This window comes from Pseudonaja textilis, chromosome 4 (genome assembly GCF_049901715.1).
Source record: "Pseudonaja textilis isolate UNSWEBS1 chromosome 4, rPseTex1.2, whole genome shotgun sequence".
Lineage (NCBI taxonomy): Eukaryota > Metazoa > Chordata > Lepidosauria > Squamata > Elapidae > Pseudonaja > Pseudonaja textilis.
In genome coordinates this window covers 48,899,058-49,006,506 of record NC_141993.1, presented here as the reverse complement: position 1 = coordinate 49,006,506, position 107,449 = coordinate 48,899,058, and the positions used below count along the sequence as shown (strand labels likewise).

Below are 107,449 nucleotides of genomic sequence, written 5' to 3'. Positions count from 1 at the left end.
GAGATGAACAAACTGGATTATAAACTCTGAATATTCTTCCATGCATGAGGGATTGGGAAACTAGGACAATATCATGAATATCTATTTTAAAACAAAATATTTGGAAAGGCTTATCACTGTCTAGGATTCAAATTTTGATATGCTATAACAGATAAACCTAGTAGGGCATCAGTATATGTAATAAAAACATAATACAAGTCACATACTGTGGTATAAAAAGTGGCTATGTAATTGTGTGAACAAGCTTTAAAAGCAGATGTTAGGAGGTGGCACTCAAATTGACTTAGGGATTTCCAGGTATGGCAGTGTTGACAGTGACAGAAATGGAGTAGAACTTTTGAGTTATTCTTGATCTCCCAATCTTAAAACAACAGGGAAGATTGTGGTACTGTACTGGAGGGAAACTAGTTTGATGGGACTAGATTTGGAATATCAAGGGAAGGCCTTTCTCCATTAAGTGGCCAGATTGTAGGGCTTCATTGAGCTGGTAGATGGTGGGGATTTTTAGGTCTCAGATTATTTACCCAAAGCAACTATTGTGGTGCCTAAGAGTGGCTAGCTGGCAGAAAACAGAATGTGATGCATTCAGGTTGCTGGCAGTGGGTAATATGGTGCAGATACCAAGCTGACCATTTCATGGTATTATAGGCTTGTCCACATATTGCATCTAGTTTTTGCTTCAAAAGATCTGGATATGGAGAGTATAACTATTATTCTCGTCATAGTCAGATCACTTCCTGGTCTAGCATAAATTGATGGCTACCCACAACTTCCAAGGTGATGCCCATTTAGAGGATCCATTCCAGGCACTTTTGGATCTGGGTAGTTTCTGGTGGGTACTTGATTTTCCCAAAGATGTGATGTGTGAGTCTATCAAGTGCCTATTTTGCTGCTCTCAACCTAGGCAACAAGCCCTCATGGGCCCTCAGTGAAACCATTTTTAAGCAGCTGCTGTTGGGCCTATCCTTAGTGGCTGATGGGTTTTGGACTGTCAATGGGAGTTGAGGCAGCAGTGCCCAGAGAGTAGAGGAGTATGAAGAATGAAATTGAGCACAATTATATGCCCAGATTTGAGCCTGCACCAGTTATAAAAGAATAAAGCATTCCTACTTCTCTTGTTGCCTTGGCATGTTGTCATCCAGAAGCTCTTTGCAGAATGGTTAATTCCCTTTGGAGAAGGAGCCAGTTGCAAGAGTGATTGTGGTGACCAGTTAGCCATTTTGCCATAGATTTGTTCAGATTCTCCTGACTGTGCTTTGGTATTACCTAGTGATTTGATTGGAATGTCTTGCCAGGTTAATTGGGATTCTTTACATACCTCTAAGATGCCCTCTATTATCTATGATCTGGACCTCTGGCCCTCACAGCTGTTTCAGCTACTTATATCAATGTAGACTCTAATTGATTCTGGGCTGCTCAAGCATAAAACAATACAACAAATATGTAATGCAAAGAGAGACATAGCAATAAACAAGGTAGTGTCTCTTGTCAACAATTTCTATCATACACGGGGAGGGGATCCAATCGCCTTAGTCCAAAGCCTGGGAGCATAGCCAAGTCATTTAAGGCCTGCCAGAATGCCATCAGGATGGAAGCCCTCTGGATCTCAAGAGAACCTCATCCTGGAATGCAGGTGCCATGACAGAAGTCATGATCCTGAGGTTCCAATATGGTTAATGAAGGCCCCCATTGGTTGATCAAAGGAACATGTAGTAGATTAACTTTGCTGGATTGACACCCTCCAGTAACAAGCATATTGAATTGCACCTAGAAACAAACTGATAACCAGTGCAGCTTGGAAAGCTTGAGTGCTACTGCCACATGGGCATGCTGAGGATAGTTAGGGGTAGGTGGGCCTTATTTCTTGGATTTGGAAGATTACCAATGTCTCCTTACCATAACAGGTGTTGCTGGGAGCCATAAAGTGATATATTCCCTCCTTAAGAGGCCCTTTTTGGATTTTTGTATTTTCCACTTGGTTTTGTTTTAGGTTTTTAGATACTATTCAGTGGCAGATTTTAATGTTTGCAATCTGCCAAGAGTTCTGTAGGTTGTAGCAGGGTATAAAGGAAATGAATGAATGGTTCCTGTTCAGCACAATTATTTAATAAAAATACAGACAATGCACTTCACGTTCTTGACTACTGTGTCTTGCAGTCTCCTTCCCCATTATTAGCAGCGTTGATCTTCTTCAGTTCTTTTTGCAGTTCCTCTTCTGCAGCTAATATTTCTGTTGGCTTTTGATACTGTAGGAAAGAAAATAGCCTGAATCTCTGTAGCTCAAACATAAATGCTATTAACAAAGTGCCTCATTTGCAAAATTGAAAAAAGAAGCAAAACCCAATATTGGAATGTCATTCTCTCAGATTCATCTTTTTCAGCTATTTACGATATAATATCTAGAACATACAGCAATATCTCACATTCATTGTAATGCATATTTTAGTTCAAATTTTGAAATCTGTCTTATTGTATTTTTTTGATCCTGTTTATCCTGCTGCAGAATGAAATATCCCATGGCAAAACGTGCACTTGAACTTTTCCAATTGTTCATTGGATACCTCCCTGTACTCTGAAGTATTTCTGTTCAGAACATCATTAAAAAAGACAATTATTTTAGGTCAGAAAGAAAAATGTGCAGTTATTTTTAAGACTTGGAAGCAGAAATAGTAGTGTTATTTTTTTCATCATAAGCCTTACTGTTATAATTTTGAATTCTTAATTTTCATCCAAAGGCCATTTCCCCCCATGTGTATTACCTCAAGTTTTATACAGTTGGTCCTTAATTTACGACCACAATGGAACCCAAAATTTCCATTGCAAAACAAGTCAGTTGTTAAGTGAGCTGTGTCCCATCTTATGACCTTTTCTGCCACAGTTGTTAAGCAAATCACTGCAGATGTTAAATGAATCAGGCTTCCCCAATGACTTTGCTTATTGGAAGCCAGCTGGGAAAATTAAAAATGATGATCACATGATCTCAGGACAGTGCTGCTGTCATAAATACATGCTTTTTTGTCAAGCCCCTAAATGTTGATCACGTGACGATGGGGATGCTGCAACAGTTGTAAGTGTGAAACCCAATCTTAAGTCACTTCTTTCAGTGCCATTGTAACTTTGAGAAGTAATTAAATGAATGGCTGTAAGTCGAATACTATCTCTAAAGGCAGTATAGCAAAAGAGGACTGAAAACAGTAATATGCTAATAGTGTCAGATTAGCTTTATGAGAACTTACTGTGATGATCAATGTATTATTGGCATGAGTAAAATTCAAAGCTGTGCTATCCAAAGGCAGTTGGAATCTGTCCAAATCAGGAATAGTGAATTTCTTGTAGTATCTGAAAGTAAATGTGGACATAAAAATAAAGACTATTCATTTCTTCACTAGTGGAAGATAAAAAATACCTAAAATATATTTTTACATAAAAGAAATTTCAGGACTATTCCAAGAGTTAGAAGATGAGTATCTTCCATTCAGGGTATAAGATTCCACTAAGAATTCTTTTTAATATACTCTGTAGTAAAATACGTAAATACATAAACTAATAGTTATATTTTAAAAATCTGACTGAACATATCTCATTATTAATTTGACTAGTAGGTTTTGTTTTTAAATACAGCCATATACTAAAAGGTACAGCTACCTTAATAATTTGAATGTCAGTTTAGTTTTGATCACCTTGGTTATGCATGGTGCCTACAGTCTCATATTTATCGGGCACTTACTGCAGAATGATCCATCTTCTGCTATTTTCAGTTTAATTTAAGATGGAAGGCCAATATGCTTTCCTCCCATGAAGCATGACTGCCATTTAGTTCTTTTCGGAGGCTGGAACTTTTCCTTTATGAATTATGCTCCACCCACAACTGCTGTATGTTTGGTGCCCCAAAATGAACAGGATGTCAAACCTATGAGCAATTCTTTTCAAATAAGTTAGTTTTGTTTAGAGGTTGACTGGTTGAACTAGTGCTACACAAACCACAAACCCTTTATTTTCCAAGCCCTGCTGAAAATGCACACAAAGGCCAACCAGCCAGGGCTAACTTTGCCTGCTAAAGAAGAATGTTACCCCAGGGCTTGGAGCCTTTTGCTTATATTTGGGAAAGGTGGCAGACATGGATAATAATGGAGATGTCAAAGGTTAAACAGCAAAGATTAGATGAACACAAAAGACAAGTTAAGGAAGTGTTAAGTTCTTACTGATTGAGACAATAAAAAAGCAACTCCTCAAAGTAGCCCAGTGTTTCAAAGAGCCTATGAAGCCCACACTGAGAACACCAACTTTATCCCACCCACCACCCACCAATAGGGCTGAGGCAGTGGGAAAAATACCTGATCTGAGCTCCAAGTAAAATCTGTGAAAGATCAAAGGATCTGCTGTTTTGCCTCTTCCAGCGTAATGTTAACTGCTACCTTGTCTGCAATAATTGAATCTGCTGTGGCCATGGATGCTTTGCCCGTTTGGAAGTTTGCTTTAATGGATTTGTTTTACAGCAAGAGGACTGAATCAAATCCCACTTCAGCAGCCTTTTGCTGTGGCTAGAAGGGGCATTGTTGAATGAGTAGAAGTAGGTGACAGTATTGTCTTTTTAAGTTCCTTTGGGGAGCTATCTTCTCTTCCATATTTACAATTGCAGAGTAGCCATTGTCTAATTCCAGGTTTCTTCTCTTGTATCTCTGAGAAAAGCCACATCTGCTAAAATTCTAATTGTCATAAGCATTATGCCATTGTCTTCTCTTTTCCTAAAGCCAGAGTAAACAGCTTTCTCAGAATTGTAGGCCTCATCTTGCTTTTCCTACCAGCTGAAGATGGCATCAGAAGAAGAGATGGGGCCAAATTTTCAGCCTATACAGTACGTTATTTCTATCCTGAATTCCTGACCCTCACCCTAAAATCCTACTGCTTAAATATGACAGAAAATGGCTGAATTTAAGTGATACAATTTTGGATGAGTTTGGGAGGAATTTTGTTACCTAGAGTTTCGCTTCTTCCATTTCATCTCTATCCTTAAGGGAAAAAAATAGAAATGTTGCTGAAATGGTAATTTTGGTAACCATTTTAGTAATATATCTCAGGAGGCTGAGATATGCCCATTTATGCCCCAAAGGACTAACTAGAATATCTCACATGATTAAGTCACAAGCACTAATGGGAATTGAACATTATGTAATAATCAGGATTGGGAACCTGTGGGCTGGTCCCAGATAGAATGGGAAGAGGTTGCTTCAGATCCATGAGCAGCCCCGCAAAGGGAAAAAATTAATATTGCTAGACATGTCTGGAAAAAGGAGAACCTGGCTAGCAGTTTAGCAACAGATGGAAATCTCCAAGTTCCCATATAGACTTCATAAAATCCCAGTTTCGGTAAAACAGTAGAATAATTTATGGAAGAATGAATAAAATGTAGATATACGAGTGCTGCTTCTGTTGCTTTAGCAAAAAGGACAAATATCTGAATTGAAACTATTTCATCTTCTGTCTTCCTCACAATAAACAGCATGCTACAATGAATAATGGTATATAATAGGAAAATCACAAAAGTCATATAATCCAAGTTCTATAAAGAACCTAGCAGTTTTGTGGTGGGGCAATTTTTGTTATAATACAACATAAATGAAAAAAATGTGTATTCCCCTGATAGAAGCCAATTCCACTTCTGAAGCTAATAATTGAAATGTTTTCATAAAGACCTCAACTTATTGAAAGGCATGAAATACTCTTTGAGACATTAACTTTGTTCCACATGTGGGTGCTAGGTTTTTTTGTTACAACACTTGCATTACAAATAGAACTTGGAGGCTTGGTTTTAGTTAATGAATTCTTGCTCTGTTTTTGATTGGATATTTAGATGATAATTTTCTTTCTGCCTTCCAAAATTTCAGTGAATTGCATTGACAGTAGCATTTTTAGCTACACCTTATGCAGATATCCATTGTTAATGGCTTAGCCTGTGAATTCACCAATTATTCAGCTTTCCCGAATTGCCAAAGGGGAAGCATATAAATTTAATAAATATATTTCCATTTAACCAATAAATCATAATTAAACCATGGCTTAGATAAACATGAGATTGAACTAAGTCTTTTGTTCCACCACCAACCAGCCAGAATAAATCATGTAAAAGCTATTTATTGCAGCATTAATCTGACTTTTCCTGGTTTCTTTGATAGAATAATTGAAGTTTACTTTAGAATTTTTACTCAATTATGTCTGGAATTTTCAACAAGCAAAGCAAATGTAAAATGTTTATGCTAATTAAGGTATCAATTCCCCCCCCCCCAAAAAAAACAACTATATAAACGTTTGTATTTTATATGCTAGGAACAATGGCATCATTGCTTCTGAATTGTCCAAAACATGTTGGACTGTCTAAAATATACTGGGCTACAGTAAACAGTAAATGATTTCTTATTGGATCTGTTACACAGTTAACACTATCTTCTTTTTAGCATTAGCTGACAGTCTCAAGGGGGATATGAAAGAAACAGTTTCTCTTATTCTTTGCCTATCAGCAACTATAATTTAGAGCTACTTATTGCTATATCCTGAGTTTTTATTTAAATATCATGTCTAACAGACTTACTTGTCATTATTTAGCTCTTTTTGAAAGGCATCTTATTAGTAAACAGTCTATGTCATAACGGTAAAATTTATGCTTGTGTTTTTATGCAACAGAACTCATAGGTGATCCTGATTTAAAATGAGACTCTGCAGAAGGCCAACCATATTTAAGAACTGCCCAAATCGACAAATATGAAATAATATTCCTATCTATCAAGAGCTGAACTTCAGGAACCTGATTCTGTACCTGTCAGTTCCAGTTAGATAACAAAAATGCTAAGTAGAATGACCCATAAGGTTAATGTAGTCTGGCCTTTATTGTAAAATGTTTGACAAGTCCTGACCATGTCCCTAGTTTTTTATTGTCATTGATTAATTATACTCTTTGCCCTCAGAAGAACTTTAGCCTAACATAAATGGTCAAATAGAAAATAAAAGTTCTTGCCAACAGCACCACCTCTGGGTAAATATTAGGGATTGCATAAAAATGGAAAGAGTAGGAAAAACAAATGCTCTTTGTTCCAGGACTATAGCTTGATTCATACATAGATTAAGATATATCGATGTTTGTTTTTGATTTAGCATTGCATTCAAACCTATCCATTAAGGATTTGCTCAAAATACAATACAATGGCTTGTTCAAAAATCACACTCTTCACAGTGTTATATGTGAATACTACAAAAAGCTCAGATTATGGGCTGTTGGTTTGTCAATTCAAAGCGCAGTGACGATTGTCTCCTCAAATGGTGACTAAACGTTCGCAACCAAATTGCCAAGCTTGGAGCTCAAATCAACAGCCCAGCTATCAACCTGAGCTACTAATATTCAAGTACATTTCAGCTCAGATTATTTTGTTGTTAGGAAAAGAAAAATTCAGAATATTACAATAGAGAACTAACATCATTTCCATGTCCTACAAGCTATCTGCAAATATACCCAAAGTTATCCCACCAAGAGTGAATCTGTTTACTGACTTCTTATTTGTTGTGCGGACCACACAGCAGCACTGATCCTTTTCTACTGAAACACTGTAGACATCCTTAGGATATGGCAGGTTTCGGATCCGCCACTGAAAACTGCTTTTGGTGTCTTTGCGCATAAAGACAGGCTAAAGAAAAGAGAAATGGAATTCAGCCCAGTGTTGTTCAGTTCAACTAGACAGCAGATGTAATAATTATACAACAACAACATGACTAAAAATTGCCAAACTTATGCGTGTAAGTGCTGGATTCTTATCTAAATTGAAGCAACACTGGTACTAGCATCTTTAAGTTCCATACCTTTCCCATGAGCTTTTCTCAATTTATATAATACATTCTTTTGTGGGATACACTAAATGTATTGCAGATACACAAATTATAATAATGAGAAATGTGAAGGAAAGTGCTACTAGATTTAGGAAAAATATAGACTGAAGTAAAAGATGGGTTAAGGAACAAAAGTAGTCTCCCACAAGAGGGAAAAATCCATTTTATAAAACACTACAATCAAGCAAACATCCATTCAATAAATAACTACATTCAAGACACAGAGTTTTCACAAAACTCTGAGAATTAGGTGATGGCACACACTGCCAGCAGAGTGATGGCACAAGAGAAAAAACTGCCCCTGTACCTAGGCATGCAATACTGTCTTGAGGGAAGGAGCTGAAACATTTTGCGTCCAGGATGTAAGGAATCTGCAGATATTTTCTCAGCCCTCCTGACCCGCGCAATATATAGGTCTTCTATGGAAGGCAGGGTGGTTGCAATTATTATTTCTGCAATCTTGACTATCCTTTGGACTCTGTACCTGTCCTGTTTGGTTGCTGTATCATACCAGACAATTATAGACTCAATAATTCCTCTGTAAAACTGCATCAGCAGCTCCCGGGGCAGTCTGAACTTTTGAGTTTATGCAGGAAGAACATTTGAAAGAGATCCTAAATTTAAGGCAGAACCATAATACAGAGCATAAACCTTTTATAAAAATATTATCTAGCTCTTGGCATTTTTGGCTAAATTATAGCCTGTGTCATGGAATAAATTGTCAGTGGAATTAAAGCATGCCTCCTCATTACAATTTAGGAAAGAGCTGGAAACGTATTTACTACCCAAGGGCTTACAATTTAACTGTTTTAGCTGATGTGTTTTATATGTGTTATACTTTATACATGTTTTTATAGGTGCTTTATTGTATTTTGGAAGCCACCCAAATTGCCCAGAGCCATAAAAAGATTGGAGAACATTTACATTCCCTAAAGCAATCAATATACCACACCAGTGTTGCTCAAACTCAGCAATTTTAAGATATGTGGACTTCAACTACCAGAATTCCCCAGCCACACATTTTTAAAATGCGGAGGATGAGAAACACAACACAACAGTATATCTGGAAGCACACGTGATTTAATGAATGGCTACCAATCTGGTTCTAAAAGCATAGCTACCCAACCTTTTCTGCTTTGCGGCCCAACAGGGCGGGAAAGGGGATGGTTCTGCGTGAGCAGCGGGCAACCGCACAACTCAATTTGTGTGAACGGCAGGCACGTGCGCCCACCACTTGTACAAATGGAGCATGCACATGCTTGCCTGCTGCTTTTACCTAGCTCAAATACACCCAGTGACCTTCCATGGCTAAGAATGGACTTGAACATGACTCTCATAAAGGAGTCATATTAAACTCTTCATAATTATAAAATGTCTCCATGCAATGTTAATTCAGCTCTTTTTGACCATAGTGAGGTCAAATTGTAATTCCTGTTTAAATTACATTGAAATTTAAAGTATGGTTGCTATCGCTTAATTCAACTTTTGTCATAAACATGTTGTGAGGAAAAATTGGAAGCAGCAAATGCTTAGGTTGAGTTAAACTTGTAGGAATGGCATGATGACACATTTAACAAATAAACCTTTATATATAGGAAAAACACAGTGCCAAAGTAGAAAGGAAGAGCATAACGGACATTTCTAATATTCTGAATTATTCATGAAGCTTGGTATAGAAAGAAAGCCTCACTATTTTCTAAATGAAAAAAAAAAAATCAAGGTAGAAAAATTGAATGAAGTATATTTTCTCTCATGTCAAATGCTGAGGTATAAATATTGTGTTTACATTGGTATTGCTCTCCTTTATGAACTCACGGTCCAGTGCTCCTGCTGCAAGCAACGTGGGTTCTCCCACTTCAACCTCCCAATTGCCATGTGCACCCAAGGCATTCTTCTCTCTCCATTTTCTTACTACACAGAAATGACAAGGATAAAGAAAAAAAAATGAGATATTTATCTTTTCAGGAAAATATTCCCAATTGGGATATTAAGAAACTAGCGGGTAATTGCTATACAAGTTAAGTCAAATACTTTGAATTTCAATTTATTTTTAATTATGCCTCTTTTTGCAGAAACAGAATACAGGTGGATTCTTGGCTTCTGATAATTCATTTAGTGGCCATTCAAACTTGCAAAACCATTGAACAAGGGGGAGTTATATGTCCTCAGAATTTTAGCTGTTTGCAGCATCCTCATAGTCACATGATCATGATATGAGTGCTCAATGCCCAGCTCATGATTCCAATATTGCACTGGGCTGCAGTCACATGATCATACTTTCCAACGTTCCCTGCTGGCTTTTCACAAGCAAAATCAATGTGGAAGTTTGCAGGAAGTCGGAAGTGGTGATCACATGAGTTCCTTGCTTAACTTCTACACGGTCCTCACATATCAACAGCAACGTGAACTGCTAGGACTCCCATAGATAAGCAATGCTATCCCATGATGTCACACTTTATCACCATGTCACTTAGTAGTTCTGGTCCAATTGCTGTTGTAACCCAAGGACTACTTGTAGACTTTTTTACATATTAATAACATGAACATGTATTAAAAGAGCATTTAAAACTGCTGGCTTTGAGCTTCACATTATGCAACTTACTAGCTTTGTCCTGATGGTTGTGCAGCATTTCAGATCCAAAAGCAAAAGTTTGCTTCAGAACACATAGCATCAGTCCAAACCACCTCACAGAGTTGTTATAATGGAGAAAGTAGGAGGAGGAATGAGTATTATGTAATATGTTTGCCAACTTGAGTTATTTATTTAAAAAATAACAAAAGGATAAAAATAAATAAATTTGCATTTAAATCACATGAATCTTTTCCCTGGGATTCTGCCATAGTTAAATAGGGCAATTGCACTATTCTAGGAAAAGGCATAGTTGTTTTCAGGAGTCGTAGACAGGTGTTATACAAGCATACTAATGCATTCCAAAACAGTTTTTTTCCTCAGATCTGAAACATTGCATAGGCTTAGTCGCGTAGGCCTAGAGAGTCAAGTCATCTAGGAAGTGCGGCTAATTCATTCAGGTTTCAGTCCTATAGATACCAACACATATTGATACTTTCCAGTTCAATTCATGCTCAAGGCACTGATTTTGGAAATGCATGAAAAATAGTTTTAAAAACAACAACCTGATTAGTCTAATTTGTCCAAAACAAGGGCCAGTTGGAATTTCCTCTCCCCCTCCTCCTGGATAACAACAAGCTGTTATTACAGTTATATTACAGGTAATCATCACTTAACTACCTTAAGTGGGCTGGCAACTCCATTGCTAAGCAACATGGTCATTAAGCAAAACATCCGATGACTGCTCAGCTTAACAATGGCAGTCATGGCAATCTGTTATTATAGTTATAGTTATTGTTCAGTGGATCATATGCAGTCATTAGAAGAGGACCCATCCATATCCAAGCCATTCTGACTATCTCCACTTTAATTCCCACCTCCCCATTCCCCTATTTTCTATCCATCTCTGCCCTGTAAGTCATCTACCTATCTGCTGCTGCCAGCTGCCCTTGCCCCTTCTTTTGCGTTAGCGTAGCCTTGTCCTCCTTTCACACTAATAAGGAAGATGCCCAAATAAGGCCCTGGCCATCACACAAAAGAAAGCCCTGGCTGGTGTGAGAAAGAAAGGACCTGGCCTGCATGCGAAAGAACAGTGCAAAAGAAGGACTTAGTTGGCAGTGGTGCATGGTGCCACAGCAGAACACACACCCGCCTGTTCTGTAGCTCTCATCTGCTGCCTTGTGGAGTGTTTTCATGGCACTTCCCCTGCATGTGATGAGCCCAGCAAATGGAGGCAAGCAAAGATGATGCAAAGGTCAGCTGGTGGTGGGGGTAAGGCAGCAGGAGACTGGTCATAAATTCAGGCAGGCTGAATTTTATTCATTTGACCATAAGGGCATTGTGATGGCTAGAACTTCAAAGACTAGTCATAAGCCCCTTTGTTCAAAGCTACTGTATTTCAGAATAGTTGCTGAACAAATGGTTGTTAAGCAAGACTACTTATATACACCTGGGACAGAAAAGTACAAGAATTTAAAGCTTGATTTCACTATAAATAGAGCCTGCATTTGATCTACAGCTGATAGTCAAATTCTCTCTCTCTCTGTCTCAAAACAACAACAACAACAACAACAACAACCAACACCATCACAGCATTGTGCCCTGAAATTCCTGTTTACATTTGCTTGTACAGGTTTTGTCAAGAGAAGCATGATAAAGTCATGCAATCTCAGGAGCAGTACAAAGACAGTAAGTGGATTAATTTTTAGATTCATCATATACTGTAGTATAACTGAGACATCAAAGTTTAGGGTTAATGCTGTGGATAAGGAAAAAGATAAGAATGTAGCCTAGCCCTGTAGTCTCAGAGGCAAAGCCAACATTGATTTCATCACCCTTTCTGACTATGGATCTTTTTCATGGTAAAGTTTGCTTTACTGACCCGCAGAATGTGCAATACTATTAAAGGCAAAACCTGTATTTCGAATCTACCTGGACCATTTGCATTCCCAACTTTTAACTAGAAGTAAGAAAGGTTCTCTGGCTTACAGAGTAGCTGGTGTGTTTTCAGGTCATATTCTTCTGCCATCTCCTTTCCATCCTCAAACAAGTAATGGATTTTTCGTTTACCTAAAGAGAGCACAAGATAGGTGGACCTAAACAGGAGAAATAGGAGGAAATCCCCATTTAGCCAGAGTGACTTTTAAAGGCTCACAGCTTTCCATCCATACTACTCCTCTACTAAACCAAGTTTTGATGGAAATAAGCACCAATGTTAACGGGTTGATTTCCACATGCTCCTCACAGTGGTGAATACAGTTCAGTTAGAAATAAAACAGTATCGGGAATGTTTTCCATTACTTCTTTTAAAAAAAACTTTAAAATGATTTTTAAGTTGGATTTTCAGTGTATCCCTACTAGATCGCCCCGGGGTTGCCGCATCCAAAAGCGAAGGCAGCACGATAGATACCACAGCTTCCTCGCCACTTGGGAGACCGGAACTGCACGGCTTTCTCCCACTTTAGAAAGTTCCCCAACTTCACACGTTCCCCATTTGCCCAGGTCATTTCCCCAGATCGCCACTATCCCAGCCCCAGCCATCCCGTTACCATCGGCGAGCAAGGCGGTCTTGCGAGCGGCCCGCAACCGCTCCAGCCAGCTGGTGCCAGCCATATTGCGGCTCCGCACGTTACCAAGGCAACGCCTCCTTGTCTTCCGGCCCTGACCCGGAAGAAAATGCCGCAAATTGGCCGCTCTTGTGTCACAGCTATACTTTCGGTAAGGGAACGTTGCCCTCTTCGGTATCGTTCTCGGCCTCTCTTTGGACGCTCCGTAAGGGCTCCCCCTCTTTCTCCAACCAGAGAGGCATCGTAGGTGGTTAAGGTAGCGATGCAGGGCGGCGCGGCGCCCCTCAATCGCCTTGGAAAAGCAGCGGCGGGCAGCAGCGGGCTACAGAAGCGTCGCGGTGATTTGGTTGACCCTGGCTGTTAGGAGCCTTTGGCTCGACCTCATCCCACCTCTCAAATTCAGACGCTCTTAAGCGGGTGGTCTCTGGACTGCAGTGAGCCGGGCTCGGATTAGAGTAGCGCTCCGAAGTGATGCAAAAAAATTTCCTCTCTTGGTCTCTCTACTCCCTCTAGGAAGGAGTCCCACAATCTGCGTTGATTTCAAGGGCTATAATCCTTGGCAGGCATATTTTGTAAACCAGAGTTTATGGGAAATGCATCTGAGTAACGCTAAATTGGGGAAGCCTGTCATGGGTGTATGCATGAGAGATTTATTTGTAGACATTTTTATTTGAAATCAAATTAACCCAGCGCTGATACCTTTTACTTCAGCTCCTGATCAAATTGGTCATTTGACATAAAAGGTTGTGCCATTTGGTTTAAAATCTAACATAACACTTAAAAGTAACAATATTGATACTATTATTATTTTTAGCTGCTATACTTTTCATCTGCCGTTTTGTCACAGACTTTGATCACAGTTTCCTGGCTAGAGATTGCAGAATGCAAAAATACAAATTTGAATACAAATTCATATTCTCCAGTAAAGTATTTTCCAACTCTTTAACAATTGTCTGTTCATTCAGCATGGCTGTTCATCATCCTTTTGATTAAAGAGGTTGAACATTGAATCTAGGATAGAAGAACCATAGCTTATAATGTTTGACCACATGCTTTGTGTTCAGCAAATCTTAGGTTCAGTTTCTGTGGTCTTTACTTTTACTAGGAAATTTAGCCCAACAGCGTTGACGCTACTGGACTAGTGTTCTGACTCATGTGGGTTCTGAATTCATAAAATACTTCCCACCCTAATGGTCATATTTATGGATCATAAATACCATATTATCCTTGTTCCCTCCTAATTTTAGGACTCCATTCTTCTAAAGTAAGGCCAGCCAGATATTTCAAGGAAAGTTACAATAAGAACTGTTTCATATACTGTTCCTAAACAGGAAAACAATATACAGTTTATTACTTGTAATGTATATATGATACACATTATAATATATATTACAGTACATTTAAGTATATTACAATTTTACTCTCAAGAAAAAAAAATTCTATGTGCTATCCTAAGGAGATCTTGTAAAATTCCATGCTTTTCTGTACCACCCATATGTAGATGACTGATTTTCTATCCCAGACCTATTCTCTCTCTGTTTCCAATTGTCTCCCCAAGTGCGTCTGCTTATCTTTTCTAACCTTCAGTAAAATAACATTTCCAATAGTGCTAAAAAATATAAGCTGACAGTGGCAAGGAGATATAAAGAAATAGTTATATATAGTTACCAGGTACAAAAATTATGAAATGCTAATTTTACCAATCTCCAAATGTATTAGATTAGGCATGATGAAAAGGGTAATTTCTGTGACTGACTGAGTGGAAGATATACTAGAACTATTAATCTGTTCTAAAATGATGGAACACAAGGATTCCTATTAAGAATTACCTGTCATTAAAATATATTATTTCTTTTACTTTTCCTTCCTACATCTTCAGCAAATCTGCATTCTCCTGTTAGGCAAGGAGACATCTATGGTCCATGGAACCTCAAGGAATTGTCAAAGCTTTCCGCAAACGAAAGAAGTTGAAAGATGAGGTACCCACTGCGTCTTTAAAGATTTGGAAAGAAGAAACCAGGAATCAACAAGGTGAATTTTTTTTCTTTCTGACTTTAGTCATGTGAAATTCTCATAGTGTGGCTTGCATTGCTGTTAATTCTTATTAAACCACAATTTATGACAAATGGTTCATTTCAGAGAAATGACTTAATCTTTAAAAAGTTCTATCTCTACAGTGCAGTGATATAATAACACGACTATATGTCATAAAACACTAACATTCGCTATATTTCATCAAACGATCAGATTTTCTTCATTCTGAAAATATTTGTAACCTAATCTTATCTTGCTGATCATCTTTCTCTGTGGTATTTTTACCAGGGTGGTTGGAGCCAATCACAGCTTATGTGTTGCAAGCAGGAATTGGCCAGGCCAGGGCTGAGATCTTCTATAAGCAGATCATCCACAATGGAGGACACATCTGCAGCCAGTTTTCCCCAGATGTGACACATGTAATAGTAGATGAAGACATGGATTTTGATCGGGCTTTTCGGCTCCTCAAACTCAAAAAGTTACCTCAGGGATTTCAACTAGTTAAGGCATCATGGCTGAGTTCTTGTATTACAGCACAGCAGATCTTGGACACTACTGACTATAGACTCATCATTCCAGAGAAGTAGGTCTCTCACTTAAATACTTTATCCAGTTTGAATGGGGAAGGTTTATGTAAAACTGATCATCCATCTTCAAAATGCAATAGAAAAGAACTTCATTCGATATTTTTAGTGTAACTGTCGGCCAGTCTGAAGTATCCTATTTTTTGATAAAGTAACTGAAAAAGTGATGGCTTTGATGATTTGGATGCTGATTTTCTGAAGTGATTTGACTGGATATTTCATCTGGGAAATGACACTGAATCTAGTTTGATTACTGTAGTACTGTGATGGCAAACCTATGGCACACGTGCCGGAAGTGGCACTCAGAGCCACTTCTGCTGGCACATGCGAGGTCACCCCGAAGAGCCCCACTGCGCATGCATGCACCCTGCCAACCAGCTGATTATTGGGTATCTGCCACGCATGCACGGGAGAGGTGTGCTTGTGGGAGGCGTGCATGCATGCGCAGTGGCATGTGGCGTGTGTGGAGGTTATGTGGGCATGCACAGAGGCACGCAGTAGACATGCTCAGGGGGAGTGGGAATCACGCATGCATTGTATCATGCGTGCAGGCACGCATGTGTGCGCACACACTTTTGGCACGCAACATGGAAAAGGTTAGCCATCACTGCTGTAGTAGATGAGCTAAGAAGGTACTCCTCAACTTACAACAGTTCATTTAGTGACCTTTCAAAGTTAAATGGCACTGAAAAAAATGAGTTATATGACCATTTTTCACATTTACAACAGTTGCAGACTCCCCATGGTCATATGATAAAAATTCAGATGCCTGGCAACTGACTCATTCATAATGGTTGCAGTATCCCAGGAGAAGGAAAGTCAATAGGGAAGCCAGATTCACTTAACAACTGCAATTATTTATTTAATAACTGGCAAGAAAGGTCGTAAAATGTGGGGGGGGAGGAATCTCTTAATCAATGTGTCACTTAGCAACAGAAATTTTGGGCTCAATTGTGGTTGTAGGTCGAGAACTGTAAACTGCTATTTTTCTTGGACCTCTTGATAGCTTCTGTAGCATTGATCATGGTATCCTTCAGATCAATGGGCTATATGGCAAGGTTGAGCCTTGGGAGCACTGTTTTGCAGTGATTCCGATTCTTCCTCTTAGAATTAGCCCAGAATATGATGTGGGGACATTGCTGTTCAAATGAAGATCATTCACATACAGTGTTCCATGGATTCTGTCTTCTCCACTGTTGTTTCACAGTTTAACATCTACATGAAAGCAGTCAGGGAGTTTAAAAAAATATATGCTGAAGTATAACTGGATATTTCAACAAGACAGCTGTCCAAATCATGCTCTAAATCAGAGATGTCTTTCTTATTAAGTACATATTTGATTTGTCTGTTGATTTGTTTGAAATGGGCTCCATGTTCGACAATGATTAACATTATTGAATATGTGTAAGGAGTCTCAAAAATGCACCATATGCAAGGAGATTAAGAATATTTCTGAACTAGAAGAAACTAGAACTAAAAGGAAGAATGGGAGAAAAATTCTCAAACAAGAATAAAACAGCTTACCTGCAGGAAAATATTTGGAAGCTGTAATTTTGGCCAAAGGAGATGATATAAAATATTGAAAGAAAGGACACTTAATTTTTTTCTTTGACCATATTCACTGTTTATTTTGAATCTATAAGTAAGTGCACATAAATAATAAGTAAGCATTCACTTTTTCAGAAAATATGTTCGACTTCTGTTACTTTATGAATTCATTGGAATTTTATAATTTGACAGGAATGCCTAATTTTTTCCACTGAATTGTACCATGTATGGCTGCAATGATGAACAGTGTGACATAGTTGAAAGGGAGGCCAATAATATGTATAGGAGGCCAAAGAATACAGCAGAAATCTTAGAATTGGTTCTGTATAATTACAAATATCTAGCTGTGTGACTAATGGAATGTAAATACATATGGTCATCTTTTCATTCCAGTATGTGCCTCTTTAATGTAAACAGTAAACATTTGGAAATCAGGATAGATTATTCACTAAAGTAAGCTCTGAAAAAATCATATCTTATCTGCCTTTAGTTGATACAAGAAATGCTCCAAATTCAATTATTTGTTGTTTGTTAATTCTTGGCAGATATCTGGATGAGACAGGCTTTTCAGTGGAACACTCGCCATTACTGAAGGAGGATAAGATTCACCCCAAAGCAGAGAGCACAGTTATGGAACCGAAAGAAGAATCAAACACTGAGATCAGCTCTTTCTGTGATACTGTACAGGTAGTCTTTGACTTGCGACCAGTTGCATATTAATTGTTTGAAGTTACAACAGTTTTGGAAAGGGTGCTTTAAAGCACTTCTGGCCCTTGTAAAATGTTGTGTGCCTCCCTTGTAGTCGCACAATCCTAATCTGGGTGCTGGGCAACCTATTTTCACTTATGATTAGTCACCAAGGGTCCTGCAATTCTGTGATTATCATTTGCAATCTTCTATATCTGCAGGCATGGGGCAGCAGGAAAAAAAATCACAGAGCTAAAATCCTTTTCAACCCTGACCCTCTGTGCCTGCATGGCTCCCCTGTGCTAAAATTGTTCTCCACCTGCCCTACAAATGTTCTCTCCCTATCCCTTGGTGCCCGAAGACTTCCTCTGTGCTAAAACCCTTCTCTCCCTGCCTCTCCACTTGTTTCCTGGGAATCTGTTCGTTTAGATACTGTGCAATTGCTTAATGACTGCACTGCAAGTGCCAGGATTGCGGTCATTGAGTGATTGAGTGGTTGTAGAGGCATCTCACAATCACCACTGGCCAAGATTTGGGTCCCAATTTTGGTCGTTAAATGGGGGCTGCCTGCCAATTTCTAGGATCAATAGGAAGCTATGCAGGTGAGCCTGATTATTGATTTTTAGGCTAAGCCAGGGATTTTCTGTTAAAGTTAGCCAGTGCCAAACTCTTATCTAAGGTTTGGAAACACCTTACTGTTTGAGATTGTGAAAACAAATTAGCTGGTTTATACTTAAAAAGTAATAATAATCCGAAAGTGTTTTTTTTTATTTATACATTTTAAAATTTAAATATTTAAATAAACTGAATAAAAATCAAAGTATCCATATTAGGCTCATAAAACATGTGTCTTTTATTGATGTTTGTTTTTCATAAAAATATAGGACAATAGAAAAAATATGTAGTGAATTGTTTCTGTTATCATGTAATCCTCGGTTCAAAGTATGTTGATATACATTTTGTTTTTATTTTGGGAGCATTTATTTATTTATTTATTAAATTCATTTGCCACCCGTCTTATATTCAATGATTCTGGGTGGATTACAACATAATTTCAGAATATTCTGGTTGCATTTTGTACATTTCCTAAAGATTTTGATATAGTATCGGGATTCCACTGAATAAAAAGTAAAAACTATTGTTCAATATTTTTTCTATTCTGAGCTTCCTAATAGGGTATCCAAGATATCTTAAATGGAATTTTGGTACCTGCTTATTTCTATAGAATGTAGAGGTGGTAAATACCTACTAATTCTATAACTTGGAACAAAATATTCATTATTACTTTTTACCATGCTTTGAACATAGAACACATTTACTGTGACAATCAGTTGTATTTTGGTCATCCCAGATATTTTGCCATCTGTACTTCCTAATTCTTGATCACCATTACTAGGAACATAAATTGTAGATATGAAATTGCTAGTTCAATTGATATTTGCTTTGACTCTGGGTTTCTGTGATTATTTCTCATGGGTCTTAATTCTGCTCTGTATTTTATTTTTATTTCTTTAATATAATTTTTATTGAAGAAATTTTAACAAGATAAAAGCAATACAAATATTACAAAAGAAACCAAGAAAATGAAGAATTGTGCCCCATTCTTTACAATGTCTATATATTGTTGCAGAATGAGCTCATATTCTGTGATTGGCTAAATGATCACTCAATTTCATTGCTCCCTCTTCTGCTTGTTCTGTGAATCCCAAAGAGGACGTTAGATAATGAAGAAATTGAAGAGGACAAACCTGTTGTCACTCTGGAGGAACTGAAAGCACTGAAGTCAGGCCAAGACCTGAACACTTTGTCAGAAGGCTCATCAGTGTGCTCTCCCCCTGGCAAGTGGGTTTGTGCTCGGTCTTCTGAAAGCAAGAAAACTAATCATAATCAGTGCATTACAGAGAAGCTGGAAGTGCTGGCTAAAGCCTACTCTGTCCAAGGAGACAAGTGGAGGGGTCTAAGCTACTCTAAAGCTATTAACGCACTCAAGAGTTATCATAAGCCAGTCACGTGTTATCAGGTAAATGAGACAAAATTTACTAAGGATGTCTGTTTTTCTGTCATATATCTGCTTTTCCCAAGGTATCTGTACCTTTCTGGCTTAGTATTTTTTTTTCTCCAGGAAAAGTTCTAATTTGTGGGGTTTTTTAATGTTATATAGACACATGATTTCAACCAGCTGTGGCCTGCATCCTACTTACATATTCCTATTATTCCATCCTGCTGTTTGGAAAGTATTTTACTAATTCTACAATGTATGCAGAATCTTTTATCAAGATTATGCTGAACTTCTGATCTTTTGAAAAGAGTGCAGAGAAAGGCTGAAGCTGCCTTGAGATTCAGGCAAAAGTTCTGTAGGCCAAAAGTAAAAGCTACAAGGGGGTGTTTGTAACGCTTGCATAGTTATCTAAATGCTAATCATAGTTTTTTTTTTAGGATGGGTATGTATTAAAAAAATGGCTGTGTACTGGGCATAATGAAACACAGCATACCTAAAATACTCTGAGTAAATCAGTGTTTGAGCTTTGCTTTGAACTAGTTGCTGTTTCATTGTTCTCCTTTCAGGAAGCCTGTAAGATTCCCGGAATAGGAAAACAGATGGCAGAAAAGATTGTAGAAATCCTGGAGAGTGGGCATCTTCGAAAACTTGACCACATCAGTGACAGTGTCTCAGTGCTAGAATTATTTTCCAATATATGGGGAGCAGGAGTAAAGACTAGCCAGATGTGGTACCAGCAGGTAACTCTATCCTCCCTTTAGCTATGATTCTGTGGCATTCCCTTCTATTTGTTCATGTTAGATCTTTGCTCCAAGGCATGTGAGTTTATATTAGTGTTGCTACTTTTTTAGTTATGATTTTTTGGGTGGGGGGGACCTTCCTCTGGAGATTTTATACTGTCTATATTGGACACGTCCTCTTTTCCTACCCTATAGTGTATGTAAAGATACAATGTGTTAACTTTATTTGTATCAATCTTTTTTTCCTTTATTATCAATAGCAACAGTTTATATATTAATTGTCTTATCTTGCAAAAGTGTCAAATTCATTCTGAATCATTATGAGCAACACCATGATCGTGTGTGTGTGTGTGTGTGTGTGTGAGGAATGAATGCTCACATGTTTTGAACTGTTCATGAAAAAAACGCATGTGATTTTCAGGGGGAAATCAGGACAATATTATAAACAGCGCATCACGTATTACGCACATTGGTGGTGGGTTCCATGATATCGCTTATTAGGGATTACTGAAAACAGAATTCCTGTAGTTCTGTTATGTGTTCTGCCCAGGGTTTTCGCACTCTGGATGACGTCCGCACTCGGGCCTCTCTCACCAGCCAGCAAGCTATTGGCCTTAAGTATTACAAGGACTTCCTGGAACGCATGCCACGGCAAGAAGCTGCTGAAATTGAGCAGACGGTGAGCACCTTGTTGAAACTGTAGCGAGAGGTTGACAGAAGATCATCGGCTCTTTTTCACCAGATCTTAATCATAAGGCTATTCCATCTTGGTTTTTCCCGCTTGGCAGTTTGCCAAATAAAACCCCCCAAAATATTTTCCAAAGGGGCACCATATTAGAGGTACTGTATACTTAAAAACTCACTTCTATGTTGATTCCACTCATCTTCCAAACTTATTACTGGCCTACCTATTTTTGGATGTTTGGGCATCCCGCTCCCTCTTTACTATTTGAAATGCTAAAACTGGGAGTCACCTTGTCCTGCCAAGAACCCAGACACCACAGCAGGTATACATGGCTTAGATCAAGGGGTGAATGAAGGGACACTTCATTATGTAGAGTGGAAAGAGTAAGGAAGATGACTGATGAAAGTATCAATAACTATTATCAAGGCAAAATGAGGTGATTTTTTTTTTAAATCCAAAGAAACAAGATAACATTTGGAAGTGACTCAGGCAGGCACCTCATTGATTCATAGAAATCTACCAATGGAAAGAATGTGCAACCCAGACTTGAAAGGTTCTGTTATTATAGGTAATCTCAGTAAAAGTAGTTTTAGCTTGCCCATGGAGTTGATTTCCCAGTCTCGTCTTTATTCACCACCTAAGTCTTTATGACCTCATGTTCTTCACAACTGGAAAGCACTTTTTTTTCCTACTCTCAAATAGCACAGCTGAGGAAGACTGGCTTAGCTTACTTCCTTTTACATATCAACCATCCAAGCCATGACTCTTAATGAAAGCTCTTATTTGAAGCAGTGTTCTTTCTCCATATTTGCTGAAAAGCACGGCTCTAATCATATCCAAACTTCTGCCTATCACAAATCAGTTTCCCTTTTTAGGCACATTTACTGTAGAAATTGAAGATTTCCTTTTTCCAAAGTTGAAGTTCCTTACAATTGACAGAGAAAGAAAACCTCCATCCATCCATGTTAATATATTTTATTTCTATGCTCTGCACGCCTTTGTACCTGATCTGAAATTAATCTAATTTACCAACATCATTTGTGCTTTAATTTTTACTTATGAAGCCTTGATAAATTCCCAATATGTTATGCCAATTCTTCTCTAAATAATTCTCAGATAACTGGCAGGATGGTTGACAAAGACATCTGCAATTTTCCATTGTTGCTCTCTTGGTAAGGAAAGAGTGCTTTGCACCCTTCCAGCCAAATGTTTTTTTCCCCCTTGTTTTTATATTTTTGGGCTGGACCGTATGGTCTGGTTTATATATTAATGCAGCTCTTTAAATTCAGAGCTCTAAGCCACATTAAAAAAAAACCCTTTTCATTGTTCCTCCTGTACAGTGGAATTGCCATGGCAGCACTGGGCAGCATGACGCTGTCACTCAGTCACAGTGCCTGCCCCTAAAGAATGCATAGTTGCCAGGTAGGGCATCACCCCTTACATAGGATTAAAGTTCTTTGGGGAACCTCCGCCCTTGGGAATGGGCCTATTGTGGATTTGATGGGAATGGGCCTATTGTGGATTTGATGGGATTACCCTTCTCTTGCCTACCTCGGGGAAGAGACAAGAGAAAGAGGGGATTAGCTGCTGTCTGTCGAAGATCCAAGGGGCAGTATGGGGTTTGCTGCTTTCAAGAAAACTTAATTGGGGATGCAGAGGGGGAAGATCTGCATTAGAAAAGCCGTGAAGGTGATTCCAAATGTTGCAGGGCAAAGGTTAATGGGTTTATTCCTCACTAATGAAGGATGATCCTGGAGACTGACAAGGGGCACTCATCCTCTAAACTGATTTTCCTCCCCCACTCCCCTCTACTCCCTATGTTCTGAACCGGTAGCTGTCCTTGCTTGTTAAAATGGATGATTGGCATCGTAATATTGATAATCCTACATACCGAAATCACCTTTAAATGATGCGTTAATAAAGATGGTGTAGGAAAAGGGCTGACAGGGAACGTATCATTGGCCATGCTTATTGGATTGGGAGTTCCAGTTCTTGATATTTAACTGCAGTTCTGAAAGAACAGCCAATTTCTTGGGATTAAGATTCCATACAGGATACCAAAGTAAGAGGTGTAGGCCTATAGCAGGAGAATCATCCATTCTCAGGCAAGGATAAATTGAATCCTTTTCAATGTGAAGTCTTCTGCGGTTCTATGTTCTAAGAGAAACAGATTAAATCTAATGGGATTTCCCTTTATTTCTATGATATTATTTTACTGTTCATTAGAAAATATTTGTATTATGGTGGCACTTACTTTTCAATTTGTTTTATTTATCAATCATGTCAAGCAAATGAAATGCTAGGTCATTGAATTACAGGTAGTCCTTGACTTACAACCATTTTTAACAGCTGTTTGAAGTTATGAGGTTGCTAAAAAAAGTGACTTACTATTGGTCCTTGCACTTATCATCACATGTCCCCACGGTCATGTGATTAAAATTTGGGCACTTGGTGACTGGCATGTATTTTCAGTGGTTGCTGTGTCCTGGGGTCACATGATCACCATTTGTGTCCTTCCCAGGTAGTTTCCAACAAGCAAAGTCATTGGGAGAATCCAGCTTCCTTTAGCAACCATGTGACTTGCTGAATGACTGCAGCAAAAAAGTCATAAAATTGGCAGTGACTCGATTATTTCGCTTCTTGAAGCTCCTGTCCCAGTTGTGCTTGTAAGTTGAGGATTGGTAGTCTCTGAGCTTGGTTGTTTTCTAGTGATAGCTTGCGATGCTAGCTAGCATCATTATCACTGACGATGTTACCTAGTTTAGGTAATGAAATGTCTGGAAGAAAACAACCAAGCTCTGAGAGCACCAGGGACTCCTTATTTCAACTCTCAGCTACAAACACTCTCCTTTATAAGTTGAGAATTGTTGTATTACAGTAAGTGGTATTTGAGAGCAGTTAATTTCTCTGATTTGTCTCTTTAAGGTTAGAGAAGCAGCTCTGTCTATTATACCTGAACTAGTTTGTATAGCATGTGGCTCTTTCCGGCGCGGAAAACCCACTTGTGGAGATGTGGATGTACTGGTGACTCATCCTGATGGATGCTCCCACCAAGGAGTATTCAACAAACTGCTCGACGTTCTTCATCAAAGTGGTATGAGAATAGTTCTGTGGTGGGGCTGGGAGTTCAGACTCATTCCTGAATGTATCCACCTTGAGAACTATTTAAAGAAAACATAAGTAGGAATACAGAAGGGGCCTAGTTTTGTTAGCTTGAGTTGAGCTTGGCACTTTTTCCTAAAGCTGAATACTGTAGACCAGTAACTGCTGCTATACTGGGAAACTACTTTCTCTTTCTTTCTTGGACTTTTGGGGATAAGGGCTGGGCTATTTATTGTTCTCTAAGGTACTTGCTTAACTAGTTCTTCATGTTGGGGAGCCTGTCCCTTTTCTTTCGTTTTTAGTTAATAGCAAAACATTATGAAAAGGCAGACCAGGTCACTGTGAACCGTGATGTCCTGTCTTGTCCTTCAGGAATGTTCCAATTATATTGATCTGGCAGGACCTGAGACTGATATAAGTAAGAGGGCAGCTCCTAGTGTCAACTTACTTCTCAATCCTTTGCAATAATACTACAGTATTTGTCTCACATATTGTGCTTTCCACTCAGGCTTTCTCACGGATGACTTGGTGAATCAGGAAGACAATGGAAGCCAGCAGAAGTACCTCGGAGTCTGCCGTTTACCAGGCCCAGATAGGCACCACAGGCGCCTCGACATCATTGTGGTGCCCTACAGAGAGTTTGCCTGTGCTTTGTTGTACTTCACGGGCTCAGCCCACTTCAATCGCTCCATGCGAGCCCTGGCCAGGACTAAAGGCATGAGTCTGTCAGAGCATGCCCTCTGCAGTGGTGTAGTGCGAGGACCAAATGGCCTCAAAACTGGATCTGGGATTGTCCTGTCCACGCCTACTGAGAAGGATGTGTTTGTACATCTGGGGTTGCCTTACCGGGAGCCATATGAGAGGGACTGGTAAAGGCAAGAAAAGAAGTAGCCTCAGTTAGCTTCAGGGAGATATGGGAACTTGCATGATATTTTCAAACATATACTGCATATCCTTTGCTTCTTTTCCTTGAGGCGTATTTGCAAAGTGAAGGACTTGATAAAAGAATAGAATAGAATTCTTTATTGGCCAAGTGTGATTGGATGCACAAGGAATTTGTCTTGGTGTGTATGCTCTTGATGAGCAGTTTATTGTTTTCCCCCCACTGGCTTAAAAATCCCAAGATTTTTAAAGTCTCTTATTAGTTTTGAAAGATTTCAGTGAGAGGAAAAAACTATGGACAAATCAATTCATTCAATTATCAATTCCAAGAACAATGATTGTAAATCTTTATGATTGTAAATCTTTTTTGCACATTAAAAAATCAACTAATATCTACTTAGGACAAATAGGAAATTTACAAAATTTCACTACTTTTAAAGAGATGAATTGCAGGGTTGCTATCCTTACAGTATTTTGGAGAGTTGCCTGGAGGGCTCCGGGCTAATTACACTCTCAACTTAATCCACCTCATAGGGCTATGGTAAGAAAAATAGGCAGGAGCTTAATGTGCATCGTCTTGTAGGAAGTTGGCACCCACCCCTATGGAATATCCTAGGAAATATTAAAAAGGCAGAATATTTCCCCTAAAAGGAAAGTAGAAACTCAGAGAGGCAGAAGCTCACCTGATCTTTCCCTTTCTTCTCCTTCACCCAACATCTTGAAGCAAGTGATCATCCTTTTCACTTTGGAGCTCCAAGCCATGTGGTCCTATCCACCATTAAACCATCTTTCCAAGCAGTCACCATGTTTCCAGTGTCTTTCTTCCCCACTTGGAACTGAACCCAGAAGGAAATTTAGCCAACCATCTTGAATTGTACAAAATAAAGATGGGGTGTAAAGCTAAAAATTAATTTAAAAATTGCTGGGACTGAAGGACAGGGCTTCCTCTTTTTGTCACCAAGTTTGCTTTCTTGCAGGCTGCTAGAAATCTGATAATTTCCAGAAGACGCTTGAAACTAGGCAGAGGGTTGTATGAAATTAGGCCAAGAATCATATATAGTTCTGGAGCTGCATTTGATCTATGGAAAGAAAAGGCGATTCATTATTTGCACTATATAATTCATTTCTTATTAATTAACATGTTCTGTTTTAAATAATATATTTTAACAGTTCTTCAAATAGTAATATTATCATGGAAACAGATTTCTGTATTTGCAGAGTACATACAGTATTAACCATAAAGGCTGATATGATACCAGATGTTGGAACTTTTGAATTCTAGAATTTCCTTGAGGTTAAAGATAGGGGACTAATGAAGTAAAAACATTGCAGCAAGATAGGTTTTTACTTGTCTGCTTAGGTAAATTTTTAGCATCAAGAAAAATGGCAGAAATTTACAGGTAGCCCTCTTTTAGCAATCAAATTTGGGACTGGCAACTCAGTTGTTAAGCAGTCACCAAGTGAAATGACCTTATTTCAACTTTTCTTTCCTTTGTTGACCTGTGAGGATTGGTTGCAAAGTTACTTTTTCATCACTGTCCTAATTTCAAACATTCACTGAACAAGACAGTCACTAAATGTATTTTTTTCTCTGATTGTTAAACAGGGATAGAACAACTATCTTTTAGAATAGGTTAGGTTTCCTAAATTCTCTGACAAATAGACTCATTTGCTAATTATAGGTATGTAAATTATCCCAGTGTTGGATTCCCCCTCCCAAGAAAAGCTATCTAGACAAACATAGAACTATGTTTTTTTAAGGTATAACCTGTAATATGCCTGAAAACTACCTTCATTGCTTTATGGAGTAGAAACTTGCTGTTTCCTTTTTCTTTTCTAATATTTAGTGGTATTATAGTTCTCCAATTTTTCTTTCTTTATGATTTGATAGAATGGAGACAGCTAAATAGGTGTTATCACGAGTAAAGACAATGTCATAGTATTTTAGGAAAGTGCACCATAGAATCAAATTATTTGTTTATCTTGTTGAATATTGTCTATTCAACAATATTCAACAAGTGACAGTAGCAATCCAAAATCTTACGTGGCTGTTTTTTTCATCATATGCTGGTGGATGAAGTCTGATGATTATCTGAGTACAAAAGAGGCTATTTCATTGAATTGAGACCCCTCCGTAGTTTCCATTTTAGCTTGAGCTACTTTAGCATAAGCTTGGACTAATTGTCTTTTCTGGTATCTTGCCATTCTGTTTTTATGATGTCCAGCCTTTTGACTTTAGAGACTCCTAGAGAATTTCTTCGTGTTTAATTTAATGTATTGTGATAACTTATGATAATTTAATGATAAATGCAGAAGGAGTCAGGGATTATCAGCTAAAAACTGCATGTTGACTATGAGTAAAAGATTTTGAAAAAAGCAGGTACAAAGAAGGGAAAGCTTAGAGAATGAGTGTGCAATGTTTTGGCTTGCCTGAGCTGCATTGAGTGAAGAGGAATTGTCTTGGGCCTCGTATACAATATATAATACAATAAATCACATAATGTAAAAGTTTACAATCTTGTAGGGCCACTTTACTGGCTGTCTAGGGCCTCATGTGGCGCATAGGCTGTGGATTGGATACACCTGACTTAGAGACTTGGCAGGTGCTGCTTGGTTTGGAAAAAAGACTGAAAGATAGTTTGAGTTACTTGTAAAGTGCAACTTCTTAAGGTTAACCAAGAGCTTTTATGCCACAGTTGCACTAATTCCAATTACTATTTCTTTGCAACTGGGTGCTATACATGAACCAGTTGAGGACTGATGGTACCGATGATAATTGGAAAGGTTGCCTACTTTTGAAGGGTTTGTTCTCTGAGTTGTAATGATACTCTTTAGGAGATACCCTCAGTTGAATGTATTGGTTATTGTGTAAATTGAAAGACAATTCTTGACCCACTCAAAGGTAAGACTAGATCATCTTATGGAAGGTAATTATTTTTTTCTCCTTCTCTACCACCCCTTCTCTCTTGATCTGAGTTCAGAAGGAATAACTCTTGTCCTACCTTTTGTGCTGGTGACAGGGAGCCACAATTCACACCCAGGTACTAACAATAGCTCTAAATTATCAAAGCTTCTAAACTCCCACAGCGAATGATTTTTTTACAGATAACTGGAATCAGCAGTTGGGCAACCAGGTGGTGAATCAAATGAAGGGTTGGGGTCCATGGCCGGCTTATAGCTTTCGTAGACTGCAGTGAAGCCCCAGTCCTCAATTTTATGAGGGGTCTCAATTCAACTCTGATGGCTGCAATCCTCTTTTATAATGGATTCTTGTGGGCAAGAGATTTGACCTGGATTCTGTGAGAAAATTCACAGTGCTGGATCACACATAGTTGTCAAGTAATTAGCCACTAGTTGCTTTTTCACTGTACCATCAACTTTTTCTCCTTAAGTTGTAAACTCTGCTGTAGAATAGCCCCATTAATTTTATCCCAAGAAGTATATGAGGCCTAGATTTTAGGAATCAGGAGTTCAGATCTTTCACTTAACCATGAAACCCACTGAATAATTTTGTTCAATAACCACTCACTGAAAACGCACAGGGTTGTTACGGGGCTCTACTAATATTGTGATATACTGCCCTGGGCAAGGTAATATGTATCAGTAAAATTTTACATTTTATGTTTGACCTATTGTGTCCCTGAAGGATCCATTTTATTCCTTGTGCTGTTGTGTATTTACAGAAAAACCCAAGACGTTTTCCTGAGTTTTGTACTGAGATGCCATCAGTACAATCTCAGCCTCACTGCTCCTTGCCATCTCACTCCAAGGATTAAGCCAATTTTCTGAATTTGTACACTTTACTGAATCATAAACTAACCTAAACAGACTAAATTGGTCCAACTTACTAAAGTACAAAGAACAACATGGACAGCCAGGGCTTTTGTAAATGCTGTCACTAGGTCTTTAACTAACCCGGAGGTCTCCAAACTTTGCAACTTTAAGACTTGTGGACTTCCAACTCCCAGGGCGTTGAAGTTTAGGGACCCCTGAACTAACCTAGTGAAACCTATAGCACAAATGCATCCAAATGCTGGTGGTGAAGAGAGAAGCAATGGCTCTGTTGGAGAGGAAGAGAGGGGAGCATCTTTTTGTGTCTGGCAACAAGAAGGAAGTTCTTTTATCAGTAGGCTGTTCTGCCACTGCTTTCACCCATAATCTTTAGAAAGACAAAAATCCTTTGACACTTAATTTCCATAAGCATTTTGCTGGTACATGTTGTAGTTCAGTCTTTGGCATTGTGGCCCATTAAATTTATAAGGAGAGCCTTATGAATTTTGTGTAGTGGTTAAACATTAGGCTGGAACCCGGGGTATTATGCGTTCTAGTCTCCCTTTAGTCATGAAGCCAGTTGGGTGCCCTTGGCCACTCACTCTCTTGCGGCTCTAGGAATCTTGACAAGAAAACTGCAGGGAGTTGCATGCAGTTGCCAAGAATCAACACTATAGAGGCACACAGACACGCAGATAACAAACACTCCAGAAGTGGTATTCAGCAGATTCTGACCAGTACTGGAGAACCGGTAGCTGAAATTTTGAGTAGTCCAGAGAACCGGCAAATACTACCTCTTACTGTCTCCGCCCCCATCTATTCTCTGCCTCCCAAGTCCCAGCCGATTGGCTGGGTTTTCTTTTGTTGCCCTGCACAGGAGAATGGAGCTGGAAAGCAGGTTAGTGGGGTGGGGAGGGAATGGAGATTTTACAGTATCCTTTCCCTGCCATGCCTACCAAGCCACACCACACCCATAGAACTAGTAGTAAAAAAATTTGAATCCCATCACTGGCACATAAGCACACAAAAGTCAAGGTAAAACAAGATCAGAGTAAGCTGCTTTAGAGCTGGAAGTCTATAGACCTCAGGTAGTCACTAAAACCTTTTTTTTCAAACTCTCAAGATCATACTTCTGAAATTCTGTAGCAAACTATCAAGCAAAAGCAGCATCCTTTTTCATGAATTTTCAGTGGGGGAAAAAAGAAAATTGGGGAGAAAAAGAAAATTTCAGTTGGTTTTTCAGTTAGATTAATTAAACATCCTTTAAAGTGGGAAATCATCTGATATTTTGATATTGCTTTTAATAATGTAGTTTAGAAATTTTTATTAAAACTTCCCAAAAGAGAAAAATTGCTCACTCATTCCTTCCCTTTCTTACACTTATTTAGTACACTGACATTAGGCAAGCTATAATTTAAATATTTCTAACAACAAAATAACACATAGAAACAATATCGTTAGAATAATATTTATTGAATAAGTGATTTGGGATTGATTGAGAACCAAGTACGGGATCCAAAAGTACTCCATATACTCACCCATGAGATTCAGTTTGAACTGGGAGAATTGAAGTTGAGCACTCCGACTCTCTAACTAGAAAACTGAAAGTATATTGTTTTAAAAACTTTACTAACAAAGCAAACAAAATAAGAAAAAATGCAACAACTCTTAAATTGGAAGAATGCTTTGTATTATTCAGTTCTGATCATGAATGTTCTCTAAAGTGAGAGTGACCTCTTGTGGTCTCTTATGGTATATCATTTTGATCAACCCCCCCCAAAAAAAAAATGTAGTCCACTAATCTTAAACCATTTTCTCCAAGTAGGATCTAGTGGTTATTCTCATTAAAGCCATTGTAAAGTGCCACTCTTGTGTAGCCAGAATTTTTGTACGATAATAACTCTTGTAGTATATTGTTCATCAATTTACTGTTGTCCTGTGACATTTTTTTTTCTCAATGCCTTTACTTGTATGAAGTTGCCAGTGGAGTGTGTGGAGATTTCAAACAGGCATTTCAACTGGACTGATAGTGCTGTGGCCACTTTTTTTGGTCTGCCTCTCTGCTGCAGTCTTCATGACTTGTGAAGGCTATTAGAAATTTTAGAAGGCAAATATGGTGGTGAGACAATGATTATTTTGACACCTAAATAGAAAGAAAGAAAGGGAATTACAGTGTAAAAAATTTCCCTTGGGATTTTCTTGCTTGGGATTTTCAACTTTAGAGCTGTTTTACAATTTCTGTACCCTTGTGCTTTTAAATGAATGGATATCAGCTTCTCTTAGATATTTTATTGTTGCATTATCTAACTTGTTTCATGCTGCTGTTTTGATTAATTATATTTCATATTTGTTCAAAGATATTATATTGCAAATCAGTATAGAACATTTTAAATAAATATAAAAATAGTCCTATGGTCAAAGCCAGAAATATTTTTCTGTATTTATTACAAGTGGTAGAAATATTAAAGCTGTTTTCTTTCAAATTTAAAGAGTGTTCAAACACATTCTAACCAATGCTAAGCAGCACTGTGTAAGGATTTTTTCTTCTTTTCATTAATTATGGTTTTTGAATGATAAAAGAAGCAATGTAAAACAAAGGAAATTAAAAATGGAACCTAATAGCATCTCTAAAATTTTGTACTTAAATCAAAGTCATTATACAGTTAAAGCCTCTCATAGAGGTCTGGCCACTTTTATAGAGTCATTTAAACTATAAATCTAACTTTCATGTAAGTCATTTTTATTCTTTCTAACACAATTTAAAGTTGGGAAAAAATTATATAATGAGCTTAGGATTTTGTCTGGCTATCATAAGAATAATTGTTTGAAAACAGAATGGAACAAAATCAAGCTAGAGACAGAGGCCAAATAGAAGAAGATTAATATAAAAATAGCCTGAATCTGGGCCAGAGATTGCAGAGTGGGGGGAAATCCAGAATTCCCCCCAAAATGCATCCTTATGGGAAAGCAATTGCTCAGTGGCTCAGAATGTAGCTAATTACTCCACTTTAAGCTGTTTTTCCTGGTCACCTGACCCAGAATGGAAGCACCCCGGGGCTGGAAAGAATTCCAGGGGCTTTGTCAAAAATATTGAAACTGTTGTATTTCTGGATTGATGTTATTGTATTGTTATTATCCATGGTTCCATCAAACTTAATTTAACTTTTTTATTTGTTGAATTGTCCTGTGAAGAGTTGGCCACAGCAAGTTGGCCATGGGGACTTGGCCATGACATTCTGTACATACTGGTAGCTACATCCATATTTTCTTGGCAATAATATGGAAGTGTTTTGATGCTGTCCTTCTCTGGGAATTTTTTCTCCAAGGTCCCATTCTGTTCTACAAGTCTGGGATTTCTTATGGTCTTCAACTAAGTTATAACTACATCTGACCTTGCTTAGCTTTTTAAAGATTTGGGTCAGTTATTTCTTAATAACCGATCTTTAAGCATCCTGAAGAGGTTTCAGAATGTATATTTTTCAATATCCTTTTAATGAATCCCTTTACCCTCTATGGTTTCATCTTCTGAAATTAAATGGTACTATGATTAATAAGTTGCACAGTTTTCAGAATATGTAAATGTTTAACTAGACAGTACTTATTTGTGTAGAAATCACTTTTCTTGATAAGGTCAACTGTGCATCTTCTAGAGAGAGAATGAAAAGAAATCAAATACTAAAACTACAGTTAAAGATTTAGTTATAGGCAGATATGTTATTAAATCAAATATACTCTTGCATATATAAGATATGGAAATATCCCAAAGTCCTCTTGGATATGAAAGGATCTACAACTATTAAAATTTTATGCCAGTGAAAGCTGTGTTCTGTGATCCACATTAAAAATATGTGATCAAAACTTTCCATTGGTGGTGGTGTTGCAAAATTTCAATTTTTAAAAATGTTTTTGCACAATTAGTTCTGACTTTTGTAGAGAAGAAAAGAATCCCTTAAGTTCTGATATACTGTTCTTCATCACTAGATGGTTTATTCAGCCCTTGTATTTCATTCGGCATTTTATCATTTACCATGATTTTTCAAGCATATTTTCAAGCATATTTTCACAACTATAAATATTTAAATCTCTTGACTCTATGAAAAATCATGATCATGAGCCATATGCTTTTGTCTAGATTTCCAAGAATTCTAGTGAGGTTCTTAGGAATAACCCATACTTTGGAGTTTTAGTGGTTTATTCCTGAGAGCACTTTCTTCCCAGAGAAAAAGACATTCCACAACATCTCTAAGAGGTACTCAATAATGCTTTAATACTTGAGGTTTCCTAAATATATTACTAAGAGTAATGCTTTAATACTTGAGGTTTTCTAAATATATTACTGCTGCATAAACCATTGTCCTGTCTTTTCTCTTGCCACTGTACCTATGTTTACCCTTACTCTCCCTGGATACTGTTTATAAATTATTTTAATCTATCTTTGTTCACAATAAATAGATCTTTCAGGTTTTTCCCCTTGTTTTGTATTCCATTGTTTTTATCTCTGAATTCTTTCTAAAATGTCAATATCTATTCACAACATAGCTATCGAAGCTCAGGGCTTCATTTTCTCCCTTTTTGTTGATGGCAAAAGCCATGGTCCTTACTGGGGAAGCGGGATTCAACCAGTGTTGCTACTGGTTCGGTGACTACATTTTGCACGCGTGTGTAAAAGAAACTTAAGCTGTGCTGCCTGGACAGCTGAAAAGTGCTGCGCGCAGGTGTGCAGCATTTGAAAAGGCTCTTTTTTCCTGCTTTTTCAACCTCAGCTGTGCTGTGCAAAGCAGCTGAGGTTAAAAAAGCAGGAAATAAAGGACAGGTAAGAGCCCAGGCGGGCAGGTGGGCCAAACAGCAGCAAACACATAACCAGTTTGGTGTCTGCTACCCTTCAGAGCTACCGGTTCTTTAGAACCAGGCAGAACCAGTAGCATCCCACCTCTGGGAGAAGCATGTAATAAATACTTCCACTATAGGCTCCAATTATACAATTGTTCTGATATACTCACAAATGTTTAGAGAGGATACATTGCTACTTGATTACAAACAGATGCTATCCATCTAAAAACATGTGAATTTTAATGCAAAGAACCCTAGGTTAGCACTGCAGAAGCTGAAATTTTAAGCAATGAACTCTTGGATAATGTAAATTTACCTCGAGGGTTGAATTTCAAAAAGGTTAAAGATAGTAGGCAGATAGGAACCACAGGGTTTATGGGATTAGGGCCCTTGCCTCTACCCCTGTGTGGACAGGTACATGTGGAGGAGGGTGGCTGGGTAAAGTGACAGGCATGGGCCAATGGTAAATCCAGGAGTTGTCGGTGGGTTTGGCTTATAGCAACCCTGGAAATCTCCCTGGTGACTAGTTTCCACCTACGAGTAGCTCTGAACCATATCATGCATATCTGGATACCATCATTAAAATCCTTTCATTGTTAAAAAAAACACAGTGCGGAAGAGTAGGTAGAAAATTGGGTGGAAGTTCTGCCCATGGCTCACAGATCTTTGGAGTTAACAACAGACTCAAGCTATTATTTGCGAGGGAGGGAGAGACAGGGTGCATTCAGAAATTAAGATAGGTTAAGGAGCTCATTACAAGGACTCTGATGCTGGGCTGTTCTTTTTTTCTGGGAAGCTTCTACTCCTGCTTATAGACTGCAAGTCTGATGATCCTGAAAATTAAAATTCAGCTAAATGTTGCAACAGATTAATGGGAGAGGAAACCAAATGAAATGTGATTTGGGGCTTCCTGGGGTGGATTAACAACTCTCAGGGCTCTTAGCCCTAAAGAACACTGATGCTTTCTTTTCTTTATGTATCCATCAGTAGAATTAGCAATATGCTTACACTCTATTACTCTTACATTAACTGTGTATTTATGTAATGTATGTACGCAAATACATATCGTAAGGTATTTTCTACATTATTAATGAAATATTTCCTCTTCCCTCTCTTTCTTTTTTTGCAAGTTACTTAATATGTGCAGGAGGCACCACTTATATTATTATGGCTGATTATACAGTCACCATATGTTCAGATTGGATTTGGCATATTTGTTCTACAATCAAGTCCTTCCCAAGAACTTGGGATAGGCAGATGCTGTTATTTATTATTATTTTTGGTTACACAATCAGTCAGATGTTTAGATTAGATCTGATATTTTCATCTACCTATTGAGTCTTCCCAAGGACCTTGGATAAGCAGATGTTTGATGGTGTTAAAGTTATCATAAAAGGATGTAAGCTATTGCAAGTAAAACTGCCCTTTGCAATTGACTAATGGTGATTTTACCTTCACCAGTGGTGTTCAAGTGGTACTCCAGATGTTTTGGAATTGCACCCAAGGTGCCTCTTTTCTTTTGGTACTATCTTTGCTTTCTTTTGCTACAGTCATTCTACTTCAATTTGTAGGTCTTTGAAGTCTGTGATTTTTTTCAATTTCTTCTCTTTTATTGTGCTTTCTCCAAGTAGTGCAAATGTTATTATCCAGACTTTTTTTTATCTTTCTTGTAAACAATTGTTAAGTCTGGGGTATTATGAGGCAGGTACTTGTTTGTTTGATTTTTTTCAGTCCCAGAGTAGTTTACCTTCTTTGTTTTCTATTATTTTGTCTATTTTGTGGTCTCACCACTTCTAGCTTGCAGGCAAATAGTATTTCTTGCAGATATTTCAATAACCGTTGTTGCTACTTTGTCATGCCATTGTTTGTAGTCAACCTGTATGATCATCTTGCAGCAGCTAACTAGATGATTCAGTGTTTCTCCAGCTTCTTGGTAGTGGTGGCATTTGCTCTCTGTTCCTGTCTTATTTCTAGTTTTGTATACATTTGTTTTAAGGCTTGGTCTTGTGCAATCAGAATCAACCTCTTTGCCTAATTCTTCAACTTTCCTGCTCTTAGCCATTGCCAGGTCTTGTTATTATATACTTAACCTTTAACTTTTTTAAAGGTTTGGCCATGTAATACTTTGTCTTCCCATTTCTCTTTTCTGTTCATTTGGTCTTTTCTCTAGGCCAGTATGGCCTCTTTGGGACTCAGTAAGCCTTCCTGGTATACTAAGGTCAGTGCATCAACAGTACCTGTTGATGGTAAAGGTGGCACATTTGTCCAGTCCAAATTCCATTGCAATATAGACAATATTGACCAACAGTTCCATCTCAAATGGTGTTTTTTTTTCATACAGCTTCATATTGTCCAAGTAAAGAAGGTGGAATAGCCTGGCAGATGTTTTTGATGGTTGATAACCATGGCCTGGCTTATTTAGTATTGTTGACAGAGGAATGGCAAGTAGTAATGTGATACTGGTATTTCTACTGAGCCCTATTATTTATAGATACTTGATTATTCAGTCCTGTGGCTGGGAATCAAATGTATCCTTGTAATCAATCTAAATTGCATTCAGATTGATCTTTCTTCTCTTGCAGTTGTTGATAAGTAGGTAAAGGCTTGTAGTTGTCTGGTGCCACTCCTTTTGCTGGATCAGGTAGATTTTACCAGATGTTAAACAATCTTCAACTGCAACTTCTTGCATATGTTGTTAAGATGCTTGGCAATGAGTGGGTGTAGATCAGTTAACTCTTTCCATCAGAAACAATGCCATTCATCTTCACCTGGTGCTGATCATTTCTTGATTTTCCTTGCCCATTTTGCCACTATTTTGGCTGTTATTACAAATTGTCTCATTTCAACTTGTTTTCTATTCTTATCTATCTCCTTTATTCAAACTATATTATTGTTGCATTTCTTTCGGGTGTGCCAAAACCGTGCCAAGAATTGCACTGTTTCTTCTTTATCAGGTATAGGAGTTGACTAGTTCACTGCATTGTCTCCATTGATGAATTGGTAGAATACATTTCTGATTTGACTGAAATTGCAAAATCTGACACTATCTTTTGGCAATAACGGCAAATATCTTTTTGGCTATGGCTGCTACTTACTGCCTTATAATTTGCAGGGCTTCCTTAATCTTCCTTGTTTCTAGGTGATTTTTTTTTTTATCAGGTCTTTAGTCTTCTTGTTCTTCAATTTCTTTCTTTTCAATCTGTTCCAGCTTGCTTACACTTGATCTTAACATCCTGATCTTCTTTTCCAACCGTCCATCCAGGTGATACAGTATATGGCTCTTTCTTTCTTTCTTTCTTTCTTTCTTTCTTTCTTTCTTTCTTTCTTTCTTTCTTTCTTTCTTTCTTTCTTATCTATCTATCATCTATCTATCTATCTATCTATCTATCTATCTATCTATCTATCTATCTATCTATCTATCTATCTATCTATCTATCTATCTCCCTCTATCATCTATCTTCATTTATCTCAAGCCGTATTTATTTACATACATATGTACATACATACATACATACATATACATATATACACACATAGATACACACACACACACACACACACACGCACACACATACATGTTTTCTTAAGTTTTTGCGGGTACTTACATGTATGGTATTCAGCTTTGTTCGGGTATTTTCCCACGTCATTATAGACAAAGCTGAATAATATATATATACATACATACATATATACATATATACATACACACACACACACACACGCACGCACTACCACACCAAACTGGCTCTCTAATATAGGCATCCCTTCTTACAACTCTTCCATGTCTTTGCTGTCATTCGACCATGGTATTGCTGCCACAATCCTAATGCTTTATTCATCCAATAAGTCCATCTTGCACTGCCCTTTCATATACAGTAGGCTACAGTTCCCATCCTCTTCAGCAACTATGCCCTTTGAATGGAAAAGGAGAGTTTCCTCATGTGCAGGGAAAACTGCAGTTCTCCTTCTAGCCAGCTGCAGGCCCTAGAGGGTCAGCCCATCATTCTTCATGAGGCCAAGAAGGGTGGTTCTGTAGCTCTGCTCTGTGTGTGACGACAGGCAGATTTCTAGCAGCAGCAGAAGCCCAGATCATTCTGTTTTGAAACAGCACCGTTCACTGTGTATCCAAAGCCAGAGCTTCCCTGTAGCTAAATCCTCTCGCCAGAGCTGGACAGCCATCAATAGTGCTTGGTTAATTAATTTGATGGGAACAGCAGGGAGCGCCGTTTGCACTTAGTGAAGTTCCCAGAAACTTCCAAGCTCATCTCTGTAATTGGCCTCATAAATTTGAGGAAAGAGAGAGCTCAGCAAAGCACACGGGTAGGAGAAGGGGGAGCAGCATGCCGTAGCGGCCTTAGTTAATTTTATTGGAGAAATCCATCTTCCCTTCCCCTGCCGCTTCTTCTCCCTCCTGATTTGCCTAATCATGATAAACTCCCATTCATATGTGCACCTACTGCACAGCGATTCGCCACCTTAAAATATTGACTCATGAATATTAAGCACCCTCATTAACATGCAAAAACAGTGGATGCTATACCTTCTCTGTATCAGAGCACTTGTAATTAAAAACTGAGCCAGTATGGGGGCCTTTGATACAACAAACTGAGGGTAACTAGGACCGCCCCTCCGGGAATAACACATTTCTCACCATACCGCTGATATTCTCAAAGGCTTCGCACAGCCAGGAGCAAAGCCTGAGTCCTTGAAACTGGGGTAATTAAAGGCTACATCCCTTGTGATATTATCATATCACTGCAGTAGAATATGAATGTGCTTTAAAAACGCTAGTATGTGCATGAAAGATGTCTTTACAGGACAGTGAGAAAGTGATTATGCTGCTGCAATATGGTGCACACCTCACTTTCGAAAACCACGCGTTTCACCTAATGTAACCTATTCTGTCTGGCACCAGGGTGAAACCGTCCAAATCCCCGGATGTTCTTTTTCCCATTTCCTGACAGGATTACTTATAAATATGCAATCTGTGGTCATTACCCATCAATCACTGGGGTGTATTGGCTTATTTAAATGGGTTAAGGTTAGAATTGAAGTTGGCCATTCATTTCTTATGTTCCATTCTCCAGCTACCTATTCCACAAAGCTTTCCTTGTTTCTGGAAAAGTAGATGGCAACTGGAGAGCCAGTTAAGCACCAGGCCAGTTCTCACGTTAGACCCAAGGCCAGCTGAGTGACTTTAGGCCAGTCACTCTCAGCCCTAAGAAGCAGGCAATAGCAAATCACTTCTGAAAAACCTCACCAAGAAAACTGAAGGGACTTGTAGTGCCAGGAGTCAACAGGAGCTTGAAGAGACAAAAAACAATAAAAAGAAACTAACTTTTGCCTTAATTGTTGGGATGCATGTAGGCAAGTCAAAGTCTAACACAGCTTGCTTGGTCCAACAGCCCAAGAATTTATGAAGAACCTTGCCAAAGTCATTGGCCCTGTGTAAGAAGCAGTAACTTGGGAGCTGTGACTGGAGATTTGTTGTCTTAACAATTAAGGGGACTTGAGATTTTACCCCTGCAACCCTTTTAGCCACTTAACCTACTTGACCTGGCCAGCAGTGCCCAATAATTTCCCCCTCTCTTTCCTGTCTATCTGTTTTCCATTCTTGGCTCTGACAGCATGCCTACTGTATGATCAATGATTTTTCATTTGCTGGGAAAGTGGCACAATAACAGAGTTTACAGACTCGTTGCCTTGCTAGTCAAGCAAGACAATAACTCAGCATTTTGTCATCACAGGAAATGGGGCTGATGAAGGCTGCTGCAATATTTCTGATGGGTCCCCCGTCTCAAAGCAAATGTGTTACTAGGGTATCATTCTCCTATTTAGGCCATGGCGCAATAATAAAGCTCAGCAGCTTAATGTATTTGCTGACTTTTGTATGATTATGCAGGTTTGTACACGCTCATGTGTGTGAGTGTGTATCGACGCACACACTTTCATGTTTGTAGATGGAAGGATAGACTGCTAGAAACAAAGGGTCTCAATAAAACAATATTCCTTTTATTAACTCATTCAAAGTTCGTGGATATCAGCTCTGCCCCATTGCCCCACCATATTTATGGCTGCTTATCAAAGTAACATCAAATCAAAGTGATTGAAAGAGAGATTATCGAATGAAATCCAGTTATTTGATTCCCTGAAACAAATCATGAGTTGAATCGAACATAACTATTGCCTGTTGATTTAGGGCATCTTTCTTAATTTCATTTGTTCCTGGGAAAAAAATAGATTTAGATTTGGGAATATTAAAGAGGAGATTAATTTCTGTTGAAATGAAAGTATAATTCCTGGAACTCTAAAAGAGTACCCTATGTAGTGTAGATATTAGTAGTCATTTTATGGCTAGAGATTTCTTTAAGGGAAACTGTCAAAAAAGTTACCCTTTTTGATTTTTTTTTTCAATTTTAGCATTATAGAAGATAGGGTATTAATACAATTATTTAAGTGGAGAGAATGGGAGCAGAATTATTAAACATCCTTTATTGGGGAGGTTGTTGGGTTTTTTTTTTTTTTAGTAAAATGGTACTTTAAAAATAGCTAAAAATCATATTGTTTAAAATTGCAGTGGCATTTTAAAATTTTTTAAAAATAAGCAGAAAGATATAGAAAATCATGATAAGGTGAGACACTTCTCCAAGAAATTTACTAAAGATTTGAGTAGGATAGACAATTGATACTATATTACTATATATATATATATATGCATGAAAATCAGTCATTTGAATTTATTCTCATATGACTTACTTATTATCATTTTGAGATTGAAATGAGTTTGGTTTTTGTTTTGGATAGCCTACATTGGAATCAATCAGAGTTCTCTGGATTTCTGAGAACCTCTAAACAATCCTTGGCATCTTGGCAATGTGTTTCTTCTGGGGCTCCATGGAATGAGGGACTCAGCTTCCAATGTGCTGGTTGTTTTTGGACAACCCCATGAAGAGGTATTGGGCAACTGTTATTGCACCATAGGTCTTCGGCCTCAGCAATACACCAAGAACCTATTTGTGCTATTTAGTACAGTAACAACATTGTTTCTTGATTATCTAAAGTTTTCATCTGAAATATCATTCTGTCTGGGTGTTTCTTAATGCTCATAAAGTAGTAAACCTAAATTGGTGTTTACAACTGGTAAAAGGAACTGAAATCTAGATAAGATAAAACCACTGTTGACCTATGTGTCAATGAGCTCAATGTTCTGAAAGGGCCAGACCAGAAACGCCCAGTCCTTGGGGGCATCTGGAATCTTGAAAACATGATATGAGCTGCCCTTCATTAAAACAGTCTGCCATTTCAGCCTAGCCAGTCATAAACATTACTAGATGACATGCTTTTTAGTTTTCTAGGAGGCTTGCTGCCAGGCTCATCGTACATACATTTTGGATACATCCCAATGCAGTCCTGAGCTGCAGCAGCTCACCATTGTTAGTTTTCAAAGAACAGCAGTGGTGCTTATCTGGGGAATAAATATATTTTTTTTTCACAACAATAGTTTTCTATATCAACTTTGCAAATGAAAAGCATCTAAAGCCAGAGGAGACAAGAAAACTGGGGTGAGGAAGGGAGCGTCATCTATAAAATCACATCAGTGCTTATGAAAATAGCATTGAAGGCTGCATGTCTCATTTGCAATTTGGTAATAGCCTCACATCTATATTTTTAGACAGATGATAAAAACATTTTCATCAGTGTTGTCTTGTTTTCTGGTATGAGCCATTCCCAGAATTGTTGGGCCTAATTTCTGACCCAATTATCAACATGTTGGTTGGAAATTGTGAATTGGAATATACGATAGCAAACCTATATCAAGGAGCATTAAAGGGAAGAGATTAAATTTAAAATGCAATGATAAAATGGTACGGAATCAGGTTATTTCAGTATTTCAAGTCCTTTATGATCCATCTCCAGCCTTAAAGATCTTGTTGATGATCCAAGCTCTGTAAAGGACCTTGGAATACTCACCTCTAATGATCTAAGTGCTAGAGCCCACTGCAACTACATAGCCAAAAAGGCATTAAGAGTTGTTAACCTAATCTTACGTAGCTTTTTCTCTGGTAATATCACACTACTAACTAGAGCATACAAAACATTTGCTAGACCAATACTCGAATACAGCTCATCAGTCTGGAACCCACATTACGTATCTGATATTAGCACAATTGAGAAAGTCCAGAAATATTTCACAAGAAGAGTTCTCCACTCCTCTACTCGTTGTAGAATACCTTATGCCACCAGACTTGAAATTCTAGAACTAGAAAACCTTGAATTACGCCGTCTTCGGTCTGATTTAAGCATGGTATATAAAATCATACATTGCAATGTCCTACCTGTCAATGAATACTTCAGCTTCAACCATAACAACACAAGAGCACACAACAGATACAAACTCAAGGTTAACCGCACCAAGCTTGATTGCAGGAAATATGACTTCAGCAACAGACTGGTCAATGTCTGGAATACTCTACCCGACTCTATAGTTTCTTCGCCAAACCCCAAAAACTTTAACCTTAGACTGTCTACTATTGACCTCACCCCTTTCCTAAGAGGTCTGTAGGGGGCGTGCATAAGCGCACCAACGTGCCTACCGTCACTGTCCTATTGTTTCTTTTATTTTTCTTTTATTTTTCTTATATGTACCCATTTCATGTATTCATAACTATGTATACACTTATACTTATTATCTTGTAAACAATTGACAAATAAATAAAATAAAATAAATAAAGTGACTTGGAGTGTTTACTACCTGGCTGTGTCCTAATGTGAACAACTTTTGCATTAGACACTGCAACTGTGATTGTGTTGTTTGCAAAACTGACCCAACTGGTTTTTGCTAAGAATTTTACTTCAGGAAAGTTTGATGTACACTATTTACGCCGATTTGTGAAATTTGAACTCAGGCTTATACATATTTGACTGACTACTAACGTTTCTCTTCCATCCTACTCTTTCTTTCTTTTTTAGTTCAGGAAGGGAGCAAAGCTTTAGACAAATGTTCCAGAAGCTGAGTGACTCGGGGGGTGGGGGGAAGAGAAAACAAGAGTTCAATCAGTGTTCTTATATAGACATACCAGGACTTTTTTAAAAAAAATATACACACTGTATTTTGATATTCTGGAGTAAAAACAAAAACAAAATGTTCCTGGATAGATGAGAGGAGAAGGAGGGACGCTAAGGACAACTAACGCAGTGGCTTCTTTCTTCTTCTACAAAACATCAGCAGCAGCAAATTCCCACTTGGAAGATTCCTGAAATTTGTTTATTTTCTTTTGTTCCATCCAATCATTTCTGATTCTTGGAGACTGTCTGGACAAGTCACTCCAGTTTTCTTGGCAACGTTTTTCAGAAGTGGTTTACTACTGCCTCCTTCCAGTTTCCGTCTTGGTGCAGTAGGCTACTACATCAAACTACTCTCTTGTTTATTTACTTTTCTTCAAGTAATACTCTGGCTTGCAATCATTTAGACGAAATATATGGTAAGATGAAATATAAATAATTCATTCATGAAACAATTCATTGCTGACTATAGTTCAGATGCTCAAGGGAGCAAGAGGATACTGAACATTCAATTCTTTGGAAACCTGTTGTATTTGTCTAGCTGAAGAAAATGTTGGTATTGATACAGAAAACTTTGACAAAAGGAAGATAAAACTTGGTCTGATGCATAAAAGGATCGCTGGGAATCAGGGTGGAATACAAATTTAATATATTATTATATATTTGCAAGTCAAGGTATTGCATTTCCCCCCAATTATTTTTCCTCAATCCTAGGATCACCCAATATAGTAGCATCAATGCCTTTCTTCTTTTCAATACCAGTTATTTAAGGCATGTTATGAACAGGGATACCATTTGTCTAGACCCGTCATGGTGAACCAGCATGTGTGCCAGAAGTGGCATGGAGAGTTATGTCTCAGGGCATGCCAGCCGGTGCCCACTGCTCTCCTGGTTTCCGGTGCACGCATGTGCGCCATCAGCTGGTCTTCATGCATGGATGCGTGCTAGAAACTGAAAAACCAGGTGGCCAGCACACATGGGCTCCCACTTGTGTGTGCTGTGGAGCTGCTCCTGGTTTCTGGCACATGTGCGCCATAGAGCTGCTCTTCCGCTCCTGTTTTGGCACTCAATGCTGAAAAGGTTTGCCAACACTGGTCTAGACCTTCAAGTCCCATTAGAGCTTGACCTCCTCATTTTACAAACCCTTCTCAACTTAAAAGCCCCAATCGTTTTTATATTGGAATCCAAACCTCTAGCAAATCGGATAATTATTTTTAATTACACCATAATATAATTATTCCATAAGTCAAAGTCTTAATTATTATTATTATTATTATTGAATGGATTTTTTGTAAAATTCTAATAACAAATTTTGCATGTTAGCAGGTTGTATCACTTATCACTATTACAAATGCGTGTGAATAAATGGGACAATAGCAACTTGCTGGAAGATCCCATAAACAGTATCCAACATTCTCTCTTTCATCTAACGTCTAGATCAGGGGTGTCAAACTTGTGTTGTCATGGTGGTGTCATGTGGATGTATCACAACTTTCTCTCCTTCGCTAAACTGGGTGTGGATGTGGCCAGCATGTGACGCATGAGTTTGACAGCCATGGTCTAGATGAATTATAGATATATTGGTAGAATGAAAAAAGAAGCAAGACACACAGAAGTTCTTAGAGTATTATTAATGTAGAGGGTCTCTAATGCACACCCAACTTTATTAACCTCTAGACTTCTGACTAGTTTGTAAAAGGGTAAGATCTATCATGAAGCTAAAAGGAGATTTCTGCTCCTTCACCTCTACCCAGCAATGCATCTTGCTATGCATCGTAACCTTTCTTGGGGATTAAAACCGAATCCAAGGTGATGCCAAAAAGAAATTTTTCGCAAGTTGGTGTCCACCAGGGGGAACTAGAGGACAAGGCAATGCCTAGTCAGTACTATAATAGCAACTGGCTTCTCTCAACACATCATGTTGCTTATTACGGAAGAACTAGAGCCCTTTTGATGAAAATCAGGCTGCAACAGTCATAGGCAGATTTATATTATCATCAGCAAGATTATTTTGAGTATTCCGTGTTTCTGCTCAGGAATATAAGACAAGAAAACATGAATAATTTAGCAAGCTCAGGAATGAATCTGAAGTGGGGAAAATCAATGCCTACAATTGGAGCTGCAAGAACAAGTGAGTTTTGTTTTCTTCAGCCTGTTCTCATAGGAGTTTATGGGTGTCTTTCCATTTCTCTTGCGCCAAGAGCAATGGAAGTGGGACTTCGACTCTTACCAACCTGCTTCAAAGAGAACAATATGTAGCACAGGGGGCAAACAAGGAAAGAGAGGCCTCTCTTCTTGTCTTTATTCAAAACAACATGTCTCTTCCTACGTTTTCTCTTCCTGCATGGTTCATACTTAAGGCAGAGAATTGATATACGGCCATTATTAGCAGATAGTAGCAAAATTCAGTTTTGCAGAACTTCTATCAGCAGCTTCTACAGTACAGTGAACTGCAATTATGGCAAGATAATCACACATGGTGATATCATCATGTCAATGCCAGAACCATGTGCTTTTCCTCCCACACCTGACACAAGTATATAAGTCATGGCATTTGTGTGATGATGGCCTCATACCTATTTTGTCGTTCCCCTCTCCATCCCTTCTCCCGAGGTCTTGATGTCTACTTCAGCTAATTAGTTAGTATGACCCAAGATTCAACCGCATGGATAAGTCGGTGAGCTTGCCTGGGTCACTCTGTGACCGGCTGGCTGATAAATAGAACTCCTCCTCTCATCATATATTGATAGCTTCGCAGTAAGAACCAGGCAAGAGCAATAAAAAAGAACACATGGACCGGTAAATGTCTACTTATTTATATCTTGCTTTTATTATTTTTATAAATAACTCAAGGTGGTGAACTTACTGTAGCTAATACTCCCTCCTCCTACTGGCCCCACAACAACAATCCTATGAGGTGGGTTGGTCGGAGAGAAAGTGACTGGCCCAGTGGTGCGATTCAAATTTTTTTACTACTGGTTCTGTGGGCATGGTGTGACTTGGTGGGCGTGGCTTGGTGGGCGTGGCAGGGGAAGGATACTGCAAAATCCCCATTTCCTCCCCACCCCACTAACCTGCTTTCCAGCTCCGTTCTCCTGTGCAGGGCAACAAAAGAAGAGCCAGCTGATTAGCTGGGACTCAGGAGGCAGAGAATAGGGAGTGGGGCCAGTCAGAGGTGGGATTGGCTGGTTCTCCGAACTACTCAAAATTTCTGTTACCGGTTCTCCAGAACTGGTCAGAACTTGCTGAATACCACCTCTGGACTGGCCCAAAGTCAGCCAGCCAGCTTTCATGTCTAAAGCAGGACTAGAACGCACTATCTCCCTAGTTTCTAGCCGGGTGCCTTAACCTTAACCAAATAGTTGAATGACTATGAAAGACAAGTGCTGTAAGAAAAATAACAAAAATAACAAATGATCACTGAAATAATACAGAATTGGTTTAATAAACTGTACCCAGGTTTCTTTCTATTTGCCTAACTGAGCAGAAGGCAGATGATCCAAGGACATTACAGGTAGTCCTCAAGTTATGACCACAATTGAGCCCCCAATTTATGTTGCTAAGTGAAACATTTTTATGAGAGTGTTGCCTCATTTTATGACTTTCCTTGCCAGAGTTGTTAAGTGAATCATTGCAGTAATTAAGCTAGTAACATGGTTTTTAAGTGAATCTGGCTTCCCCATTGACTTTGCTTGTCAGAAGGTCCCAAAAACTGATCACAGGACCCCAGGACCCTGCAACCGTCATAAATATGAACCATCTGAATCATCTGAATTTTGACATGTGACCATGGAGATGCCGCAATGGTTGTAAGTGTGAAAAACGATCGTGTCACTTTTTTCTGTGTCGTCGTAACTTTGAATGGTCACTAAATGAACTGTTGTAAGTAGAGGACTACCTGTACTTGCCAATGTATTCTGCTCCATCCCCTCACTCAGCTAAGGAAATATCTATGTTACAAACGTACCTGAGCATTTTGTAACTTTTGTTATAAAGAATTGTGGAACTTGTAGTTTGACAAGAAAACTGCAAATTATTCATCAGGGAATGGATGTTTCACTCACAGTTCGTTCCTTGGGAAGGAGAAATTATTGTTATGGCAGTTTATTGCTGTCTTTTAGATGCATTTGGTATTTCTTTTTTCTTGTGTTCCTTTTTAGAATTATAGCAGCTCTTTGTGTACAGGATTGACTTCAGAAATAAGTAACAAGGATGCATTTGTATTTTATTAGGAACACTTTACCTTTCATTTTTCAAGTTTTAAAATGGAGCTGTGTGACCCACATAAACCTTTTTTTTTGAAGCTTTTCTCTCTCCACAGGACAGTTTTGAGCAATGAATCACCATCAACTTGCACACTTTTCGCGCTGACAGTGAAGATGCAACCCCCCATTTTGGGCTGCTTTACAAGTGACCTTCCTTCCCCAATCCCCAAATCTATTTCTCTGCAAACGTATCATTGATTTATGGAAGGTGCCAATCTACAGTGACCCTGTCTGCTGTGTAATAACCAAAGACAATTTGGGGTCAATTGTATTAGGGTTAGTGAACGGGCAATGTATGAAAATCACCAAGATAGGTACACACTATACCTGTTTTCTCCAGCTGTTGCTCTTCAGAAATGAGGACTGCAACCCTCCCAGGCAGTATCTGGAGCTGGAGATAATGGGAGCTAAAAAAACATCTAGAGAGCGTAAGGGTACAAAAGATTGTCCTTCAGGAAAAGCTTTCCACTCCACTGATCTCAATGGCTTTGACTTTGCACTAACAGAGTGCTCTGCAGGACCATGGAAGGAGGCGGTGGGGACGGGCGGGGAGGTGTCAAATGATCTGTTCAGCGACATATTTCCAAACATCATACAACCATGTCATAACAATTGTACATGCAGGTACTATATTTTGGGGCATGCAATACAAGCATCAATTAGGGGAAATCTGATTTCTATTTCTATATACCTGAGTAGGACAAGGACCCCCCCCACCTCCCCAACACATACACCTATGTGTTTATGTAATTGCCACTTATCTGCTGGCTCTTTGGAATCAGAAATAGGGATGAGGTTACTTCAATGTGCCTCATATTTAACGTGGCACACTGATACATGCACACCTATCCTTTCTTTTTCTGTCCCAGAAACACCTTCTGAACCGTTTGCCTGGTCTCGTGGGCGCCTCATATACGTGGATATAAAGCCTTTTTGAAAGTGTACCAGAGATAGTACTTTTATTGAACAAAGTTTTAGTGTCCTTTACCCTAAACACCCTTCCACAATAGCCCAACTCCTTTGGAAGGACACTAAATTTGTGTTAACATTTAACAATTGTGCATTAGACTTCAGATTTGTGTTAAAGGATTAGTACTCCCTGGAGAGAGTTGACTGCTCTCAAGGTAAGTTTAAATCAGGTAAGGCAGCTTCTGCCAGATGGGCATTGCTGATTCAATCCTAAATAGATGCACTGCATGTTATCCTTGCTTCTTCTGAAAAACAGTTTTATGTGGCTGTAGTTTCTACGGAAGTGGGCACATTTTGCCTATTTTGCTGTCTATTTCTGGGTGCTACCAGACACAACCATTCCTTGAGCATGGCGGGGAAATATATGGGAGCTGTTAAAATTGATGCATGTATGCTTGACTGACAGATCCCAGGGGCTGCAGAGAGGCATGGGATAAAGCAGGAAGGAGATCTCCTTCTCTGGCTGATTGTAGGAGCCTGGTCTTCCTATTCTTCTGATATTGTCCATGAGAGATCTAGGGCATAAGGTCTCATTGGCCATCTCGTCCCCAGTGCTATTCTGCAGCTTCCCAGGACTAAGATAACTGGCCATGACTAGCAAGGCAAAAATATAAAAGGTGGATAAGGCTATTACTTGAATCTCCTTCTTAAATATTCAAAGGCCATGAACATATAATTGCTGGTATTTTTGACAGTATCATTTGTCCGTACATGGATTAGCAAGAAGCAACAATTGTAAGTGGATTTGTTAAACCTTGGAAGTTGATTTCTCATGCTCTTGATCTTTGCTCCAACTGTTATTTTACAGTATCATCTGGAAACAAATTTGTATTAAAAACATAAAATACATCAAGATACGTTCTTCAGGAGGGAGGTCACAATTTTTAGTTGGAATAATTGAGGGGTGTAGCTTGTAGATGCCCCACCTTGTTCATCCCAAACCATTATCCTGCTGTTGATGAGAACTGGAGTCTACTATCATCCAGAGCAGGAGTTTCCAACCTTATCCACTTTAAGACTTAAGAACCTATGCTCAGGATCAAGGTCTACAACCTTGGCCACTTTAAGACTTGTGGACTTCAACTCCACAAGTCTACAAGTCTTAAAGTGGCCAAGGTTGGAGACTTCTGATACAGAGCACACCTTCTTACTGGAATCAAAACATGTTCAAGCAGTGTTACAATTCTTCATTTCATTGTTCTACCTACTTATACTAGCTGTTAAGAGTCTGCATTACATAATTGGGCTGAAATTATGAAAAAAAAGCATTATTCAATAAGCATGCCACAGAACTCTTGAAAATAATAGATGATATATTCAGGCTACTCTACTGCAATGGTAGACAAATGATGATAATAGGGAATAGGAAAATTCAGACATATGTAAAACAGTTTTTATGCATTCTTTACTGTATTTAGGGAAAAAATTAAACAGGAAAGTGGACATAGACACCAACGTGACCTCAGACACCTCTCTTGGTTAACATCAATATCCATCATCTTTGATTTAAAAATATTTTTAATAACTAAAATGTAAAAAAGAAGCTGAGAGCTCTAACATCATATTTACTTGTAGGAATGTCTTGGGCCCCACAAAAGCCTCACTAGAATAGCAAGAGGGCATCCTGGAAGTGAATTCACTTTCAGATAAATAGTTGGCTAGTCTCAGGCTATGGTCATCACTGAAACCATCTGATGGACATGGCAGCACATCACCTCACCATCCCTCAAATATATTACTGTCCCCAGATTGTTCTGTCAATAAAATATAGGAAAAAACAATGCATTCTTTTGATTCATTCTTCTTTTTCTCCCCCCTTCCCCCATAGTCTCTTTGGCTTTTGTTCCTGAAGGTAGACATATGATGACATCTTAATAACATTGTAGATTAGACATTGGTTTACTAATTAAGTCTCCACAATACCTTCTATGATCTTTAGTATTACTCTTCATAAAGACCCCTTAGAGTAAGTCAAGATAATGGTGAGACAGAAATTTGATTTCCTCAAATTCCAAGTGTAATTACATTTCCCCTCTGATTTTTTACCTTTTCCCCAGGTATTGCTTTTCTTTCCCAGCTGAACTCTTGAGCCACTGAGGTACTGATGATGCTTATTTTGGATCAGTTGGAAACAGACTTATTTCTTCTTAAGAAAAAACACAGTCTCACCTAAGAAGAACTGGAATCCCCAATGTGGTTACTATGGCTCCTTCCTCCCTCCCTCCCTTCCTTCCTGGTACAGGGCAGAGCAAAGGGCTTGCGTCCTTTATATAAATTGCTAACGGGTATATTCATATAACTTGTAATATTATTTACCTTGGATGTTTGTGGCTTAATAGATTATGCCAATTAGCTATTGTGCTTGATTTGTGGTTTAATTCATTGTATGAATTTGGAACACGGTGGCTCAGTGGCTAAGATGCTCGGTGGCTCAAGGGCTAAGACGCTGAGCTAGTTGATCAAAAAGGTTGGCAGTTCGGCGGTTTGAATCCCTAGCACCGCGTAATGGAGTGAGCTCCTGTTACTTGTCCCAGCTTCTGCCAACCTAGCAGTTCAGAAGCATGTAAAAATGCAAGTAGAAAAATAGGGACCACCTTTGATGGGAAGGTAACAGTGTTCCATGCGCCTTTGGCGTTTAGTCATGCCAAACACATGACCACAGAATCGTCATTAGACAGTGCTGGATCTTCGGCTTAGAAACAGAGATGTGTACCACCCCCTAGAGTCGGGAATGACTAGCACCTATGTGCGAGGGGAACCTTTGCCTTATGAATTTCGAAAATGGATTAATTTGCTACATTAAGAATAACAATGGCTATTTTGACTTTTTCAAGAACCAGAAACAGTGAATCATACTTTCTCTCTGCTGTGATTTCTTGTTTTGACCCACAAGTAAGTTCCTGTCAAATTTCCTTGAAAAAGATCTCAGAATTCTTACATCAAGAACAATATTTCTTAGCTATTATGGTTTGCCAACTGGAGGTTTATGAGACAAATAAAATCTGACAAAAATATCTCCTCAGACATTTTTCAATTCTGTAAAATAGTTCCAGTCCTAATACAGTGGGCATCTGAAGTCTCTGCTGGAATCTTAGGCGTAAAAGTTAACATGGAAAAGGCTTCAGTAATGTATTATTCCACTTCCGACCATTCATACAAGGAAGAATAGATTGTAAAATGAACAGGTACTATCCTTAGCATGGAGTATTGAATTGTTTTAATTGAATGTTTGCTTAATGAAAGATGTAACATCCATAAGAAAAAAGCATGTAAAACATGCTGCATTCTGAATGAAATTATATTTTTTATGTTTATTACACATAAAAGCAACTTGCGGTAAATATTTACAGACACTCATTATGAATAGTAAGCTAATTAACAGCAGTTGAAGTGGAATGAAAACAAATGAAACAAATATAGACGAACAATGGGAGAATTCCACTATGGTAAACTCTGGTTATGCATTCAAACTAACTGTCAGTCCCCCTCCATCTGGGCAAAATCCCAGTGGTCAGTATTAGAAATTCCTGTTTTTAAATGATTAGAACCATCAACAGACCCAGAGTAAGGATCATAACCAGCATTCATGGAGTGAGGGAAGGCTAATCCTTGCCAGAGGCCTCTTTGTATGTAAAATCAAGCATTCATAGGAGGTAACACTGCAAGAGTGATTGTACTTTACGGCTATTCCTTTTGACACTCCTGCTGCTCCCCCAGAAGTAATGGCTGCTTAACTATAATATCTCTCCAGGTTTGGAAGATCTATTAAACCATAGCTGGACAGGATTTGGAATCGAGGTCTGTAGGAAAAAAGATCAGGAGGTTGAATTGAATAACAAAGCCCAAAGATTAATGGAGGATACAGGAACACATCAGAGCACAGCAGCAGCTCAGATAAAGACTGGTAGAACAGAGATGTCCTTTTAAATTCTTCCTCTTGTCCCTGAAGCTCCAATGGCTGGCCTGGATGTGTGGATCCAGTCAGCCCAAAGCTTGAAGATTCTTCACTGTGAAAACCCTTCACTACAGTCAGGAATGGGCTGCTGGGGGTTCGCAGGGTTTGGGAGATCCTCTAGCTAAGCCTGTTTTGGATGCAGGTAAATGCAGGGCGCATGTGGAGGCTCGGGGAGGGTGAAAAACGGACCTCCTGGAAGTTTGGGAAGGCCAGAAATGGGGCTGTTTCCAGCTTTCAGAGAACCTCTGGAACCCGGGAAGGCCATTTTTGCCCTCCCGGAGGCTCGGGAAAAACCTCAGAGCCCAGGGAGGGAAAAAACGCCCCCCCCTCCCACCATGGTGCAGGAGGCTGACTAGGGTATCCACACACACTGAGAGATATGCATATGTGGGAAGAGAAAGAAATTTTGGGTCTCTGCTTTATGTTGGGTTCACAATAATGACAGCAGAATTGTCAACCGTTTTCCTTTTTAGTGTTCTACAAAGTAGACGTATGGAAGCGGGATGGGGCAGAGCAAGAGAGCGACTGGTGTTCTGCTTCACATGGAAAAATGCTTTTGGCCAGTGCTCTGTGTAAACACTACGTCCACCTGAGCTGTGTCTCCCCCTCTTTTCCCATCAGCCCTGATCTGAGGTTCCTTTTCCACATCCAGTCTCTGTGCTTAGAACAGGGAGATAGGATTTAACACACTGTGCTTCTTGGGCCTTTTCCTCATAACCTAGGCTGTCATCTGTGGATGAGAGTTTCACGCAGATGCTTCCAATTTGATGTTGAGAAGCAGGTCTGCCATCTCCCCACTTACGCTGGAGTTCTTCAGGTCCTCTCATTTGCAACTGAACTAAATCAAGATTGGTGGGAATGAGGAATTAGTTCCTCACCAACTCAGAGTTTCTAATTTCAGATATACTGAACTACTGTATAACTCCATCATCTTCTAGACATGTGGGCTTCAACTCTTAGAATTCCTCAGTTCTGGGTGTAATAGTTCATATATTTGGAAGAGGAGGAGGTTGGAAAAAGCTATTCTAAGACTCATTAACATTTCCCACCATCTTTCTCCTCAGAGTGTTAAGTTGCCTTGGATCAAGACTTCTTTCTTGTTTTGCCCTTGTTCTGTATCACACAAATTATTGGGATTAAACAAAAAACAGCAAACAACCGTTTTGAGGATGTATGTTTTGAATCAGAAGAATGGTGGAGAGAGGAGAGGTAACCATTACTCACATACCCACCATCCTGCCAGGCTGATCAAACCTCTTTCTACCCCAGGCTCTCCCAGGCCTCTTTAAAAAAAAAAAAAAGATAACAGCACTGCAGATTCAAATAACAGATCCCACACTCATCACATCTACCTTACTTCTCACATAGCAAAATTAAAAGAAAATTTTGAGGGTTTATGTATTCATTTATTTGCTGGTCAAACCTTTTCTTTTGTTAGCTTTGCAGGCATTAGAATTTCCACATTGGTCCCATAAAGAAATCACAATATTAAGATTTTCACAGAATTAAAAAAGTCACATCAGCAACAATAATCTTGACAAAAGCATCTCAATAATAACACTACAGACAGCTAGTAACCCACATCATCCATTACCATCTCTTCAAGCAAATTACCGGATGTGTTTGAACGCTAATGATTTATTATTAATTTCTTGGGGGCAGAGGGTTTCAAAGCCTTAATGTATGAATGCAACACACGAGGTGCTTTTTTCTGCTTGAAAATTTGGCTAGAATGATATGATCTTAAAGGAGGTAACTAGGACATTCTTCCACTGCTGCTCTTTTGGTAGAAATAGAGACATTTAATTTCAGTACAGTCAAGTGTAAAATCTCCCAGGGATCAGCTGGGGCTAAACGGCTTCTTTTCTTACCCCGGTGTACGACAGCATCTCCTACGGACATCCCCGTGACGGATCCATCCCGAGAACTTTTTCATTCAGTGTTCTAGTGCAGTACCTCCTGGCACTGATACTTATCTGGAAGAAACTGCGTCCCCCTCTGCCTGATAGTGCCAGCCCCCACTTTCACTGTCCCTGCAAGAGAAAGCACAGAGAGTGATTGGATTAAGCCCTTCACCTGATGGAGACTAAGCCAGCCAGATGCAGTGGGAGCTGCCAGAAGAGGCTGAGGCAGGGGGATAGAATACAAACACATGTCACAGGCCCATCTGTGCCATTTGCCTGTCCAAGCAGCTGCCTCCAGCTCCCAGGGCACCTGTGGTTGAGAGCCCCACCTGGAGCTGGGAATCTCTCCAGCTGATGCATTTGTATGAGGAAGTGTTTGGTCCTGCCCCTTCAAGGTGATCTGACTTGTTTAGAACAATGTTGGCAAGGAAGGCTGGGCACGCATGCCTGGGAGTTTCTTGGGTCTCCTCTTCGCTCTTTCTTTTCTGCCTTAATTGGAACCCTCCGAGACCAGGCAAAATCGCATTAGCACCAGGCCCCAGCACACAGAGCCATCCATCTTTTTTTATTACAGCGTAATGGGGCTGCTCGGGAGGCGGCGTTCGATTTGTCACAGGCCTCGTTCGCTGATAACAGGCATTTGTCATCACTTTCTGCCTGTGTTAATGTCATCATCGGCGAGCTGACAGCCAGGCCCGTTGAGGGAGCACCAGCGACACAGCACATCCGTCAAGCTAATATTTCCATGGCTGTGGGGACCGGGCAAGTCATGGACACACATTAAAGCATTGAGAGAAGACAGGAGAGAAAAAGCACCATTGTCATTAATTAAAATGTTAGGGTGGATGTGCAGATGTGTGCAGATTGAGTGTGCCAGTGAGTGTGATGCAGTCTGAGGGAGTGTGCATTAGCGTATGGTCGCAGTCCCTATTAACAGGCACTAGCTTGGATCATGAAGTGCATTTAAAAGCTATTTGGGGCTGGGGAATCCAGAGAGTGGTGAGTAAGAAGGTCATTGTTAATAAGCAAGAAAGGGAGAGAGGGATGAGACTAAGCAAGCAAGAGCATGTGAGGCTACCCATTCTTCCCCTGGAGTGTGCTTGCCACTCTATCACATTATTGTTGGTCATTCATGGACATCCGGGTGTCAATTATTAGGCTTTATGCAATCCCGTGAAGCCAAGTGGAGTCTTCAAAGGAAGTTTGGGGACATTACAAATAAAAAGAACCTTTGAACCAAAAGGTCAGGGCAGCCTCTCAGTAAAACTGGGAGCAAATTTGAATTGCAAATCACAAATTAAAATTAGTGCCACTGGCAATTTCATTCCAAGGGTTGGAATGGAACAGGATGGGACTTCCTTGGCAGAGACGAGTAGCAAAGAGGTGTCCCATAATATTTTCAATAACACCATTCTATTTTCTGATGGTAAATCACAGCTGCCCCACTAATGTTAGTGGATAGTTTCTTGCAACTTTAGACCTTTTCTCATGCTCCATCATTTCTGAATAGGATAATATTAAGACAATTCCGATCATGAATTAGTCCAGAGGTGGCTGTGTAGTGGGGAAGAGGGATGGTTGCAAAGAATTTAGGCCACTCCTATTGTTCAGGTCAATGGCTTTTCTGTTCTCTTTTTTTCTGTTTTTATCCTTGGTATCCCTAACTTACAGGCCTCCAAACTTGGCAACTTTAAGACTTGTGGACTTCAAGTTGAAGTCCACAAGTCTTAAAGTTGCCAAGTTTGGGGACCCCTGCCCTAACCTGCTAAATCCAATTGTATTAAGTGGCTAAAAATAGATCCACTTTCTGTTAGCGGACATCATTTTATACTTATTAGAGCTGGAGGTGATTTCAGATGAATTCAGGGTAAAATCAAGGACAGAGAGCACTTTATAAGCTCAGATCAGCAGTATCCCTCAAAAGCCAGGGTACGTGAGAGGTGTGTAAAGCTCTTACTAGAAGAATGGAGCCAGAGGTGGCCAAGTTGCCTAGTTTTGAGAAAGGATCATTTGTCATAGGGGGTGTTTCTAGTAGCAAAGAGGCTTCTTGTCGTTTTTTACTCCATTCTGCCAGGTTTGTCATTCAGACCAGTAAGAAAGCATGGACTGACCCCTGTGCAAGACTTTTGCATGGGCCATTTATTTTAATTATTCCATTGAACACAATGACAAAAATCTTTGTGTTTTGTTTTCCCAAGTACAGGGAGCTTCCTGTTGCTTTTCCCACCACACGATCTTGGCCACTGAATCTGGTATTCAGGATTGTTCTTTTGATCTGCCTATGACTATCTGTTGCAAGACGGCAAAAACCAGCCACAAATGCTTAGAAAAATCAAACCCTGACGGATGACTTAAATCCCTAAAGGCGCAAATAATTCCACCCACGTCTAAACCTAGCCATATTTTAAACTACGTAGCAAGTCTGTGACTAGTTCAAAGACTTGAGACCACTTTATATTATTAATATTCTCCTGCAACACTGTGGGCACTTTCTTATAGTCACATTAGTCTGCATTCTCCTTGTCCTTGACTCAGGAGGAAAGTATGTCAACATAAACTGCAATGGTTTCCTGAACAGTTTTTACTGAGCCTCAGCAATAAAGCCAGCAAGTGATGCTCTCTTTACAGATTAATGCAGGGTAGCAGCGACAATTTCAGAGCAGCCACTGGCAGCTGCTTTTTCTTTTCATCTTATGTCACCTTCTGGTTGGCAAAACACCTAGTAATCTTTATAACATTTCAAAAGACCCAATGTATATAGACAAAGAATCTGTTTAATGCATAATTGCTTCATGACCGTCACCAGGTAGAAGCAAAGAGGGTTGCCTGTATTTCTTTACTAACCTCTAGTAATTGCCTGGATCAGGGATCTCCAACTTTGGTAACTTTAAGCCTGGAAGACTTCAACTTTGAAGTTGAAGTCCTCTTGGAGACCCCTGGCCTGGATTCTTCTGCCCAACTTATAGCCAAAACAGACTCACTATCTACTTTCTCCAGGTAATGCCTGGTATTTCACCAACCCTTGCAACAGGAGACTCTTGTACCGTTGGCAAGCCTTCATTTATCAATAGCCTCTTTCCCTTTGGCTAAGCAAGCCGAAGGAGGCATGGCTTGGCAACTCTAGCCGGCGTTTAGAATGTGCATTCTGTGCTGCCAGGCTTTGGCAGAGAGTTCTGTAATGTAGAAGTTTGCTTTTTTTTCAGCCATTCTTTTTCTTGGTATGCAGACATGATTTCTGTATTTTAATAACAATAGGATTCTCATCTTTCCCCAGAAATAAATTTTAAAAAATTAGTAGTGTTTGATTTCAGGTAAATTTAGAACCGCAAGACTAAATTTATTAGTGAGGTATCTACCTCCTCTGACTTTGGTGATAGTTTTTGTTATAATGATCGAATCAAACAACTTTCAATTTGCTTGTAATCAACATTATTACACTATTTATTTGTTTACTGTAGTTGCTGGTGACTGTGAATGTCTTACCTACCAATCCAATACACAAAGAAGCCAAGGAGCAATAAACCTTTGATACTAACAAATAATCATCATTGAAAGAACGAACGACGTCATAATATGCCCCTCTCTTAAGCCTGTTGGAACTGCTCTAAAGCTTTCCCAGAGTACAACAGTTGGGAGATGCTGTTCTATAGAGGAGAGACAGTTGAAAAGTCATGCTTTCATGGGCCCTCGTGATGACATTCTCTGAGAAAGAGAACCAGAAGGGAGCCCATTCTTCTGGATCTTATTCAATTGGCACATCCAACTGGAAGGAAGCAGTCCCAAAGTCACCCAGATGGTTTCATCTGTTGAGGAGACATGAAGCTAAGAGATCTAGTTCCTCATTTGGAACTTCCAATGAATCCAGTGCCTTGCTAGAAGCTGACCAAGAAGACAGAAGTGAAGGAAAAGTGTTCCTGATGTTTTCTTTTTTTAATTCTGCCCATAGCAACCCACTGAGGAGAAATAATATAGAGTAAGAAAAATGCTGGTTAACATTTCTTTCAATTTTAAGGTTTTAGCAAAGAGCTGAGTAAACCTAGGACCTTTCTGATCTACAAGATGACCCAGCCTACATAACATAACTCCTCATTTTTGGTGTTCTTGATATCATGAAAGGCTGAAAAAATGGAGAAATGAATAGGAGGATCCAATATTGGATTTTCCCATTTAAACCTGAACAGAAAAATATTAGAATTCATGTGGACCCTGAGATCCTCTCCTAGGGCCATATGATTGAAGCCTAGTATTATTCTTTGTCAACTCAGTGAAAATACCAGCTCAGCTTGTAAAAGCAGTGGGTGGGGGACCAATATATTTATTGAAGTTATTTATTCTATTTTTATAGCCACCCAGCTCAACCAAGTGACTCTTTGACACACATGCCATAATCATAGCATCTGATTTTTAATCAGTCCTATTCCTAAAAAAACAAATAAACAAGTATTTGTTCACCTTCCTTTGGGATTTTAAAGAAAAAAATGTAAATAAAACAAAACCATTAGGTTATGACAGAACATGGAACATTATGTGGAGCTTTGATTACAAGGAGGTAAACTGTCAGCATTCAAAATGATCAAGGAGTTTGAATACTTACTTAGGAAATGCTAGAGAGTTCAGCTCTGTTCAGTTTTGAAAAAGATATGTCAGGGAAGCATGGAGATTTATAAAATTATCCATGACATGGATGATTATTTTATCCTCTCCGACCATTTCTCCTGGATTCCTCCTCCTCCTTTCCTCCTCTTTGTACTAGACTTGGGGTTATCCACTAAAATTAATGTTCAGGGGATTCATAACAGACTAAGAAAATGCTTGTCACATAATGCATCATTAACTACTCCAAAATGTGATAGCCATTGGCTTAGATGGCTTTCAAAGGTGATTAAATCTATGCCTCATAAATTTGTCTGTCAACAGCTATTATAATAGTAAGATGGCATGTTCATATTCAGAAACAGTTTGCCTTAATATTAGTAGCTATCTAGGAAGGGAGAAATAATGCTTTGTTTGTGAACCATCCAGGGTACTTACTAATGATCTCTACAAAGAATGGATGAGTGAATGTTTGAGATAGAAGGAATTTGGGATGAAAACATAAATATGCTGAAGAACAAACGGAATAAAGTTTGGAGATAAAGTTCTGTATTTAATTATAGTTAACTATTACATGACATATAATACACATTACTTGTTGTGGGTTCTATCTTCTCCTTTAATTAATACTATAAACCTGTGATGCAATATTACAGGTATAGAGGTTGCACTGTTTTGCATGCGTGTATTTCGCATCAAATATGATGTCATGAAGGAATTAAAACATTGTAAGGGAAAACAGATTAATGCAAAAATATTCTTAAGAAAGTGAATACCAACAGAATGTGTGAAAATACAGATGTTAAGTAAGGATCAAATGCTTCATTAAAAGGATGGTGGATTAAAAAATATCCGTTAGTGTTTCAAGATTAGAATTCGGAAGTAATGGGTTGGATCCAAATTTTATCATAATTGTGAATCCTACTCAGTTATTCAATAATCTGAACTGCCATGTAGTCAGAGTGCTCCAAATAAGGCCCTCTGCTATCAAAGGGATTCAAATGGTTATTAATATTCTGTAGAAAATTATTGGGACTGTCTGCAGGGGTTAAAAAACCCAAACCCTTCACATATGCAGCAGTATGTATATGGGTTCCACACAGATCGAGACCCTGATAACATGGGGTCCTGGCTGATATGGAAGACAACCTAAATATAGAAAGCTGAGGCTTTCTCTTGCAGATATATGGATTTCATGCAAAAAAAAAAGTCTGAAGATTGGCATTCACGAGGAATGTGTCTTCAGAATCTCTGCAAATACAATTCTTTGGGTGACATATTGAGCGCTTTGGGTTAATTCTATCTCCAAACAAGAGGTTGCAAGAAGTTTTTAAAAGAAAGCATATTTTGAAGGAATTTAGTTCCAGACTCTGACATTTCTTTTTCTGAACCATGACAGGTTTCTTACTTAGTAGAAATGTTCATAAACACTGCACACCAAGAAATAGGAGAGATTGGAAGATTCATTTATTTTATCTCCACCCCCCTGCTTTTACAATATTCACATTCCCTAATTTGAAGGGAGCAGTCTTGATCTCGACAAAAGGATGAATTAAACCTGCCAGTATTAATTTTAAAAATTAGTTTAATTTTGTGTTTCTGCCAGAAACATAAAAATATTTGTCTTTATTTTTTTAAAGTAAAGATGAATAGTTAACAAAACTCAGATTCTCCAAGAGAATTAAATTGTCAGTTTAGTTTGCTTGCAAATGTAACCCTACGGAATTCTATTTCGGAATAAAGAAGTTACAGCCAAGTGGCTATCCTAGTGACAAAAAAATCTCACATTTGTGTCTTTGGACAATAAACCTAGGAATAAAAACCAACAAAAAAAGAAAAGAAAAAAATAACAATAACAAACAATGGTAACAATAATACCAATGGCACCCAAACACAATCTGGCTCAATAGAAGTAGAAATAGCACTTAGACTTATATACACCACTTTACAATGCTTTTAAAGCCCTCTCTAAGCTGTTTACACAATCCGCATATTGCCCCCAACAATCTGGGTCCCCATTTTACCAACCTTGGAAGGAGGAGTCAACCTTGAGCCTGGGTGAGATTCAATCTGCCAAATTGCAGACAGCTGGCAGTCACCATTCTAACCACTGGGCCACTGCAGCTCCTCAAGCCACATGATAACAGTCACAGTCATATCAAGAAATAACTACACTGATGAACTCATCTAACCTGCAGATTCTGTGCCTGAGAAGAGTTTTAGGACTTCAAGCATTTACAGAACAGCAGCAGGCTTGAGGCCAAACCAATATTGAAGGGTTGGATATGGTTCTGCCTGCAGGCAATGCTTAATAGATGGGACCAAGGGCAGCCCAACCCCCCCTGGATCTAATGGGCTGGAAGCAGAAGCAATTGGGAAAAAATTGGCCTCGCAAATAACTTCTGATACCATTAAAACCCTTATAGGTGGCAACCAGCATCTTAACTGGCAAATAAAAGCTGACTGATTCTAATCTGATCAATCTGAGCTATTTTCCAAATCAGAAAATGGATCTCACGTAAAGTGATCCATGCATAATTTACTTTGTATCTGACATAATGAAACTACAACTCTTATTCCAAATACAATGTCAGTAAATTAGCCATCTCTCAGGTGATCTATCAAACTCATTATATGTAGACATGACATGGATAGCACCACATCATATGCAAATACCTAGCAAATATATTTTATGTGCTGACCTAATGAAGTTAGTAGAAAATAATACAGGTAGCCCTCCATTTACTACCACAATTGAGCCTAAAATTTCTGTTGCTAAGTGAAACATTTGTTTTGCCTCATATTACAACCTTTCTTGCCACAGTTGTTAAGGCAATCATTGAAGTTGTTAAGTTAGTAACAGGGTTCTTAAGTGAATCTTTTCTCGTCAGAAGGTCGCAAAAGGTAAACACATGACCCTGGGGCATTGCAACCGTCATAAATATGAGTCAGATGCCAAGCATCTGAATTTTGATCACATGACCATGGGGATGCTGCAATGGTCATAATAAATGTGAGAAACGGTCATAACTCCCTTTTGTGGTAACTTTGAATGGTCACTAAATGAACTGTTGTAAGCTGAGGACTACCTATATTGTGTTTAAAAAACATTGTGTATTTACTCTTTTTGACTGACATGCCATAATTAACCCAACATTTCTGCTTATCTCTGCTGAAATGATTATCTCATCAATTCTTTCTCCCAGTACTCAAATCCATCTCTTCATATTGGCTGTTTGTCCTTTCTTCACTAGATACAATTTAATATGTGATTTCATAAACTGAAAGCTAATTGTGCTTCTTCTTATCAAAAGACCTGTTTGTAATTTAAGCAGAGCGGAAGCGGTAAGAGAAGAGGGGTGGGGCTGAAGGAATCACCATGTCCCTGCTCTGCCTTGCATGGTGTGCTAACAAGCTGTTCCAACTCCTCCCACCCCGCCATCAAATCCGTGGAGATGGCAAGTGTGGTAGATCCCCAGACGGGGAGTGTAAATGCTTGCTCTTTGTAAATGAAAAACATAATTAACATTAAATTGAGGTAATACAAATGAAGACAACCCAGAGCCTGACAGGATGAGTGTTTGGGGAGGCAGTACAGTGAAGTGATTCATATTTTTAATTTACTGTGCAAATAGACTATCAGGGTTTGTGTGTATATGTGTGTGTGTGTATGCGTGCATGCAAGTGCCATATAAGTGGAGTGGGGATTTTCCCCCCACTGTTGTTTTGCTCTGCTTTAGACACACAATGACTATTAAAGTCAACTGTCCATATAATGGGACATCTCCGACATGACTGCATCCTGAGAGGCAGCTTGGTGTAGCAATAATTTATAATGCATTGTTGTCTGCCTGGCACCTAACCTTGGGACAATAGAAAGGGGATGCTGGGCAACCTTCTTGTGCCCTAAGAGATGCCTACAGAAGTTGCCTTCAGCTTCTGTCCATTGCCTAGGATGGAGAAAAGACTCTCTATTGCAATAAGTCCAGACCTGAGATAAGTCACCAGCTACAGTGAAGAAACAGAACTGTTGGAAAGGTTCTTAAAATGGCACCTAGTCTTTGATGGTCTGAAATATGTTTGAATATCAATAAGGAATGAATGAATATTTGATGGTCTTTTCTCTAGTTTCTGCTTTATGTTGACTGTCTGATAACAGCCAAAGAAACATCATACTTACGTGCAGAAAAATAGCAAGCATTTTGACCTAGAAATGCTTATTTAGAGGAAACTGTGATTGAGACACATGTTACAAAAGATCTCCCTGTTTAATTTTTCTTACTAAGACTTGGCTGTATTACTGATTTTATCAGAAGAACAATATCCCATTCTAAGATTCCTAAAATGTGACAGCCTTTGGTTTGATTATTGGAGAGAGGAGCGGTGGGTATAGAGATATGGGATACTAAAAAGGAAACATTTTACTATATGAAAAGACAGTGTATTTACATGATACAGTCTTATCAAATACCACCCCACTACTACCTCCCCCATCCCTACTACCGCTATGAAAAATAATAATGGTCTTTGTTTACATCCAGTGATACTTGGATGTAAACACATACTTGTCTCATCCAGCATTTTGCTTCCGTAGTGGTCAGGAAGATGTTTATGCCAGGAAAAGTAATAAGCAGGACAGGGGTGGGATTCAATTTGTTTAACAACCAATTCTGTGGCCGTGGCTTAGTTGGTGGGCATGGCTTGGTGGTCATGTGACTGGGTGGACATGGCTTGGTGGTCATGTTATTGGCTGGGCGTAGCCATCTCAATATCACTCACATTGAGGCACGCATCTCCTCACTTGGCCTCTCATGACTGTGGAGATGCTGCAACAGTCGTAAATGTGAAAAATGGTCATGTCACTTTTTTCAGTGTCATTGTAACTTTGAATGGTCACTCCACACAAGCAAAGTACCAGCAAAGGAAGGAAAAATAACTCCAGAGAGTTCCTGAGACAGGAAGTCTAGTCCTGACAAGAATGTAATAAGGGTTAATGGAGAGGCAGTTTCTGTAAGCAACGCCAGAATGTTTCCTTCCTGCCTTCCTTACAGGATTAGGCCAGTAATTTCTTCTAACAACCGGTTCTCTGAACTGCTTAGAATGTTAACATCTGGTTCTATTGAATAGGTGCGAATGGTAGAATTCCACACCTGAAGCAGGACAGAAGTACAACCACACCTTCCTGCTGGTGTTTCCTAGCAACTAATATTGAGATGCTACCTGTATGCCTATAGACTCTATTTTGAGCAAATATTGGGGAAAAAAACCATTTCATTTGCTGGAATCAAAGATGGTGGGGATGGCCATCACTGTCTGAACTTCTTGATGGCTTTTGATTATGAATATAGTTATGTCAGGAGCCTTAGACCAGTGACCCCCAACCTTTTGGGGTCCAGGGACTGGTTCTGTGGAGATAAGTTTTTCTATGAACTGAAGGTAGTGTGGTTTCACATGCTGCCTCCATCCCACAAATGGGTCTTTGCTTGTTTGTGTAGCATGCCAATTTTTGACATGCCACAGCCCAGTGCCACTCCACGGACTAGGGATTGGGTACTCCTCTCTTAGATAAACTATTGGAAGACATATAAAAGTGACCCCGATCCAATCAATGCCCTCTTCCTTTGGAGAAATTATGTGGAACTATTTCCTTAAGCACATGGAAAACCTCATACTGCCAAATTAATTAGTGTCCCATCAGAACTCCATTCTCCTCTTCATAGATGAGGATTATTTCCTTACATATTTATTTTCTCTCTCTCTTCATTGAAAATTAGGAATAGAAAGAGGCTCAGAAAAGAATGAAAGCAAGTACAGAAAGAAAATGAAAAGAAAGAAGTAAGAAAATGTTAAGGTAGATGGATCTTTGGATGCATTGGAACTCTTATATTCTCATTGTCCATTTTCGCTGGCAGAGGGTTGCAGGAGGCCATCGCAGCAGAAAACGGAGTTTAGAAGCCCATTTTCACTGGCAGAGTGGTTGGGCTGCCACAAGCACCCTCGACACGAGTGATGTTGAGCTGGCTACGCCCACCCCAACCCCTCAAGATCAAACATAACACTGACGTGGCCCTCAATGAAATCGAGTTTGACATCCCTGTATTAAATGCTTGTTCACATAACAAATTCTGCTAGTCTTTTTTCTCTTCATAAACAGCTGATGTAAAACACAAAATCAGCTTAAGCTTCTCATATAAAAGCACTTTCTGTCCTGAAATTTACAATTGTTTATATTATATTGATTAAACAGTCAAATGTGTATTGAGAAACTAAAATATAACCTTAAGCTAAATATTTTAATTCAAAGGCCTAAGTTATTTTTTTGCTTCCTTTTGAAATGATGTATAAATATATTATATGTTATTGTTATAATATTATGTTATGTTATATTGTGTTATGTTGTGTTGTTACATTATGTTATGATATACTATGTCTCAAACTTAACTGATTAACCATCAATCTCCCTCACAGAGGGGCTCTAGGTGGTGTACAATTCAATGAATACAATAATATGTATATAATTATCAGTATATGTGATAATAATGATAATTAAAATCCTTACTTTATAGACTAATATGTAGAGGTCTCCATATGGCAGACTTCAAAACAAAATTGAGTGTGTTCAAATCATGAATGCATATGCCCAGAATAATGCTGACTCTAAAATTCCACCTTCCCCATTTGATAGACCCAATATATACCAGACTTTAACCTGTATGATTCCCAACTAAAGATCCAAAGATCCACAGACCCAGAATTTCATAGCCCTCATATCTGACCGTTCCAGTGGACATCAGGTTGCAAAGTTGTCTGGTCCACCATGACAAAACAAAACAGCTTTTGTGGGGGCAGAAGGACTATTATTTTGATGCAACTTAATGCCCACCAGATTGGTTTTGATTTTCAAAGCCCTAGATCTCTGTATGAACAGAAGAATCAAGCACAGTCTCAGTTCTAATAAACATTCCTCAAGATAGGAACTTGACATCAGAAATCTCTCATGGAACCTGCATATTCTTCCTAATATCTTTCATCACTACCTTTGGGGAGAGAATTCCTCCCAATTCTCACGGGGCTTTTGATGTCGCTAAATGGCCAGACAGACAATACTAGGCTCACTCTGGTAAAATTCAATAAATGAATAAATACAGTCAGCAAAGAGACCTAAAATGATTCTTGTTTGTTGGGAATGAGAGACACCAAGTGTAATTTAGGGTTTGATATTATAAAAGCTGTGCTGCTCTAAAGCAGCGGGATTCTCAGTGGCTCATTAATAAAGGATAAACTTGGAGTCTATTTACAAGGCACTTTTTGGGATTATTTATACTTCATTATACATACATAATGTTGTACATATTTACCGATTAGCTCAGTGGTGAAGAAAGGAATTTGGAAGGAGGGGCTGCTCCTCTGTTGCCCTATCTTTCTCTTTAGAGCCAAGGTATTCCAGGGAAGGACTCAACAAGAAAAGATTTGGGTATATTTTTTCCAAAGCAATGGAAGATAGAAAGTAGGCATATTGGCTTGATCCTTGAAGGACATTTTTAGAGTATCTGATTCTGAAGCGCAGTATAGGATAGCATTTCTATTACAGTAATTACACACTTTTTCTACCTTCCCTTTCCTTTGTGGGAACTTCATCCACAGCCAAGCCATGGCATCATTCTCAAACATGCACTCTTTTTTCAAATTGCAGAGAAGAGGCCTGTTTTTTGGGGGGTGGGGGGGATTTGCATGTGAATTTTGCTAGTGTGTCTGGTGCAGCATGTTTGGGGAGTAAATAGAAAATTTCCAAGTGGAAGTATCTACTGATATTTCATGTATTCCCACCCACCAACTTCATTACATTTAATTTTATCTCAGAAGCAGAGGAAGACAACACAAAAATGCCTCAGGATGCAGGTTGCATGAGCCTTGAGCCACTAATAATTCAACCTTGATGTAAGTGGAGTCAATGAAAACTTGTCTGAAAATTACAGACTAATTGCAAGGAGCACTTATGGTAGGCTTTTTCACCTTTTAGATGTGTGAGACTTCCACCGGACTATGACCTTTGGAACTGAAATCCATCTTGGCTTGGGTAAACTCAGTCTAACCTGGGAACAACAGGGAGAGTTGTACCAAAGGTGGTTTTTCAAGAGGTAACTGGATTTTCTTGTTTTTCTTTGAAGATGTTTCACTTCTCATCCAAGAAGCTACTTTGGCTCTGACTGGATGGCAGGAAATGGAAGGATTTATACTCCTTGCAGACAGCTGGTCATTTGCATTCTTTTAGAGAGTTGCTGAGGCCACCAGGAGGTTTATCTGTGTCAGGGGTGTCAAACTTGATTTCACTGAGGGCTGCATCAGGGCTGTGGTTGATCTCGGGTGGCCGGGGTGGGCATGGCCAGCTTAATATCACTCGTGTTGGGGGGGCTGTGGTGGCTTGAACACTCTGCCAACAAAAATGGGCTCCCAAGCTCTGTTTTTGGCCACAACAGCCTCCTGCAACCCTCTGCCAATGAAAAAGGAGCTCAGGAAGGTCATGCGCAGCCATCATGAGCTCCGTTTTTGGCTGCAATGTTCTCCTGCAACCCTCTGCCAGCAAAAACAGAGCTTGGGAGCAGTGCCACAGTCCTCACAAGCTCCGTTTTTGCTGGCAGAGGCACTGCAGGCCAGTCCCTCATTGTTTCCATAGCCACCCTGTGGGCCAGATCTAAGCATCCCATGGGCCAGATCCAGCCCACTGGCCTTGAGCTTGACACTCCTCAACTGTGTCATCAGGGTCACCTGAGAAGTGCAAACGGGTGTGGAGCCTTCTTGAACTGTTGAAAGGACTGTGTTGTAGCACTGGAGACAGATGATGTCGTATCCTTCCCCCTCTGTTGCGAGAGGGCCAGTGGTGGGATTCAATTTTTTTTACTACCGGTTCTGTGGGCGTGGCTTGGTGGGCGTGACAGGGGAAGGATACTGTAAAATCTCCAGTCAAAGGTGGCATTTGCCAGTTCTCCGAACTACTTAAAATTTCTGCTACCGGTTCTCCAGAACTGGTCAGAACCTGCTGAATACCACCTCTGGAGTGGGCTGTTCAATTTTGACATAGATGGTTTGTTTGACCCCTGTTACAGGTGTTGTTTCATGCATTTTAAAGAAACTCATCTAGAAGCTCACCTAGAAACAAACAAGATTGCCATTTAGGTGGGCCCTTTAAACTCAAGAATATTTTTGAAAGGAAATATTTGAGGGAAGAAAGGAGCATGTAATCAATCCAATTCCTGATGCTCTTTCTATATAACACCAGAATATGACAATCCCAGACAAATAGATATATTCTGGCATTACTAAACCAAATCCTGAATCTTAATCTGGCCTTTACTCTTCCTATATGAAGAGAACAACATTACATTCTCTCTCTGGGGATTCCAACAAAATGTCCTAATCCAAATCAGCAGCACACATTTTAATGGCTTAATCCTATTTTCGTCAGAAATTTGAAAGTCTAATGAGCTCAACTACATTTGTATTCTGCTGTAATGCCCCCCCAGAGAATTCCTCTTTGAATTCCCAACGGTGTTCTTGATCCTTCAGCAGCACATCAGACTCGCCAAGTTAGGATATACAGAAGAGGAAGCTACGTCCCGTAATCACAAATCACCACCCAACTCTAAGAGTCTTTCCCCACTGCTGCCCCTCTCCCCCTGTTCTTGAATCAGCAGAAAAATAATGGGATGAAATAAGCTGTCCTCATTACAAATCCCTATCCTGTTTTATTTTATCTGTTCCCTGCAATTGAAAGTTATCTGACTTCCTTCCAAAGTAATAGGGAACAAAGCCTAGCATATTTTACATACTTTAAACCTGACTTTGGATTGTATCAGTAAGAATCTCTCTCACTCTTGAGCTGGGAAGGAGGTGGTGGCGATATCACAGAAATGTGTAACAAAAGAGATCTTTCCATTCAAGGGAAGACCCCAAAGATCGTAAGACTGGAGAGCTGTGGAAGGAGATGCAGATATCCAATCTGGAGCAGATGGGCAGAGTGCTGAGATCAGCCTTTCCCCGTTCATGTGATGGTGCCCTGATGGCAGGAAGCACGCCAAAAAAGAATACCAGAAAAGAAAATTATTCATTTTAAATGGCAGAAATAAGGTTAGATTTAGGTTTAACAACAGTTATGGCCATAGTAATTCATGCTGCCAAAGGTTGATCCTCACCAATTTTAAATGGTGGATGCTAGGTGGTTGGCAAGAAGACAGATGGAGTGTTACCTGTTTTGAACCTTAGCATGATATCAAGTTGGAGAGGCCTTGATTTTGACACTCATATCCATCTATCCATTTCCCAAGGAATCCACCAAACACTTTTCTTGCTTTCCTACCATAAATAAGAACACCACCATCTTCTTACCTTCTTACTCTGGCAAAATAGGGAACTGTGATGGGGTCAAAAGGACTTGTGCCAGGCTCTTTTTCTGCCAGCTCAGAGAGGGGTGGAGAGTGCTTTAACTCAGCTGTTAGAAGTGTTACAGCAGAGGCAGGTTGGCGATTGTCCATGGCACTGTGCTTCTATGCTGGCATTGTTTTGTAGTGTCTCAAAATGGCTGGATAGTACTTTAACATAGCCCACGAGCTGAACCTGAGACACACCCCATTCTAGGTTACAGGTTGTGGAAACCATGTTGCTTCTTCAGTATTGCAAAGAGCCCTTCTTGCTATGCTTGGCATAGCTCTCAAACTGATCTGAATAAGAGCGAAGCGCAGTAAGGAACTCAGATTTATGCAACTAGGTTTTATTGTTAAGCGTCCAGTTGAGGTAACTGACCAATAGGGACATCTAGTGGTCACTCATTGCAAAATCTTCCAATCAACAAGAACAAGACAATTACAACAACCGTACAACATTATTTTTTTCTGGGTGAAATCTGATATATAGTGTTTTTATTATTCCAGTATCTATGAAGTTCAGATCTGCCTGAAATTAAACATAAAGTCTCAATTTATCATTTTTTTAATTTAAAATCTTTTTATGTTACCTTTCAAAATGAAATCCTTCCAATTCGGGTTATGTCAAAACCTGAAAAGCAACTCCAAAACAACACTTGCAAATTTGTGTGTTCTTCAAGTCAACCTTGACAAGTCCATGCAGTTTTCTTGACAACATTTTTCAGAAATGGTTTTCCATTGCCTTTTTTCTTAGGGCTGAGAGAAAGTGACTGACCAAGACCACCCAGCTCAAGGCCGCATTAAAACCCATAGGGTCCTGATTTCTATCTCAGTGCCTGTAACTACTACTTCAAACCTTTTCTTTAAAGCAAAACAACATAGGATGCTAAGAAATAAAAATATGTTTGAAATTTAAAAATGATCATACTCTGCTCAAAAACTAACAAAGTAGATTGGGCTGGTATATATTTTGAAGGCAGTCTCCAGAACTGGACTGCAGCTGAGAAGGTAAGCATTTAATACATGGCCTTAAAAGCAGGGCATCCACAACAGATTGTAAGGTTTGGGCAGGTTCTTATAGCTGCAAATGATCTTTCATATACCTATTGGTGTTGTTAAGATCATTATGAGCAAGGTTTCAGGACTAATCGCAGAAAATACTTTCCAAATACATCATTAAATTGGGGACTTTGCCCTCACTTGGGTGTAGTGATAGCAATAAATGTAGAAGTTTTACAATAGGACAGAACAAATTCCAGAGGGATTGTGCTAACAATGAGTATAATCTTCATAACTGTTTGCTGTTTTGGTCATGCTCCTGAGTATTAACTGCTATGAAATAACCGTGGAAGAGGCGTCCATCTTCCTGCCTTAACTTCAAATACTTCAAATTGGCTCCCAGACTGAGAAAACAAAATTTTGGGCTTTATGGATGCTTCAGAACTCTTACATTCTCATTAGCACAGCCTAAAACTAGACAAGCAACCAATAAACTGAATAACCTTCTCTGAATTGGATTAATGATGTCCGCTATAATTTTTTTTCTGGGTAGTTTCCCCATTGTGATGAGAGCTTTTGTGCTTCTATTTAAATAGCAATAATTTCTAAATAAGTTTCAATATATAATAACTCAATCTCCCATGCACAAAAGGCTGTTCTTTTTTGCTCTCTTTTATTAAGACATCTTATATTTTGGATTTAAAGAAACAAAGTTGTTGTCACAAGCTATCATGCCAAATATGTATTGCTTTCTTTGAAAATGTAGCTAGATTAATGGATAAAGGAAATGCTGTGGGTGCAGTATACTGAAACATCAGCAAGGCATTTGATAAAGTAGACCATGTTCTCTTTGATAAACTGCAAGGAAATTTGGAAGGAGAATGCCACTACCTAATGGATTTGCAATTGGCTGGATAACTATAGCCAACACATGGCCCTTAATAATGGGGTACATCAAGGCCCAATATTTCCCAACATCTCAGAACATGAAGATTTAGATAAGTAATAATGATGCTCCTAAAATTTATGAAACAAGGCTGGGGGTGGGAGGGATTGCTAACACTTCAGAAGACAAGGTTAAGGTTCAAAGTGATCTTGACAGACTTGAATATTGAGTCATATCCAACAAAACACTGTTTAATGACAAGAAAGTAAGATCCCACATTTATGCAGAAAAAAACAGATGCATTTGTACAAGACGAATTACAGGTTAAACATGAGGTAGCAGTGTGTTGTAATTGCCAAAAAAGTCCATGCAGTCTTGGGCTGCATTACCACAGGTAGAGTGACAAAACCTGCATTGCATTGGTTAGTCAGAACCTGGGATGCAGTGTCAAGTTCTAATTGCCACAGGACAGGAAAAGATGCGGAGGAATTGGAAAGAGAGTAATTGTGGATGCTCCATCACTGGAAGTTTTCAAAAAAAAGTTTGGTAACCATTTGTCCATGTTGGCATTAGGATTCCTTCGCTGGGCATGGGATTAGACAGAAAGTCTCCAAGATCTCCTCCAACCCAATGATCCTAAACAACACAACCCCCAACATTTAGACATCCAAGTAGTCCTCGGGTTCTGATGGCAATTGGGACCGGGATTGCTACTGCTTAGTGATATCAGTGCGATATCATGTGGCACATCGCTTAACAACAGCAATCCCATCCTATAGCCACAGAATGCATGGATCATTAAGCAGGTAGTGGTGAGGATTCCAGGTAAGAAGAGCGGGAATGCTACAAAGTGTGGGAAAAGGCTCAGAAAGCCTGGTGCAGGCTGCTCATGAGTGCAGAAAGGCCATGGCTTGGCAGGGCATGAATGCAGGAAGGCTGGGAGTGTATAGTGAGGTAAGGTATGAACATTGGAAGGCTAAGAGTGTACGGCATGGCAGAGCATGAGCACAGAAAGGCTGGGCGGGGGTACTTACCAGAGTGAGTTAGGATCTTTCTTCCAGCTTCCCCATTGAGTTTGCTTGTGGAAACTGGCAGGGAAGGTCACAAGTGGTGATCACATAACTATGGGGGCACTGCGAAGGCCAGAACTTTGAGGACTGGTCATAAGTATCACTTCTTTAATGCCATTGCAACTTCAAATAATGACTGAATTGGTTGGTAAGCTCCATATATACTCCTTATAAAAATACAGGTGAAACTCGAAAAATTAGAGTATCGTGCAAAAGTTCATTTATTTCAGTAATGCAACTTAAAAGGTGAACCTAATATATGAGATAGACTCATTAAATGCAAAGCAAGATAGTTCAAGCCGTGATGTGTCATAATTGAGATGATTATGGCTTATAGCTCATGAAAACCCCAAATCCACCATCTCAGAAAATTTGAATATTGTGAAAAGGTTCAATATTCTAGGCTCAAAGTGTCCCACTCTAATCAGCTAATTAAGCCATAACACTTGCAAAGGGTTCCTGAGCCTTTAAATGGTCTCTCAGTCTGGTTCAGTAGGAAGCACAATCATGGGAAAGACTGCTGACCTGACAGTTGTGCAGAAAAACATCATTGACACCCTCCATAAGGAGGGAAAGCCTCAAAAGGTAATTGCAAAAGAAGTTGGATGTTCCCAAAGTGCTCTTTCAAAGCACATTAATACAAAATTATGTGGAAGGGAAAAGTGTGGAAGAAAAAGGTGCACAAGCAGCAGGGATGACAGCAGCCTGGAGAGGATTGTCAGGAAATGCCATTCAAAAGTGTTGGGGACTTTCACAAGGAGTGGACTGAGGCTGGAGCCAGTGCATCAAGAGCCACCACACACAGACGGATCCTGGACATGGGCTTCAAATGTCGTATTCCTCTTGTCAATCCGTTCCTGAACAACAAGCAACACCAGAAGCGTCTTACCTGGGCTAAAGAAAAACAGAACTGGTCTGTTGCTCAGTGGTCCAAAGTCTTCTTTTCTGATGAGAGCAACTTTTGCATCTCATTTGGAAACCAAGGACCCAGAGTCTGGAGGAAGAATGGAGAGGCACACACTGCAAGATGCTTGAAGTCCAGTGTGAAGTTTCCACAGTCTGTATTGATTTGGGGAGCCATGTCATCTGCTGGTGTTGGTCCACTGTGCTTCATTAAGTCCAGGGTCAATGCAGCCGTCTACCAGGAGATTTTGGAGCACTTCATGCTTCCTTCTGCAGACGAGCTTTATGGGGATGCTGACTTCATTTTCCAGCAGGACTTGGCACCTGCCCACACTGCCAAAAGCTCCAAAACCTGGTTCAATGATGGTGGGATTACTGTGCTTGATTGGCCAGCAAACTCACCTGACCCGAACCCCAGAGAATGTATGGGGCATTGCCAAGAGAATGATGAGAGACATGAGACTGAACAATGCAGAAGAGCTGAAGGCCGCTATTGAAGCATCCTGGTCTTCCATAATACCTCAGCAGTGCCAGAGGCTGATAGCTTCCATGCCACGCCGCATTGAGGCAGTAATTGCTGCAAAAGGGGCCCAAACCAAGTACTGAGTACATATGCCTGCTTATACTTTTCAGAGGTCTGATATTGTTCTTTGTACAATCCTTGTTTTATTGATTGCATGTAATATTCTAATTTTCTGAGATTGTGGATTTGGGGTTTTCATGAGCTGCAAGCCATCATCATCACAATTGTGATAAATCATGGCTTGAACTATCTTGCTTTGCATGTAATGAGTCTATCTCATATATTAGTTTCACCTTTTAAGTTGCATTATTGAAATAAATGAACTTTTGCATGATATTCTAATTTTTTGAGTTTCACCTGTATAGTTACTGGGTCTTCGAAATTTTTTCTTTGCCACAGCAAATGGACTATTATACTCATCTTCAGGTTCCTAGTTCTGCAGGCATAGTGCTTCAATTTATTACTAAAGCACCAACTGATACCTCAATCTGACACTTTTCTCAAATAGCTTGACGAGACAGTTTCAGTGACAGAGAAACCTTGTAAGCCTCTCTGGTTGGATTCATACTAATATGATTTGTTTGGATTTGGCATAATATTTTGTGTGATTTTAGCCACATAGTTTTGAATTATTTCTTGTGGCTTAGCATGATATACCAGCCACTATATTGCAAAATCTTGATTTGAGATGCAAAATTTTATTCATCAAGTGTTTGCCTTGCAAGCTAAATGACAAACTTTGTAGCAGATCTTATTTCTGAGTGCTCCCTCCCCAAAAGAAAAATTAAGAAAAACTTTCAATTTCAAATATGATGAGATCATATTAAGAGCTGAATCTTCCATCCCTTTTTATCTATATCTACACTGTCACAATATTATAGAAGTAATGGAGAAATAATTGAATGGAAATGTTGGTTGCAAATGGGCATATCTGCATGCATGTTTCAGTTGCTTAACTCAATGTATATAATTCATATAAAGATTGCATTATGCACACAATTCTGTTAATTGTATATATTTTTTTATTTAAGGGCAATTGCAATAATAAGTCATCTGTAGGGAGTTACAGCATCATAAATGCAACCTTCCACTGGTTGGACTTGCTTGCTTTATGATATCATGAGATGTGTTTTGTAATTTTGATGTCCTCATGGTTAGAAATGATATATATATCTTGTTGTATCTGAAAGCTTTGGTTTCTATAAATTTCATATTTTCTTTCAACCGTCCAGATGGTTGGTAGCCTTCATTGCACTTCATGCAATCAAATTGCATGATTTTAGTGTGGCAAGAAAAAGTACTGCCTAAATTTCCTCCCAAAACCAGAATCCCAAATTCTAACATTATAAGCAAATGCTATATTTCCCTGAGAATTTTTCCCAAATTAATTATTTAAATTTAAAAGAGTGGTATAATCTTAGGTTTGTGGGGATATGACCATTCTTTTCCCACCCCGTAATATTTTTAAAATCATTGTAAATTCATATTTTATATTTCTTTTGAAAACAGAACAATCTATATTTCTCCATTCCATGGATTTATTTTATGCCAAGCCATTTTATGCTAAGGCCAATTGCCTTTAGTCATTGGCCAAAATACGATAGTAAGGAAAGTCATGCCTCAGAAGATCTTGGCAAATTTTAAATGCCATGCAGCAAAATGGACACTTACTTAATTATGGCACCTTCTACACAGCTGCTAACTTCTCCTCTGAAACCATAATCAACTTCTGAGTGTTCTCACTTGTCCCATTGAATGTCAGGTCTGAACAATTGTGAAGCACTAAAAAGTTACTGCTATCTGATACCTCACCTCTTCTTTTTATGGAAGGGAGGGAGGAAGGGAGAAAAGGAGGAAGGTCCACCAGTCCATGGTTGCTGCAGAACAAAAGGGAGATCAAAGTTGCCTCTTACAGCAATTAGAAAACAGTCATTATTTTAAATATTTTGATTTCTGCTTTGTCTTTAACAGCTTGTTTTGGCAGCTTGGGACACTTTTGTACTTTGTGGAGGTTTAGATAGGAATAAGAGGTGCCTTCTACTTTCCAATGTTTGAACAAAAGAAATCTGAAAAGTGTAACTATGCATTCTTAGTTGGCTTGACCAGCTGTCTGCCTGTTATAAGTTCCCCATGTCTGCTGTTAGGTTTACAGAAAATAGGCATTCTATCCATTGCATTTGAAACATTTTCACCGAGCAGTTTCCTGAGAATATTATGAATTATTTTATAAAGAAATGAAAGTAAAAGAAAGTAGAACATGCTAAAAATGAGAGGCAGGTGATAAGAGGCAACTTCTCTCTAGGTTGGAATGAGAAGTTGTTCTGTCTTTTTCCACAGGATCTTTTTGTATTGACCGGAGAGAGAAAACAAGGAGCCAGATCATCTTCCCTTGGTCAGGGACAGAAGACAGCTCATCAGGATGGCTTCCCCTTTGCAGGGAGATAAAGATGAATTGAAGAGCCTCATGGGAGATTTGATATTGATCCAGAGAATTCCAAGGAGCTGTTTTCCAGGGCTCCATAGCCATTTAACTTGACCATCTTGAAAGAATCGGGCAAGTTAGAGAAGAAGGTAGGGCGAGAGGAGGTGAAGAAGTGGCTGATTTCCACGAATGTCTTATTTTTAGTCTCAGGGATCATGAAATACACATACAGTGCAACTAGAAAGCAGATAACACAGAAGACCAGGTAGGAGAAAGCACCAGCTGACATCTGAGATAGAAACAAGGTTGGGTCAGAACAGATTAAAAAAAACTGGCACTGGCATTCCCCACCGCCCATCACTTAATCTAGCCTTCCCCATTTGGTGGCCTCCAGATACGTTTACATTTCAGCTCTCACAATTCCCAATCAGTACGGCAATAACAACATAGGTTAAGAGAGGGTGAACTGGTCCAATATAGGAAGAAACACCATTAGTACGTTGAATATTTAAAGTTATTTCCCTTTATCAGATCCTTTACTGCTTTACCAATACAGTTTAAGAAGCTAGGAAGTTCTCTTAAATCAAGTCAAATAATTAGTCCATCTCCCTTGGTGTCAATTATAGAGATAATTACTACTGTCTGGGAATCACAAGGGGACAGGAGTCCTGCTTATTGGGTGGCCAGGAATGATTGCCATGACCAGCTCAGTTTTGTTACAAATTCTCTTCTCTGTAACTTAAGAGGACTGAGCTCTTGTGATTCCCAAGAGGCTTAGGGAAATTTGCAATGCCAGATTTTGAAAGATGGAGTCTTTGCTTCAGGACTAACTTGATTGGTGCTCCACTAGCATTTTCAGCTTGGTTAGAATCCAGACAATCTGTTCCGGTCCAGATAATATATCCTGTCCCCTCACAGCCCCAGCCAGAATTGTCTATGATGAAGGATGGTTGATATTGCAATTTTCCAACTGTGGGGGGGGGTCTATTTACTGGTGGGGTTTGGGGCATGATTCCACACCTAAATGTTCTGCTCCACCTGTTGACTTATTGACAGTCCCCAACTGCAGCAGTGCAGGCCAATATACTAAGGGGACATAGTGTGTGAAGCATTGTCCTTGCCGAGGGAGGCAATCACAGCTCCCAGACCTATGTTACCTGCAAGAAGGGAAACACAAAGCCGACAGTGAAGTTCGAGAGCCAGTTGAGGGACCCACCCACAATATAAGCCGATGGCCGATGTGACTGCTTGAAGAGTTCAGCTGTCATCAGAAATGGGACGCCAGCTGTCAGAGAAAGACTGCACTCAGTACCAAGTAAATTAGTCAGGGTCCTACTTTACCTGGCTCTTGGGAGGAAATGTGCTTGAATCAGACTCAAAACCACCCGCTGACAAAACTGGGACTGAAGACAGAATTTTGGAGGGAGGGTAATATAATAGCATTGCTCCACAGCCAGTAGGATTGTCGGCCTAGTTGCTAAGGCAACAGTGATATGGTTATTTTTCTCTTTGTTGTCCGTGTGCCCCCCCCCCCAGTGTTTTCACATGTTTGAGCCATCCCTTCAATAGCTGAAATTACAGAGCACTTTTCAAAGGGCACGAAGTGTCCCGAATTGTTTTACGATTCAGCTTAGTTCCACACTCAAATCATGTAATACAATGCTGGTACCTTTAAGAGAAGTGTTGCCTGTGATCCTGACACCATCCTTTGCCCTGGTGCAAAAGAACTACCCTTTTTTATCCAGCCACAATTTAAACAGCACAGCTGCTTTTTTGGAAGCACAGAGAGTAGTGCTTCCTAAAACGGTTGTGGGTTTTTTCCCCCTCCAAGCCTTAATAAAAAATTCTACCCATGAAGTATTCAGAAAAAACACTGAATGAGCATTGCTTACAGATCACCCAGAGTGGGAAGAGAGATATTTTTATTTTAAAAGTCAGATTCATCATTGTTTGTGAACAATGAGCCATTAAAATCCTAATTAAAGATGTAATTACAGTGAATAAATTCTTGGCCGACAATGAGTTATGGATTTGTTAGAAGCTCCACTAATACATCAATTGGGTAAACCAGCACCCAGCTCGTCCATCATATTTAGAGTGCTCTGCATTTGCCTCTTGGTTAGCAGCAGGCAGAGGAATTGCCTCTGCAGCACAAAATAAAGAAACAGCAAAACTCAGAGAGGCAACTTGCACCTTGACACTTCAAAGGGAAGGCGTTATTGCCTTGAGCTCCTGAACAAAGGTGTGATATAAATTAAATAAATAAAATGAACAAACGAATGAAGAAATGAATGGATGAATGGCAAGATATTTTTGCCTTATTCTTCTGGTCTAGAAATATAATAAATAAAATGAATGAATGAATGACAAGGCTGGTCATATAAATTTGTACATTGTCCCTCTACGTCTGATCTTCTGGTAGTCCAAAACTATACAATCAAGGTTATAGTATGCCAATGTCAACCAATTCTAAATGCATGTAACAAAATCCTATTTAGGACAATGCACATAAAATAAAACTTGCCACTATCCATTCCATCTCTTCAACATACCAATTTATTGAGCATTTTATTAATTCTTTTCTTCTTTTTAAGTTTGATGCTAACTGCAATTCTTCTGATGCATAGTAATATAGAATAAAAGTTTTGGTATCTTCTTATTCCTCAGATACTTCTCCTGCTCCGCAAACTTACCTGGTCCTATGCAAAATCCTGCAATGATTCCGATCACAAAAGCCACGCTGATGTAATGCATCCAGGACACACTTGACTGCAAAAATGACATCCAATTGTTGGGATTTGTTAATGTAAAATGCAAATAGTTACTTTTCTCTTAATCACAAATCCCTAAATTGCCTATATTCCAGTTCTGCATTCTATAAGTCCTATCTGTAGACTCCCAATTATGCTAATTTTATTGTTTTTGTTTGTTTGGAGTGATAGTCAATATTCTAGTGTCCTGGATCTAACTTTTCTATCCTCCTCTTCTGTCCTCCAGTTTTGCAGCTCAGCTTTTCATATTCTGATTAAGATTTCAGAAATGGTAGGATTCTTTTGCATTTCCTTAATTGTGCCCACTTTCATCTTCAGGGTGTTTTGCATTCATCCACCAGAGCTACTTTATTTTTCTGCTTTAATTTTAAGATAGAAAAAAAGCAGCTCTGAGAGCCTTCACACACACACACAAAAGTCACTACTGTCACCTCTAAAACCACAGCCTGAAGTGAAAATCAGATTCAAATTAGATTACTTGGTGTGCCTCTATGCAGAAATATGTTTTTACCTGAAGCACCAGGGACAGGGTGATGCCAGCACAACAGATGCCCATAAAACAGAAGCCAACTATGAGGAGAGAACGACGTCCCACCTTCTCAATGGTGAAACACTGCAGGAGAAAAGTGGGCACAACAAGGATACTGGCTGTTAGATTTTATGTTTCTACATGCAAGTACATGCTACAAAAAACTGATCGTTTGCATTTTTAAATTAATTGATGTTATTTGCACAGTTTGAACTCCAGCACAATTTTTCTTCACATTCTATGCTTTTGCAAGAGTGCTCTCAAATTTAAAAATGTATATAGAAATGCATAGATTTGGGAAATATATATCCAAAAGAAAGTTTTATGGAAAAGAATTATCTATTAGAGAATATTGCATAAGAAATAAAAGGAAATTTTCTTGGAAATTAAATTTTTTGGCATTTTTATATTTAGTACCGAAAGGACAGGATTTCTGACTGCATTAACTAAATTTACATTGATAGAGTACACACCAGGCAAGCATACTGGGAAGACACAACAATGCTACAAAGAATTATTGCTATAGAGTAAATTGAAAAAAAAATATTATTTTGTGCCATGTAAAACAGCCAGAATGTCAGCCTCTAAAATTGTACCAAGATTCTTTAAAAGAACAATGGGACCACTGAATTTTCTGAATGAAATATTCTAGGATCCAATATACTTACTCCCTTAAGTATAATGCACCAGAATCAAGTGGGAAGGAAAGATTTAATTGAGGAAGTAGAAGTGAAAGAAACATTAGACTATTTAATGCTAGAGTTCTTTATTTTAAGGGAAACTGAGCATAGTCCTGTGTGTATCTTGGATTCCCAAAAAAAGTATATTTTAATAAACTCAAAGCAATTATAAGTAGGATCCCATGACAGGAGAACTAATGTAAAAAGGATCTCTGGTGGGCAGAAGTTCTAAAGCAAGAGAGACTACAAACAATTCCACTAAGAGAAATAATGGACAGCAGAAGCCGCAAATGTGACTAGTGAAAATAGTCAGGAAATAGAAAGAGGGACAGATCACAAAGGAACAGATAGCTATCCAGAACTATTGTTAACTAAACAAAATCTCAGATTGAAATAAGGTTAGGAGAGGATTCTAATACTAATTTAAAAAAAAAAATTTTTTTTAGATACATTCTAAATAAACGGAAAAGGAAAGAATGAGCTACTTAATGAAAATGGCAAAATGCTAACAGGTAACAAAGAAAAACCAAAATTATTCACTTCCTATTTTGGGTCAGTCTTCTCCAAGAAGAAGAAATGTTTTCCATCAGGAAATTGTTCAAAACAGGATAAGAGAAAGGACTGAACGCTTATTGATCAGACATATGATTCCAAGCAATGTGAGTTTCCTTGAGTAAAGCCAGCTGTCTGACCTCCCTTGAAGAAAGCAATAGTGTAGCCTCTCCTTAAGAAGCCATCATTTGGAAAAATTCCCTAATATTTTCTTAGTCACTCACGCTAGCCATCTCTTGCATGGATATACAATGTTTTCCACAGTCTACTACTGGGCTACAGCTGGCCCAGAATGCATCAGTTCGCATCGTTATGGGTGCATCTTAGTTTGTCCATGGGAAACCATTACTTTCCAAGTTGCCATGGCTATCTATTGGCGTCTAGGTGGAATTCAAAGTCCTAGCTGTTACCATACTTCTTCATATACCACACTGTTCCATATTGACAGACTTGTAACCCAATGTTCCCATTGGTCCGCTTTAACCGCTACCTGATTGGACAACCAGGGCGGCTGTGATTGGCTCGCTAAGAGTCTGCCGCGATTGGTCAAAACCAAGCGCAGGAGACTTAAAGCGATGTCATTGGCCACTAAAGCCCCGGCAAGCTCTATAAAAGAGCCGCCGCGGCTGCTATTCTTTTGAGCTGGTTTTAGCCGATAAATAAAGAGCTGTTGTTACTGAACCGAAGTCTCTCGTCTTTATGAGCCCGACCTTCCGAACTTAACACACACGATGGATATCTGTAGGACCACTCATGTCCAATTGAATCGCTCATCTTATAGAGCTGGTACACTGACCATGTTCCATGTCCCAACAATAAAACAGATTTGATGGGACCTCATAGACCAGGAGTGTCAAACTCACGGCCCACAGGCTGGATTTGTCACACACTGACCACGCCCATGCCCAGTTTAGTGAAGGGGAAAAAAGTTGTGATACATCATGTGACGATGGCGCGATGACATGAATTTGACACCCCTGTCATAGACTGACCCTCTTTCTGGCTCCTCTCTTGGCCAGAAAACATTCCCCTCTAATCCACATGGCTCTGACCTTGATGGTTTTTGGGATGCCTCAAAGACTTGGTTGTCAGGCAGGCTACTTTTGTGATCCTATGGATATTTTAGTTTGGGATATGTTTTCTTATAGGCTGGATTCATCAAGAACTGCGGCACCACCGACGCCATCTTCGGTGTGCGGATGCTGATGGAGGCTCACAGAGAGAAGAAAATCCCGCTCCACACCGCCTTCCTAGACTTGGAAAAGGCCTTCGACCGAGTCCCGCACGATCTCATCTGGTACGCACTGCGAGATCACGGCGTGCCTGAGCTGCTCGTACAATGGGTCCAACTCCTATACAGATGTCACAAAAGCCGTGTAAAAGCGGCAGCTGGGATATCAGAGGAGTTTAATATTACCGTCGGCGTACACCAGGGCTCTGCTCTCTCACCACTGCTGTTCATTCTGGTGATGGACACAATTACACATGACCTGTACACGCCCGCTCCATGGACGCTGCTCTCGCCGATGATGTGTTCCTGGCCAACCTGTGCAAGGCTGAACTCGAGCACCGAGTCCAACAGTGGCACGACCGCCTCGAGCAGTTCGGGCTCCGGCTGAACCTAAAGAAGTCCGAATACCTGACCACTGATAATGAAATGACAGGCTCCATCCACGTGAACGGGCAGGAGCTACCGCGCGCCTCCACCTTCAAGTACCTGGGAACTACTCTTGGGAAGAAGGCCTACTACAAACTGAGGTGGCAGCCAGGATCAATGCAGCGTGGGGCAAATGGAAGTCCGTCACGGGCGTCCTCTGTGACAAGAAGATGCCGATGCGCCTGAAGGCGAAAATCTATAACTCTGTGGTGCGCCCCGTGGCCATATACGGCGCAGAGTGCTGGCCGACGACCAAAGAAGCCGAAAGCAGACTCCAGATAATGGAGATGCGAATGCTCCGATGGTCGGTAGGCCTCACCCTACTCGATCGCGTCAGGAACGAAGAAGTGCGTAGACGGTTCAACGTCGTGCCCATCCCCACGGTCATGAGGCAGTCCGGCTACGATGGTTCGGCCACGTGAGCCGCGCCAAGGAAGAATCCATCATCAAATCTGTAATGAAGGTGACTGTCGGAGGAGCGAGACCGCGTGGTAGACCTAAACAACGCTGGATGGACACGATCAAGGCCGATCTAGAGATCGCGAAGGCAGACCCGACACACGTGGCAGACAGAGAGGTGTGGAAGCAGTACTCAAGGACATTAGCGGACCTCGCCCGAGCGCGAGACAAACGCTGAAGAAAAAGAAGAAGAAGAAGGATATGTTTTCTTATATATGATGTTTAATGTTGTTATTGTTTTGCTTTTAAAATGTGTTGATTAATTTACTGTATATTACCAAGACTGTTTTTGATTATGAAGGTCTTTATCATCTAGAATATTATTTGGCTTTATGTAGAATCCACTTGGATTTATTGTATATCGGAAATAAATTACACAAATAAATGGTAAACATTATGTGTGAGTTTAATTTTCCAGTAGCACATAAATTACATCTAGGATACTGAAGGAACTAGATGATGTTCTGGCCAAGTATTTATGTATTATTCAGGAGGAATGGTGAAATGTTATGTGACAGCAGGAGAGCAAATCCTATCTTTAAAAGATCTTGCAAACTACAGATCAGGCAGTCTGAGTTCAATATATGGGAAGTCCGTAGATCATAAACTGATTAATCTGTAAGCACCTTGGAAACAATGTATTATTTACCAGAAGTTAGTGTGAATGATTAGTTGTATCTCATTATTTTGATCAGACAGTTTTCTTAATAGAATGTGGGAATTTATATTATTCTAAGATAGCTTTATTTCAGTAAAGCATATAATAAAATACTTTCTATATGTTGATTAGCTAGTTAATAAAATATGAGCTGGATGTCATGACACATAAGTGGAGACATAATTTAATTGTTTGAAAATATGACTGAACATCAAACTTGAGGAATGTATTGAATGAGAGTGCCTACAAGAATCAGTCATGGATATTCTACTCTTAAAAATGTTTTGTTTGTATAGATAGTCCTTGATATACAACCATTAATTTAGTGACTGTTCAAAGTTACAATGTAACTTGTGACCATTTTTCACACTTATGACCATTGCAGCATTCCTATGGTCACACGATCCAAATATGGATGCTTGGTAACTGGTTCATATTTATGATGGTCCTGGGTTCAAGTGATTACCTTTTGTGACCTTCTGACACGCAAAATCAATGGGGAAGCCAGATTGACTTAAAAACCATGTTACTAGTTTAATAACTGTGGTGATTCACTTCAGAATTGTAGGCAAAACTCACTTAACCAACTGTCTCACTTAGCGACACAAATTTTGGCTCAATTGGGGTCGTAACTCAAGGACTACCAGTAGTAACATTTTAATTGAAGTGATGCAGGGAATATTTACTAAATCTGTAGATAAAGAGACACAGAAGAATGTAGGAGTAAAAATCAAAAGACATTAATAAGTTAGAAACGTGACTTGAAATCAACATGATAAAATCGATCAGAGTCCATTATAAAGTTCCTCACATAAATCAAATACCCAAGAATAGAATGACATATACTTGGCTTGGCAACAATACTTGTGAAAGCAATCTTGGTATATATCTTGATTACTGTGTTTATTTCTGGGCCAGAGGTGGTATTCAGCAGGTTCTGACCAGTTCTGGAGAACCAGTAGCAGAAATTTTGAGTAGTTCAGAGAACCGGCAAGTATTGCCTCTGACTGGCCCCGCCCCCATCTGTTCTCTGCCTCCCGAGTCCCAGCTGATTGGCTGGGTCTTCTTTTGTTGCCCTGTGCAGGAGAACGGAGCTGGAAAGCAGGTTAGTGGGGGTGGGGAGGGAATGGGGATTTTGCAGTATCCTTCCCCTGCCACACCCACACCCACCACACCACACCCACCAAGCCACGCCCACAGAACCAGTAGTACCTTTTTTTGAATCCCACCACTGTTCTAGGCACTACGCTATACAGTACAGATTGTTAATATAGAAGCATACTGGAACAGGTTCAGAGAAAGGCAGTGAAGATGCCTATAGGATTAGGCACCAAGTGCTTCTGACTAACTGAAGAAGCTTCTTGGATGAAAAGTAAAATATCTTCGAGGAAAAACAAAGTCCAGTTGCCCCTTGAAAAAAACACCTTTGGGTGTCTATTATATGTCTTCTAGTATGACAATAAATATTTAATTCCTAACTGTAGTTGTACAAACCTTGTGCCTAGTTTGTGCCTGCCTTAGGGGTGGGAGTCTGACAGCTAAAGAGACATATGAAACCATTCTTTAAATACCTAAAACATGTCATATGGAAGAGTTGCTCTCAACCATTCCAGAGTGCAAGATTTGGAATGACAGATTTAACTTACGAGGCAGTAAATTCCAAGTGAATATTAGAAAATGTTCCAACAGTAGGAACAATGAAGTGAGTTGTCCAAAGCTGTGGAGGCAAAAAATCAGAAAGAGTCTGGTAGCCATCTTTCCCAACCGACACATTTTTAAAAGGCATAATCCTGATCTCCTTCTATTGCCTCAAGCAGAGTCTTGACATTCTTCTACCTGGGTTGCTTTAATTTGGAATCCTGCAGTGAGATTGGAGGTGGTGGTGTGGTGTGGAGGTGTTAGACTTGATGGCCTAAACAGTTCTTCCAAGTATGATCTATGAAGCTGAAAAGGAGAGAGCCTATTTGATTAGAATTGATGGAAAGGGACAGAGAGGTAGGGATTTGTAGATATATCCCTGGAAGAAACGAAAGTCTAGACAATTAGAAATGGCCTCTGGCACTATCCCACAATTGGGAAGGGATGCTAGAGTAAAGGAGATATCCTGGGATGCTGAGTCTATATTGCCAAGTTGGGAGAAAAGAAGCTGCCAGAAGGAAGCCAAAGCAGAGAGGCTGCTGACAGCAGAAAAAATGCCTGTAATTTTATAACCAACCTCAGTGCCTCCATTGGGGGCCATTTTTGTTGGCACTCAGGAGCAATCAGGCTGATGGAGTGATGAGCCTGCCAGAAGCAGGCATTGCTGATGGGCAGCAAAGACAGTCAGAGGATGGAAGAGCTATGGGTCTGTGTAAGAGGGAGAGAGGTGTGGGTCAAACACAGGCAGCCCTCCTGGCCCAGCGGAAAAGTTGTCTCAGCTTGGCTGAAATCTGGAATCAAAGGACTAGCAGCTGTTACATTAGACTCCCCTATTATAATAATATTGGGGCTTGGATTTTCAGTAATTGATACCTCTGCTCTAGCAAAATAAACAAACCAAATTCCCACAACAGGGATGCTTTTATATTGGGATTACTAGAGTTCTCATCCAAGTTTCTCAAATATTCCAGCTCACGTATTTCTAGAATCCCATAGCTTAATATTATTTTGTTCAGCCAAGTTTATTTCCCTAGTTGTCCAGCTTTCCCAAGTTGGCTAAAAGCTCTGGGAATTGTAATCCAAACAAATATGGAAGACAACAGGTATAAAGGCTGGATTAATCCGAAAATCACCTTAAACATCATTATTTTTAGGGAGAGACATTCTACCCCTTACTGCCCACACTTACGCCTATTAAGCCAGCAACAACCTCAATAGCACCAGTGCCCACGGTAGTGTAAGGGATATCAGGATCAGGAATGCCAGCATTCTCAAATATAGCATTTGTGTAAAACCAGATCTGTCAATGAAGAAACAAAGACATAAATATGTGTTGGTTTGATTTGTATTTAGTTTTCATAACTCTTGGGAAGTTCATCCTGGGAACAGCTCAACAGAAATAGGAAACTATTGTATAAGTCCAGCCAGTTTTAACAACACATCTATTCAGTTTTGTTAATACGGCCTTCCACAAGCATTTCAGATTTTCAGGCAGGAATCATACAAATTTGCACAGCCTGGGAAGTGAGCATGAGATTTTTGCGCGCAAAGCGTATGTTGTGTTACTGAGCAATGGTTTTCTTCCCCAATATAATACTTATATCTGATTACATTCCCTAATAAAATACTGATAATAAGTGGTAAAGGAGTTGAAATGGTGTAACAATTAAAAGACTAGAATATTTCCCTTACAAAGAACTGTTACAATATTGGGATCTGTTAACTGAGAGCCAAGATGGGCTATGGAGTGCACAATAAGATGTAAGCACATTGTGAAAATATGAACAGGGAAAAAGCAATATATCTCCTTTTCACAAATACAATTATTAGAATTCAGGGAGATTTACTGAAACTAAATGGGGAAGCTTCACAAGAAAAGTATCTCCTCACTGAATGCAACATGAAACTCCAGGACATATCTGAATTACAAAATTCCAGATGACCACTAGATGGCCGGAAATAGTTATATATGCAACCTGGACTTGGTAGTCTTACTATAGTGGGAAATAGAGCTGAACTACATGATCTCTTAGTCTGATTCTGTTGGCCTCTTATTTTCTTATACATCATAAATAGCATTTTCAATCTTTGAATACAAATCAATGGGGCTTAATTAAAACAGTTTGGGACACTGGCCAACCTTAAATGCCTAGGCTTGGAAGCTAATTAGAATTGGGAGATTGGAAAACATTCTCAAAATATCCCAACTTATTCCCACAAGGTTGCTTAAAAAGCTACATGGGTATCAAATCCCCATGATTTGAATTTCAGAAGAAGAGACCTATCTGCACTTACTAAAAGTTTGTGCAGGAACATCACTCTATTTTTGTTTTGTACTGAAGTTTCGGAAATAGAAAATTGTTCTAGCGCACAAAGTTATTGTGAGAATGATTACTCCTAATTATTTGAAACAGGCAATGTTAAATGGATGAATGACTTTGAGCTGAGCAAACTCTTCTCAACTATCTCTCTGGTGGTCAGTGCTCTATGCTTTTCTGTCCTCACAACGAAGTCGGTAAAAATAGACAGGGACCTGAGAAAAACGTTTAAAGAGGGAGAGAGGAGGGACAGGTCACACTCCACTTGATCCTGAAGTTACAGAAGGAAAAAGAGGATTAGCAGCACCACAGTATTGTGATTGCACTCTAATCCCAAAGATTATGACCTAGCACGTTTGTTCTTACCGCATCAATTCCAGAGAGCTGCATACCCATGTTGATCACTACTACAGACAGTACTTGAAACCGCACAGAATGATCTGAGAGCAGTTGCCATACAGACACAGCTTTCACTGAGGCAAGTGAACGCTTTTCTTCCTCTATCTCCGCAATGGTATCCTGCACATTATGTTGACCAAGGAACAAGCTTAATGCTGTAAGATGAGAACAACATACGATTTAATTTACATCATTACTAAAAAAAAAATGTGTGTGTGTGTGTATGCGTGTGTGTGTGACATTTATAGCAATTCAATATAAATATAATTTATATTAATTTTATACTTACATCACATAAAAATTTATTTCAGCAAATAATTATTATCAATGAGGCCAAATCAAGCAGTCTTTTTTGGAATTACCAAAATGGATTAGAATGACCAGACTTTTAATGACGCTGCACTTGACTTTAGTAAAGGAAATATAGTAGATAAAAATACATTGCCATTTGAAATATTGTTAGGCATTAGATTAATTATACTGCATTTTCAAGTACTGGGTGATGTATTAAAGAGATGCAAAGGAAACCTTAATTACATGAGAGTCAAAATGGGAAAATGAAGCCAAATTATACTACATATTATTGGCTGGAATCCCTAATATGTCAGTTAAATTTGGGACCAGGAATAGGCATTCAGTACTAACTCAGACAAAGAAGTCAGTTAGATTGCCCTGAGCCACTTTTGGGCTAAGGCAACTTCACTGGATAGCTGTTATAATAGAATGATATGAATGCCAGCTTGAGGAAGATTTTTAAAAAAATCTTTTTAAAAGGCTTCTATGTCACTTCAGTATTCACAACTCAACATGGCTCATGGAAATAATATAAATATTAGTCAGAGAAAAAGAACAAAAACTTTTCTGACAACCTGGAAACTTATATGAACTTTTTGTTGAAAGAAAAATAATACGATGATTTATAAGCTTTAAGATTAAAAATAAAAAACCTGAAGGAACATGTAGTAATACTGAAAAGGGAGGTGACATTTTAATTATCAAAAAGAAAGCTGGAAGTTATTGTATTTCATTTTCTTTCTTTCTTTCTTTCTTTCTTTCTTTCTTTCTTTCTTTCTTTCTTTCTTTCTTTCTTTCTTTTTGTTGTTTTATACCTTATATCTTAATAAATAAATAACACCAATACAGTAACCGTAATATAATAAAACCATAAATAGTTCTATCCAGACAGAAAAATCAGTCATAATTATCCTTAACCATTGTCAAACCGCCAGTAGATCATCAGAATCTAATATTTCATCTCAGGCATTTTCTATCACTCCTGTCTAAGTCATCAATTGCTCTTAGAAAAACCTGATTTTTCCATTCTTCCTAAGAAATCTCTGTCCCTACTTAACATTGGTTACAGTATGGGGAACAAATAGCAGTATGCGTTCAGCTTACCTTCAGCAGCTCCATGGACATTATTTTTCTCAATAAGCAAGTAACGAGGGCTTTCAGGAAACCAACTCAGTAGCAAGAGCTGCAGAAAAGCAGGAACCACCACTACAGAAAGGAAAAGAGGCCAATAGGCATCCTAGAAAGAAAGTTCCCAACATAAGTTTATTTATTAGCACTTCCCCAAGCAAAAATAACATGTGATGCAGACAGGTGCTCAACAGCTTTGCCTATGATCAGCTTTCTTTCTATAGCTGCTGCCCTTCATCTTCGTTCAGGTTTATCATGAACAGGATAGTATGACTGGATTACTGGAAAGGTGGGTGCGTATGTAGAAATTAGAGTGGATAGAACAATATATATTATTTCTGGTATGTGAAAAATAATGGTCTCAAGCAAACTACTGAAGGCCAAAGTGAAAGATGGCGTTTAACTCACAGGCACACATGTGTTACACGAGAAATAAACAACCTGATGAGCAGAAACATTGGAAACAAAGGGCTTTGTGAACTACTTGCAGAAGCTCTGTATGCTTGGAGAAGCAGGCAGCATGGAAAAACAGATTTGGGCTTCAAGGAAGCCGAATCCATTTACCTTATCTAAACCAGTGGGAGAACAACTCTGGGATAGAAAACGGTGCTCTTGCCATTTCTTCAGCTGACTTCCCAAACAGCGGAGGGACTGGATTTCATTGGTTCCTCTGTCTTACCTCATTTCATCCAGAAAGTGAAAGTATAGCATTTACCTCCCCCAGAAGCTCTGGAAGGCCCAGGACTTGGGCAGAAAAGACCCCCAGACAAATAAAGATGCTTGGAACCAGGCCCAGGAATCCCCGATGGTTCTTTGGGGCAATTTCTCCCAAGTACATGGGCACCACACTGAGGCAGATGCCTGACAGAGGGATAGAAAAAGAAGAAAGATGATGTATTTCCAACATTTTTATATTTAGCTGATATCATACAGTATTTGATAATTTAATCCCATTCTGTAAGCCACCTAGAGTTTCTTGTGATTGAGGCGACATTCAAGCTGACAACTGAATAAACGAAATAAATAATTAAAAAGTCACCTTTACAGTAAAAAGATAAAAATGTGATACCATTATAATTAGTTCATTATGGCATGACATTTCTTAGGAAAACAGCCTAATTCAGACTGCTTTTGAAATGAATCTGTAGTCAATTACTTAGGAACATGCTAGGCAAGGATTCAATTCCTGAATTAAGAAGGTGACATTTTTCTTTTCATTTCAAGACAAGCTCAACGGGGAACTTTATTTGCAAATGAAATAGCTAGCTCAACCTTCTTCAATCTGCTATCCTTCAAATTGGGCTACAGTGCTCATAATTTCTAGTCAGTGTCTCATATTACCTGGGAATTTTGTAACCTCTAGTCCAGGGGTGTCAAACTCGATTTCATTGAGGGCTGCATCTGGGTTGTGTTTGACCTTGAGGGGCCAGGGTGGGCATGGATGGGGTGGGCGTGGCCAGCTCAACGTCACTCATATTGTGAGTGCCGATGGTGGCTCTGCCAGTGAGAACTGGCTCCCAAACTCAGTTTTTGGCTGTGACGGCCTGCTGCAACCTCTGCTAGCAAAAATGGAGCTCAGGAGGGCTGCGCCATTTTCCCTGTCAGAGGCACCATGGTCTGGTTCTTCACTATTTCCAAAGTGGCCTCCAGGCCAGATCTAAGCACGCCCCGGGCCTTGAGTTTGACACCTCTGCTGTAATCCAATATACCTGGAAGACACTAAGATGGAAAAGGCTAGTGTAAATGCTATTTTGTAGTGGTTGCCTATTTTCTGGTTGCCAGAAGGTTCAGAGCCCCAAAACTTGCATGTGGGGTGAGAGTGGGAAAAGGGATTATTTTCCATCTAATTCTGAGACCTGCACATTTGTTGCATACATGCCCATTGATTTGACAATCATTTATTATTATGCCTATAGCAATTGTCTTTATACCTTTTCGGACCGCTTTCACTCAGAACGATCATTTTGTTTACTTTCTTAACTAACTTTTCATTTGTATAATGATGGTCCTATACATTGTAACCACAGAGAAATCTGTTGCAACGCAAAAAGTGTGGGAGACCAGAGATAGGCTGCATACATCTCTCCAAATTCTGCAACAGTTTGTAGCTTCAATAAAAACATTCCAAAACCACAATGGGATTAAAAGATCAATGCTTCTATAAAAACTGCAAAAACTAATTCATGTATTTGACTTACTTTATGGAAACATAAGGGAGAAAGCATATTGATACAGAAAGAGAGGCCCTTGGTAGTCTCTGAGCTTGGTTGTTTTCTTGCAGATGTCTCATTACCCAAACTAGGTAACATCATCATGACTAGCACACTGATGATGTTACCTAAGTTGGGTAATGAAACATCTGCAAGAAAACAACCAAGCTCAAAGACCACCAACGTCCCCTCATTTCAACCCCGAGTTACAAATATTCTCTTTTATTAATGCAGCAAGATCTTACCAGAATGAATCCCTATGATGAAGCGTCCCAAAATGACCATTTCAGGGGATCCCAAGTAGCGGCTGAATCCCATTAACATGCCAGCCAACAGAACAAGGAAGTTGCTACGGATCAAAGTGCCATTCCTGGTAACGAAAAGACAAAATATTCAATTGTTCTCATATTTTTATTTTCTTCTACCTTCCCAAAATTGTCTTACCACAACCCCATTTTCTTCTTTATCCTAAAATAGATTGGCATTCCCCTTTCTTAATACCCATGAGGACTATTTATCAGATGGAATAAGAAATAAACTGCCCAGCCAAACAATTCATTGTACACTGCTGTATCTAGTTTGATGATTTTGATAACAAAAACTTAGAGCAAAAAAAGGAGAGCTTGCTAGAGCATAAATACAGATATTGTTCTTATGACAGCATAAATGATTCAGAGAGACTTTAAATTAAATGCAGGGCATGACTGAAAGGTGGACAAAAAGGAACAGGTCAGGCTTTTCTCAGTATGTCAAGCTGATTAACTCAATTATCTATTTAATTATTTTCATTATTTAAATTCCTCCTTTAACAAAATGAAGTTCTAAGACAACCCAAGGACAATAAAAAGTGCTCATTTATCTTGAAAGTTAATAAACAGAAAATATATTTAAATACTTTAATATACTATAAGCAAGTTTTCTTATCCTGGTAATTTTCTTATGTGTTGTTCTACAGCAAACATCACTCACAGACAGAATATTGGGGATATTATCCATGCAGAATGAAAATTTTAACCTAACACACTGGAGATTACAAAAAAAATGTCCTAGGTGTGGCAGTGATTTCACGGTATATCAAGTATTGCTGCTAGTTTGCACGCTCTCTATGTATAATTGAGAATCACTACCTTATTATTTATTTATTATTAAATTCATTGGTCCCCCATCTTACCACATGGTAACTCTTGCTGACACAGCTCTTACCTCCCATATTGGGTGACCAGAATTCCCACAGGAAATGACCCCACAAAGCCTCCCAGGGCAAAAATGGAGACAGTCAGGGAGTACATGAGAGTGAGAGGTCCTTGAGCCAGGCCCTGCCCATAGCGTTGATACCATGTTGCATTGTAGAAAGCTTTGATGTGCTGCAAAAGGAGGGAAAGGAAGACTGATAAAGAGAAGATTGCCACATTTACCATGGTCAATTTTCACAAGGCCTGGGTCAGCTGAAGGCCAGTGATGCCTGGAGGGGATAATATCAATCAAAACACTGAAGAACACTGGAAAAAAGAAGAGAGCTAGCTATCTTGTTAAGGTCAGGAAATGGAAAGGGCTTTCTGTCAGATCAGTGATGGGAAATCCTGATTGTTTCTGAATTGTAGCTTCGTAAACCAGTCCACAAACGCAATGGTGAGAAATGTTGCGAATTATAGTTTAAGAACAACAGGGCAATCCGTTGCACCACTGCATTGTTCTGCTTGTTTAGGAGAAGAATAATTTCACTTTCCACCTTCTATTTTGCCTTACCACCGCTGGAGAGTTTACCACAGCCAGATTGAAGCCATACAGCATGGAGGATCCAAATGATGACAGGAGTGTAACAGCAAGAAGTGGAAAGGTCAGGTGCTAGGAGAGACAAATAAGAAAAGTCAAATCAAATACTGGTATATGATTTCTCAAGAGTTTACTGTCATTATTAGATGCTTATCCTGAATAAGCTTCCTCAAGGCTGATACCTTTTACATAAGATGGCATTATGGTTTCCAGAATTTCAACCAGATGGAGATGGGAAAGACAGAAGATGTTATCTGAGGAAGGCCTGTTCAAGCCATTACGTTTAACCTGAAATGGCACCAAGCATGTTTTTCCTAGGTTGCTTATTATTGATAATAATTAAAAAATGAGAACCAGCAGGGAAGGATGGAATTGATTTCCCAATATACTTTGATTCTATACTTTGATTATAGAAAACATGGATAATAATTTACAAAATATACCCTTTTCTCTGATCAGACCAGGAATAAGAAACCCTTGGTTCTCTGGAAACTCATATGCTGCTGCATTCAGTACACTAGCTGGGCTTGTTTGTAATCCATCAATGTTCAGCAATATCTGGAAAGTCACTGGATCCTTCTTTGTAATGGCAAAACCCATAGAAATCAACTAGAAGAAACTGTTGTTGATACGTCGGTCTTATATTTTACACAAGGCAAAGTAAATCTGCAGGAGGGATACCTCTGCAGGTTCCACTCTCAGAAAACTAGAATGAGGAAAATTTTAGACCATTCAGCGTAACTGAAGATGACGGGATCGCAATTAGATAGTACAAAATATGTCAGAAGGAGGAATCCAAGTTTATTTACAGATGGAGATTAATCCACAATGGGAATTAGGCATGCCTCTAGCCAGTCTGTAAATAGAACTTTTCCATTGTAGCTAATGCTAAACATTGAATCTGGGACCTAGAGAAAATGGACAGATGCTGACTAAACCTTAAATATCATGGCAATAGATTGCATTGTATATTTAAACGTGATATTGGTCAAGTGTCTCAGGTAGAATAAGCAACCACTTTACAAGTGATTTAACATTTAACTTTAGTTATTTTAACCAAATGGATTTTCCACCTATCACCTGCCATCTTAATTCTGATTTTCAATCACAAATCATATTGGGGAAAAAATCTAATCATAAACATACACTATGAAGGTGAAACATTAAAAAAGCATCAGTGCTTCAATACAAATCTCAGCATCCAAGAGAAAAAAAAACCTAAGGGATATCAACTGCATAATTGTACAATAGATAGCATGTGCTCTTGCGTTATCCTTAAAAGTTTGCTGGAAACCATTTTCACTTTGTGCTGGAAAGGTAATAGTGACAAGGCAGGAAGATGACCTTGGACAATGGGGCCTGCATGAGTAGAGTTCTTTATCTTTCATTCCCACCATTACACTTCAATTAGCCAGAAGACATGGACCAAATCCTCAGAATGAAGCTTGAAAAGTAAAAGTCACTACTCTGAATTGGACCCCAAAATGAGAAATAAATAATTAAAAAAAAAATCTAGTAAAATTTCTAGTATTTGTGGGATCAACCGAACTCATCAAAATATACTGAATAAACTAAACTAGATGTTACAGATAATCCTCAACTTATGACCATAAAGGACTGTGCCCATCATGGTTGTAAGTTGCAATAGTTGTAAAATAGACCACCCATGTGACTAACCTGAATTTATGACCTTCTTTACAGCAGTCATTAAGTGAACGCTAGAGACATAAAATGATTATTGTGATCCTTAAATGTACCAGTGATTTGTTATGAGCCAGTTTTGCCAAAAATAACTATTTTTTTTTCAAAGGTTGGCTTCCTAAAAATTGTTTGGTGATTATGATAGATCCCTTCAAACTGAAAATAAATATAATTTCAGAATGATTATATCATGTAAGAATCTTGAGAGATATATGAAATTGACTTTTAATGGCTGTAATGTACTTAATCACATAACACACTGCACAAGTGTGGGATAAAGGTATTTTGCTACATTTGTACTCAGTGTCTGATGCAACTTGCTGCAGTGTCCAACAATAATCAGCCAGTATTAATAGATTCCAGTTGTCCCAATATCATTTTTCCATTATGGCAATGTCCTGGTGAAAACTTTCACCATGTTCCTCACTGATTGCATCTACATTTTTGGGCAAGAAGTCCAAATGTCAATGCAGAAAATGAATCGTCAGTGCCCTTCATGGTTTTGTATGTCGTAAGAAATTTTCTAACCATCTGAATGTAGTTTGGTGCTCTGTACTTGCCAAAACAATTCTCAATTTTCAAATATTTTCCAGGAGAGTTTCTCTAGCTCCATCAACAGATCTTCAAATTGTGTGTCATTGATGACATATCTGATCTGTGGACCAACAAAAATGCCTTCCTTAAACTTGGCATCAATTATTATTGGAAACATCTGTCTTTACAAACAAAAACCTTCACCTTCTTTGTTCATCACCTTCACAAAAATTTTCATCAGTCCATGTTTTATGGGAAGCAGAGACAAACATTTCTTTGTTGGGTCAACAAGTAGTTCATATGCCATATTTTTCTGTCCTGGAACCAAACTCTCTTGAAATGGCCTTTTTAATAAACTAATGAAACTCTCTTGCATGGCTGTCCCATTCACATATGGAACAAAAGTACTTGGTATAGAGAGCTGAATTCCAAGGAGCAGAGCCACTATTTCTAGACCTCCGCAGATATTCCAGTTGTACTTGGTGTACTAGATGTGCTTCAACAATAGTTCCATGTTTTCATATGTTTCTTTCAGGTGTAAAGCATAGCCAACAGATACTGAAGAATGTATATTGCCATTGTGAAAAAACAGGAGATTTCTATAAAATTGTATGTGATAGGTTATATTACACTTATTTTTGTGATTAGCAGCCCCAAACCCATAAGATACATCCAAAAATGTTCAGTAAGGATATTCTTTGCTGCCCAGTGAAATTAGAAATAAATGCTGCCTTTTGGCAAAACCATCATAAAATGTACTCTTGAGTGTGAGACAGTGTGAATAGCTAGAATTGTGGGCCGATTGCTGAGTGCCCCAAATGTGACCACAAGACCATGGACAGGTAGCCATTGGAGCTTTGGAACTGGAACTTTCAATGTAAGTATCTCCAGGGAGGCCTATTGTAACTTCAAAGGGTTGTTAAGCGACCAGCTGCAAGTCGAGGACCACCTGTACCACCTCATGAGCAATCATAACATTATCTGCCTTCTCCAATACACTCAGGAGCCATAAAAACCTAAGCTGATAGAAGGCATGCCTGACTAGAGGATCACCCAAGAGTAGCTTTACATTGTTAGCCAGGAACTGAAAAGCAAAATGCAGCTCTATTGCACCAGGTCAACTGATAATATTTCAACACTATGTATTATTTGACCCATTTGGAAAGAAAGAGAAGATTTATAATGAGACGAAATGGAAGAGAATATCACAAAAGGAAGAAATCTTGGGACCCATTCAGCTAACACAGAACATTGGACAGAAAGAGAAGGACCAGCTATTAGATGGGTTTAGCTAATATTTGTCAGGAAATATAGAGAGACAATATGTTTTGTAACATGTTGTGTATCACCCAATTTAATACCATGAAATTGCTGAGAAAGGTATGCAGAAACTTTCTCTAAAACAACCTGTAGCAACTAAATTGGACTTGTTCAGTGAAAGCTGCTTTGGAAAGAAAACCTATTTTTCCCCTGGATGGATCCCATACATGTATATACCACAAGAGTAACAATATTGTAAAGGGGGCATTAAGAAAGGATTGATTATGTTTGTAGGTATAGGAACATGCAATTCAGTCAAAGAGAGATAATTAGTAAAAATACAAGACAAATGAGTAAGATGATGGAAAGGAAACTGATTTCTTCTTCTCTCTTCAATCTCCTGAAGTTTTGACTTAGTTTTTTCATGCTTGCCCAATATGTCAAGACACCAAATCATTACTACGTACATCCACATTTACTCTATCACTCCGGAATTACATCAGGCTCCATTACAGGCAGCATGTTTCACAGTGCTTCATACAGCCTTCTCTAAGTGGTTTGCAGAGTTAGCATGCTGTTCCCAACAATGTGAGGGCACTATTTTATCAACCTAGGAAAGATGGAAGGCTGAGTCAACCTTGAGCCAGTGAGAATCAAACTGCCAAATTGCTGGCTGCTGGCAGTCAGAACAATTAGTCTGCAGTACTGCATTCTAACCATTGCGGCACCAGGGCTCTTATATATTAATCAGCAATATATACAAATTTAAAAAAAAATCCTCCCAATGAGTGAAAGAAAATAAATAGGGGATGAATTTAGAACAAGGATGAATAACTTCCACTGAAACTTATTTCAATCAACCACTCAGCCAACTGTATGCAATGTGATTTGAAAAAAATCCCAAGGTTAGGTCATTATTTCCCAAAGACCTACTTAACAGCAATACAAATACAAATTGTTATTTCAGAGAAAGTGACCACTGCAACTGGAAAGATCTTAATTGCTCAAATCTACCGTACATTTTGGTTTCAAGTTTTTCAAGCTATACCCAGGAGAGCAGGAAGCCAATTCCACACACTCCAGAATAAAGGAAAACAGCCTTGGCCTGGATTCTTAGATGGGGTGTAATTAAAATTCCAGGGGACTAGGGGTACTTGAAAAATGCCAGATGATAAGACCACTCTTCCTTGAAAGGGAAAAATAATTGGGCAGGTGACAAATAAAAAAGTAAAAAAACAACAATCACTTACCCTTGTAATCTTTCTTGGGAATGGGGGGCTGTTGTCCATTTGTGAAATATAGCCCGGCATCTTATGACTTGATGATATGATATAAGCTTGGTAAAAAGAAGGGGAATTCCCTGGTTGTGAGCTGAGCAATCATTTCAGTAAGTCATGAATAGAATTTTTCATGAGAAAAAAAAAGGTGAAGACAGAAAAAAATAATAGAACATTGTAAAGAAACTCCTAGCCCAAGATAGGGAGCTCCCTGGCTCTGCCAAATGACAAACAGGCAGGAAAAGATATTTACAAACTCTAAGTAAAGGATGGGCGTAAGAAGAAAGAGGGGAAGAAAAAGAGGATCTAATCACATGATGGACAAAGTGAAACTTATTAGGTATTTGGAACTGCCCAGCCCAGAGCACAATTAACTATCTCTGTGCTTGGATGATAGCTGTTGCAAGAAGAATGTATTGAAGCAGTTAAAAAAAAAAAAGACATTGTATAAGCAAATGTCAGACTCTCATTCTGATCAACTAAGCTTGATTAAAAGCTGCAGGAATCCCTGTTTAGTCTGACCTAAATAATGTTGCAGATCCTGAAGCTCAAATACTTTGACCACCTAATGAGAAGGAAGGAGAAGAGCCTAATGCTGGGAAAGACTGAGAGCAAAAGAAGAAGGAGATGGCAGAGAATGAGGTGGCTGGATGGAGTCACTGAAGCAGTTGGTGTGAGCTTAAACGGACTCTGGGGACTGGTAGAGGACCAGAGGTGAATTCAGCAGGTTCTGACCAGTTCTGGAGAACTGGTAGCGGAAATTTTGAGTAGTTTAGAAAACCGCCAAATACCACCTCTGACTGGAGATTTTACAGTATTCCGCTGCCACGCCCCTGTCCACGCCCTGCCATGCCCACCAAGTCACACCCACAGCATCAGTAGTAAAAAAAAATTGAATCCCACTACTGTAGGAACATTGGAGGAACATTGTCCATGGGGTTGCGGACACGACTTTGCAACAACTATTACTAATGTTACCATGTTCTTTGTTACCATTCCTTGGAGTTTAAGCCTGTTTCTTGACCTGTTTCATTTGTGTATCATATATGCAAACAGTGGTATAGCACGTACCCACTGGAATATATACATAAAGAGCACAACACCACAGGCAAATGTGAATGATGAAAATGGGGATGAAATGGTTAGTTATTCCTTTATTTTGGATCTTGGATTATTCCATTTCGGACTATACCACCCCATAGTTTTCCAAATCATTTATAATTCCAAAGTCACATGGAATCTTCAAATCACTTCCTGGCTTTTTTTCCCCATCAACTGCAATTACTGAAGGTTTTCCTTAATTTGGAGCCTAGGAAATTAAAAAAACCTTCTTCATAAACACTAATGTAAATCTTAATAGTCCTCCCAAATTCAGGAAGAAAGGAAAAACTCACTTCCAGCTATATATGATTCAGGCTCGCCACTTTGCACCCCTGACTTACTGCTTGTCTTGACTGGAGACACTAACTGTGTAGGTTTCAAAAATGCAAATACCCGGTACAGGCACAAAAAATTAGCCCACTTCTGCTTTAGATTTTTAAACATGACAGTATTATTCAATTATATATTTTGTCAAGAAAACTGGAAGATTCTGAAGAAGCCTGATACAGCCTTAGGCCAATAAAGGCTAGGAACCATATTTTGAAATTTGTTCCATCCCACTGTATTTATCTGAATTACACCTTGCTATCTTAAATCCTCTACTTTAATACTGAGCGAGTGGGAGGTCTACTAATCTCAAATGACTTAAATTAAGGTAGTTTTTCCCAACTCTGGGCCCTCCAGATTTTTCACTTCCAGAAATTATAGGCAGCAGATCCGATGCAGCTGGGAGCACAGGACTAGAAATAAAGTGGCAATAAGATATTTTCACGCCACATGCTAAAGAAATTCTTCCCTCTGGCCCTTCCTCAAAGTTGATAGGGCCCCATAGTTGCTGGCATCTGTTTGTGTTGCTCCCTCTCTCATAAATTATTCCTGGTGCTTTCAGAGTTCTTCCCCATTACAGCTTTCGATATGCTTTCCTCCCATCCTATATTGCTTGGGAAATGCAGCAGGGCCATGGTGGCTGCTTTTAGAGGGGTGAGGAGTCCTGAAACCCCATGACTGGATGGAAAGGGGTCTACAGGGGTGGCCTCAGGTGTCTCCTCCATATTCATAGAAAGTTTGCATAGATTTGCTCCATTTCCCAATGGAAACACTAACGTTTGCAAGACAATCTTTGCTGGCACTAAGAAGCTCTGCTGTGAGGTAGACATCTATGCATCTCGGTATTGAGGCAAGGAAGGTGTGTACATGAGCCCTAAACATTTAACAAACACAGAATGTCTTTGACAATCATAGTCGAAGCATTTGCTAACCACATGGCCCGAAGGCTTCTCCTCCATATGAACCTTGTTGTTTGCACTGGCACGTTATACAACACAACTCGTGTCCTCCCAATTTTCCGGCATTTTAAAGAGTATTTCCTGCAGGGTGTGTCATTCCGGGTTTAAGCAGCAATATGAATGGCTAGTTTCAAAGAAAATTGCTGCTTTTATATAGAATAAATTTATTTAGTTTCTTAATGCTATTTGAAAATATTCAAGCAGAAACTAATTTAGGAATCATGTGGCTGTAATCAATGATTCCAGAATTAACATTTCCATTTTAGAAGAACCGACAAAATATAAAAGTAAACAGCTTTGCATAGTTAAGAAAGACTTGAGTTGACAAAAGAAAAAAATAACGGCATAATAGAACCCCTAAGCCCCGTTCATTTTGAAGTTCTGGGAAGAAGTTTCTTTATATGGAGAGTTTTGGTTGGTCCGGTCACTTAATTTCACGTAGCAGGAAGACTTGACATTTCAGCATTGAAAGAATGGCATTTCTTCCTTTCCCAACGCAGAGATTCTTCATTGTGCTCATAAAAGAATCTCTTCGTACTGTAGTTTATAGGGAGTGGAGGGAGCTTTTGCAGAAAGTGGCAATTCTGCAAAGGTAAATATATTACTTGCTGGCAACTGGCAACACCTCCAGTTATTATAGCTGTCCAATATATCAAATGACAATCTGTCCTTCTTCTCTTCAGTCCCAGAGTAATTACAATTGCATGCAAACATTTACGCACTCCTGGCTCTGTTTAACTGTACCATATCAAGGTTGGTCACCTGTTCCTTAGGGATTTATTGGGATGCACAATTTCACAGGTGGTATCTAAACTTCCAACTTCCAGTACTTCAACATTAATGTTGAGGAATGGACTTTATAAAATAGCCTTCACTAACTTTGAGTGGTAATCTCCAGTTGTGCTGGACTTCCTCCTATCCTTAGCTTGGCATACATCTGATTTGAGTTGGAGAACTTCAGCTTGAGCAAGGCCATTGAAAATTTTAAAATTGCAAAGGTTGGGAGAGGGAAGAAACACCTTTATCTGGTTTTGGCATTGCCAAAATTTGATTTTCTTCTTGATGGCTTAATGTGAATTCAGCTACTGTAGCTTGTAGTAAGAATAATATTGCACTAATAAAATGAGTCTATTGGCCCCAGTCCTTCACGTGTATTCTTTTCTGATCTCGGAACGTGAAAAAGAGAAGATTGCCTTCAGTATGTGGATACCAGTTTGAAGAGATTCCTGTCTGATAATCTGCATAGGTGTGAAATAGTATGAGAGTGATGAGTGATCAATCATATGACAAGATAGATTTCCTTGTATTTTGAACGTTATTAATTCTATTTCTAATCTTCATCTTTCTAATCAACCCTGACTCTGCATCAAGTTTTCTTAGTGAACTAACTTGTAAACGTTCAGTTTTCAAGAGTTTTATTTCTGAGCATAAATATGGCAAGAACAATTTTATATACCGAAACTCTACTACTATAAAGCTTTATCTCCAGGACCCTTAAATAGCACTAGTAATAGCAGTTAAGACTTATATACTGTTCCATAGTCTTTTACAGTACTGTCTGAGCCATTTATAGAGTCAGCATATTGCCCCCAACAATCTGGATTCTTATTTTACTGACCTTAGAAGAATGGATGGCTGAATCAACCTTCAGCCTGTCAGGATCGAACTCCTATCTGTGGGCAGTTAGAGCCGGTTGCACCCACTTCCTCACGCCCACCTGGCCACACCCACCCAGCCGCGTCCACCCAGTTGTGCCCACCCATTCATAGTGGGCTGGCTGCTCTGAGTCATCATAGACACTCAGGAAAAGTCTAAAGAAAAATGAAATAAATGAGCTGTGCTATAAAATAGAAGAAAAGGAAGGGAGACTGACAAGGACCTAGAAATATATGTGATTCAGAAGGATGATCTTACTTCCTTTTTTTGTGCAACTTTGAATCAATCTCAATTCCTAGTGGCTGGCAATTTATTCAAAAGGGTCTAAGGACAACTCACAGCAGCCGGGTTGGTGTGACTAGGTGGGCGCAACCAAGTGGATGCAGATAGGTCGACACGGATGGCTGGATACGGGGAGTGGGTGCAACTAACTCGATGCTGTTGACTCAGCAATACTCACTCAGTGCGGCCAAGTGGGCACGAACAAGTGGGTGTGGCTGGGTCTCCACAGAACAAAGTGCACCAACTATTTAAGCACCAATCATGCATGCATGTGTACAGAAATCCACAGACCCATGTCTTGCCTAACGAATTGTACTAATGAGCTCCTATTACCCATTTTTATTTTCTCTCCTCATTAATGTCTGTAAATATCTTGCAATAGGCATTATAGGATTAACTCTAAACCTCTTAACCATTGACTTGTGCTGTATAGCATGAGTATGTTATGTAATGAGCCTCCTTAACTTACGTGGCTGAATGTTAAAAATAAAACCTGTAACTTTGGACTGGAATAATTGAATTAACTGTTCCTTCCCCTTATTTTAGAAGTCGATGCTCCCCATAATAGAGAATCTGAGTGCTTAAAACTATGAGAGCTCTATTACTGGGAAAAATCATTCCTGAAAATTAATCTGAATGTATGTATGTATGTATGTATGTATGTTCGTCCAGACGAACACAATACACAAGCCTGATGATGGCAGATGAGATTCTGCCGAAACGTCGCTACAACTTTAAAAGCACAACTATAATGACATGGGAAAATACCCAAACAAAGCTGAATACCATACATAGAGATATGCACAAAAACTTAAGAAAAATCTATGTATGTATGTATGTATGTATGTATGTATGTATGTATGTATGTATGCAAGATATGTAAAAAGAGCAGTTAGGCCAAACTTGAAATTCTGAAGCGGATTTGACTCAGTGAAGATGGTTAGAAAGTATAATATAAGTAATTTTGGATCTTATATGTTTGTATCAATATCATTATTTAAATAGCTGCTTTTAGGATATCTTCCAAACTAATGATATGATATTTCAGTGAAATATCTTGTAAGATCCATTTAGTCAAATATTTTCTGTTTTAGAGAACACGCCATCTCTACTTTTTCCGGACAGTGTAATAGGTTACCATAATATTAATAAACAACCTATTCAAGGGGGATGCTGTTGCAGGTCAGCATTTGGGAAACAGACTTTTCATTTAAAATTCCAGAAATAAAAACACTTAGAAGGTTCACAGCTTAATCTTGTCTTTATATTCTTTTTCTGATGAGTTAATTAAAAAAAAACATTTGTTATCATGACTCTAGCTCAAGTGAACATTAGTACACAAACTACACATCACCAAAACATAATCACAAAAATTCCAAAGCACTCACCAGTTCTAGAAACTAAAGAACAAAGAGCAGTGTTACAAATAAGACCATATCTTTGCTTGTTAATCACCTGTGTATGGATTTTTTGCATTTCCTGCAGTTGCAATAAACATATATTGGTCTTCAAGATGTTTATTTTCAAATGGGAACAAGTTATTACAGACATTGCCATGATCCCGTTTTACCAGATTTGGAAGTAGCATTATCTATTTCTTTGTGCTATGAAAAATAAAATACAATTGACAATTACAGTTTTGGAGCGACGATACTAAAAAAAAGTTTCCTATTATATTCTGTTTTGTGGATTAACAGCAATTTCCCTTTCCCTTAGTTAAATTAGCCAAACCAATAGATAAGGATTGTCAGGGCTATACTTTTAAAAATATGAGGAGCATACATTACCTGTTTCCTATTTAGACAAATGAGAAGTTTGTAGACCTCATTTTAATGAATGTATAATTAAAAGCATGCAAAATGCTTTGATCAAAGAGCTTTAGTTTCTACAATCCACCTTCATGATTCTTCAGTTTTATTTTTCTGATGCAGCTCCTCACAGTCATAATAGTTTCACTATGTCTCACTCAACATTTAATGTTATCCTAAATCCTGAATATATATGCAAATAAAGATTAAGTTTGGATTCATTAGTGATTTGATTTTTTTTTCCCGTGAGCATTAAATGTGCTTTTTATCCATGTAAGTCAACCTACGAATCACATGTACCTTTTCAAGAAAAGCTCTCTAATATTCTATGTAGATATTTCTGCACCTAGAAATGTGACTGTACCGGACAATTTGCGGGCGTTCCAGAAAAAGCATCATAAAATATTACATAGCACGGACAATTATAAGGTTTATCAAAGGTCCCATTTCTGAGCTATCTGGTACCGCTGAAAGGCCACTAAATAATTGTAGTTACTTGAATGAGCACTGTCACTAAAAACAGAAGAGTTACAGTCCAATTACATTTTGTAAAACTAGGCAATCTCTTTGATATGTGACTTCACTGAAAAACAAAACTGCTACGAAGTCTTAAAAGGCTACGGCTTTGAAAGCAGACAGGAACACCAACAGAAAATTTCCCTATGGTGCTCTATAAAGGATGAGTTGCATCTAAGCTTTATTCCAGTAGGCATGATATAAATCAGGAGGAAGCAAAAATTATTTTATCAGAGATGCTGCTTCCTGAATACACATTCTAGACATTTGAACCTAGTTTGAGTCAGTATGAAGGGGACAATTGTGCTTTCGTTACTATGGTTGGTTCACTTTCAGCTAGATATATAAGGTCCATGTCAGAAAAATGAAGGTTGAGGGTTACCTCGATATAATGTCAAGAATAACTCTTTGGAAGATTTTCTATTTCAGGAAAATAATAATTTGATTATTTAGGAAGGGAAAGAAAAAAACAATTATGTATAGCTTTCAATGTTAAAAAAATGTTTTCAAAAAAATTAAATAGTTTTTAAAGATTTTCCCAAACCACAAGAGCAGCAAGAAATTACACACAGACCATTATTTTTCTTGTTGATGCTGTTACTAGATGCATTAGAATTTCACTCAAGAAAGAGTAAAATCCCCAAAAATTTAATTTTGGGAAGTGTGAAATCCCGCTACACAAACAGGCCCCAAAAGATTCTTATCTGTGGGACCAGAAAAGAGGAATACAGAAGATGTTTTTTCCTTAGTCTCTTATTTAATCAAAATAGATTTTGTTAACTGCATAATGGGGTGCTTTTCCTATTCTAATGTAATAAACATACATAAATTCTTAATATAATTTTTAAAATGCTCAGCTTCCCTGATGATGGAACAGTGAAAATGGCTCAACATTATTACAAGGGATTCCTTTATTCAGCTGTGTCCTTAATTGAACAGTTTTGTTTTAAATAAACAACTGCAAGTATTAGAAACACTAATTTTTATAGTAAGAATTTTTCTTATGGCTAAAATTTAGTTGTGCTCTAGTTTGCTTCCACTGTGAATTCACAATTCCAAGGTAGTATTCATTCCAAAACAAAATTCACTTTATATATGTGAGAATTCCACATTCAATCAATTCATTTAATGTTTTGAAGAGAAAAAGAAAAAAAACAAGGTGGAATATTTAGAGCCAATGAACAACAAAGCCTTAGTAAAGAGCTGTAGATTGAACAGGAAGTTTCTTTCAAGTACATGCAGGGTGAAGTTGAAAGGAAAGCCTTCCTTTTGTGGCCACTTTCACTGCAATGAATGATTTAGCATTACTCTACCCAAATAGCTCAGTTTCAGCCTTTTCCTTGAAATGGAGACTTTCTCTATGCAAACATATTTTATACATCAAGATTATCTGGCCAGTATTTGGTTTGTTCAGAAACAAACAGCACTAAAATTTTTGGGGAAAATGGCAGGAAGGAACAGGACTGAATATACAAGCAAAGTTGCACTAGCCACCTCTCACCCTATTTAAAACTCCACCAGGGAGCAGGGGGAAATAATCACACATGAAAACGAACACGGAGAGCCTTCAGGAGAGATTGTTTTGAATCAGTGCCTCCCAACCACAGCAACTTTATATGTGGACTTCAACTCCCGGAATTCCTCAGCAGGTCCACAAATTTTAAAGTTGTGGAGGTTGAGAAATGCTGTTCTAAAGATGAGAACAATCTCCTGATATTCTGTTCTGCATGTCGCACACATGGCCAAAGCTGTAGGCCTTGTATTTAGGAGAACAGTGATTAATGATTAGAGGGTAATAGTAAGTTTCTAACCATAACTCAATTCTTTCTTCTCCTCTTCCTATAGGAAGTAATATGTAGTAGCAAAAAGATATGAACTAAAACAAAAATGTTCTAGGTACACTTGCATATTGGATTAGCATTATTTTTCCCAAGGAAACCAATGTCTCAGGCTATATTTCCTTACTGATAGGGGTCTGGATAATAGATCATATATGGGATGAACAAACATAGAGACAGAACCAGCCACACAAATATTCTATGTTCCCATCAATGTATGATCCACTGAGATTGCTACTAGGAATTGTACTAATTGCAATGACTACTCTAGCAACATAAACATTTTGTTTTCTGGAATTTCACACTTAAAAACAAACCTTTGCCAACTGAATTAAGCTTGTATCATCTGATATCCCCAGTTGGTGATGATGATTGCCTAATGGCCTTATCATGGGATTACTTAGAAATACAGAACAAGTTTATTTTTATCTCTAAATCTGCACAAAACAGATTTTCCCACTATTTCCTCTTCTTACATAAACTGGCCTTCCAGCTTAAAGGCTGAAATGTGGAGTCATGACATCAATTATTTTATTAGTTCCTTTCCGATTAGGTGGGAGAATAAAAAAAGTGCTGGTTCATCCACAAATGATTCAACTAGGTTTGTAGGAAGAATAAGATTTTTTTTTTGCAAGGATTTATTTAATATAGTTGTAGGAAAAAGGTAGGAAGCTATAAGTGGGTAGACAACCCTGTAGTTTCTGTAACTTTTTGTAATATACCTTCCTTAAATATGGTATCCATCAAAACAAGGAAACTGATGATCAATAAACCTCTCCACTTATGCAATATTAGACCTAAAAAATAAAGCTTACATTTTCATTTACTAGCATCTCCCAGACTAACATTTCATACAGATAAATAAATGCAAAGGTATTAATTGAAATCGTTTTAAACTCCCATTATGACCACTTAACTAGTTTCCGGCCACCTGGGCCTTCATTTGGCATTAACCTGGCAATTCTTTACAGTCCAAGGCCATCTTACAGTGAAAGAGAGGGACCATTTGTATAAGTCTCAAAAGTTAGAGGTATCAGCCCGCTGTTCCTCTCTTACTTGCTCATCAAAAGGGATCTCCCAGTTGAATGAATGATGGTAACGATTTTTCTGCTTAAGAGCAAAGCAAGAAATTCTGACATGTTAAATATATTTATAGGAAGTCAGCACGGGGGATAAGAATTGTTGAGGGGATTCACTGTGAAGAGGGAAAGTGTGCACATCAGTCATTCAGGAAAGATAAAACAAAACTTTGATATAGCAGCACCCAAGCAGTCAGCTGTGCTG

The 107,449-nt window shown here is 38.9% G+C and overlaps 4 protein-coding genes and 1 long non-coding RNA gene across 48 annotated transcripts in view; 1 reads left to right on the top strand and 4 right to left on the bottom strand.

The window, feature by feature from the left end:
• Positions 1–2,084: 2,084 nt before the first annotated feature.
• On the bottom strand, positions 2,085–13,094 carry DPCD (deleted in primary ciliary dyskinesia homolog (mouse)). Of its 2 annotated transcripts, none has more exons than XM_026701164.2 (6): positions 12,991–13,094; positions 12,431–12,511; positions 9,659–9,783; positions 7,540–7,673; positions 3,237–3,339; positions 2,085–2,246 (listed from the first exon to the last, which is right to left on the bottom strand). In XM_026701164.2, exons 1-6 carry the CDS (start codon positions 13,052–13,054, stop codon positions 2,142–2,144), a joined length of 612 nt encoding a protein of 203 aa, XP_026556949.2. In that variant the 5' UTR covers positions 13,055–13,094; the 3' UTR covers positions 2,085–2,141. The 2 variants fall into 2 exon arrangements, with proteins under 2 accessions (XP_026556949.2, XP_087788994.1); XM_087932868.1 differs by having other exon boundaries at positions 12,431–12,537; positions 12,991–13,075.
• On the top strand, positions 13,091–26,071 carry POLL (DNA polymerase lambda). Of its 12 annotated transcripts, none has more exons than XM_026701159.2 (9): positions 13,091–13,159; positions 14,888–15,039; positions 15,331–15,625; positions 17,720–17,861; positions 19,573–19,881; positions 20,427–20,600; positions 21,151–21,279; positions 24,211–24,379; positions 24,896–26,071. In XM_026701159.2, exons 2-9 carry the CDS (start codon positions 14,931–14,933, stop codon positions 25,258–25,260), a joined length of 1,692 nt encoding a protein of 563 aa, XP_026556944.1. In that variant the 5' UTR covers positions 13,091–13,159; positions 14,888–14,930; the 3' UTR covers positions 25,261–26,071. The 12 variants fall into 12 exon arrangements, with proteins under 12 accessions (XP_026556944.1, XP_087788991.1, XP_087788987.1 ...); XM_026701158.2 differs by having other exon boundaries at positions 13,115–13,213; XM_087932859.1 differs by having other exon boundaries at positions 13,153–13,251.
• LOC148125820 (uncharacterized) lies at positions 18,694–57,217 on the bottom strand. Of its 8 annotated transcripts, none has more exons than XR_015743513.1 (7): positions 56,871–57,217; positions 53,994–54,155; positions 53,347–53,405; positions 31,008–31,128; positions 24,836–29,909; positions 24,239–24,446; positions 18,694–19,723 (listed from the first exon to the last, which is right to left on the bottom strand). It is a non-coding gene; the product is annotated as an uncharacterized LOC148125820 (long non-coding RNA). The 8 variants fall into 8 exon arrangements; XR_015743512.1 differs by lacking the exon at positions 56,871–57,217 and adding an exon at positions 23,674–23,876 and having other exon boundaries at positions 53,994–55,378; XR_015743511.1 differs by lacking the exon at positions 56,871–57,217 and having other exon boundaries at positions 24,836–25,253; positions 25,953–29,909; positions 53,994–55,376.
• A 17,205-nt stretch (positions 57,218–74,422) lies between these two features.
• On the bottom strand, positions 74,423–97,926 carry LOC113436919 (solute carrier family 2, facilitated glucose transporter member 5-like). Of its 2 annotated transcripts, none has more exons than XM_026701658.2 (12): positions 97,652–97,926; positions 92,880–92,978; positions 92,337–92,497; positions 91,379–91,503; positions 89,639–89,784; positions 88,900–89,032; positions 87,469–87,656; positions 85,974–86,084; positions 79,123–79,224; positions 78,534–78,609; positions 76,998–77,125; positions 74,423–76,129 (listed from the first exon to the last, which is right to left on the bottom strand). In XM_026701658.2, the coding sequence occupies exons 1-12, from the start codon at positions 97,709–97,711 to the stop codon at positions 75,881–75,883; spliced, it is 1,578 nt and encodes a 525-aa protein (XP_026557443.2). In that variant the 5' UTR covers positions 97,712–97,926; the 3' UTR covers positions 74,423–75,880. The 2 variants fall into 2 exon arrangements, with proteins under 2 accessions (XP_026557443.2, XP_087788993.1); XM_087932867.1 differs by having other exon boundaries at positions 77,057–77,125.
• Positions 97,927–103,245: 5,319 nt separating this feature from the next.
• The window catches only part of BTRC (beta-transducin repeat containing E3 ubiquitin protein ligase), a 170,873-nt gene continuing 166,669 nt past the window's right edge, over positions 103,246–107,449 (bottom strand). For all 24 annotated transcript variants that reach the window (XM_087932840.1, XM_026701156.2, XM_087932844.1 and 21 more), the window contains one exon: positions 103,246–107,449. This exon is cut by the window's right edge and continues 140 nt beyond it. The gene's annotated coding sequence lies outside the window, so the exon portion shown is untranslated.

What these genes read in the sequence shown, in the direction of transcription:
- DPCD (XM_026701164.2), bottom strand. Translation starts at nt 13,054, where the DNA reads ATGGCTGGCACCAGCTGGCTGGAGCGGTTGCGGGCCGCTCGCAAGACC. An exon ending in GACCGCCTTGCTCGCCGATG is followed by an intron (nt 12,512 to 12,990) that starts GTAACGGGATGG and finishes TGCTCTCTTTAG; the next exon opens with GTAAACGAAAAATCCATTAC. An exon ending in GAAAACACACCAGCTACTCT is followed by an intron (nt 9,784 to 12,430) that starts GTAAGCCAGAGA and finishes ATTTCTGTGTAG; the next exon opens with TAAGAAAATGGAGAGAGAAG.
- POLL (XM_026701159.2), top strand. Translation starts at nt 14,931, where the DNA reads ATGGAACCTCAAGGAATTGTCAAAGCTTTCCGCAAACGAAAGAAGTTG. An exon ending in AGACTCATCATTCCAGAGAA is followed by an intron (nt 15,626 to 17,719) that starts GTAGGTCTCTCA and finishes AATTCTTGGCAG; the next exon opens with ATATCTGGATGAGACAGGCT. An exon ending in CTGCTGAAATTGAGCAGACG is followed by an intron (nt 21,280 to 24,210) that starts GTGAGCACCTTG and finishes TGTCTCTTTAAG; the next exon opens with GTTAGAGAAGCAGCTCTGTC.
- LOC113436919 (XM_026701658.2), bottom strand. Translation starts at nt 97,711, where the DNA reads ATGCCGGGCTATATTTCACAAATGGACAACAGCCCCCCATTCCCAAGA. An exon ending in CATCATAGGGATTCATTCTG is followed by an intron (nt 89,785 to 91,378) that starts GTAAGATCTTGC and finishes TCCCTCTGTCAG; the next exon opens with GCATCTGCCTCAGTGTGGTG. An exon ending in CCCTGTCCCTGGTGCTTCAG is followed by an intron (nt 78,610 to 79,122) that starts GTAAAAACATAT and finishes TCATTTTTGCAG; the next exon opens with TCAAGTGTGTCCTGGATGCA.